Consider the following 121,896-nt stretch of genomic DNA (forward strand, 5'->3'; position numbering starts at 1 on the left):
TCTTACCTCTCACAACCTCACAATCGGACTCACAATCATGCCGTTCTGAACCCTCTTCCGCCAGGACTGGTTTGCGCCGGTGGCATCCTGGTACCTTTTCTTTTAAGCTCGAATTAAATCTTGTCTGCTAAGGTGTCAGTTCCTCTTCTTGGCAGCTAATGACAGCTAAATGGTAACACGTGAAAGTTAATTTCCTAAGGTCCCAGAGTACAAAACCCTGACAGTGTGCGGGAGATACGCATGCGAACAGCTTTCAAAAGAAGCATGTTTGAAATGGACTGTTCTGAGGAAACAGAATTAAAAAAAAAAAAAAAAAAAAAAAAAAGGAAAGAAAGAAAGAAAAAAGAAAGACTGTCTTTAATCAGTGAGAAAATGATTATAAAAGTCAAGATAAGCCAACACAAGTCTTGACTTAAATATTGGACGCTGTCACATTGTCTGGAGATATGCGAGGCTGAGGGGAAAGTACGCATGTGGGAGGAGGGGGTGCCCTTTGGATCAAGGAGTCCCGGGACCAGCAGCACGCTAAGAGGTGTGTAGTCATTAGTGCATTCTCTACTCTTGCACTATGTTCCCGCTGCTGCCTGAACAAACTGGCAGACTTCATGTCTTAAAACAACATACTCTTACAGCTCTGGAGGTGAGAAGTCGGAGGTGGGTCTCCGTGGGTTAAAACCAAGGTATCTACCTCCCTGCCTTCCTTTCTGGAAGCTCTGGGGGAGAAACCATCTCCTTGCCTTTTCCAGCTCCCAGAGGCCACCTGCATTCTTTAACTCGTGGCTCCCTTCCTCCCTCTTCCGGGCAGCAATGTTGCATCCCCCTCATCGTTTTTCTGTAGTCACATCACCCTCTGACGATGATCTGGAGAGATTCCCCACTGGTGAGAACCTATGAGCTTAGACTGGACCCGCCCAGTCTCCCATACACCCTCCTACAAAAGGCTGCACTGATCTTTGGTTCTACACATCAGAGAAGACATAAGCTCCCCTCATCATAGCTTGAGCGTCTAACGACCTTCCAGCGGACCTGGCTCCCCTGCCCCCTGCCATCTGCGTGCCCACCTCAACTTCTCATGCTAACAGCAACCACAGCCCCATGGCGACCACTGGCACACACATCCACCTCCCGCTCAAGGCGGTCAATAGCTTTAAGCAACAACTAAATTTACATGCAGAAGCCGAGAAGAGATGGAATATTTTTCTCTGGACACCTCTTTTTTTTTTTTTTTTAAATACATAAGCATATTTGGAATGTCAGCATCATTATTTTCATTGGAACTTTGTGCCAGTAAAATATACAAATATAACCCATAATGCTTGATTAGTAGATGTGTATACCAAGATAGAATTATAACACTATCTTTACACCAAAATGTATTTTCCCTCCAGCATAATAGAGATGATAGAAAGACAACCTAGCCCTTTGTGGCTTTGTTGAAACATGACTCCTCTAAAAAGGATATGTAGATAATTAATAAAGTCATAGAGAGTATAGCAGCCAACGTTATAAACAAAACTGTGACAGGAAAGAGTTCTCATTTATCTGTAATAGGAGATTGCAAAAATTTGTTTTCTCTCCTTCACAAAACGGATCTGGCTTTCAAATATTTTCCTGCCCTCATTGTTCCCAACCTCCCCACGAAAGTGTTGAAGGTCACCCTCTATGCATCAGGCCTGTTTGTTATCAAGTAGACCACATTTAAATTTCAGGCTTTGTAACACTAAAAATTACAAAGTTTTTCATTTTAGCGTCTTTTCTAAGTAGTCTGGGATGTCCGCGGAGACTTCTTATTTTTTTTAACAAAGGACTTCTCTCTGCTTCCTTTCAGGAGGCAGGAACATACAAGACCTTCTCTGTCAAAGGGATTACTTCTGAGTTTTTCCACTTTGGGAGTCTCCCAGGTTCCAGCCAAGGGTCTGCCTCGGGTGATGGAGATGGGAGCATCAGCTTCCTTGGAGAGCCCCAGCCCAGGCCCGGGCTCACAGGCGAGGGCTGCGCCCAAAGCCTGGCACCTGGACAGACCAGGAGAAGACTCCCCACAAGGGCTCCCTGCCTGGGCCGCTCACGACAAGTGACTGGAACCTGCGTGTCCCCACGTGTGCCTCTGCAGGGGTCAAAGCAACAGGCCGGTTGATTCCATCTGTTAGAGACAAGGATAAAAAACTAGATACTTCAGGAATATTTTCTAGTTTATTATCCTCTCAAGGTGTCAGGGACATGAGAAGAAATGGAAGAGAAAGGAGAGGGGGGCAGGAATGGTGAGGACGGGGTTTATGTATCTCCCGTGCAGCAGGTGCTTTCCACACCTCGTCTCTCACAATCCTCCTACTTGTCCTCAGTCATGGCTATCGTTCCTGAGAGTAAGGAAAGCGACTGTGGCTGAGCGTGTTTCTACGACTTGCACAGGGCCCGGGACGAATAAGCATCAGAGTGAGGTCTGTCTTTTCCTACGATCCCTCTGAGATTTCAGCTCCCATGTCCACTCCTGGCAAGCGGTGACACGAGGCAGGGACTTGACATGTGTGAGTGTCCTTGCCCTCACCCCTCCTTTTTGGTGAGGCGTCGTGCTAGCACACTAAACAATTCCCTTGACGTGGAAAACAGGTGTCCCCGCTTCCATCACCCAGACCCTGGGTTTCCCCCACAGTCGACCAGCACAAAAACATTTCGTGCAGCAGAGAGTCCGAATCGGGGCCTCATCGCCTCCTCAACACCTCCACAACCCAAAGAATTTTCTGGGCTCCCCCTCCCATCCATCCCAGTGGAGTCCAGCCAAGCCCCAGGCCCCCGGGGGGTTCCTCCAGGCTGAGATCAGTGCCCTAGGGCACTAGCTGAGGGGTTTTAAGACTTCCCCTCCGTGGTTCAGAGCAGTCTGAATTTGATAGGCTGCCACTGGAGTTGGTTTCCCACCATCCACGGGCAGCTGACAGCTGTCAGAGAGGCAGGTCTCCATCTTGCCGCTGGCCAGTCCTGAGGCTCATTCACTGAGACAGGGACAGAGCCCAGACTGACAGACCGCTTTGGCTATCTCAGTGCGGCCCCAGCAAACTGGGTTTGGCTGCCAACAGCAGAACACGCGTGTTTCTCCAATGCCACTGGATCGGGTCACCATGAAACGGACACAAGTCTGGTGCAAGACTCTGGCCCTTACCGCAGAGTGCTTTGTTTCCGCCAAATATGCTTGCTTTCCATTCCAGTCATATCTTTTGAGGTCCTCCCATGTGCAAAGATTGGGGATGCAGGGCATCTGGAAGGTGCTCTGCCCACACCTGCCCTGATCAAGCGCAACATGAGGAGGAGCCTTGCCGTTTGTCTGTCCCGTCATTCACCATTCGCTGACTCGCTTGTTCAGTGCACGGATGCTCTGCGGAAAGTGCCGTGAGGCCATGTGGGGACCGGAAGAAGCAACCCCCTCCCCGGGTATCCTGCGCTCAAAAAGGTAGTACTTTAACAGAGGAGATAAGTCCTGGAATTCTCTAAGATGAGGTAAAATGCGATAGATGCAATGTAAAAAAGTACAATAGAGCGCCGTGTGTCTCAGGAATGGGAAGAAATCACTGGCATTTGGACTATCAGGCAAGTTGTCTGGAGTTTGTTTCCCCAAAAGCGGGTCCTGAGACAAAGATCTGAGTACTAGTAGCATATTCGGTAGGAAGAGGATCTCGGGAAGCACAAGGCAGCGAAGGCAGGAAAACCAAGAGAGGACTTTAATGAGTTGGTTAATCTGCAACTGGGTCTCACTCCCGTGGGGGGGGGGTGCTGAACCGGCCTCACAATCGTCGTGGGGAGGGGTGAGGGGGCTAGAGTGTTCCTCCCCCAACTCCCATCTCTGTGTCCGGGCTTGCTCCTAGAACATGAATTCCTTTTGCCTGGCAGCCCAGACCCTGCTATATGGCCAGAGAGGACTCTCCAGAGTCGGGGCTGGGGGCCAGTGGGAGGGAGCAGGAAGTTCTAATGTGTGCAGAGCCCGCCTGTGGGTCCCCCAGGAGGGCTAAGAGAATGTGGGTGGTGAAACCTGCATATGCTATGGAAGTCTTTACAGAGAATCAGTCCTGGAACAGGGTCTGTCTTTGTCCATTCGGGCTGTGATAACAATAAAATCACAAACTGACTGGCTTCTAAACAGCAAACATTTATTTCTCACAGTTTTGAAGGCAGAGACGTCCAAGATCAAGATGTCTGCAGATTTGAGGTCTGCTGAGGGCCCTCCTCCTGGCTCCTAGGCAGCCATCTTCTTGCTGCGTCCTCATTGGGAAGGACTAGGGAGTTCTGTCAGACCTCTTGAATGAGGGCACCATTTCCATTCATGAGGGCTCCACCCTTGACCTGCTCATCTCCCAAAGGTGCCCCCTCACAATACTGCCACACTGGGCTTGATGTTGCCACATATGAAATGGGAGGGGCACAAATACTCAGTCCATAGCAGGGTCTTAATAGAAAGACAGGATTCGGCTTGTGGAGGGTAGGGATTTCAGGTGAAGGGACAGTCTGAACCAAGGCAACAGAGGCAAATAACCATAGGCAATGTAGAGGGATGAGTGAGTAATTCAGCAAAGCTGGGCCTGAGGGTCCACATAGTGGGAAAAATGCAGCAGGAGAGAGCTAGGTTCTGGGAGCCTGTTTCTCCCTCTGCCTCTGTCCTTCCCTGCCCCCAACTTGCTCTTTCTCTCTCTCTCTCTCTCTCTCTTTCTCACAAATAAACAAATTAAAACTTAAAATATATATATATATATATATATATATATATATATATATATGAATGACATTTTAAAAACTCAGTCCTTGCCTAAAGAACCTTATTCTATCTCAGGGACAAAGTACTTGACCTGACCAAAGAGACCAGCTCAAATGGAATCTACTTTGCTTTTGTGTCTGTGAATGACTTCCCATATTGACTGTGAAATGTTCCTGCTCGTCAATGACAGCTACCTTCATGATTCACAAAAGATGTTTCAAATAGCTCAGTGATGTGGCTCTCAGTATTGGTAAATTCGGTAGCAAACCCAGCAGGAACACTTTGCTGAAGTCCCTCCAACAGCCTAAGCCCCAGGCTGGCTCTCAGCCTCAGCACCACCGTCCACCGTGGCTGGGCCACTGGTTCTCCATTCGTAAGCCCAGCCCCATTCCGAGTTCTAATTCCAAACTGGGGCAAAAGAGAGCTAAGAAGGTCCCTTTTGTGTCTGCTCTGTTCTGAAGGCATTATACAATTTACCTCAACTCGCCGAATTCTCCCAAAAGCCCCCAGAGCTCGGTGATGTGAGCTCAACGTGCAGGTAGCACAAAGGCATTTACCAACAGCACACAGCTAGTCGGTGGAGAAGCCAGGATGGAGCTGAGGCCTGTCCTGCTCCAAAGCCCATGGCCCTTCAGCTGTACCACACAGGCAGGGCTAGACCCTGTCCATGCCCCAATGCTGGATCTGCTAAGCATCCAACATCTCCGGACCCTCCCCTGGGGGCTAGCCCCCTGCTACCTGTTGACTGGCTACTCACTGAGTATTCAGAACACTGAGTAACTCCTCCTGCTGAGATCTGCCTGCCTGCTGGGGGCCCACCTCTCTGTTGCCCACCCCCGTCCCCAACTCCACCCCCCCCCTTTCCGCCCCCACCACTTTGTCTTGGATCCCCACTAAGAACGGCATGACTGGGCTGTGCTAGGCTGTTTCTCTACCCCTTGGAATCACTGCTGCTCTGGCCAGACCAATTCCCTCTCAGTCCCTGCAGCTGACCAGGAGCCATTCCTGGCTTCTTCCCAGTTCCCCGCAGTCGGCCCCCATCTGCAGGTGAGCTCTTGATCACACTCCTGGACAGTTTGAGTCTCAAAAAAGGGGGGGGGGGCGGGCAATAAATATCAGGACACCAGAGATGTCTGGTAGCAGCCTCCGTGTGATAGCACCATGTCCAAGAGGCCAGGCTAAAGCAGAGTTCCAAAAACAATGAAGAGGCTTTTGCTCAGAACTTTCTAGATCTCTAGCCTCAGACTCAGTATTCAACTTCCTTCCAACTTTCCTTAGAATTTCATTTACACAGACAGCCAGAGCCAGACGAGCAGTAGCGAGAACTAGAGAATGAAAGCAATTTCTTTGAGTAGCAGTCGGCAACCTTGCCAAGGGAGGCCCCACACCGGGCTGCTCCCCACTGATGCCCAGGCGCGCGTGCGCCAGGATGAAGAGGCATCAGCTCCTCTCAGGGGCTGGAGGAGCGTGCTGACTCCTAATGAAAACCACATGCTGCAGGGCCCTACCCCAATTTAGAAGACGTTTCTGTTCCGAGCTGGCTCATTTCGTCTCAGAAAGCACTCAGGCCCCTGATTGTCTTAAGCCATTGCTGGAGTAATCAAGCGGTGTGTTGAACTGAGGCAATTCTCCAAACACCTCAGAGCATCCCACAATATTCTCTTTAATACCCAGGTACGAAAGACCAAAGCAGGATGTTCCTTCTCCAGCATGAGCAAGAATCACACATTTTCTAGTAAATGTTTTCTAGGAAAACAGAGCCCACGATTCATGCAAAAAAGTGGTTCAAAATGAGTTTCTCCAAGTTGAAGAAAATAATGAAGACAACGATATGGTCCCTACTGTTACTCAGGAGCATCCTGTAAGTACAACATGTCCTCAATCCAAATAGGTTTCATTTTCTTTTCTGATGACCAGAGTAATATATATTTATGGGAGAAAATTAGAAAAGCACAAAGGTAAAACTTGAAATGAATCATTACCCAGTAACTCGGAGATAATTGCTATTAGCATTTTAGTGAATACATTCCAATCTTCTTTTTTTTTTAAAGATTTTATTTATTCATTTGACCGACAGAGATCACAAGTAGGCGGGGGACGGGTGGGAGGCAGGATCCCTGCTGAGCAGAGAGCCCGATGCGGGGCTCAATCCCAGAACCCTGAGATCATGACCCAAGCCAAAGGCAGAGGCTTAACCCACTGAGCCACCCAGGCGCTCCTACATTCCAGTTTTTTATCCAGGCTCATACATTTGTCTCTTCTGGTTTTATTCTCTTTTTTTTTCTGGTTTTATTCTTTACAAAACTGGGAACATACTGCGTATACTATCCAGTTTATTTCCCTTAATGACATACCTTTTTTTTTTTAAGATTTTATTTACTTATTTGATAGAGAGAGAGAGATCACAAGTAGGCAGAGAGGCAGGCAGAGAGGCAGGCAGAGAGAGAGGGGGAAGCAGGCTCCCTGCTGAGCAGAGAGCCCTATGTGGGGCTCGATCCCAGGAACCTGAGATCATGACCTGAGCCGAAGGCAGAGGCTTAACCCACTGAGCCACCCAGGCACCCCACCCTTAATGATATATCTTAAACGTTTTCCTATGACATCAATTTTTCCTTTTTTTTTTAAAGATTTATTGATTAGAAAGAGAGAACACTGAGCCAAGAGTCAGCTGCTTAACTGACGGCAACACCCAGGGGTCCCTCAATTTTCTTCTATAAAATAATTTTAAGGGTCATACAGTATTTACTGTTATATATTTGTTGTTTCTAGTTTTCTCTGTTAGAAATAACATCAGAAGTAAAAGTTCTTGTGCATAATTCTCTTTGTTCATCTCTACTTATTAATTCCCTTAAGATAAATTGCTTGAAGTAGACAAATTCAGGAAATAGGAATTTTTTAAATTTTTTTAAAGATTTTATTTATATATTTGACAGAGAGAAACACAGCGAGAGATAGAACAAAGTCAGGGGGAGTGGGAGAGGGAGAAGCAGGCGCTCTACCAAGCAGGGAGCCAGATGCAGGGCTTGATCCCAGAACCCTAGGTCATGACCTGAGACAAACAACTGAGTCACCCACTTAACAACTGAGTCACCCAGGTACCCCAATATGAATGTTTTTAAACATTAGATTTACATTAATAAGTTGCCAATGCAAAATTATACATATTTGTAGAATATTTGCCCTCTTTCTTTTTTTTCCAATATGCTCTATTCTTTATACCTTTACCTTTACCAATAGTGGGCATTTCCCTCTTTTTGCCAATTTAATGGATGAAATTGAGAGCACACTGTTTTAACTGGCATTTCTTTACTAGTGAGATTGACTATTTGGACGGCTACTTAAATATAACTTTTATCTATTTGTTTATTTGTAGTATTTATCTTTTTTTGGAAGAGCTCTTTACACATTATAAATATCTATTTTTGGTCCACCATACTGTTGCCAATATTTCTACAGGTTATCCTTTGCTTTTTAATATCACTTGGGGTATTTTTTTGTGGTTTTGTGCTTGTTTGTTTGGTTGGTTTGCCTTAGTTACTATTTTATGCATCCACCCAAGTTCAGGGGCTTCAGCCATGCTGGGACCTGCGTGAACAACACCCCTGGGATGCACGGGGGTGTGCAGTGGTCCTGGATCCCAAATACAATGTCCATAGGGATTTGCAAGCAAACAATGAAAAGCAGCTGAGACTTAGCCTGAGCTCCTACCTGACTGAGTTGACTTCTGACCACAGATACAGAACAGGGTGCAGCCAACCTTTCCCATAAAGGGCCAGACAGTAACTATTCAAGGCTTTGCAGGCCATACAGTCTCTGTCACCACCATTCATTTCTGTCATCCTAGAATGAAAGCAGCCATAGATAATACACAAACAAATGAGTGGCCTTGCCCATGTGAAACTTCATTTACAAAAACACTACAATCTAACTTACATGAATCACAAAATATTTTTCTTTCAAGTTTTTCAACCTTTTGCAAATCTAAATACCACAAGCCACACAAAAACAAGGCGTGGCCCATGAGCATGAGTTTGCCAACCCATAACGCAGGATGGAGATCTGGTTCGTACAGATCTTCTAGAGAGGCCTGAGGAAAAGGACATGTTTTGATTTGGAAGCAGAAGAGATGCACACCACTTCCAAGTAGGATCTTTAGAAGCTATCACATGATTGCATCATATTCTCTTTTGTCTCACTCCTAGCAGTGTGCCTGCCCCTGAGCCTGGATCCCAGGGGGAAAATCTGTGGAGCAGGACCTCAGTCGACCTGCAATGAACATGAAACTTGATTGTAAAACAAACCTTTGTTGATACAAGCCACCAAGGTTTGGGGATTGCTTTATTACTGCAAATACTTGAGCTTGTGCTGACTCATACATACCTGACTGAACACATTACTTTGTACTAGTATTTGCTTGGCCCCTGCGGGCATTTAGTTTAGAAGTCTGTTTAAAGTTATTTGAGCTTTTGTTTCTTTGTCTATACATTTGCAGTACTATTCACACTAGCAGGTTGTTGTGAGAGAAGATATGTGGAAAACGCTCTATAAATCACAAAGCACTATGGAAAGGTTTTTATTACTTGTATCCTCAAAAGCCATAAAATAGGACAGATTTCACAGAGTTCTACTATAGAAGTAGAAGGGATTCAGCTATAGAGTCAGGGAGGAGCCCAAGGTAACTCAGATCACACAGAATTTCTTGAAGAAAAAGTAGCATTTGAACTAGACATTGAAAGATCCTCAAGCTTCTAGTGGAAACATGCACATAGGCAGGGAGGGAAGCCCTCCCTTAGCACCGTCTTGAATTCACTTTGTCCCTGCCCTTGTTTTAGGTCCTAAAACTGGTATCTGTTGACTAATTTTGAGAAGGAAAAAAGAAGTTGTGTTACAGGTAAATGGTGTGTAACAGAAGAGGACTTTGAAATCTTCCTTCTGAAACTTGATGTTATACTTCAAATTATCTCATTTCAACTCAGAGTGAAGTCCGCCCAGAGGAGTTAGCTACATAATTGCTCTTTTCACATCCTGGCCACCCTTAGCCCATGTAATTATTCCATAATTACTCACACTTATGGCCCAATGTGGAGATTGTACGTAGAGTATCAATCTTTATGATGAATATAAATGAATCTCTATCCCCACAGGGTCTCCTTCCTCTTGCCATGAGGACAAACAGCTTTCCCTGGGCAAAGAGGAAAGCTGAGGACAGGCCTGGAGGCCAGAGGTACCACAGGCATGAGCTTGGGGATCTCACAAAGCACAAAGACACAAAATGCTTACACGTGTCCAGAAATATTTCACCTTTGGTTTGTCTTCTCTGGATTCACAAGTGACAAGTGTTCTGAGACACCCACCTGTTCATCTAAAAAGGTCTTGCAAGACTCAAATTTTGCAAAAGTCAAAATCACCTCAGCATCTTTTTCTCTTCCTTTCAATCCCTATCAGAGCCCATTTTTACCTCATGAACAAGCATGAGTTCAATCTACTGAGCCACCCATGGCTGGATACAGAGTCCAAGTCAGCATCTCTGGACTTAACCCTTTCATCTTCAGTCAGACTTCCAGCCTCTCTAGAATCTCCACTCTGCAGTTAACAAGAAGGCAACGAGTGGGATCTCCTGGCCTCTAGTGGGAGAATGACAGAAGAACAGAGATGTACCATAGGCCGTGAGTTATACCACACACGGTGAGTCCCCTGGTGCCCAAAATCATGTCAGAGACAAAGGGGGTTGCTCACAGGGGCTGCTGCTGCACAGTTGACTCTTTGTTTCTGTACACCACAAACTTTCTGCAATTCTAAAGTCTTGTTAAAGGTTTTATGGAATAATTTTAGGAAAACAGAATTTGCATTAAGACCAGTATTACGTAAGTGTCCACTTACTCCTAGTCTGAAGTCTCAGACCTTATCTATTCCAAGAGACACCATGAGCAACCCAATCGCATGTGGAGAGAACCACTTGCCTCTTCTGTGATTCTTTTAAAAGTCAAGTGCAAAACCCCCTCTCAGCCCCTTTATCCTTTAGTATCTCTGACAGAGGGGCTGTTCCGTTCATATAAACCCTCCTTCCTCCTGAAACTTACAACCTAGTTAGGGAACAAGACAGAGAGATGAGTCATTAAGACAGAGCTCCAGCCTTGAGTAGGAATACAAAGGAACTTCAAGCTGTAGAGGCTTAGTCAACTGAGGAGAAGTTCTTGAATAATTCAGAGCAAGAGAGAAATCTCGATGGCCTGGAATGGCCCTGAGGAGGCATGAGTGCAAGGTAGAACATGATCCAGGGGTGGGTGGATTTTTTTTTTTTTTAATGAATCGATGGGCGGACAACATTCACAATATACTCAATAGACCGAGAGTCTCTGAGGAGGGATGTGTCTGATGAGCTCAGGGACAGTGAGACCTGCCATACCCAAATTGTGCCCAAAGATGAGTCATGCAAGATAGGATTGAAAAGGCAGGTTGGGGGCCAATTATGAGGGGCCTGGGATACTAGACTTTGGGGTTCAGGAGCCAATCTAGGTATAAGCAGCTAGCACGATCCTCTGCTTGGATCAGCAACAGAGATTAGTGGCCAAGACCTCAGCCTTGGTTTCTTAGTCTTTAAAATGGGGATAACAACAGTACCTACCTCACAGTATTGTTCCAAGAATGAAATGAATATATGTGTGTGTATATATTTATATATGGTTATATACATAAGCTCTCTCTGACATGTATATTATCTCATACACACACACACACATTCAAATGTATGTGATATATATATCTCATATATGTATATGTAATAAATATTCATAAAACAGAGAACCTGGTAAATAATAGATTCTAGGTATGTGTACATTATTATTTTCTTATTTTTGGAGATATTCTATCATCTGTGCTGAGGAGTTTCATGCCCTTTAGATATGGCTAACCAGGCATATTTAATTCATTGTTTGGATTTTATAGACTAAGAATAAGAATGACTCCCTTTGCTCAGGACAGCTAGAGACCTGTTTCCTAACTGTACCCCAAACAGGACTGGGAGGAATAAAAGGTCCAGAATCCAGGCTCCAGTGAGCACCTCCCCCAGTACAAAGCCTTGCTTCTTCATGGCCTTCCCCTGGCACCCAGGAACTGAGAATCTTGCCCATTAGAGCTCCAGAAACAGTGATTAAGATGGACATCCTCTGAAACAAATCAGAAACTTTTTTTAAAGGGGGAAAAAGGCTGAACTTCCACAGTATAAATATTACTAGATGGCCTCGGGCTCAGATGCCATTCACAACCCCCTCAAGCTGTACTCCCGCAATTTATGACATTTAACAGAGCCCCTGGAGAGAGCTTCAGCCCTGCCTCCGCTCCAGAGCCAAATATTAGCCTCCTTGTGTTAATGAGGCCGAGTCGAGGAAGAGTAAGACGGGAGATCATTTGAGTGATTTTGCTTGTTAACTTTCAGGCCTGTCCTCTCTCCTGTGCTCCAGAGAGCTTTCAGGATGAGGACTCAGAGGCCCCCTTCACAAGGCACTGACTCTCATCCATAATAAGGCTCAGCGCCCCAAGTGTCCTGGGCTGCTGGGTCCCCATCCCCCAGGGCACAGCTGGGAAGAGAGGACAGGAGGACTCACAGAGAAGGGGCAGGCACAGTGGGCGGCCCCAGGGCCACTGGCCTCACCCAGGCCTCCCTCCACTAGACTCTCTCACTTCCAGCACCTACACAAGTGTGGCTCTGCCAAAAACATTTACGCTTCCAGCAAAGGGAGGCTTTGTACTTCTATAGAACATAGTTGGCCAAGGGCCACTTCTGGGCAGGAGGCTACTCATTGGAGTCAGTCACACACCTCCTGCTACGCCTCAGTGGTTTGACCTCCTCTTTGGCAGGACAGTCACACTCCCTAGGCTCAGGTTTGTTGGCTCCAGTAAAAACCAGTAATTTTTAATTACGACCTACACAAGGGCCATGCAATATTTGAGATACACTAAAAAAATCATTCTTTGTACCATTGAAATTCAAATTTGATTGGCTAGCCTGCATTTTAGCTGGCCACCCTTACCAAGGCCTCAGTTTCCCCCTCTAAACGGAACATTAAGCCAGGTTAATGATTTTCAAACTTGTTTAAGGACAAAGGTCTTCTGTCAAGGGATGCTTACCCCAAAGCACAGTAACTAAAATAGGTAAGAACAGAGGTGGTAGGGTCGACACAGAGGTGGGCGGCCAGAGCCCCCTCCCACCTTCTCCTGAACTCAGGTTTACCCTGGCTTTTTTTCAAGGCCATGAGAGTCTCCTCTGCCTCTGCCTCTGATCCCTTCTGTCTCCACCAGCCCAGTTTCCAGTGGCCTTCACAAAAGAAGATCTCACAAAACTTCGGGCCACTCGTGTCTGTTTGCTCTGCTCCTAGAACCCTTCCCATGGGCACTGTTGTGGGAGGTATGGGGCTCATCTTCAGCTCTTTAGGTCATGATTCCAACCTCCAAACCCATGAGACATGGGCTGGGCCTCTCCTCTTAGCCTCAAGCCACACCAAGGTAGCACTTCAGAGACTCTGCACACTCTGCTGGGTGTCTCAGCAGGCTGTGCATGCCAGCCGAGAGAGCCTGGGCTCCGAGGCCAATGCTGCTGCGGTTTAGCTGGGTCACCTGGACACTTGTCCTCTCTGAACATCAGTTTCATGAGAATAGGATTATTGATACAGTAACTAGATAAGATATTGTATATAAAAGAGCTTCATGAATGAAGGAAGCCAGAATTCTCCCCCCAGAAAGAGTACACTACTGTATGATTCCATTGACATAAAATTCTAAAAAATGCAAAGTAATCCATAGCAACAAAAAGTAGATGAGTGCTTGCCGAGGGATGGGGTGGCCAGGAGGATCTACCAAGAGGCATGAGGAGAAATTCTGGGGTGATGGATATGTTCAGTAGCTTGCTTGTTGTGGTATTGTGGTTGTATATGTGTGTGTTCAAACTTGGGAAATGTAGTCTTTAAATATATGAATTTATTTCGCTAAGCATGATACGCTCTAGTTCTACTATCATATGATCTCCCTGATATGAGGAAGTGGTGATGCAACATGGAGGCTTAAGTGGGTAGAAGAAGAATAAATGAAACAAGATGGGATTGGGAGGGAGACAAACCATAAGTGACTCTTAATCTCACAAAACAAACTGAGGGTTGCCGGGGGGAGGGGGTTTGGGAGAAGGGGGTGGGATTATGGACATTGGGGAGGGTATGTGATTTGGTGAGTGCTGTGAAGTATGTAAACCTGGTGATTCACAGACCTGTACCCCTGGGGATAAAAATATATGTTTATCAAAAATAAAAAAAAATTAAAAAAATTAAATATATGAATTTATTAAATGTCATTTATTATTTTTTTCTTTTTGTTTCATTATTACTTTTCTTTAGAGAGATAAAGAGAGAGTGCCAGCAGAGGGGAGGGGGCAGAGGGAGAGAGAGAACCTCAAGCAGACTTCCCACTGAGAGGGGAAACGGGGGGGGGGGGCACTCCATCTCATGACCCTGAGGTAGGACCTGAACCGAAATCAAGAATTGGACACTTCATCACCTGAGCCACCCAGGCACCCCTGAATGCCATTCATATATTAATAAACCTGTGTAGAAATAAAGAAGCTTTAAATATTGAAAAAGCAATATACCAGTGTTATTATTATCATTGTTATGCTTATTTTTATGCTGGCTTTGAAGACTCCTCCAGGGTTTAAGGACTGTCATCTTCTCTGGAAGGCCAAGCGCATTTCTGAACAAAAGATTTTCAAGTTTGTGTGATCTCGTATGTGCCCAAGCCTCATGGGCTGTTATCACCTCAGAGGAACAAAGGACTCCGAATGCCATCTAGGCCAACCCTCTCTCAAATGCGCCCATTACTCTTCTTCCACCCCCGGCTTCCAAGTGCTGTTGATTCTCTCTCCCACCCCTCTCCTTTATCTCTCACCATTTCTCTACCTCCAGCGTTCTCCTTGGGTGCAGACCTCACCCTGCCTGCTGGACCACTGCAACAGCCCTCCGGAACTCTCCATTCTTAATCTTGCTCATTTCCTACCCAGTCTCTACACCTCAGCTAGAGAGGTCTTCTCAAATGCAAATAAAATCCTGTCATTTGCTGCTTAAATCCTTAAGGTAATTCCCATGCCTTCAGACCCAGACTCTACAGCGGCCTACCAGACCCACATGATCCGGCCCCCTGCCCACCTATCCAACCACAGCCTGGACCACTCTTGTTTTCTCTGTCTCAGATTGGATTTCTTAAAATGAGCTACCATCTTTCTCAGTTCCAGTCCTCCCCAGGTTTCCCACAATCTATCTCCTCTGCCTGGAATACTTTTTGCCCTCAGTCCTATAGCCAACTTACCCTTTGGGTTTCAATGACACTTTCTCGAACAAGCTTAAGTAATTCTCCAAACAAGATCCCCCTATTTTAAATCCCAATGCATCCTACTTGTTTTTTGATAATCAACTGTCAAAATCCATTGCCCGTCATAGAGGAAAAGGACAGGAATCATATCTATCTTCATCACTTCTTCATATTCACTCCCAAACACAGTGCCTTGCACATGGTAGGTGCTCAATGAATTGTTGGTGAATGAATTCATAAATGCAGAAATGTCCGGTACAGTCTTGCACTGTTCTGTTGTGACCCATGTGCAACCCTTCAAAATCCTTACAAATGTACCATTTTTCACCAAAATTTACATGAAATTATAGAAGTGATCATTGGCTCTATAAACCAGGACCACCTTATGGCAAGCCTTGAAGGTAAATTGAAGAACTAGGTCAATGGTAATTATGATTAGAACATGAAGATGTATTTTATCCATTGAATTGGCAGAGATTAAGAAAACAGGGAGTGCTTCATGTTGATGAAGCCACAGGGAAGCAAGCCCTTTCAGTCACAGCCAGAGGGAACATAAATTCATACAACTTCTTGGTGAGTCACTTGATGTCATTTATTTATATTCCCAATGTACATACTCTTTGTGATGGACTGAATGCTTGTGTTCTCCCAGAAGTCATTTTTGAAATCCTAAACTCCCAATGTGATGATATTAGAGAGTGGGGCTTTTGGATGATCTGATTAGGTCATAAGGATGCAGCCTTTATGAATGGGATTACTGCTTTCTATATCAAAGAGGTTCTAGGGGCCCTGGGTGGCTCAGTGGGTTAAGCCGCTGCCTTTGGCTCAGGTCATGATCTCAGGGTCCTGGGATCGAGTCCCGCATCCGGCTCTCTGCTCAGCAGGGAGCCTGCTTCCTCCTCTCTCTCTGCCTGCCTCTCTGCCTGCCTCTCTGCCTACTTGTGATCTCTCTCTGTCAAATAAATAAATAAAATCTTTGAAAAAAAAAATTTTAAAAGAGGTTCTAGAAAGATCCCTAGATCCCTTCCATCATCTGAGGATACAACAAAAAATCTGCAACCCAAAAGAGGTCCCTCTCCAGACCATGCTGGCCCCCTGATCTTCAACTTCCAGCCTCCAGAACTATAAACAATAGATTTCTGCTCTTTTTAATGCCACCCATTCTGTGGTATTTCACTATAGCAGCTCAATAGTAGATGAACTTTTATAAAATAAGTATTGGGGGAGGGGTGCTTGAGGGGCTCAATTTGTTAAGCATCTTCCTTCAGCTCAGGTCATGATCCCGGGATCCTGTGATCGAGCCCGGCATCAAGCTCCCCTGCTCAATGGAGAGCTTGCTTCTCCTTCTCCCTCTACCCACCCCCACCACCCTGATGCTTGAGCTCTCACTGTATCTCAAACAAACAAATAAACAAACAAATAAAATCTTTAAAAAATCAATAAATACTGGGGGAGAAAGCCTAGAAAATATCTACTAAATTGAAGATAAAGTGGTTTCCTCTTTTACATTATAAATTTGTATGCTTCAATTTTTACACCAACGTATATTACTTTGAGAATCAGGTAAGTCAATGAAGTGTTGTTTTGTTTTGTTTTGTTTTTTAGAGATTTATCTCATCCAATTTCTATTATCTTATTACTGAAAAAACTGGAGCCCAGATTGTCAAACAATGAATGATTTCTGTCTTCCCCCATTTACTTTCTCATCTGTCCAACTTTTTCTTTGCATCGCTTCCCTTCTAGCTGATGGCATGTTCAAACCCAGAAATGGGTACGTGGTTCCGACTGGCCAATCAGATTATACATCTCCCAGGACATAGGGCTTGGCTCGGAGATGGAAATATGACACAAACAGTCAATTAGAATCATTTTCAGGCATTGGCATGGACTTGGGGAAAGAGGACTTCCCATCTCTTACCCTAGATTATTATTTATGAGAAATATTGAACAGTATTTTTAAAAATACTGTCACATGTTTATGGTTTTTTAATGACAGGAAAAAATACTTAAGACTAAGTGAAAAGGTACAGTTTATTTTGCCTATTCCATGTTATTCCATCTAATATATCTTAGAAGCTTTCCACTGAATCCCTCTCTAATTTGGGAAGGAAATTGACACGAGATAGCCAAGAGTTAGATTTGTGGAAGACAACTACAGTGGCAGATCATTCTCATTATGTAGTTGAAAAAATATGAGTACATGCAATATACATCGTTGAACACATTTTCAGTCATATCAAATATCCCTCACAGCCTAGCTACTAGAGTCCCCGTGAATTGTTTACACAAAATCTTGGAACAAGTAACCCTAGAATGATGCCCTTGAGGCAAACAAGTGAGGGAGATGACAGGAACGTCTGCCAAATAACGTGAAGCGAACTTAGAGCAATTTTGTCTCTTCCAGACCAGTTACCCAAATTCAGGAACACTAAGAGCCCCCAAAGAACTCGCTGAGAATATTTCTTCTTTAAAATGAATATTCAGTGGGTCCCCTGGGACTCACTTGTTACCAAAGGGAAATATTTCATCCTGCTTCCTGCTTTCTGCATCAGTGACTGACATACAACTCATCACCTTCCTATGTTTCTCTGCCAAGAGCTCCATGTTTCACCAGACAATCTTACCTTGAATCCTGTTCTTGATAAATAGGTTAAAGATGTCATTAATAAGGTCAAGATTTAGGAAATACTGTGTACTAGGCTTACCGTAGGAAATATCCAAGAGTTAAACTTAAAACAGCTTGGCATTGCGGGAAAAGCTTGTATTTTGGAGTAACAGAAACCAGAGCTCAGATCCTGGCTGAGCCTCTTTTGAGATATTTAGCCTGATCACACCTCAATTTTCTCCTAAAATAATGCTCAAATACCCTTTGGCTGGGTAATGATGAATTTGAGCCCTGTGTAGTGCCTGGCACACTGTGGAAACATAATATATTATTTGTAAATGAACGACCTGAAAAAGCTTAGTAAATGGAGCACCAGGGTGGCTCAGTCTGTTAAGCATCCCACTCTTGATTTCAGCTCAGGTCACAATCTCAGGGTCACGAGATAGAGCCCCACATTGGACTCCACACTCAGCTCAGAGTCTGCTTGTCCTTCTCCCTCCCCCTGCTTGCTCTCTCTCTCTCTCCCTCTCAAATAAATAAATAAAATCTTTTTAAAAAATGGTTAGTAGAAGGGTGCCTGGGTGGCTCAGTGGGTTAAAGCCTCTGCCTACAGCTTGGGTCGTGATCCCAGGGTCCTGTTATCGAGCCTCGCATCGGGCTCTCTGCTCAGTGGAGAGCCGGCTTCCTCCTCTCTTTGCCTGCCTCTCTGCCTACTTTTGATCTCTGTCAAATAAATAAATAAAATCTTTATATATAAAAAAATGCTTAGTAGAGAGCCCTTCCAGGCCCATCAGTGCTTCCCAAATTTTAAAGTACATGTGAAACATTTTGGGATCTTGATAAAATGCAGATTGTGATTCAGTAAGCCTGGGATGGGGCTCAAGAGCTCCCCCTGGCTCCCAGGTGATGCCTACACGGCTTGTACACAGCACAACTTGAGTAGATTTTACACCAGTGGTTCTCAAACCTGACTTTGGAAGTTTGCCAAGATACTCTTCAAATACTAGGGCACCTGGGTGGCTCAGTCAGTTAAGCGGCTGCCTTTGGCTCAGGTCATGATCCCAGGGTCCTGAGATCCAGCCCCACAAAGCCCTCCCTGCTCAGTGGGGAGCCTGCTTCTCCCTCTCCCTCTGCCTGCCGCTCTGCTTACTTGTACTCTGTACAAGAGATAGTCTTGTATCTCTGTGTCAAATAAATAAAACCTTTAAAAAAAATACTAAGGACTGGGTCCCACTCCCAGATATTTTCACTTCATTGACCTGGGGTGTGGCCTGGGCACTGGGATTTTTAAAACTCCCTCGGTGATTCTGAGGTGTCCCCAATTTGAAAACCACTATTTCACGTATGTGCTTACTAAGTAGGACCTGCGGTAATGACAAGTCTGATGAGGCTCCAGATGCTTGTGATCACATAGGACAGGCTGCAGCACTGTTCTATAACAAATAATACATTTGATGCTATAAGGAAGAGCAGAGACAACCATATAACTTAGCAGGTGGGTCTTCGCTAAATAATTGGCAAAAGGGCCGAAGAGGATAAACCAATCAGAGTCTCTGCAGACTTCAGAGTCCTCTAGACTTGAAATTTAGCTACTTTTAATGAATTAGGTGCAATGCTTTAGAGAAGAGGCTTGTTTTTTAAGGGTGTCTCTTCGGATATGTTCCAGTGCCTGGCACAAATAGGGACATTTCTGTCCTATCTTATTAACCAAAATGTTTGGGTTTCTTTTAACTGTGCGTTCTCATTTCCAGCAGAGAGTGGGAGCACGAGACACATGATACAACAGGGAAAATGTCAAGGCAGTGTTTTCAAACATAATCATCCAAATGTGAAGGGACATGCAGTTGAGAAGAAACAGAGTCAGATGATAGAGCCAGGAGAGAAGAGAGAGGTGACGGATTCTGATGTGACGCGGACATGCCAGATCAAAGACTCCGACGGGTGAGAAACATTTCATTGGGGAATCAAGTGAGTTGTTATCACGTTAACAGAGAGGAGGAGGACTGTGGAGATAATAGAACTGGCTTTCAGCCACCACATCTAAGCACTTTGCCCAGAGGAGCTATTCAAGTGCTTGTTCGGAACACACAGTCTGGAAGCTTAAATGAAAGTGCCCAGGATTCCAGTGGGGTCTGCTCACTTTAGATGTCTCCGCCCTCATCACCAGGACCTCTGACCTTCCGGAGAACGTCACCCATAGTCCACCTGTCTTCCTGCGAAAGGACCAATCTCCTCCCTCCGAGAGATTTATGGATTCTACCACTTCGGTGACTTGAGCACTTAATTTGCATTTTAACACTTGCGGTCGGGACTAATTTGTTATACATGCCACTAATTTTTAAATTAAAAAAAAAAAATCCTTGCACCGTATTTTCAGATCATTAAGTGTCTTTTCATACTCCTTCAAACCAAGTAATTTTATTAGGTCTTCCTAATTTCTTAACTCTTTTCTACCATTTTGCTGTTTTGCAGAACGAATCTACCACTTCAAAGGAAATAATTTTAAACGATTGATTTGCAAAGCTGAACAATAATTACCTTTGAGGAGTCTGAAGAGAGAGCGCTGAGTGGCTTTCTCTGATCTCGTCGCTCTCTGAGGTTGCCTGAGTGGAGCAATACACTTACTCCTTTTCACCTTGTTTTTTTCTGTAAGTGTTTTCCACAACTGTTCCAGAAGGGTCTTTAAAATATGAGTGATTTTGACAAAACAGTACAAAATTTCTCAGAAGGACACATTAAAATTTATCAAGATGAAAGCATGAGTGAACTAATTGGACAACTTAGAAGGAACCGGAACGTATCCAGAACAAGAGCAACACGTTTACATGACCAGACCCTGAGTCTTAATAAACAAACTTCCAGAAAATACCATGGACTTTATCATCATTGAATTTGAAATGTTAAACTAAACCTGTTAAAGGTTTAACTAACTAAACCTGTTAAAACTAGCTGAATTACCAGCTGTATTTTTATATGACGATCAGAATCATCAAAGAAAGAAAGAAAAAGCTGGATTGACAACTGTCATATATGGGCAAGAAAGAAAATTCAGTAAAGTAGAACTAGACAGAGCAGCTGGAAGGGTCTGACATCGGGGAAGAATGTCCTGTGACTGGATCCGATCAATGCAGTTGAAAGATTAACCTGGTTATATGCCCTGGAAGGACACCGGGCCTGCCAGGCACAGCACGGTCTTTAAAGAATGTCATCACAGAAGGCGATGCCTGGCATCCAGTGGGCACTCAGTAGCTCCTAGGGGGGTGGAGGAAGGGACAGGTGGCTGGATGGATGAGTGGGTGCATGGGTGGTTGGGTGGGTGGCTGGAAGGACAGATGGACATTTAGTCAAGAGTCCATAAAGAGATCGTATGTTACCTCTAAAGCCACGCAATTAGGGGACATGAGTGAGAGGTGGTCTAGCGGTTAAGGCAATAGACTGCCAATGAGGGACACAAAAGAAACTCTGTAGCCCTGACAGGCAGGCGACACCAGAGCTCGGCAGGTGGAAGCTATTCAGGGAGAAAGAATAGGGAGGCAGCAAATAAGAGCAGAACCTCCATTCTCTGAGAAATCAAAATAAATGGAAGATCGTCAACATAATAATTTTTAAGAGGCAAGTAGCACAAAAAATAAGCGCTCCGATGAAAAATAACAACAACAATTGGGTTTTGAGCACCAGACAAAAGCTCAATTCTCAGACCTAAGGCACGGGCCGAGACGTGGTCTCAGAAACAGCACACAGCTTCACCTTATCAGAATTGGGGCATGAGGACAAGGCTATACTAGCACCGAAGAACACTGATGCTGAAACCTGAAAACTCATTAAATCTCTCCTCTGTGGAGATGGGATGAGTGCTAGATGTGTTCAGGAAGAGCCTCCTCCTTGGGAGAGGAGACAACAGAGGCTGGAAATCAAACCAGCTGGAGCAAATGGGACCCTAATGATGCCAGTTAAGGAGAACCGAGATGGGGTTCCAGAAAAATGCAAACATCAAATATCATGGGCAATTCCAACAAGCATCTGAAAACATATCCACCCCATAGACAAATAGCTCTACGGTTGAGAATCTTGAACCCTCGTGTGATCCCACTTCTATGTGCTCCCCTTATGTCAATAATCCAGTGTTAGTACTAGTAGCCTAATAACAGAAGGGCCACCAGCCATCGACATTCCTTGACCCCTTCCATGCAAAGTGCTCGGTCCCAGGCCTTTGTCAGAAAAGAGAATTCCTGTGGCTTAGAAACCGCAGACAGGAATGCTACAACGTAACAAGGAATATGTGAAAAATATCCAAAGGTTTTATTTTCCAAAATCGAGACACAGACCATCCACTCAAGTAGCAGGGATTTCTGCCATCTACTGAAAGAGACGGGGAAACAGTCCATTGGGCTTGCAGGAATTCTGCGTCCTGAAATCAAGAAGCCAGAATGTACAGAAGGCACTTGCCTTTCCACTCGATAGTCCTCTTAAACCCTCATCCAAGTTGGTCTCGGAGCCCGGGCCTCTCTCCAGCCAGAAAGACAAAGCAAAGGAGCTGAAAGTCTCTGCCTCCGGGCCCCAGGATGGGAGCAGTGCTGCTCCTGGGGAAAGAAGCCCCTTCTCCCATTCCACCAGCCTGCAGTTTCAAGGCACCTTCCCCACATCAGTATTCTGAAGAGGTCCTCTGATGCGGTGGCATTGAGGCGGAGGGTTGTTTTGGTTTGAGTCCATTCCGTATTTCTAGCCCCCAGCATTGCCTCCAGCCACTTGCACTTGCTTAAGAGGATCATTTGCTACTGATGTTTGCTCGGAGCATCAGCAAGATGGGGCTGCCTTTGCTTAGCAAATAATCCCAGTTTCAAAGAAGGGAGAAAAGCTGCCTGGCAAGCCCAGAGCTGCTATGGAGAATTCCAGAAGGAAGATGCGATTTTTTAGAACCAGGTCTGTGATGCCTTATCCCACAGCTCCGCGAAGCCCCACACAGCAGCATCCTTGCCTCTGGGGCAGACTGGAGATCTGACAAAGGAAAGGAAGTACTTCCCCCAAAGTCTGGTTCCCTCTATTGGGGGGGGGTGTGAAAAAAAATCTGAATTCTGAATATTAGTAAGATCGAAGCCACTGGCTCAGAGTTAGAGAGTAGGAGCGAGCCCACTAGGCTAATGGAAGATTCCTGTATCTTCCACACCACAGCATCCTCAGCACTGGCAACAATGCCAAAGTGAGCTGGCCTCAGGGAGCCTCTCCTCCATTCCTGCTCTTCTTCCTATTCAACAAGCCAAAGAATAATGCAAAGAAGTCAAAGAAGGTGATTCCTGTCTCTTTCCTGTGAAAAAATATTCACATGTGTCCATGCCTAGAGGACTCAGATGGGGCAGGTTTATTCCATTCACCTCCACTGTCAGTCTGTGCTGTTTTTTTCTTAATTGGAAGCACTGATATCATCCCCATGTTCTGCTCCTTCCTCTTTTTCCCCCTCTCGCCCTCTTTGGTCTTTGGATTCCCAAAGGGGAAAAGCAGCGTTGGGGGTGGGGGAGGTGTGGGCAGGACAAAGAAGCCAAAGCGATAGATGAGGTTGGAGGTAAAGACCAACCCAATTACTATTTCACCCCTGTTAAAGCTGGCTGTATTACCAGGACCTTCCATCTCTGATCCTAGCAGAGAGCTGAAGATCTCCCTTCCCCAGTCTGTGGCTTCCTCCACTGGTAAGCGGGAAAGACAGTGCCCATCTCGTAGGGCTACTGAGGGAATTAAGTGATATGATGAGTACACACAGCCCGGTGTATAGGAGGTATCCAATAAATGGGAGCAGTTATCACAATGTCCTCCCCTGACAAGTCACGCACATCAGCCACCTGTACACCATTGTCACTGTCCATGTAACTGGCCACCCGTAAGCAGCCCATGCAGTCCAACTTTGCCAGACAAGGCAGACGGACCATGACTTCAACCAGACTGCCTTCTGCTGTGGCCCCTGGAGCTGTGGCCCTCTTTCTTATCAAGACCAGGTGAGCCCCAGAGGACAAACTAAGCTTTGCCTTTGGAGAAGACTAACTGTTGAACTGAAATGGAAATTAAACAGTTCTTTTTAGAGTTCAGAACACCCAGGGATTTCTCCTTTCTATTTCATACTGCTGCCCAGTATTCGCAGTTAGAGGCTGACTTCAAGGAGCAATGCTGTAATTGGAAGGACAGACTGTATCAATATTTCTGATGCACCTGAACCCATGTAAGTGCCTGAGAAGATCCTGGATCTGTAAGATTTATGGACCAGTTTTCTCAACAGAAGTGGTTTGCATAGGCTTTGGATAAGAATCTGAAATCATGTTTCCTTATCTAAACTGGACCACTTTAAAAGAAGAAGATAGAGTATCAGCTTTCCAGGGCGTGGTTTGGGGCCATCCAAGACCAAGGAAAATAATTATCTGGAAAACGAGTGTTCAAATCAGCAGGTCTCTACATGAAAGACACAAGACCACATTTCACAGAGTTTGGGAGAATCTGCCCGAAATAACTACTATGATAGAAAAATCAGTAATTGAACTCAAGTGTTATTATTTATCTGGACCTTGGTCACTATCTCCAACATTATGACAGAAGAGATGTGATAAGAGGAGCTGTTGTCTATCTGAGCACTCCCTTGGGGTGGTTAGGGGGTCATAAATCTGCACAGGAGTTAACCTCCCATTACAGTCTAGAACAGCCCTCACCATGGAAGTAATGGTGCCCATTCCACGATCCATCTCAGTTACAATGGAGACACAGAACTCTGTGTAGCTACGGTGGAGGCCAGTGGTTTCTCAAGTATAATATCCCTTTTAGTCCATCAGTGTCTAGTGGCCCTAGGATAAGCAGGATTTTATTGGGAGCCTAGAAGCATATTCTTAGAAGTAAAAGTAACCCCACATTACTTCAAATGGTTACCATATTGAACTGGAAAAGTTAAAGTCTTGCCATGTAGGTAAAACGAAAATAAATAATAAACTTAAGTAGGAAACAGAACTTGTCCAGTTTTTCAAGCATTCCTCGTCTTTTTTTGTTACCCGAGGACTTTATACAGCATTTTCATCTTCAAATGAATTTTGGGCCATCACAGCATCTATCCATAATCTCCCAGCAATTCAAAATGAGCACATTCCCTATTTTCCCCCGGGAGTGAATTTCTGAGACTATTTTACAGCTGATGCTAGAAAAACCAAATCCCAATATACTGGGGAAAGGGGAATGTTGAGAGGAGAATTGTTGAAGAAAGTACCTGAAATCGACCTGCTACTGTTCTACAGAATAAATAGACAAAAACCTCTCTCCTATCCATTCCCACACAGCTTTCTTCTAGAAAGAATTGTCTCCTGATCTTTCACAGTCCTGCTACGGAAATGTTCCTATGGTAAGAGTTATCAGAGAAAACTTAGATTCTGTTAGCGGTATCTTCTAGCACCACCTCTAAGCTTTGCCTACTTTTCTCCATCCTGAAAATTCTTCTCATGTTTCTTCTTTCCACTGGATCCGTCTTGGACAGGCAGCATCAGCAACAGCTGGGAGCTTGTTAGAAATGCAGACTCTCCGAACCACCCCAACCTAAGTAAGAATTCACTTTTTATCAGGACTTGCACATGATTTCCCTGCACATAAGAGTTTGAGAAGCCTGTGCTACATTACATTCTCCCTATTCCTAAACCCACTTGGCTTTCTTGAGTTCTCTCTCTTTCTACTAGCATCAATGAAGGTTTTCTTGGTGATCCTGTTCTGATTACAGTCTCAAGTAGTTCCCTTTCTGCCCTCTCATGGTATATGAAGTGGTGTGTAGGAAGACATTACTTTCTTCTTTTGGCTCTTGTGCTTTTCATTCTCCAAGCCTACCTAGGTTTACCCTGTCTTGTTCCTTATATTTGTAGCTTGACAAAAACCAATTAACTGCTTGTCTTCTCTGTGCTGGCTCCTGTGGTCGGTGCTACAATCGCAAAGGTAGGTGAGAGACAGTCCCTGTCCTCCACGAGATGCAGTCTAAATGAGGAGAGCTAGATTCTCTCTTCTCATTCACCCCAACAATGGGCTCTGCTGTGAGCTCTCCAAGAGCACGAACACTTGAGAAAAGGGCTTCACCAGCCCAAATGGAGCAAAGATGACAATAAATAAATTATAGCCATTAGAGGCAAATCAGATCTCATTGTTAATTAGGAACCTATCTCCGTTTCTGTACTTGGATTAGACAGTCAATGCCCAAAGCACAAAGACACCAAACACCCTTTCCGTCCACTACACTTCCTGTTTCTTCCTTAAAAAAAAGAGGGGCGCCTGGGTGGCTCAGTGGGTTAAGCCTCTGCCTTCAGCTCAGGTTATGATCTCAGGGTCCTGGGATCGAGCCCTGAGTCAGGCTCTCTGCTCAGCGGGGAGCCTGCTTCCACCTCTCTCTCTGTGTCTGCCTCTCTGCCTACTTGTGATCTCTCTCTCTGTCAAATAAATAAGTAAAATCTTAAAAAGAAAAGAAAAAAAAAGAAAGAAAGATAAAAAATATTTTCCTTATTTATTTGTCAGAGAGAGAGAACATGAGTAGGGGGGAGGGGCAGAAGGAGAGACAGGCTCCCTACTGAGCAAGCCCGATGTGGGGCTCAATCCCAGGACCCTGACACTTAACCAACAGAGCTACCCACGCATCGCTCCTGTTTCTTCCTCATAAAACATTTGCCAGTGCACACAGACTCGTCTGACATCTTTATCAAAGCAACAGTAGGGAAGAAATTGCACACCCTAAAGTCCTTGGGATCAGATCTCTCCCTTGGCCTACCCAAATGTGAACATATGTGGGAGACTACAGATAGCTGCGAATTCTTTGTGATTCCCTCCACAAAGGTGTCATTTATTAACCTTCCACTGCCTTTAGCCTGTGGCCCTGTGCCTTCCTAATGAAGAGACATGGCACTATGCCAGTTCCAGCTCTGAGCCTGGAGAAAGCCTGGGAACCTCCATCGTTGCTTTTTTGGGGATCCCGGAGTCACTGTGTAGGTAATCTGACCATCCTGTTGGCGAAACTCCACAAACTGGGGAGGTTCTGAAACTATGGAGAAGGAGGCAGGCTTGGCCCTCCCAAAATCCCAGTCTAGCCTCGGATGACTCCAGTTCCATTTGCCATCCGAGTGCGGTCACATGAGAGACTCCAAGTGACACAAACGGAACTGTTCAGCTGAGTCCCGTCAACCTACAGAACCAAAGGAGCGCTAATAAATTGGCTTCTGTTTTGAGCCACTAAATTTGGGGAGAAGGTTGTTATGCAACAATAAATAACTGAAACAACGTACCTCCGGTAAATCAGGGATGGTCTTGGAACCCCAAGATGCTAGCGCTACCTGTTAGAAAACTGCCTCATGTGAGAGAAAATAAGCAACATGGCCCTGTGACCGGCCAGCCGTCAACTGGCATTCCAGCGGTGGTCCCCCTGCATGTGGAAAAACATGAATATCCACCTAAAAGAAGAGGATTCATAAAGGCAGGGAAGTCAGGGCTCAGTTATACTTTCTTCCAAGTGAGGCGAGGACTGTTTTCAGGTATGACCAACCAAACTCTAGAGCAGCTGAGATAACCTGCCACCTTCCCCCATAAACTATAAACTTTGTCAATTTCCTTGATGTCTAAACTCCCAACGGCATCCCGCTGCTGAAGAGAAAGAGGCTTCCACTAAGAGCTGGCCAGACTTCTTGTAGCAATGCCAGTATCTTATCCGGAATCACTCATGAGGAATGTCTACAGATGTCTGCAGGGAAAAGGATTGGATCTCCCAGAATCAAAAAGCCCCAGCCACTTTTTCCTGATCCTCAACGGGGCTCACGCCCGCTGGTCATCATCGATGCTGGTGGGAAGCAGTGCTCCCAAGACGTGACTCACTGCACAACCACTGGCCAGGAGGTCTTGGAGAGCCGGGGGGTGAATGCAGAGGGGATGACAATGGGAGGCTGACAGTCTCGAGGTGCTCCACAAAGAAATCAGCCAAAGGCGGTGCATGGGCATCACGCCATCTGGAGTTCAGCATTGCTGAAAAAGCAAGTGGTGAAAGAGAAAATTCTAGAAGAGGCCTGGGATGTCCCAGCATCGATCTCACACGAGACATGTGGAGAATCGGGGCGGGGGGTGGGGGATGGTTTCACTGAATTATTGGTTGTGGAACAGTCAGCGCCTAATGTATGGTTGGCAATGCCCTGGGAAGAGACACATAGGAAAACCGACATCGAGATATAATCAACTAAAATTAGGGAAGTAATTAAAGTAATTAGGTCATATTTGCATGAAACTTAATGTTGCCATTACAAATTCCACGGAGGTGGAATACTGAGGGGCTGGTAAACGGTCACCTGCCTGCCCAGCTGGGCGGTCCTGGATGCTTTGCTTCTCCCCCTTCACCTCTGCTTCCTCGTCTGCTAAGCGAGACACCACCACCACCATGTTTCATTCGTTCTAAGAGGCGTGTTTTCTCACATTTTTACATCTCAGGAAAAAAAAAATCATCATTTACAGTGACTTAAAATTTGTTGGTAGAGTTTTCTCTTTCTTTCTCGATGTACATAAAATGGTGGTGCATTTCGAACTTGAGGCATCTTGGACTTGATGAAGAGGCAGGACCTATGGCATTTGGTTGTCGAGAGGATTAAACGAATGAGTACTGGCCAAAATGTAAAACTGCCTGACAGGGGGCAAGTGCTGGAAAAAATGTGAGTTATCCTAACGGTTACCAAATGGCAGCTTTTTTGCAGGTGAGTTCCCACCTCGACAGGAACAGTCAGCTGCTGTTGAAGAGGGGTGAGCAACACGGGCACACGATCCCAACCAAAGCAAGTCTACTTCTTTCTTCACACCCATCCTACCCCTCCACAAGGGCAGGGCTCCTCAACTCTGCTTGCACTGAGGAATTGCCTGGGAGCTTTATTTTTAATTTATTTATTTTAGAGACCGAGAGAGAGCACAAATGGTGGGGGGGGGGGTAGTAGAGGGAGAGACAGACTCTCAATCAGACTCCACAGCTGAGCACGGAGCCTGATGCAGGGCTTGACCTCACGGCCCTGAGATCATGACCTGAGCCCAAACCAAGAATCGGATGCCTAATCAACCGAACCATCCAGGCACCCCCTGGGGAGCTTTTTAAAATGCCAGTGTCTCTGACATCACCTGCCTACACACACACAGACACACACACACATACACACCTTTCTCTGGCCTGGGATAAGACTCTAACTGGCATTGGGGTTTTTTAAAAGCTCTCTAGGTAATTCTGATGTGCACCCAAATGGAAAACCACTGCATTGAATTACAAGGTCTTTGAGACTAATGGCCTTTCTAGGAAGAAGACGAATAGAACGCCACAGTTAGGGTCCTGGAGTCAGCCATATATGGGTTCAAATTCCTGCTCCTCCCCTTCGCTGGCTAAGTGACAAACTGCTTAACTTCTCACAGCGTCAATCTCTTCATCTAGGAATTGGGAAGGATACCTACCTCATAGGACTGTTTAGGAGAGTTATTAAATATCATGGTGACAGCAGAGCACACACATTTAATAAGTCAGCTGTTGTTATTAGTGTCATTTAACCATCTATCCAGCGGGGTGCTTAATAATTATTTGCTACTTCGAATTCAGAGACCACAGAAAGCCCCTCTTGTGGAAAAGTAGGGCAGAGAGGAGGAGGTAATCAATGGATGCCGGGTGAGGGCCATCCCCCAACTTAGCCTAAGCCTGTCTTAACCTCGAATTGTGGGCTCTATTCTCCAACAGGGCAGCACACCCCATCATGGCCATTGAGGAAACGTTCTCTGCCCAAGAGACATCTCCACCTGTTCTGTCTCCATGTGGGCAAGCTGACAACTAAGCAGCATCTGAAAATTTGGGCAGAGGCCTCGTCTGAGGAATCCTCCAGAACAAGGAGGGTGAAACAAGAAAATAAATCCTGAATGCAGGTCTGTGGTGATCCTTTCCTCGGGAATAAATCCCAACCTTGAAAGCTGAGCAGAGAGGAAGGCCTGGTCCCCATGGGCCTCCCTGTCCTGCCAGCCTGGGCTAGGAGACCACCCTTCAGGACTCGCCACACTCCAGCGATAAGCTGTACTAACAAGGCTACACGAGAAATGTGCAGAAGCTGCACAGAGAAATGAAGCCTGGGTCCCATTCTTCCCATCAGCATCAAATTTTTATTTCCTGACTAAATAGAAGCTCTGCAGAACAGAAACCAAACTAGAATGGAAATCATTTGCTGCCCTCTTGTGGGGGACTCCGTATCCTTCCCCTCTGGTCGGCTGGACTTAGAGACCTGTGAAAACGGGGGTGGGGGAGGAATACACATGATGTCCAGAAGCCCTGCTCCCCTTTATGAAGGATCTGGAAAAACTACACATCTGCCTGGTCCCAACCAACCTGTGTGCCAGAAAATCAGTCTAGTTCTGGCCACGGCCCAGAGGACTCAAAGGAAGTCTGGGTACATCCTTAGTGGGAAGGGGAAGGAGGAATAACGGTAAAAGATCTGACTTGTTATGATTTGTCATTTTCCTATGGTCCAAATCTGGATCCGGGCTCTTGGCTTAACCCTGGATCAATCAAAGGGGATGGGGGTGGGAACAGATACCCGGATAAAGTATTCCAGGACCAATTCTGAGAGTTACATCTCCTCTAGAGTAGCTGAAATCAGGAGCTTAGGCCTGTCATCAAATCCTAAACCACATCAAGCAAACTTGGCCCCGGGGAGCAGGAGAGGAGCTGAAATGACACAGAGTAACCTGGGCAGGAAGCAGATGCTCTGTCCTTCACTGCAACCTTAGCCCCATTCCTAGCGGGCCAAACCAGACTTCAGCCCTCCAGGAGAGAAAAGGATTTTTGTTTTGGTTTGTTTTTAGGAACGTTGAAAGATACCCTTCCTGGCTTGGAATATATCCAAAATGTGTGTGGAAGTCACAGCCTCTCTGGAGACTACCCCGTGCTAATGAAAGATTTAAGATTTCCCTGTTAGCCACCACGTAATTTGCAACTCAACTAGTGACAGATAAATGAACCAGAATGGATTTTTTAAATTATTATAGACTTGATATGTACAGAAAATTTCAGAAATCTTACAGAAATAGAACAGCATAGTCTAGGAATCTAAGGACAAGAGGGGAATCTTAATAAAATAGTACTTTACTTACTACTATCTTTTTATTGCTGTGTCACAATACAGTTGGCTCCTAACACTAGGACTGGAGCAATCCTTCTGATCCCAGAGGTATGCACGTTAGAAAAGACTGTTTTATGAGGATCCTCCATCCCCAAATCACCATTGTTTTCATTCTAAGGCTAGTCCATGCAGAAATCAATGAAATTTATTTTTTTCTTATGTGGTTGACTGTCCTAGAATTGCATAAACACAGCTTCCCATTAACGACTCCTCCATTTGAGGAATCAGAAAACATATACCTAATGACATCACTCACCTCTCTAGAACCTCTCATGGTTCCACCAGTGTTCTGAGGCTCTAAAGCTGTCCAATACGGTAGCCACTAGCTGTGTGTGTCTATTTAAATTTGTATTTTAGTTCCTTAAAATTAAAGACCCTCCATTGCACTAGTCCCGTTTCAAGTGCTCAGCAGCTACCTATGGCTACCATATAGAACAGCACAAATATCAAAGATGTCCAAGATTGCAGAAAGTGCTCCCGAATGGAGTTTTTCTATAGGATGGCTAAAAACCTTCCACAAAGCAAGCAAGGCTCTTAGCACCCTGGTCCTATCTGCCTTCTTCTCTCCTCTCTGGCCTCTGTCTCCAAACTCACTACATGATCCCCTAACCCACCCCCTATGCTAATCTCCCTGGGATGTCTCCCCTGTACTTCCCACCTCCACTCCCTAGTAAATTACTACTTACTTTTTAAGACTCAGGTTCATTATCAGCTCCTCTCTGCAGCTTCCCATGACCCACTTCCCCCCTCCCCACAACTACACAGTGTGAGTAATTCCATCACTGATTATTTTTATAAAATATTTGCCCCTTGTTAATTGTTCTTAATAATATATTTTACTGATATATACGACATTTAGCTATAAAATATTTTCTTATCTACTGATAATTGTATCTTTAGAAGTTTTATAAAATAATTCTTTTAACACTAGTTGTGAACTTTGATCCCATCCTGGTTTGAAATGTAGTTCTCAAAAAACACCTCCTCTGCCTTCAGGGCCAGGGTGATCTGGAAGAATGAGGATCAAACCAGATACAAGAAACCTGGGTCAGAACTTCAGGAGAAGCCCTAATTACCTGTGTGATCTGAGACAAGGCACCCGACCGCTCAGTTTTCTCGAGTTTCAAATGCAGATGTGGGCCTGCTGATCTCTGAGAACTCGAAGTCCTTCCAGGACCTGCGTCTAAGGAGGGAGCCAATGGGAAAACAGTGGACAACACAGGGCAGTGCAACTGGGCAGTCGGAACCTCCCACTCGAAGCTTTTGGAAATGAAATCTAAATCTCTGCATGTGCTGCACACGTCCATACCAAGCTAGATAACTCCAAGGACCACTGCCTCATCCTCCAGGCCAAGAGCCACCAGATTCTCAGAGCCGTGTCAAGAGTCATCACCAGACAGCAATCTACCGAGGGCTCGGACTTGCTCGGTTTGTGATTCATTTGCAAATACCAGAATTATTGAGGATATGGAAAGGTACTAAAGGACTCAAAATGCCACGAAACAAGGCAGATGTCATTAGCCCCCCAAATCAGTACGTGGCAGTCTCCTGAGATGTCCAGGCGTCCACTGAATTGTCATCATCTCAGAACGGCTTTCCCTGCCCAAGCATCAGGTCGGTTGTTCCCCTTCACACTCCCCCGTTTTGTGTTCTTTATAACACTGTTATCTGAAACTCTCTCTCTCCCGTTTCCTTATCTATTACGTGCCCAGACACACACTGAATTTCAAGCCCCACCAGAGCAAGACTCTATCTGCCTTATTCACCATGGTTGCCCGAACCCCTCTGTTAATGACTCACACATGGTAAACACAGAATAAGTATTTGATGACTATTTGCTGGCCAAAGGAGGTCAGCAAAAGGACGGCAGACTCACCCCTATGGTAAAATGACATTTGGTTGTCTCTTAAAACCTGCCACTACTCCCATCTTTGCCCTTCAAGATTGTATAGCTGTGTGTGAAAAATCCAACCTTGCTGTGTTATATACTAATGAGGCTCCATTCCCCTTTGTCCCAATGAACACACTCTCTTCTTTTGGTACTCTCTTTATACTTTATACTTCACTATGCCCTTAGTAGGCAGCCGTGGGCTTTACCAGCATATACTATTTCTTCTTCGCTAGGAAATCAGGGGCCCAGGAGCGGGGTCCAGTGGTTCTATGTATATGCAGCAATACTTTGTACCTCCGACTACATGACTCAGAGACAAGATAGACAACCAAGAGTAGGGGAAGCAGGAACTAAGATAGCTCCGCAGTTCTCAGTGGCACCCAAATCGGATCAATCAGATCTTTTTTTTTCCACCAAGGATCTTGAAAGTAGAATGAAAATCCCAGACACTAGGGCTCACCAATCTCTAGAAGACATGGAATACTTACCTATAGAATTGTGCATTCTGAGATTTGCTCTCCCCATTCTTCATTTAGCTCTGTGAGACATAAGGGTCTTCCCAAAGATGTATTTATTTAGTTTAGAGGAGGCGAGAGTGGGAGGGAGAGAGAATTTCAAGCAGACTCCCTGCTGCGTGTGGAGCCCGACGTGGGGCTCAATCTCACGACCCTGAGGTCATGACCTGCGCAGAAACCAAGAGTCGGACGCTCAACTGACTGAGTCACCCAGGTGCGCCAGGTGTTTTTCTAATTGATTTCTATTGCTTGTTATCAAATGTACCTTAACTGATACAAGCAAAGGAGTACTCTATTCCACTCCAAAGCAAGTGACTCTCTCACAACATCCTATCTGGCAGATATCACTATGACAGTACAGGCATTTACTTGTAGTTAAAATAAATTTACACCTTGATCGAAGTTGGCTGCTCACCAGTAGGAAGCTGCTGGTGCACTGTAAAATGTAGGAATGTGGATGAGAGTTACCAACCCGGAAAGAACCCAGGTTGCTGGGGAATAGGGCACAAAACCAAAACGATCAAATTTTATGGCAATAGCGATGAAGACATAATGTTATAATCATCTACATGATCAGATACGAGGAGCTGGGAAAATCTGGCTTGCTGGCAATGTAAATGGAGGAGACGTGAGGGTTTCTGCGGAGTCTAATCTCCCTATAAGCTAACATGATGAGCACTAATAAACCGATCAAATTTCCAGATCTTGATAGGTAATAATGACACTGCAGCTTGTGTGGATTAAATATTATTTGAAGTATGGTGTCTGCATCTGTTGTCATTCTGTAAGGCTGACACTGATTAGAGATCACCAAGGAGAGGGCTGCAAAGGGGTAAGAGATGGATAAGCCATGTGACATGAGGAACCGTTCACAGAATCAGAGATATTTGGTTTACAGAAGGAAAGGCTGAAGAAGGTCCAGCTACTTCATCACATATTTAAAGAACAAGGACATGAAAGAAAACCTTCATTGAAATTCAGGAGATGGAAGTAGGAACAGTAGAAGAAAGCCAGAGAGAGGCAGAATTTAACTGAAAGGATAGCTTGCTATCACAATTTTATATAATAAGGTGCCTCACCAACAATATAATATGACACCCAACCCAGAAGTAGGCTACCCTCCCTGGAAATATTCTCAAAGAAGCTAACCGTCCCCGGCTATTTTAGAAAGTGCTTCCACGTTGGATGGATGAGTGGCACAGAGGACATGCCAGTCACTTTCAGGACGAAGATGTGGTGCTTCCTGGGCAGGTCCTCTCACTCACCATCCGAGGGATTTGAGTGACTATGTTAATTCCTCCTGGGCTCTTCAGCCCTATCCAGAAGAAGCAGGAGACTAAATTAGATGGTCTCAAGGTCCCTCAAATTGCAAAACCCTAAAACTCACCACGGAGAGGGAAGAGGACTGCAGAGGAGGTAGGGTAGGCTCACAGGTAGGAAAGAGGAGGGAGAGAGAAAGGAGGAAAGAGGGGAGGCTGATGTTTGCAATGGGAGAAAGAAAGAGAAAGAATCAAAAGGAGAAAAGAGAAAGATGGAAAGAAAATGGAGGGTTCTGCCCTTCCCCAGCAACTCCCAGGCCTACTTAATAGCTCCGTCTCCACCTTCTTTATTGTTCAGCTATTTTGATAAATTTCAGCTGGCATTAACGTAGAGCATGTGCTCAATACCATAGTTTTAACTTCCAATTCAATTTTATTACTGAAGGTGTCTTTTTTTTTTTCCCCCAAACAAGGGCTTCTCTGAGACCCATTGCATTTTCCTTTTATATTCATCACCTATTAAAGGTTTCCAGGAGCCCCTAAATTTCCCATTTATGCTGATGCTCCCATTTGGTATGCTGAAGGTACTTCATTGCCATTCGTTATGAATGAGCTCCAACAGTATTGCAAAAGCACTCAGCAAACAGCTCCTGACTTTCAGGTGTCATTACATGCAAGTTAAACTAAATGGATGAATTTTTAGCAGGAATAATGTAGTTCATGTTGACATTATTCACAGCTTTCCCAAGAAGACAGGTATTAATCAGACAACACTCGTGTAGGTCTCAGTATATAAATATTTGGGCGTCTGGCTAAACAGTGCCCTAACCTTTAAAAGGCATATAGACCTTATGCTTTAAATAGGATCATCAGTATAAAGGGCAATTTAGGACAAATAAAAGGAAGAATCTTTGCACAGGAGTATGGATGTATATGGAACCCATTATCTCAAGAGTTTAAACAGAATACCAATAAAAATAAGTCCCCAAGAAGCATCTCGGTAAGTCAGTAATCACAAAGTTCTGTGAACTCTTCCTCCAAAGTCATTCATGTCTTTCTGTCTTGTCCTCTCTTTTGCACTGTCTTTACCCAACATACATTTACTGAAGCCTCAGAGGAAATTTAAAAAAAATAGAGAAACTCAGGTGTTATTTCTGGAAGTGTACAATCTAGAATGTGGGATGTGGTATACAACAAGAGATGAACAGGAAAGCATGTAGGCACAGGCTAGGTGCTCCATGAACAGATGAAGCCGTGAGTACTGCAGAAATTAAGAAGAGACCATTTCTCAGAGCAAGAGCACTTCCTGGAGATGGGTGAATTTTGTATGGCCATCGTGCAGGGAATGGGAGCGGATAAGCCATCAGGATGGAAACTCTATGAACCAACCTGTGAAGGTAGCCAAGGGTATGACACCATTTTGAATAACTCGGCTTTCTGGGTGGAGAACAGAGTTCACATGAAGATGCTGGAGGTGAGCAAAAAGATAAGAAAGATAAGAATTTGGGAACCAGATATCAGAAGCCTTGACCAGCAGGTGGAGGAGGTGAAACTCCTCTGCAAGGGGAGAGGAACCACCAAGGCCAGAAGTTCTGACAAGAAGCAACAAGGACCCAAGCTGAGAGCAATGATGGGAATGGAAAGGAAGGAACAAATGTAGAAGACACTCTCCTCTTCCCTTCTAAATCCCACTGCTGCTGGGTTCATCTTCTTTATCATCTTGCCGGTCTTCCCCTTAAAAGTCCTCATTGTACCCCACACAAAATCTGAGCTCCTGCTTTTGGCCTCCACCATGTTCTTCCAGTATCTTGCACAGACCTGGCTGCAGGCTCACTTGCCCTGTCCCAGAACCCCTCCACTGCATTCAAGCCATCGGGGGCACAGCTATGCACCCAGCACACACCAGCCAGACTGTCAAAGCATAGATTTCTACTATTGTTCTAAGTCTTAGATGAACCCTAATCTTATACCTGGGCAGAATTAAAACACAAATCATTATAACTTCCCTGAATCACAATTCAGAAGTAAACCTCTATGAACAATTTACCCTGCATTTTTTTCTTTAGATGAAAAATTTTAATAACTAATCTTTCCCTGGGCACCTGAGTGGCTCAATCAGTTAACCATCCAACTCTTGATTTCAGCTCAGATCATGATCTCAAGGACATGAGACTGAGCCCCATGTCAGGCTCTGTGCTGGGCATGGAACCTGCTTAAGATTCTCTCTCCCTCTGCCCCTCCTCACCTTCTCTCTCCCTCTAACAAAAACAAAAACAAAAATAAAAATAAACAAAACCACTAACCTGTCCCATCAAACTACACCAGCTTTCCCCAAGGCCAAGGTCTCCTACTAGTCAATCTCTCAACCAAGTCCCTTGGCTGTCTCCTTACCCACCTGCTAGATATCTTGTCATATTTTATATTCCCATATAAAAAATTACCTTAGGAGCCTCCCCAAATCACCAGCACAGAACAGAGCACAAGGTGAGCCATGATTATCCAGTAACTGATTGATTATATGTTTGATTTTCATATATGAATGTTCATTTCATTCTAGGTTACTGAAAAAGAAGGACATTTGGAAACATTCCTCATGCCAAGGGGATAGCTTCAGAGTACCTCAGGGTCCAAGGGTAAGATCAACCAGTTCATTGGACTAACAGAATATTTCATTCTCTTATTTTGCAATGATAAAAGAAGAAATAAAAGTCCATGAGAGAGAACACGAAAGGTGCAGTTGCTTGAAGCAGAGCCACTGTGGTAAGGGCCGCCCACAACCAGCCTGAGAAAAGACACCAAATTCCTGCCCATTTAGGCAAGGACATCAGTGGCTCTCCAGAGATTTATGAGTATCAAACCCACATAAAAATTATTTGGTTCTCTCTCACATGCATATGCTGCATTTTACAGGAGGTAAAATTAGGAGCACACTCTCACTTTCTACTGAGTCCCCAGGACAATGGGCCCCGACTAACCCCACTCTGCAGCGGGGTCTCTAACCACTGAAGCTGGTCTAGCAGAGGTTGGGGAAGGGTGAGGGGAGTTTCCAATCAGGCCAAGCTTAGTGAACGGAGTTTGATAGAGAGCTCAGCATTTTAGTGGCAAGGTCTGCATTTTAGCATCAAAAGAGACAGAGGTAATGGCACATGCTTCCCTCGGCATCCCTCGGCATCCCTCGGCTCTATCCCGAGAAAGGTCAGAAGTTACAGCTAGCCAATGCGTGTGTGGAGTGGGGAGGGGGGAAGGAGGTAGAGGTTGACAGAAGACATAAAATAAAGTTCCATGCCCTTCTAATGGACACTCCAGCAAAGCAAGGGAGCAGCTTCCCTGTTGAATGCAGCTCAGAAGTTTAACGATTACATGACTGCACGTATGCCTGACAGAACAGCACCTGTTTTGAGAGACTAAAGAGATCTCCAACTTTTTACTCTCCAAGAGTAAGCTGATAAACAATGAGGCTTACAGAAAATTTCATCCAATATCAGGGGTAAAACTAGCCCTGCAGAGACTGACTTTGCAGGGGCAATTTAAAAACCAATAATAAGGATGCCTGGGTGGCTCAGTCATTAAGCATCTGCCTTCAGCTCACGTCATGATCCCAGGGTTCAGGGATTGAGTCCCACATCAGGCTTCCTGCTCAAAGGGAGTCTGCTTCTCCCTCTGCCCTTCTCCCTGCTTGTGCGTGCTCTCTCTCTCTCTCTCTCTCTCTCTTTCTCTCTCTCTGACAAATAAATAAAATCTTTAAAAAATAATAAAAATTAAAAAAATTAAAAACAATAATAAGTTGCTTTATAATCGTATCTGACATATCTGCTTTTAAAGTACTGGATGCAGGGCCCCTTGGTGGCTCAGTGGGTTAATTGTCTGCCTTAGTTAAGCCATGACCTGGCTCAGGTCATGATCCGGGAGTCCTGAGATCAAATCCCATATTGGGATCCCTACCCAGCAGGGGTCTGTTTCTCCCTTTCCCTCCTCCCTGCTTGGGCTCTCTCTTGCTCTCTCTCTCTCAAACAAATAAATAAATTTTTAAAATAGATATAAAAATATATAGAAAATATAAATATTTTCTATTTATTTATATAAATGTTTATGTAAATGTATGTGTATATATTTACATATTACGTGTTTATATTTTATATATTTATATAAAATACTTTATATAAAAATTTATTTATATATATATATATATACACACACACACATATAAATGTTAAAGTACTGGTTCTGTATGTAAGACTGTGTAGGAAAGAAAGTTAACAGTAATAACACGAGTTCAAATTCTTCCTATAGGGGAAGAGTTGAAGTAGGAGGAGGAAAAAGTAAAAAAGGAAATCTAATCTCCTCCTACGAGGGATTTCTCCCTCTATTTTTGTGTGCAGAGATCGGGCTAAGTCCATACGTGCCAACACTCAAGCCAAGAAAGTGTCACTAACATCGCTCTGCTTTCTATAGGATGCAAAAACTGAGAGCTCAAAGGAATAAACCTCCGAGGCTCCCAAAGAAAGCCATGCACAATTTTAGTGACTGTAGTCTCATTCATAAGTTAAATACACTGTAATACATAGAAACAGTCTAAAACCAAGCATAGGTGAATGTACAATGTACCTCGCACTAGAGGCTGCAGCACAGGGTTTTGTGGGGCAGCGTAAGGCTTCGGGGGTGGAGAAAAGCGTGCCAACCATGGGTGGGATTCGGGATTCAGATCCATGGTCTGTGTGTGTCAAGGAAATGGGAGCTGTTTGAATTACGGGGCCATAACTCCATCGAGAGATCCTGAGGACTGCATAAACCACTTGAGCCTACAAAAATTACTGCCCCGTATTTCAGTCACCTGTGGTTTGTTCGATGAGTTATTTACTGGCTGCCTCTGCACAGTCTGTCATGTCAAACTTCAGACTTCAGAGAATTTCTTTGCAATCCGATCTTTCATCTTAGAATCTGTCCATTCCTGTAACCAATCTTTATTGAGCATTTGCTACAAGTACTGTGCTTTGGGATAAAGGGATTATGCCGTTCCTTTCGGACCTCTACCTACTTGCAAACCCTAAACCCTTAAAGTTATCCAACACAAGAAATCAGACATCCTACAGCCAGCTACAGAGCCCCGCCTGGGGGACAAACACCCCACAACGAGTAGAACAAACGTCTGATAAGGATACAGCCATGTGTGTTTGTGCGTGGGGTTCCTATCCTGTTCCATCCCGTCTTTAAGAGTTGAAGCTCATATGCGTTCATAGGAAAAGCTGCTGCACAGTGACTTGCAGAAGCTGCTTTTAAGGAGAAAGGGGTTGATCTAGCGGATGCTAAGATATAAGGTACAGGCCCCCAGTCAGCCCACACCACCTGCCGCCAAGCAGCTGCTGGAAAACCTTGACCTTCCCTGTCACAGATGTGCTCTGTGGCCATTTTAACCCTTTCAAGACACCTCTTGGCCTCCTTTATCCCTTCAGTGCTAATGGAATGAAGCTAAGATGCTCTTGGTGGAGACTGGGTCCTTGACAGCGGGGGGTCATCTCAGAAAGATGAGGCTTCAGCCCTACCTTACACTTATCACAGCTCAGATCGTGAGACCGCCATTTTTTTAAAAGAGTTTATTTATTTATATGACAGAAAGAGAGATCACAAGTAGGCAGAAAGACAGACAGAGAGGGGGGGAGGAAGTAGCCTCCCTGCTGAGCAGAAAGCCCCATACGGGACTCGATCCCAGGACCCTGGGATCATGACCTGAGCTGAAGGCAGAAGCTTAACCCACTGAGCCACCCAGGCACCCCGAGACCACCATTTTTAAACATCCAGGCTTCTGGAAGTCTTTTTAACCAAAGAAAGACACATTTCCTCCTTTCTTTGCTGGGGAGAGGGCACCCCTGGAAGTGTGACGAGCTAGAAAGGTTAAGTCACCTTCAGCATGGCAAAAGCCGGAGAATAGTAGAGAGAGGCTCAGAAGGCTCCCTCTCTCGCACGTTCCTGCGTTGGAAGGACTCCCCACCATGGGGTCCAAGCCATCTTCTTTGTCCCTTTCTTGTGGTATTTATCAGCATCTATCCTTTACCGGAGTTTTATGTCTTACCTGCCAGTGAAGGTAGAGTCAGTGCCTGATTTATCTTTCTATTCCCCACCATGTCAAAGAAATGAAAGAGAACAGCTTTCTCTTTGGCTGTCTCTCCTTGGGGGAAGTCTGGTGAAAAGAAAGCATTCAGCAGAGAAGACAGAAAAAAAATCAACTACAGTCACCCATTTGTTATCTATGTGAACAGAAGAGGGGAAAAAAATGCCAATAATTTTTTTTTTTTTTACAACAGCATCATTCCTTCAATGGCGGAATGACAGGTAAAACAAAGTGGCGAATCCATAGGAGCTCTGGAGTTTGGTGTGGGAGGACGGGAAGGGCAGTCGTGGGAAATACGGCAAGCGAGGGAGGCAGGTTTCAGGTCACGGAAAGCCTTTCGTGCCTGTACTTTATCCTGAATATGACGGAAGCCACGTGGCCACTTTCCCTGCTTGAGTAACTTGGCAGTGCTCGCCTCGGCAGCACAGACACTAAAACTGGAAAGATACGGAGAAGATTAGCATGGCCCCTTCGCAAGGATGACACGCAAATTCGCAAATAGCTTGGCAGCAAGGAGGGAGAATGGGTTTGAGGGAGGCAGACCAGAAGGAAGGAACCTGGGGAGAAGGCAGCAGCCCCAGACGTTGAGGCTGAGCTGAGGAGGAGATGAACTCAAACTGGCAGCAGGAAGCAGAATCCACAGGACTGGGTGACTCCAGGGGTCTGGCTTAGACACAGAGAGGCTCAGAAACATGAGGGAAAGGGGATTATCAGCTCCCATCTGGACAGGTGGAGACATCCACAGGCAGCATCCCAAGGGCATATGTACAGGCAGGTCTGGGGTTGGAGATGGGAAGTGTGCAGACTCGCTTAGAGACAGGGGTCAGCAGGGTGTGTGGAGAGCTCCTTTGGGCATCGGGCAGTAGGAACCCTAAGAACCCTGCCACTTAGGGGTGTTTTCTCCTTTTTCAGTCATTCCCCCAGGAATTCCCTCTCTAAGGAGTCAAGGTGAATGAAGTGTGTGGGACCAATGGCCATGACCACCAGAAGTGAAGTCAATGAACCAGGCATCACCTGTATCTCAGATAGCCTCCAACAGAGAGCCAGGGTCTGTGTGAACGTGGATCAAGGACCTGGTGACAGAATCCGCGTGTGTTCTATGAGAAGGCAGAGCCCGCACAGTTGGCTGAGGATGACTCGGCAGAAGTTAATTAAGTCATGTCTGCTTCAGCACAAGCACTCTCCAGCCTCACAACCTTCTCCTCAAGAGGTTGTGTGGTCTGGTGGCGAACCTGCTAGAACGGTGTAGAACTAGCGGCACACGGCGGGGTCATAGCTAAGCTCTTGAACCCCAGCTCTGCTGTTTCCTCGGCAGTGATCCAGGACAAGACAACCAACCTCTGTTCGCCTCCGTTTCCTCATCTATAAACTAGACACAGTGCTGATAGTGATGATGCTGAGGAAAGTGGAGATGATGACGGTCGAAGCGGTGGGGACAGTGACAGCACCTGTCTCACTGGGTCGCTGTGAAGGGTAAATGAGTTCAGGTATGTAGGTGGCCAAGACCACACGGCATTTGGCTGGTAGTGAGTGATATGTAAATGTTAGCTGTTAGTACCTGATGAGTCATGACATTCCCCCGTCCGACATGAGGTGAATCCATAAAGCAGGAAGTGGAATCAGAGTGAGCAGAGAAGTGGAATTCGACCATCAGGAACCATGAGAGGAGGTTTGGACGTGATCAGCCTGAAGACCCCTTGCTTTGTATATGAGGACACCAGGTGGCCTGGCCGGGGAGTTACTGAGACAGTATCCTGAAGACAGTGAGCGAGACGTCCATAACTGCAGGCTGCTGAAGACTTTTCATCTCTCTCCGGCCCATTTGCTTTCACAATCCCTTTGGGGGGCTGCAGCTGCCCTTTTCTCCCCTTCACAAGTTCCAGACCCGCGTCTCCTGCTGGTTCCTCATGTTCGGTGTGGCTAACCCCAAACACCACGTTCCCCCACGCCTCCACATGGCCTGCACCTGGCCCCGGGCGTCCCCAGTCTCCCAGCACTACCTCCTTCCCCACATCCAGGAGTCAGCACTTCCTCGCACTCGGAGGCGGGCGGTGCCCCTCTCAGGTCCCCCTGCACCCCTGCCCCGCTTCTCACCTCCAACCTTGCTCCAAGCCACTGGGATCAGGCCCAGCTGCTTTCCTGCCACCCCTTGCCTAACTGGTCGCACAGCCAGGCTGTCCGCAGACACATCTTATTTAAGTACTCTTTCCTTGTGTTCCTCCCCAGCTCAGAAGCCCTCCTTACCTTCAGAGGGATGATTCCAAACTGTCTGGTCCAGTCTTCCTCCCCACTTCCCCCCCTCTTACGCTTGGGCCACTAGTGAGTCTGGATTTTCTGTTCCTGAGCAGTCCTCAAATGCCCACGATTGGCCCTGGAATGTGCCAGCTAGCAGGAGGGAGGTCCATAAGGGTGGAGAAGGAAGGAGCAAGGCTTCCACACAATAAACACGGGACACAGGAGGGCCGCAGGAGGGGCCCGGAGCTGCTCCCTGCCACCTACGGCCCTTTCCCCAACCCTCCTGTCTTTCAAGGCTGCCTGTGACATTGTTTTCGTCATGGTTTCCCTGGATGTTTCCATGCTGAGCATGGGTTACCTAGAGTGCTTGCCCGGGGCCAAACACAACGCCCGGGTAGGTGACCCTTCAGTCTCAACTGGAGATGACCCCTTAAGTCTTCACGATGAGCACACCACCATGAATATAGACCAGGGACCTCGTGGGCACACAGGGCAGCAACACAGTCATTACCATGAGGGAGGAAGCTGGTCCTCTTTCCCTTGTTTTCCAGAGTTTTCTTTCATCCATGGGATCAGCTACTTTAACCTTGGTAGGTTTTGAAAGAAAGGTCTGTGGCGAATGGGAACCAGCCCAGCTAAGAAGTGTTTCATGGGTGCTGACAGTGGCAAACAAAACAGTGTACAAACAAAATAGACAGCCCGTGGGAGAGCGGAGACAGCAATGGCTCTGCCTCTCCTCTAAAAGGAAGGAAGGAAAAAACTATGAAGAATCAAGTCTTGGGATATTCAGTACAACCAGCAGCAAGACATTTGTCTTCTACTTCTGAGAGCACAGTGTGTTGAGAAGGCAAACTTCCTTCTGACACCTCTGAAATCAAGGAGAGCACGCTTCCCTAAGGGACAGACACCAGGCTTGAGTCCAAGACCTCCACACAAGTTCTAGAAGGGTCTGGAGCCAACTTAAGTTGAAGTAGATACAGATTTGTCCCAAAGCCTTTTCAATTATGGGCCTATGTTAATAAGGCTCTATGTTAATAGGCAGGGTTGATTAGTTGGGATTCATAAGTCAAGAGAGAAAGGAGGTCTAAAAACTAAACTGTTGGGGCACCTGGGTGGCTCAGTGGGTTAAAGCCTCTGCCTTCGGCTCAGGTTATGATCCCAGGATCCTGGGATCAAGCCCCGCATCGGGCTCTCTGCTCCGCAGGGAGCCTGCTTCCTCCCCTCTCTCTCTCTGCCTGCCTCTCTGCCTACTTGTGATCTCTCTCTCCCTCTCTCTCTCTCTCTCAAATAAATAAAATCTTTACAAAAGTAAAAATTAAAAATTAAAAAAAAATTAAACCAAATTGTTATCTCTAGAATGTGGGTTTACAGTATTCTCTCCATTTCTACTTAATAGATACTCCCATGGTTCGGGAAGTTTGGGATTTGGATGTTACTGTATTACAATTTGCTCTAAATGCTAAGATGTGAATCATAGTTGGTGAAATTTCTACGTAGGATTCCAAACATCCTAAATGTCTCCCTCAATCCTGACATGCCCAGAGGTCCAGCTGTATTTCGCTGTTCATTGCCAGGCACGTCTGGGTGGAGCACTTAGTAATATTTGTATTTTTAAAAACCTCAATTGACCCCAACTTAGCCACTTGACCCCAGTCTACCTCCCCAAGTCTCTCCTTCCTCATCTACAAAATGGGAATCATAACAGCTTCATCAAAGTGATACAAAAACTCATTTAGACACTATTAATAAAAGAGAAAATTGCTCTCTCCAGGCCTAGTGCCCAGGAACAAGGCCTTAATATGTATCCTGCTCCCACATTCTTCTTTTCTTCTCTCTACTAGTGGACATCACTCCCCAAAAGCTCCGGGCAAGAACTAAAGCCCGGAGAGGGTAGGAGAGCATATTCAAAGACCTGGTTTTCGACTTAAAAAACATTTGTTTGAGGGACGCCTGGGTGGCTCAGTCGGTTAAGCTGTTGCCTTCAGCTCAGGTCATGATCGTGGGGTCCTGGGATCGAGTCCTGCATCAAGCTCCTTGCTCAGCAGGAAGCCTGCTTCTCTCTCTGACTCTGCCTGCTTGTGCTCTCTCTCTCTCTTTCTGAGAAATAAATAAAATCTTTAAAAAAAAAATTTGTTTGAAATTCTGATCCAAAAGTTATATGCCTAAAAAATTCATTACCTCTGTTTTAATCATACAAGAGCCGTACAAGGAAAAGATCTTCCCAAGCATCTAAAAGGCCACCACTTAACAGTGTTGGCTGCAAAAATTTCAGATTTTCCTCATGAGTGTAAAGTTTAAACGTTCAAATTTGCAAAAGAGAAGCAAATGGGAATAAAGACATTCACAGCAAGCTATTTCATAACCACGAGTTATCATTTACACATCAAATACATACGGCATTGAGACCAAATGTACAGAATTTCCACATTTATATACAGTAATCAACATAGTGCACAATTCAAATCTATCTTACAATCAAGTGTACAAGTTTAAATATGGCTTTATAAACTACTAACAATAACTGTGCTAACGTAACTTATAGGTCCAGAAACACTGGAATGCCACCTCCACATTGAGGCCCTGTTCAGCAAGATGCCATCACTGTATTTGCAAAACAGATGGTGCAGGTTCAATGCTTCTAGGCCGCGTCCACCCATCAGCCCCCAAGCAGCTGAAATGTGGGTCTGAATGAGACCAACCTCAGTCCTTCCTGCCTCAGATATCTGGAAATAAATCCATGCATCTTCTACACATTTGGAGACGTGGGGTTATAAACAAATAGAAGAGAGATATATAGTCAGTGAGACAATGATTACCAGGAATTATCGGAACATGCTTTTCAGATGGGTACCGAAATTCTCAAGCAATACATCCCACATTTGCATAATTTGTTTTTCTTCCCCTCTTTTCTTTTCTTATTTTGCTTAAATCCATGGACTGTGAAATCTTCCAGAAATTTTCGAAACATTCTAGATCAAGTGGTCCCAAAACCAGAATTAAAAATAGCTCTTTGCTATTCTCTTCCCCAACCAAAAATGCCCATTTTCAGTAAAAATAAATACACACATACATCCATTCCTTGACCTACGATCATGCCTATTTTACATACACTTTTCCACAAATGTTACACACACATTCCTTAATCAATTGCAGCCTTCTAGGTGCTAGCCCTAAATACACCTTGCCCTGCTCCCTAAACTCTATTGAGTACAGGAGAATAGTCTTTGCAACGTTCTATGTTTGCCATGGTTTTTAATGTATGTATCAGTACAGCAGTGTGAGCAGTGTGTGTGTGTGTTTACAAATAAATATACCAAAGGGCAAGTTCAGAAAGTTTTACTGTGGGGTGAATGAGCACAAAGGTTTAGAGACCGCTACCTCAATGCAGATGATTTGGGGTGTCTCCCTCTAAAATACATCTATAAAACAAATATACATTACTTTGTACATTTTTTATTTATAAAATGGAAAGCATATGCCACAAACCCTTTTGAGAAACTAGAAGGAAGTTCCAGAGTCAAAGGAACGGGGTGGGGGCCAGCTCTCTGCTCTTAGCTGTCCCCCAACTTCCCAGACTTGGCTTCAGGTGGGACAATCCCGGAGCTTGAGCGTATAAATTAAGACAAAGATCAATGCTACTTCAGTGCTCCCTGCACCATCTTTTGTAGTCTTTTGTATACCCACAAACAATCCTTCCCTACAAATTGCTTGTGTTTTCGATTTATGAGCCTGGATTTTGTACTGTGGCACTAACGCCACCACTGAGACAACTTTTGATGTGCCTGACACATTCTAACACAGCCATGCCACATGGCTGCCTGAAGCCGTCACATCTGTCACCCTTTCCTCCTCTCCTCCCACTCCGGCGAAATCCTAATACCACCAAGTGAAGAATTCGGACCCTCATCCTCCCCACCATGACCGCCATCACCGCCGTGTGAGTCTTCGACCCTCCGCGGGATGCACATCTCTGGGGAAAACACATGTTTACAAGAAGCATGATCCCGTGAGACGGATTACTTGAGGTAATCGTTTTGACAGGAGGAACAAAACATGTCACCCCGGCGGAAGCAGAGATTCCTCAAAAATTTGAGCACTGTTTTTAATCTTATTGCTGCAAGAGAATTCAGATACGATTTGCTTAAAGTAAAAATACAATCATCTGGACGTGGGTTGTGTACGAATAAGCCAAATGGGATCTCTTATCGAGAGAGAGAAGCAAACAGGGCACAATGCTTCCAGTTCTGAACAACTGTTAGAGGGAAGAGTCTACATTGCTCTTCTGTTCTGTTTTGTTTAAGAGGAGGGAGATGGTGAATATCCAAAGCATTTCTCTTTCCTAGCCCCCCACTGAACAACTGCATTCTCTCTGCTATCTGTTTAGCCACAGCTAATTAACATGGCAATTCAGGAGCTGAATCCTATTGTTTTTAAAGCCATAGGTAATTTTTAGAAAGCACTAAAGAAAGGAAAAGGTTTGACTATCATTGATAAATGAGTTGCTCTATTTCAACCACAAAGTAAAAAAAAATAATAATAAGTGTGCTTGCAAGGGTAGGGGCGGGGGAGAGGGGAATTAGTCATATTTAGCAATACTACTTTTTATAAAATTAGCCATTATCATAAATATATATTGCTCTGCTATTAGTGGATTGCTTCAAAATATTTAAAGCTGCAGTCAGGAACAACAATTTTTAAAAATCCAAGAAGGCCATCAAGTTCATTGCTGACATTATTTAATTACATAAGAACACTAAAGTCTCTACCAATCTCTTATTCTAGGTAACTTGTTTCTCCCACTAAAATGATCACGAGTGTTGGTGCTGACTAGACCACATTCATAAGTTAGTTTATTATTGCAATGGGCCCCTCCATTTATCTAAAAGTTTTACAATTTGGGGCAATAATCTTCTTGAAATTTGAGCATCCCTCCTCGTCATAATCTAGCCAGCAACAGAAGTTTCAGAAAGCCTTGTTCTGGGGACAAGTTCCCCACCTTAGCAAGAGCCAGAATGCTTGAGGGGGTCACATTGTCAGCCCCAAGAGAGCTGAGTCACTTTCCTTTAAGCGATTTTTCAATTTCCTCTGTAACTGTCGCTCAAGACCAAGGTTGATACATTACTCATTCCAGTTATCTTATCCTGAAGGTTAAGGAACCTTAAATAATTTTCAGACATTCTGTCAAGTCAGGGACTAAAAACCCAAGTTTCTGGTAAGGAATTCCAATGAAGAAAACATTCATGATGTGTTTGCATTTACTCCCGTCACTGGCTCCAGGCAAGCGGGACCTCCAGTCCCACCCACCAAGGGGATCCTCTCAAACTTTGCCAAGCTTCATCCAGACCACTGGAAGCAACTGAATAAAGGTCAAGCACTCCACAATCATACATAATGGATGGCTGAACTTATTAAGGATGGGTTGCCGGAGTTCAGCGTTCAGACTTGGAAGTATTTGTCCTCAAATGTACTTTCATCGGTTCTTGTTCAACTTACACAGCCCTGCACATATGGAAGAGCAACGAATCTTGGATGATAGGAGCAATAAAAATCCCTTCACCCTGTAAAAAAAGAAAAAGACGACAACAGCGACACAGAAGAACCTGAGTAGTTATCTATCAACAAAGGCACCATCCTTTTATTGAATATACACTCAACAATTATCCTATGAATGAATGGATGGATGGATGGATGGACGGATGAATACAGGAAAATGTGCTTGTACAGACCTTTTCCTATAAGGAACAATCCAGCCTCTTCTCTCCTACCTGACGCCGCCCCCCCTGCGGGTCAGCCTACCCATGCAGAAGTGGTGGGCTCGAGAGCTGAGAGGAAGCTCACAGGGCCCTGAATTCATTCGGATAAACCAACTTTTTAGATGGTTTAAGGATAACTGACAAAAACAATAACAATAAAGCCTTGTCAGTTTCAGAATGCCAAATCTGTCAAAACAAAGCTATTTTCTCAATGAATGCAAGACACCTCTTCTCCCTTCCTTCCCTGTCACTCAACACACACGGCATGGATAGTAAGAAATTCTCTTGCATGCACGTCCCATACCAATTTTTCTCCTCTCTGAATAGGTCAAAGGCAAGAAAAGAATGAACACTAATCATGGGAACTTTTAAACGCTCTTTTTATACAGAAGGTTTCTTCAACTGGGGTCCGTGAGCGCCTCAGGAATCCGTGGATGATTTCAGGTCTCTAAATCTGCACTTCTGGGTAAAATTTTGTGTATTTTCATATATATATTTTTCTGGTAAAAAGGCAGAGGGCTTTTATAGGATTCTCAGTGGCATCTCCGAGGTCAATTTAAAACCACTGCTTTTTAGCACGTGGCCTGCTTTTGGGTAGACCTTTCCCATGCAGCCATCAGGGAAGGAGATGATGATGAAAGCTGTGTTTCTAGAGGGAGGGGAGATTATAATGAGCTAAGAAGTCTTCTTGCAGAATGGAGGAAGCTGGGCCTTAAGAGGTGGGCATGAGTTGGGCCAGCGGACAGAAAGGGCAGGCGTTTCAGGAGAGAGGCTAGCATAAGCAGAGGCAGAGGGGGGAAATGAGGTATGTCTAGGCAATGGCAACCAATCCAACCTGGATGCACTGAATGGCTCACATGGAGGAGCCGTGAGAGACACCCCAGGGAAGGAGAAGAAGGAAGAGGGGAGAATACCAGGCCCCAGGGAGCGGCCCTCACCCTGAGGCAATATGGCACACCCTCAGGGCCAGAGCTTTTTAAAAAAATTAGTGGTGATGGGTAGAACGGATCAGGGAAGTGACCAAGCATTTAAAAGAGGCTACCACAGAAGTCTAAGGAAAAGAGGATGACCTAACATGAGGGTGCCATGTCTGTTCTGTTCCCCACTCCATAGCCAGGGTGGATCCCAGGGCCAGGCCCAGGGTAGGTGCTCAGTAAACACACAGTGAGGGAGCATATGGGCATGCATTCTTAAAAGATAAATAACAAGTCCCGGAAATCAACCTCAGGTAACAATATATATGTATAAAATAAAAATAAAAATATTGTTAAAAAAAAAAAAAAAAAAGATAAATAACAAAGAATAAGGAGTCTTGGCTACTTGCTATCATTCGCACAGCCTAGCAGTACCTTGCAGAGTAAACCCTAATGAAAGATCGCTTAGGTTGGCCTGGACCGGACTGAATGGACATGGAGGACAAGAGCGGAAGACTCTAAGCACTGTTGGAGAGAGACTGGGGACAAGCTGGCTCCATGGGAACAGAGCAATTTCTCAGGGGACGTGGGTTTTCAAAGGAAACCAAGTCAAAATGGTGCCATGGCAAGAACCATCTAAGGCCGGGCGAAAGACTTCGGTTCGGATCCTGCCCTGCAAATGAACACACGTGTGATGCAGGGCCAATAACAACCTCAAAGGCTCTCTTGTAAGGGGCTTCCTACAACCAACCCATGGCCCAGCCATACACTGCTTAATTCTACACTTTCTCTCAAATAATCTAGACAAGACCCATGAAGCTAAAATCCCTAGCTCTTCCTTTCCTTGAACACTACTTCAGGAATCCTATCCCAATACCTAATACCACAGCATACACAGGCAGGGTTCACTGGAGCGTCAGACTGTAGTTGTGATTCAAGTCCAAGTTGCTCTAAGTCTATAATCAGTCACCTGGGTAGCCCTTGGCCTCAGGAGCATCACTGTTCACAATTCGTTACATTACAACAACAAAATGGCAAACTCTGAAGATACGGTTTACCTCTGCATAAATTTATGTTGTCCTTATATCTACTCTGACATATGCAGATACTGTTGCTGCTCCTCAATCCTGATGAGTGGGGATGAGGGGCAAAGGGAGAGGGAGAGAGGGGAGAAATTTATTGGGATAAAAAAAGAACAGGTGGCTAGCGCGGGTCTTCTGCCCAACCTAGAACGTCTGTTAACATTGAAGATCACACTTTCCTTAAGTTACTTTCCAGTAAAAAAAAAACAAAAAAAACACAACTTGAACAAGTAAGCCAGATAACCAAAATGTCCCCTAATTTCTTGTTATTTTTTTCTTGTAAGTAGCACCTGTTCACCATAGTGGAGAACACTTCAGATCTGGGGAGCTTAGGAATGAAAAATAAAATCAAAATTAAAAAGATAAAATTAAAGCCCTCCCAATAAAGCCTACCCAGGTCATCCAAACCACAGCGAGTCTGTCTTGGTTATTTTGTTTCCATAACCCACATTGGAAAGGTCAAACCTGGGGATATAATTCCAGGGTTCCAAATTAAGTTACACCTACAAAATGTTTGGCTACCCAGTCATGAGCTGTCAGGCTGGTACCCAAGACTCCAAGTGGTAACGTCCATTCAAGCCCGAAAGGCACCCGGATAGAATGACAATGAACATTGTCTCTCCATGTCTCTCCAAGCAATGCACGATTAAAAAAAAAAAAAATGCAACTCTACACAATCATACTTAATCATTCTTGAAGTAAAGATACAACACACCTGGTGCTATAAAGTAAGAATAAATCATAGGCAAAATTCCAAACACAACTCTCTCCAGCTAAGAGTGGGGACAAGGCAATTCGGTCCTTGCATGGATGGGTCAACAGTCCATCTGTTTGTCGAATTCGCATTTCCAAGCCCAAAGTTTCCCTAGTCACACGGAACAACCACTGGCTGGCCTTGGAACACACTCATTAGAGACAGAAGCGGACAGTCCTCCCAAGTGACCCTGGAGATGAAACACGATCCTCCATTCATAGCTTCTGCACCACATTTTCATTAGGCACCAAACAGTCCTCTCCAAGATGAATGGTTTTAATAAGATACTAACAACCAGGTTTCCTGTGCAGTAAGAATGTCCAACTCAGGGCATCTCCTACACGGTTGCTTCAATGGTAAACAGCCTCGGCAACTCTCCCTCTTTACCTCTCAGTGGAATCCACAGCATTTTAGGATGTTTTTTGCAAAAGCCATATTCAAAGAGTCTTTGTCAAGCAAAGAACATGAACATGTCCCAGCACATGTTGCTGTCTTTAAAGTAGTGTCTCTTGAGCCCCTCAACGCATAACCATCGCCCCGTGAGCCCGCTGTGATCAGAAGCAAAGCAGTTCTGGTTGCAGATGTGAATCTGAACACTGACTCTCCTGCCCAAATCCACGACCATTACCGCAGCATCTTCACCCCCTATTTCACTGGAAAATGTTGTAAGTCACCAAAAATAATATCTTCAGAGACAGAGGGCCTTAGCAAACACAGTAACCCCAAGGGTCCCTGTGCTCCACGGGGAAGGAGAGGGAGCACAGGGAGGCTATGGGAAATCCTTAAGAAACATTAACGTTTGTCCCCGGCATTGCCTTCCTCTCGCAGGGCAATGGCTGAGAACACCGGAGAAGTTGCATTAGGAAAACTGCATAGAGTGTGCACTGCACGAAGTGCTTTGATGCCCGCGCCGTGATTCTCTTCACACTTCATCATTTCAGCACATCTCGCAAGGTCTGTTTTCAAAAAAAAACATTACAAACTGGCAAGCATCTGCTTAGAAAAATCAGCCAAATCCTTTCCCCTCCACTTCCGTGAAATCCATCATGTTCCTGAGCTTTACTCCTTTCAGATAAACCAAACACGGGCAACGTTATTAACGCTCGGGAGTCGACAAAGGACAACACTCCAGCGTGCGTTCAGGCAACGAAAGAAAGACTTCTGCAGACACACAGAACTGAAGACTGTTTGCAGCTGATGATGAGCTGTGAGGGCATGTTCAAGGTTCTCTCCGCCAAAGAGTTCGATTCAAGCAAGATCACAGGGAAGAACGAGGACCGAGTCCCAGCTGTGCCTCTGCGCGTATTTCGTCTGCTCGGCTCTGGCGAGTGACGGCGGCTGCTGCTGGCCGGACGTGGATCCTTTGCATCTCCGCACGTCGGAAGCACAACCGAGAAGAAAAGGTGTTTACGTCGCAGCTCTTCCAAGAGGTTTCAAGCGCCGAATGTTACCCCATGAATCCTCACAACACCCCTGTGAGGTAGGTAGGTGGAGAGTAGTGTCATCCCCACCTTACAGGTGGGGGAAATGAGGCACACGAGAATTAAGGGACTTGCCCGAAATCACACAGCTAGTCACTGGCAGGACTGAGAAGAAAACTTATACTGATTAGCACCTAGCACAGTGCTTTGCACGTAGTAGGTGTTCACTGAATATCTAGGGATTTTATTTGAATTATCGCAACATACAATATACACACATAAAATACAAGCAGCCACCATAGAACCCTTGTCTCCTACATGTCTCCTGATTGATGACTTCTCGGGTTACTTCGAACCCACGTGAAGCAAGGAAGGGCGCTCGAGAGTCCGTCTCACAGCTAAGCCCTCGGGCTGAAGGGGATCTACGGAATCGGGATCCACAGACGACCTGTTCTTGCCCCTGCTCTGCCACAGGATGTTAGTTTTCTAATGAAAACAAAAATGGATTTCAGGAACCATGCTGACATTTTTGTTTGTTTGTTTTTTTGCCTGTTTTAAATGGAGCCATCTTAATGGTTCTGTGTTTCGTTTGTACAAAAAGAAATAAGGCTGCTATAGTCCAGTTAGCTTGTGAGAAGTGTGCCAAGCACGAGGATCTCCTCCCAGCTGAGCTGGATTTCTACCTGGGAAACTGGACCCCCCCAGGAAGTGGCAGCTCGGGCAGAAGACGGTCAGCGAGGCTGAACATCACTTGCACTGTTCGTGGTCTGTGTAGTCATCCATGTCCACGTCGGAATCAAAGAGCGAGTGTCCAGTGAAATCCGTGTCTGGGGTTCTGGAAAAACTGTTCTCTGCTCCCTCATCTTCAAAGGTCTCTGTCCTTGAGTAAAAGCTGAAATCCAGCAAGGGCGTGTGGGTTTTGCTGCCTTCGCTGCTCTCCTCAGACTCGTAGATGGTGTTGTCGTCATCGTGGTGCCACTCGGGCCAGAATTTCCTCCTTATCCTCTCACAGTACATGGCCAGGTTGATCAGTTCACCTGTTGGGGGAAAGGGGTGAGGAAAGTCAGGGCTAATTCTCAAAGGCAGCAGTCTACCAGTTAGCCACTTGGCCTGGGGAATTCATTGGGAAGAATATGGTGGGGGAGACGTTCACAATATTTTTCCACAGAGGGACCATCGGATATTTAGGTTTTCACGTGTGTAAGAAGAAAGGTAAGCAGGAAAAGTCAAATTCGTGAGTGGGCTGAGTGAGATTAAGGAGGGTGTCCTATGGTGGGTAGTTTATCCAAAGTGGCAGCTAAACAACCCTCATTTGGCCGTGTCAAGCATTTTATTATTTTATGTTTGGTTATCAAGAGAACTGGTGCTTTGACTGGTTCATATTTGAATTAAAATATAGCCCATGGAAATACACCAACTATTAGTTGGATTAAGTCAGTCAGAAATAATCATTCGTTCCACAAATATTTGTAGTGTTATTAAGGACTGCGTACTATGTCACATAGTTGGAAAAAGTTATGTTAAGATGTAAATAATCCTAAATAAAATGGATAACTCAGAATTCTCTGTGGATGAGTGTACCCACAGGCACATTTAGTAAAACAGGTTTTTAAATATTTTTTTAAATAAAATGGAACAGCTATACCCATAATTAAGTTCCCACTCAGTCACTGGGCTACTTCTTTTCACGTGAATCAAAGGAACACTTTTGTTAAGTCACTAAAATTGTCCAAGCGTTCGTCTGAAACACAACACAGAATAGGACATTCATTTCCTAATTCCTGATGAAAAAAGCAAGAGTGAGTTTTTGCCTTTGATCCACCAGATGGCAGCATTGCTTACAAACACATAATTAGTCACTATCCTTTTCTGGATTTCCTAGCCCTAAGAATATTCTTTGGATGTTTGTTTTTTAAAAATTATATAAACATCTCATTATACAGGTAATCCAATGTTTCACTGCTGAAATTAGAAAATAATGGATACACCAAAAATAAAAGAATTACCAATAATCACAACTGTAATAACATTTTTATGTTCTTTCAGAAATGTATAGACATATATATGCTTACATATATTTATACTTGCTATTTAAGCATTTACTATATATATTCTGTTTCTTATGCTGCTTTTACCCCCTTAAGAACCTGTAGTAAAAAACTTCCAATTTCACGCTATTAGCTGATGACTGCACAGTAGCTCATTATTCAGATGTACCATTGTTTATTTTGTTTTTACCATACCCCCTTTATGGCCATATAGGTTGTTTCTGTATTAATGGGTCTATTGATTATAGCCTTCAACTACTCTATTTTCTATCAAAGAAGATAAGACATTCTCATTTTGGAAAGTGAGAACCCTGTATATAAAAACGGTATAAATAGATAAGGGAGAAAACATAAGGCTCCTATAATCTCATCAATCCCAGGTCATCACAATGAACATTTTGGTGGAATTTATTTCAGCATATTTTCTATTTATTTGTCATTATTACCACTTCCTGTTACTTTGCATAACATTATTATACACATTTTCCAACGGAAATTTTTCAAAACTTGATGGCCGCTCTGCTTAAGTAAGCATGCTGCCTATAAAACATGAAGAAGCGATTCCCCTACTCCATGAGCCCTACAAACTGGTGGGCTGATATCGCTTCCAGGGCACTATTTTCAGTTGCCTCAGGTCATAACAGCTCCCCCCATACAAAGAGTCCATTCTGACTGCCCCCTACTCAAGGAATTTACATACACGCCCAGGAGCCAGAAGCCAAGGAGCCACCATCAGTGCTCCCTGAAAAGACGCAGACAAACCCTCCCCTTAGATTCTCCCTCAAGGAAGCAATCAGGAAACACCTCCCTGGGTACTGCTGCCAGTCCCAGCTAACCAAGACTTGGACAAAGCTGTGGAGGCCCCAGCAGGGTTTGGCCGGCGGTATGGGGGGTGGGGGGCAGGCCTTGGAGTGGGAGGAAGTGATCAAAGATGGACTACGGTCACTTCACAGTGGGGTCTGGAGAGAGCTGTGTTTGCCTCAATCAAGACCATTTGCTCCGAGCTGTTTAGCAAGCAGCTAGAAAGTCAGAATCTATTCACGGTATCCACAGGATCTACACCGTATATGGTTCTAGGCGCTTCTCCTGTGGCTGTTTTTTCTACAGCCTGTTGCTTCACTTTTCTTCCAGGAGGGCTGCCCTGCCTTTGTCCTGTGTGACATGAATTCCCCTTAAGCATGCAATAATAAAAGTTAATAAAAATAATAACAGCAAACATGGATATAGTCTCTACTGTGTACCAGGCACTGGTTTGAAGGACTTTAATCATCTGTTGAAATAGTATTTGCAATAATCCTACGAAGCAGAAACTATTATTATCCCCATCTGTCATGGGAACGTGGAAGCAACAAAGAGGTTAATTAACTTGCCTAAGGTCACATAGCTAGAAAGCTCCATGCCCTTCACCATGAATCTATTCTCTCCCCCCCCACACATACAGCCTGGTTTGGGAATTAATAGCTTCACACTCATGTCCCAGAAGCTTTTTCTGTAATTCTTCCTGGGGTTTTAAGAATTATGAGGGACGGGTACTGCCCCTCAAAGATAATGAGTTGTCAAGAAGTGATCATTCCATCATGGAGTCCAGAAAGGGACTGCTTTTGATAAGCAAAAACTGGGAGCCCACATACCCATCCTCAAATCCCACCACTGATAAAAACAGTGGGATGGGGGCGCCTGGGTGGCTCAGTGGGTTAAGCCGCTGCCTTCGGCTCGGGTAGTGATCTCAGGGTCCTGAGATCGAGCCCCGCATCGGGCTCTCTGCTCAGCGGGGAGCCTGCTTCCTCCTCTCTCTCTGCCTGCCTCTCTGCCTACTTGTGATCTCTGTCAAGTAAATAAATAAAATCTTAAAAAAAAAAAAAAAACAGTGGGATGAAAATGAAATGCTATGGCTGAGTTCTAACCCCATCTGACTTCACCAATCCCTTGTGTCCCTGGATTCTCCAGCAGCTGACCCACTCACCATGCTACCGGACAAAAGAAAAGAAAAAAGTTGGCAGTAGAAACTGTGTGTGTGTGTGTGTGTGTGAGAGAGAGAGAGAGAGAGAGAGAGAGATGCCTGTGTTAATATAAATGCCTACATTGAAGGTGTGAACCTTTTGAAATAATAGAAAAACTGCATTTTTTTCAAAGTATACCTAATAATGAGATAACAAGGTCACACCAAAAAAAATGGTAAAAATTAAAGTCTGGTAACCTCCAACGTGGAGGGTGAGGCATTGTAACTACATGTCTGGTGGAATTATAAATTTCTATAACCTTTTTTTTGGATAGTAATCCAGTGCCATCTGTTGAAATGTTAACTGTACCTATCTGTTGGCCCAGAACTCCACTTTTATGTCTCTATTATACTAAGATAAAAACCCCGGTACGTAAAGATGTATGTATATGCATGTCAACAGCATTGTGTCAGTAAAAAATAAGGAAGAAAAGAAAGATGAAAATGACCTGAATGTCTATCAATAGGGATTGATAGAATAAATTACAGTGCATCAATTCTATATATTTTGTAGTTGTTAAAAAGGTATGGCATTCTATTAAATGAAAAGAGCAAGTTATAAAAGTAATGTATAGAATGCAATTCCATTGTTTAAAAATAGTTTTAAAAAAACCCAAAACTATTATATACATGTATGTAAACTTGCATATGAAAAAGAAAGGCAGAAAAAGATTTATTCCAAATTCTTAATATTGATTATTCCATGGGGGGGATACTAGACATAGATAAGGGGAAGTCATAAATCTTTTAAAATATTCCGATTAATCCAAGTTATTTTGACAACCATTGTATTTTTAAAACTAAAGTTCTGATAAGGTACATTAGTGAAGTACTAATGAGTGACTGGTGATATGCTTGGGTGGCTTGAGAGGCCATTTATCAGAAAGCCAAATGGTCCTCGACCCAGAGGTCACTCCCAAAAAGAATTTAAGAGCTTTTCTCTTAGAGGTCCTCCAAATGGAAATATTCCCTAATGCTCTTTGAAAAAAAGTGATTAATTTTTTATCTATCTATCTATATATCTATTTATTTATTTTGCATCACTGCAATTTCTCTAATGTTCAAAAACATTTTGGGGTGCCTGGGTGGCTCAGTGGGTTAAAGCCTCTGCCTTCGGCTCAGGTCGTGATCCCAGAGTGCTGGGATGGAGCCCCACATCGGGTTCTCTGCTCAGCGGGGAGCCTGCTTCCCCCTCCCTCTCTCTCTGCCTGCCTCTCTGTCTACTTGTGATCTTCATCTGTCAAATAAATAAATAAAATCTTTAAAAAAAAAAGTTTTGTACAATTTGACACTGAAAACGTTGTCTACCAGCCCCAGAACCCAGGACTCTGTTTCTCCCAGCTGCCAACTGTGTGCGGCAGGAATGAGCGTGAGGGAGAAGTGCGGGGTGGGGGTTGGGGGGGGAGAGGGCCAGCAGGTCCCAGCAGCACCTGTCCAGCCCTCAGGCATTAACCAGCAAGTATTTGGAAAACATGGGGCTGGCACCCCCACACGCTTATTACAGGCATTTCCTCGGCACCCCCCACTACTGCAGACCTGTGTGAAGGGCTGACCTCACGGAGAGCCCTGCTTGCTCTCTTCGGCATTCTGTCACAGGGCAGGGAGGGCACAGAGCGTATCCTCTTCAGAAAAGTTTGAAATAAATTTGAATGGTGTGACGAAGACACCACCTTCCCCTATATCCTATGCCCTGGCTACATTCTGGACTTGTTCTTGTTTCACATAATTGAAGCTAAAGGGGAGGGGCACCTGGGTGGCTTAGCGGTTAAGCACCTGCCTTTGGCTCAGGTCATGATCCCGGGGTCCTCGGATCAAGCCCCGCACTGGGCTCCCAGGTCGGTGAGCCTGCTTCTCCCTCTCCCTCTGCCTGCTGCTCCCCTTACCTGTGTTTTCTCTCTCTTTCTGTCAAATAAATAAATAAAATCTTAAAAAAAAAATAGAAAGCAATTTAGCTATACAGACCAAGAGCTTAGACCTTTTGAGATAGAAATTCCTCAACTAGAAATTTGGCTTAAGGAAATAACCAGAGATAAGCAAGAATATATTTTTATACAATATTCACTAGAGAACATTAGTTTAAAAATTATGTGAAACAAGAACAAGTCCAGAAAGAAAAGATTAATCACATCGATTACAATGTAGCCAGGGCATAGGATATTATCTAACTACTACATATGTTGCTTTAAAGCATATTTAACAACAAGGGAAATGGCCATGATACATAGTTAATTAAAACTACAGGTTTATAAGTGTATCAACATCATGATCCCAATTTTTCTAAAATATACACATACATGTACTTGATGAAAGATGAGGACACCAACCACAATATTAACAGTAGTTCTCTGTAAGTGACAGGGGGCACAAGTTCTATTTTTTAATTTTTCTATCTTTTCTAAATTTTCTCCAGCAAGGAAATATTTCATGTATCTACATCTATAATACACAAACACATACTAAGTATATTTTAAGAACGGCTTAATATTCAAAGTCTGTCCTCTTACTCCCTTAAATTAAGGAAAATTTCTCAATATTTTCGATGGTTCTGCTACACTATGTGGCTAGATACTGTAACTAATATCTAGGACCAAAAGCGAATATTATACACACACACACACACACACACACACTCACACATGTGGCAAGGCCAACAGTGCTTTGGATGTTCCAAAGCTAAGGCAGAAAACTGCCTGATCCAAGCTTTGATGCTCCTAGATTGCGCCAGTTCGGAAGCATACAGGTGATTCGTTGTTCCTGCTTCCCCTTCCTCTTGTTACTTCTTGGGCAAGTCTCCACCATAGAAAGAGCAAAGGTGGAGGAAGAAGTAGAAACCAAAGTAGTGGCTTGCCTTAGCAGCTGCCATCAGAAGGTTTGGAAGGCCATGCAACCAATGACCAAAATGGGATTTAGAGACCCTCTGTGGACTTTAACGATTCGTGCTACTCCCGGTTCCCAGGGAGAGCTGGAAGCTTCTAACTTGTTTAAGAACCAAAGTACACACAGCTACGTGCCAAAGTCCCTCACACATGGTGGTGTCATATTCTCCCAAGTGTGTGGATCTTGGGTGAAACTCAAAATTGATCCTCCAAAAAGGCTGACCCATTTCTTTAAAAAGGACACTAAATGTCTTGAGTCCTTCCAGGAAGTAAAAGTGAAAAAGGACAAGTCATAAATAATTTAACAGAAGATGTTTCATTCCTGCAAGAAGGGATTCTATAGAATTTGATAGTTCTAGTCATAATGGATAATACCCAAATGCTTCTGACTGATAACAGATGACGTCAGCTGGGTATGTTCATGCATGTGGGCGTGTGTGTACAACTGAGTGTGTATGGGGTATGTGTGTATAGAAGTATGTAAGTAGATGTGGCAGTGTGTGTGCTTGTTGGTGAGTAAGAGTGGTGGCAGGAAATAGGAAGTAACAGGAATAGAGTGTGGATATACAACGTGAACTAAAGGGAACCAATATATCTTAGATGATTAAAATGAAGAGAAAGTATTTTAAATGCTACAAACATCACCAATAAGGTAACATATTTGATTTACTAACTTCTAACACATTGCAAGACAAGGAACATCTCTGTGCTGATCACATAGGAAATTAAATATCAGTCCATACTACCCCTAGCCTCACCCAGCCGAAGTTCTGGAAAACCTTCAGTCAATGCCTGCTCTATTCCAGCCAAGTCTGGTAATGTATCTGGAGACATCCTCACCAATGGGAGGATCTGGAGAATGACTTCTCCTGTCCTTTACCTGGCCTGAGCTTCTGGGCATGTACATGAATCACACCCACACATACACACACACAGAGCTACAGCCTTCCCCAACCTTCCTATACACCCACCTGTGACCACCATACGTGAGTGTTCACCTGCCTCAGTTTCTTGTCTGATTCTGCCTTGCTTGGTTCTGACCATCCATCCAGCAACATTAAAAACATGCTCTGCACTATTCACTGGTGACCTCGTCTACAACCCCAGCCTTCTCAGCTGGGGCATAAATACCTTGGTCAACTCTGTCACTCCCCTTCCCAAACCCAAATACTGAACTTTGATCCCTGTATCAGCAGCCCCCAGGTACCTGCTCAGGTACTTCTTCAAATTGGAGATGACTCAGGACACCCGGGTGGCTCATTCAGTTTAAGTATCTGCCTTCAGCTCAGGGCATGATCCCAGAGTCCTGGGATAGAGCCCTGCATCAGGCTCCCTGCTCAGCGGGGAATCTGCTTCTCCCTCTCCCTCTGCCCTTCCTTCCCACCCCTGCTCCTGCTCTCTCTCTCTCTCTCTCAAATAGGTAAAATCTTTAAAAAAAAAAAAATTGGAGCGGACTCCAAACAGTTCCCATTCTCAAGAGGAAGCCTCTCCCAGAGGCCCAGCTTTCATGTGCATTCCACCTGTTCAGTCTGCTCCCCGACACACACATACACCAAGATCTGGTCTTTTGATACCAACCCACGTTGAGCTTACTGTCCCTGCCCCTCGCCTACTTGAATTCAACTCTTGGCTTACCACCCCCCACATATATTCATTCATCCCCTAGGTCTGGTCCCATTCATCCGCACTTCTACCCGCCCTCCCCAGTCCGTAATGTAACTGTGGCAGGCCTTACGGCCAAAATATACAACAATTACTACTACTAATAATAATAATAACATTTTATATGGTACCACACTATAAAACATTTGCGGACATTTCCCCTATTTTTCATAATCTTGAACTTCCTAGCTCTACTACTCTTAATGTATCATCTACAGATACCCACTGGAACAGGAGGAAAGAATGTACTCAAATGATGTAGAAACGTATGTACCTATACCTACACGTGAAATATGTAACACCAGTTCAGACTCAAAAACAGCATCGAGATGGGCGGTGAGTCCATCAGCCCCAGCCCACCATGTTTACTGCCGTACTCCGTAGAACGGAAAGTGGTGAGGCTCGGCACCAATGTCCCACAGAAATTAAGGAAGACCAACAAAATAAGGGCACGAGGTGGAATCCCAGCCCTGTTATCAACAAGTGTTAAGTCCACTGTGTAAGGAGCTGGTGTAATACACAGTACAATTTGCATCAACTTTGTTGAGAACATGGTCTAGGCAAGATGGCAGGTGAAAGTCTGGTCTTCCTTCAACCCCTACACATCCTGAGCATAATAAACTGACCTGGGGCACCTGGGTGGCTCAGTCATTAAGTGTCTGCCTTCGGCTCGGGTAATGATCCCAGGATCCTGGGATCGAGCCCCATATCTGGTTCCCTGCTCAGCGGGAAGCCTGCTTCTCCCTCACCTACTCCCCCTGTTTGTGTTCCCTCTCTCGCTGTCTCTCTCTCTGTCAATAAATAAATAGAACCTTTAAAAATAACAATAATAATAAAAAATTAAATAAACTGACCCCAGCCCTGGACACCAGAGCCTGGTGTCTCCAAAAAGCACAGTCAAGTTCACAGGCATAGACCTAGAATTCTCCATTGTGTTACCCGTACCCTTCACCCCACAGCAATTCCTAAAGCCTGAAGAGGTTTGTAGGGCTTGCCTTTGATCAGCCGCTCAGGTCTTGTCCCAGGTAAGGTCCACATTGCCTGTGCCAAGTGTCCAAAGACAGTGGCGTCCAGAGTAGAAAGCTTGGGCCCCATGATGTACTTCTTGTCACCTGCAGCAGACAGAGCAGAGAGGTCACTGGGCTGGCCTGCACCGCCCCAGGTGGTCACCGTGGCATTCGGCGCACTCGAATTATAGGTTCATTTAACTCTTGTCAAAAGCTTTGCAGAGTCAAAATGCACGTACCCCCTTTTTCTTTAAAAGAAAAAAAAGAAGCAAAAATGAAACAAATTAATTCTGTGATGGACCAATCCATACAGTAGCAAAACAGGGAAGTAACTGGGAACATATCAAGAAAAGCACATAAGGGAGGAAGGTTCATGGGGAAAGGGAGATCTTATCACCCACAGACCTCTGGAGGTAGCTCCTTGTCTCAAACTCAAGGAACTAAAACTTGAGATGCTTGAGAACGCCTGGAAATATGCTTAACCCATCTCAAAGGTAACCCACAACCAGCACACCAATGTCAGCACTTATTTTATTAAATTAATACATGTCCTCAGAAGAACTCAAGAAGCCTGGGCTGCACGACAAGGTTTTCCGTGCTGTTCCACGGTCTTGGCAATGCTCTCAGCACTGAGCACCAGCTCCCATGAGAAGGACTACAGAAAGAAAAACTATGGAATTACAGGCCCAGCCCTGAGATCGAGCTCACACACAACGAGGTGTCACACCCCTGCTCCCAGTCTCTCCTTTTCCATCACTGCTGAGCCAGCTCAGTCTTCATCAGCTGGACCATCTCCTCCGACCTGTTACAATTGTCCCAGGTCGTGTGCAGAGCCACTGACAGGCGCTGTAGCAAACGAAGGCCACACAGGTAGAACTGGATCCACCTCATTCACATCCTGGCAGCACCGTGATTCACTGTGGGAGCCTGCTCGGTACTGACCGTCTCCGAGCCTCAGTTTGCCTATCTGGAAAATGGGGATGATAGTAATACTCATTGTCTAGGGCGACTGTCAGGATGAATGGCATCATGCACGAGGAGCACTTAGTGCTCTATGTCAGTACCTCAAGCATTAGCTTTCATGAGCGCAGCCCCTGTTCCTCCAGCCCATTCCATTCCCCGCCCGACTTAAATCACACAAAGTCCTCTCTTCACCACGTCACTCCCCTTCACAAACACCGTCAATGGGCTATGAAATGGGTTATGAAATAAAATCCAAACTTGGAATTCAAGGCTCATTAGGCTCTGCCTCCAACCCAGGTTCCAGTTTTCTCTGCCGCTCCTCCCTCCCTCTAGCAAACCTGGGCAATGCTGCCCACTCCCCAGCACACTCCATGCTTCCTAAGGACGCATCTTTGCCCACGCTGTGCCCACCCCTGTCCCTGGCCCCCACAACCTGTATGCGCTCCCCACTTCTCTCCATCTGGTAAATTCTATCCATGCTTCAAGGTCCAGCACGAGCCTCCTTCCAAAGCTTCCTCTGTCTATTCTATCCGGTGCTAACAGGAGTCTTCAGTGCAGCCAGCCCTGTGTTCAAATGCTGCGGTTACACATAAACCTTGTAAGGCCTTTTACACCTACCAACCTTAATTTCTTGAGCCATAAAATGGGAGGAATTGCTAGTTGTTTAGGCGAATAAGGGAGATGACTGGAGGTGAGCACACAGCAGAGAGGTCTCGCCTCTGCTCGCCCACTCTCCCGAGTGACATTTCTTCCATACTGTGCTACGTGCTGCTTGGGTTTTGCTTGTTTGTTTGTGCATTTTATCTTTCCAACTAAATGGTAAGTTTTTTGGGAGTGAGAATAAGTTCTTATTTTTATTAAACAGACGCTAATGCAATGTTTACTACATACCAGGCATGGTTCTAAATGCTGCACCCATTTCACTGTTTTTGAGGGGCACGTTGATAAAATCAAGTATCTGATGCCTGCATATAAATGAGCTAGAAGGAGAAATGGCTGGAGTTGGGAATGAGAGTTAACAGACCGACACAGTACGATACAAGCATACGGAAATGTATCAGATCAACATTTGTTCCCCTTAAACTTACATAATGTTTTATGTCAATTATATCCAATTTTAAAAATAAGTTGAAAACAACAAAAAAATAACAAATGGAGCTAGAGATTATCTTTAAAAAGATCACTTCTACTCTATATTCCACAGGGATCAAGGAATACCCCACAATATCCTGAACCTAACCAAACTGTCTATTCTGGTGAGGACAAGTAAGTGGTCCTCCCCTTAACAAAAGTAACAAAGCAAACCCGGGTGAATCATCTGTTCTCAAGAGTGTCAGTTATTTTCCTGGGGCACCTGGATGGCTCAGTTGTTTGCGTCCACCCCTGCTTTCAGGTCAGGTCATAGTCTCAAGGTTGTGAGACTGAGCCCCACCTTGGGCTCTGTGAGCAGACTCTGTTCAAGAGTCTCTCTCTGGGGCACCTGGATGGCTCAGTCCGTTAAGCATCTGCCTTTGGCTCGGGTCATGATCCCAAGGTCCTTGGATTGAGCCCCGAGTCAGGCTCCCTGCTCGTCAGGGAGTCTGCTTCTCCGTCTCCCTCAGCCCCTCTCCCTACTTGTGCACCTGCACACATGCTCACTCTCTCTAATAAATAAAATCTTTAAAAAAAAATTTTTCTCTCTCCTGTCTCCCTCCCTGTCAGCCCACCACTCTCTACTCTCTCTCTCTCTAAAAAAATAAAATCCTAAATTTAAAAAAAAGTGTCAGTTATTGCTTAATGCACCCTGCTGGCTCCATGCCCTGGCCTTAGTGCTGGTATTAGTGATGCAGGTTGGCCAAGGGACCCTGACCCTGAGCTCTCATGCCACCCTGCGTGGGCAGGAGGGGCGTGCCCACCAGTGATCCGATAGGATGGTGCCAGGGCTCAGCCCAGTCGAGGCCCAAATGTTCAGAAGCCACAACGCAGAAGCCATGAGACAGTTGGAGGCACAACTGTGAAAAGGACCACACACTGTTTAAAGAGAAGAAAAGCAAGACAGAGGACAGCTGTAGGGGCTTCCTGCTCAAAAGAAAAAGAAAAAAAAGAAAATGTTGCTCTCCTTAATTTGATTTTTTTTTAAGATTTTTTTTTTTTTTTTTTTTTTTTTTGACAGAGAGAAACCACAAGTAGACGGAGAGGCAGGCAGAGAGAGAGAGGGAAGCAGGCTCCCTGCTGAGCAGAGAGCCCGATATGGGACTCGATCCCAGGACCCTGAGATCATGACCTGAGCCGAAGGCAGCGGCTCAACCCACTGAGCCACCCAGGCGCCCCTTTAATTTGATTTTTAAAAAGAGAGAGAGAAAGAGGGATTGTCTAAGGAAAATGCCAGAATGAAGTGTGTAAATCGAGAGCTGTTGTAGAACCCAAAAACTTTGGAGGCAAGAGGGAAAAAAAAAACATGGATAAAACAGAAAAAACAAAAACTTGGGAACCTAAAAATAGAGCACCTGGACCTTGATAAAAAAAAAAAAATTAATTAAAAAAATGTAATCATTTGGGGACACCTGGGTGGCTCATTGGATTAAGCATTTGTCCTCAGCTCAGGTCATGATCCCAGGGTCTTGGGATGAGCTCCGGATCGGGCTCCCTTAAGCCTCTGTCTTTGGCTCAGGTCATGATCTCAGGGTCCTGGGATGGAGCCCCGCATCGAGATCTCTGCTTGGCAGGGAGCCTGCTTCTCTCTCTCTCTCTCTGCCTACTTGTGATCTCTCTCTCTGTCAAATAAATAAATAAAAGGTTTAAAAGAAAAAAAAAAGTGGGGGGGGGGGAGTCTGCTTCTCCCTCTGCCCTTCTCCCTGCTTGTGCTCTCTCTCTCTCTGATAAATGAATAAAATCCTAAAAAAAAAAAAAAAAGTAATCATTTGAATACATACACCAACTCTGCATACAGTATCTAACCTGAATTTCCCAGTTGGCATCAGAACATCAACACCGAAAAGTCATGGATTTAGTTAGCAACAGAACTGGGCCAAGAAGGCTGGCTCCCAGGTCTTCAGACCTCCGGCCGCAGGCTCCTTGTTCTCTGTAAATGGGCCCCACAGGTCATCATCTCAGAGGTTAACACCCGCGGAGGGTTGAGCTATAATCATTTACCAAAAACACTGCTTTAGAGAGGGAGAAGTACAGAAAACAGGAAAAAAAAAAGAAAGAAAAAGAGTCTGGGGTTTTTTAAAGGTGCTTCCAAAAAAAACTGATAGAATTTAGCATTTGTGGAAAATGTTGAATGGTAGAATCAAAGTCACACACACACCAGTAATAAATTTAAAAAATATCAAAATATTTTTTAAATTTATTAAATTTTAAAAGTTTACTGTTACTGTAAAAATGTACTGTTACTGAAAAGTGCTCAAGTACCAAATGGCAGAAAGCTTTTTAAAAACCTGATCTTGAAAGGATTTTACACTTACAGAAAAGCTACAAAAATAACAGAGCTCCTGTGTACCCCTCAGCTGGCTTCGGCCAATATCAATATCTTAGACTATCACAGTCCAAGTATCAAAACTAAAAAATTAACATTAACGCACTATTAACTGCACTATAGACTCCATTCACATTTTATTCATTTTTCAATAATACCCTTTTGTGTTGCAAGAGCCAGTCTAGGATCCCACACTGCTTGTAGGTGTCCTTACTCCCTCCTCCAATCCACAAACACCCCAGTCTCTCCTTGTCTTGCATAACCCTGAGACTTATAAAGAATACTGGCCAGTTATTTTGTACAACGTTCATCAATTTGAGTTCACCTACGGTTTTTCATGATTAGATCAGGTCACGTATTTTTGCCAAGAATCCCATGGAAGTCTTAATGTCACCTTCTGTGTTGGCTACTTTTACGCGTCTATGTGACTGGGTCGTGGAGTGCTTATTTGGCCAAACATAATTCTGGGTGTCTTTGTGAGGGTGTTTTGGATGAGGTTAACATTTAAGTGGCGGACTAAGTATCGCAGATTACCCTCTCTGGTGTAGGTGGGCCTCATCCAATCAGTTGAAGGCCTTTTAAAAGAGTGGGGGGGGGGTTGCTGATTCTCCCCAGGAAGAATTCCTAAGAATTCTCCTAAGGGAGAAATCCTTTTGCCTTCAAAAGGGAACATGGGGTTTTTCCCGCCTTTGGACTCAGGTGGAAACATGGGCTCTTCCTGGAGCTGAGCCTGCAGGCCTTTGGATTGGAACCACACCCTCCGCTCTCCTGGGTCTCCATCATGGGGTCACCCTGAAGACCTTGAGACAGGCCCCCTTCCATAACCTCCTTACAAATTTTTATACTAAATATATATATCCCAAATATATATGTATATGTTTACATACATCCTACTGGTCTGTTTCTCTGAAGAAACCTGACTAATATACCTCCTCAGGGCCTCCTAGCAGAAGGACCACAATGTCCATGTGTCTTATCACGGTGATGTTAACCTTGAATATGTGGTGAAGGTGGTACCTGTGAGGTTTCCTCACTGTAGGGTACCACTTTTCCTTTGCAACTAATAATCCTGGATGAGATCTTTTGAAACAGTATGAATACCATGTTTCCCTGCAAAGTCTGGCCCATTGATTTCAGCATCCACTAGGGGATGTTTTCTGAAACAATTATTATTATTTTGCCTCGTCAGGATTTTCTATTTTTCTCACTCCTCCTACATTTATTGATTAGAATTCTACTACTCCCTGCATCCCCCATTTACTAATGTATTCAATTATTTATTTATGTAAGTATGTGTTCATCAATACTTATTTTATTCTATGGCTTATAATCCAGTACTTTCATTATATATTTTATCGCTCAAATTGTTCTAGCTTTGGCCTTTTGGACACTGGCAGGAAGTCATTTTAAGAGGGAAATTGAATTTAGATTTGACTCTGCTTAGAGACAAAGAGGCCAAGCTAAGGTCTCTCAAGACTGCAACATTCCCAGCTTTCACCAAGTGGTTCCAGATCTTGCGGCCAGACGTTGCAAAAACAAAACACTAAGGGCATTTCTGAAGGGCACTGAAAGAACAGGCTTGGGGGCCAAGGCAACTCAAGCTTCCTTTTCAGTAGGTAAACTATCCCCGCTGGCTTCTATAGGAAGGGACAGAAGCAGCTGAGAGAAACCTGAGTCCCTGTGACTCCCTGCCAGCCTCCAGGTTAGGAGTAAGGACCAGAACACTGGTGAGCAGAAATGATGGTTGAAAATATCAGAAACCCTAGGAGGTGAGGGATATCAGGTTCCCTGAAAGATTCTCCACCAGAGGCCAGTCTCCACATGCCTAGAAAACCTCCATGAGGATGCAGAGCCCTCCTGACCGTGAGAGCAAGCCCACGTCACAGGAAAGTGTGGAGTACATCCAGCCAATGAAGGCAAGGTGACTTTGGGTGCCCAGGGTGATTTCACAGGACTCCATGCCTGGATCTTCAAGTGGCCCTTAGGGAGCAGAGACCAGTGAGGACATGCAAGGACAGTGACCAAACAGGGGAGAGGGGCCATGCAGACGCGCCCATGGCAGGGGCAATTAGAGTTGGCCACACTGAGGGTAGGGGATACTAGCTAGTCCTCGGTATTTCTAGAATGTGATCCTACCTCTCTTGGGTGGTCTGGGCAGCTCTTCTCCATGGCAAAAGCTGTGATGCAGATGCAGTTACCATTGGGGACCCCAAAGATGACCACAAATTGGGTGGGGAGTGCAAAGTCAAGAATAACAAAAATGTTCTGGAGCCCTAAAGGATATTTGCTCTTTGTACCTCAGACTTGAGCTGTGATTGGATTTTATAAGATCACTGGTCAAAATCTTAAGTGACCCCATTCATCCAAGGTTGCTTATCCTGACCTCCAAGCCTGAGCCGGCTCTTACCACACTATCTTCCACTTCTTCTGTCGTGGACAGCAACACAGGGCTGACCAGGAGACACCAGGACACAACAAAGATGAGGACAGAGCACGTTGGCCAGCTTCCTCCCCCTCACCAAGGACAGCCTGAGGAAATGGGTAGGACATGATGGGGAAGAGTGAATATGGAGAGCAGAGCCACACAGTTGTCCAGGGAGAACTAAGTCAACATGGAGTCTGAGAAGAACGGTCAGAATCCAAGCCTGAAGATTCAGACCAAACTGAAAGAACAAGCTGTAGAGTTGAAGCAAACCAGGCTTGGTGAGCAGGGGAACCCAGGGAAGAGGAGAAAAAAAGAGCGCAATCATGGGTCTTACAAGTCTCACTTAGAGGGCGGGACCATGTAACAACGCAACTAAGAAAGTGCTCCTGGTCCTAGGCTGTTTCCTGCTCCCTCTCCTCGGGGAGGATGCGTGAGAGCTGACAGCTGTTAACTCCCCCCAGTCCCAGACAGAACGAGACGAGGTGTGACTAGAGTGAATGTCTACTTCCGTCACGCTACTGGAGGCTCATCCCATCCTCTCCTCCACCCCTGCATCAAATAATTTCCTCTTAGCCAACCTAAACCTTCCCATCAGACTCAGTTCAGGTGGTCTGTCCTCCAGTCTGCGAAGACCACGCGCATGGTCCTGGCGCAGAAGTCCCTCCCGCTGGGCACTCGTCCGCTAAACCCCAGAGGCACGACCGCTCAGAGCAAGGCTGCTCAGAGAACAGTCTGAGCCCCTCAGCATCACAGACTCAAGTCCCATCTACTGAATGAGAATGTCTGGGAGTGGGACTGGAAAATCTTTGTTTTAACAAGTTTTCAGGTCAGTAAAAACCACCTTGGCGAGCCTGCAGTTCTTGGGCCATATTTCAGGCAGCAGTTTCAGGTGCAATTTTATCATCTATGTTAACTAACTAGAATTTAAATGAAAACTTGGAAAAAAAATTTTTTTTAATAGCACTGTTCCAAGTGATTCTTATCATGCTGGAGTTTGAGAAGTACTGGTCTGGACTAGATCAGTGAGTGGTCTTGAACTCGAGCATGCCTCATAATCACCTGGAGGACTTTTTAGAAACACGGAATGACACCGCCACCCCCCACCTGGAATTTCTGATTCGGCAGGTGTGACTCAAGAATGCATTTCTACAGGGTGCCCGCATGGCTCAATCGGTTAAGCATCCAACTCCTCTTGATCTCAACTCGAGTCCTGATCTCAGGATCGTGAGTTCAAGCCCTGCACTAGGCTCCATGATGGAGCCAACTTTAAAAAAAAAAAAAAAAACCCAAAACCAAAAAAAAAAAAACAACTGTATTTCTAACAGATCCCAGATAATGCTGATGCTGTTGGTCCAGGGAACACCCTTTGAGAACCACGGATCTAGCGCACCAATAGGTAATTCCCACATACTATCTCATAGTCTGCCCTAAGTGTGTGCACTAGCTCCTCAAGTAGTTTTTCAGCTCTTTGAGGGCAAATAACCCTCAGTTTTACTTTTCCGTCCATTGGGTACCTATCACAGTAGAAACTGCCAATTAGGTGATCATAGTCTTAATTATGTGTGATCTTTGTCCTTTCTTAAAATGGAGAGCTATTTCTTGTAAGTATTACAAGATAGAATAATGTGAAAGTACTTTGCAAACTAGCGGTGCTATTTTAACATTAGAAATTATCTTCTACTCATCACCAGTAATCAGAACACAAGTACTGACCATGGATAGAACCAGTCCAATATCTCTGCCAGGATAGAAATTCCTTCTCCCACTTCCCCACCCCATATGTCCCAGCCCTCGCCCTGCTAGAGATATCTCTATCCCTTCTTGGGCAGGACAGACTAGTCTATGATTAGACAGTTGCTTACACTGAAACAAAATATGACTCCTTAGAAATTCCATCACTGATCCCAGTTCTTTCCTCTGAGATCACACAAAGAATTTATGGCCATATTTACTCTACCCATTCCTAGGAAAGTAAATCTCTACTAACATACTTCTAAGCAAAAGCTGACCATGGGCACATATATCACTATGGAATTGTGGGTAGAAAGTTTACTTCAAGGTTTTGGAAATCACTGTAGAAATGAACCTCTGACTCATATCCGTTCCCTCCCTTACTAATTTTGTTCCCGTTTTCCACTAATCACTGTCAATTCTGCTTCTGTCATTTAGGTAAATTTCTTATAAGAGGCAGAGAAAGGGCTTTGCTAGAAAATGTAAGTTCAAGAGAGAAATGAAAGAAAATAGTCAAAAATTTTCAAGCACTTATTTTTCTATTAGTCTAAGAAATAAAGAGTAATTAATTGCATATTTCAACCACACGGTTCCTTATACTTGAGCATTGATATGACTTAGAAGCAGAAAAGTCCAGTGAAGTCAATGAAGACATCAACCATATTTCCTGTTGTCCTTCTCTCACCTTTAGTTAACTGGGAATTTGAGGAAAATTGGGGAAAAAAATATTTTTTAGCACTCTCCCCAAAGATAGTACAGTTTACATCCAACCTTCAAAGAACGGACATTAAGCTCTTTTTCTGCATGTGAATCTCCAAAAGAGCAAAGCTACAGGGAAAAATAAAATCTACTTTTTATTCTGTTACACTCCTGATCAGACTCCCTTTGTCAGGCGACTTCCTTTAAAGAGCTCTTGCTCATACTCCCAGCATATTCTAAAATTGCTGTGCATGTGATTCTTTCCGTTATGGGGAGAAAGGGGTTGCTATCTTATATGTGAGGTTATAAACCATTGGGGAACACACCAGAAGCAGCACCTACATTTAATCCCTCCTCAGATTTAATTTTTGGAAAGCAACCAGATACTCCTGCAATTTTCTGTAGGACTCTCTGAAAGAACCCACAGAACGAATTTTTCTCAGCTTGTATGATCTTGACCCTGTCTCCACTGACCAAAACCAATCACCTCACCTCTTCAGATTCCCTAGGATGAGACAGGAAGTACATCTCTTCCCCACAATAAGGAAAGAGCTGCACTTGCTCTTCTGTGCGTCAGCCCTCTTGAGGTGACTGAGTACCTCTGACTTCCACATACCCAAAGCCTCCATGGGCATATGCTATAACTTTAGAAAACTGGGATGAAGGATTGGCACCAGTTGTGGAAAAACTTCCCACATGGGAAATCTAGATTAGGAAAGTATTCCTCAGGAGGAGGCAAATGCCTGGTCAGTCTCATATCCTAATTTAATATCAACGAACAACAGCTCCTGGAAATCAGAACGAACTACAACTACATCTCTAATGGTGACATAAGGTTACTGACTCACCAACGATAAGCCTTATTTCTCTCTCCTTGAAGTCGCTGCCATATTGTTGCTTCTGAGTCTGACTGCACATTGGTCTGAAATCTGAGGGGTATGAACATCACTGGGTCCCCCCAGACTCCCCTTCCCCAGTATATCTTCTGAGGGTAAAGAACAGAGGTCACTCAAACTACATCCCAGGAGAGGCTTTCCCCTTAATTTCATTTCAGCCTTGGCTGCCTTGTATTTGGACAAAGGAATCAGTTGTTCCATCTCTTAATTCAATAAAGACTATCTGGTAGCTCCCACATTCTGGTTTGGCTAATGAAACAATATATCAGGCAGAACTTAATGTCATATCAAAATTTAAGTTCAAATCCTTCTGTAAGGACTTATCCTTTTGAGATAGCTGACTGGTCATAGGTTCCCATGGGAGGTTTTGAGTTTGGCATCAGGGCCACAGGAGCAGACTCCACAATCATGAAGAACTTTTATTCATTTTGTGGTTTCACTAAACTAAGGTTTCACCTTAGTTGGAACCCAGGATCCTCACCCATTTTCAAACATCAGAGCAAGCAACAAAAATGGGTAAAGATCTTTAACCACCACAACTGTTTAAGGCCTGCCCAGAGTGATGGATCTTACTCAGATTCACTCAATAGGCACAGATCTCTTGAGGTGAAATCAAGTTACCACAGAATGGGAATCGAGGGGCGCCTGGGTGGCTCAGTCGGTTAAGCGTCATGATCTCAGGGTCATGAGATTGAGCCCCACACTGTGCCCCATGCTGGGCATGGGGATGTCTTCTCCATTTCCCTGAGCCCCTCCACTATGCCTCAATCAATTAATCAATCAATCAAGGAATCCCATATCTCCTCAAATGACATACCCATGACTATGCTAAACATGCTATCAAAATTCTGTGTGTTGCCCAATGCAGGACTGAGTTTTTACCCTACTTTATAGGAGACCTATTACTCCTATACTGAATGCTTTCTTCCAGGTATCCTAACCATTAGATGGGTTAAAATGTGCCCAATAGCTCTCTCCTCAGAGCAGACTGCTTTCTCAAAGATCACCAAATCCAGAGACAGAAGCCTCCCACATGCCAAGCTCTATTACTTTAGCATAGATACAGATTTCTTCAGAGCCAAGATGAAAATAATCCTTTAAAAATCAGAATGGGCAATAATAATAGTATCTTGAGAGACAGAAAGATAAGATTCTACTTCTAAAAGATGTAAAACCTTTTATTTAAACAACTTGAGGCAACTGAGATCTGATGTGTGCCACCCACCATCGCAGGATAAGTGCTCTTTCCTTGGCTGACAACCTGGCTTCCCTCTTCACAACTCAGCAGCAACTGGAAGAGTCTCCTACAGGGATTCATAGGATCGGAGTTATGTCCGTGTACTTACTGTTGCTGAATACCAAAGTACCCCAAAATGTAGCAGATTAAAACAACAAACATTTATTACCTCATAATTTCCATGGGTCAAGAATCCAGGCAGCCTCAGCTGGGTACCCCTAGCGCAGGGCGTCTCACTGATTTAATCAAGAAGTATTCAGGGTTGCAGTAACCTCAAGGTTTGACTCAGGGAGAGCGTTTCCAAACTCATTCCCATGGCTGTCAATAGGCCTCAGGGGCTCACTGACTCTTGGCCAGAGATATTCATTCCCTGACACATGGACCTCTCTACAGAGCAGTTCATGACAGTGTGAGCGAGAACAACATCAGGAGAGAGAAGATGCCCAAGATGAAGTACAGTCTTTTTATGACCTCATCTTGGAAAGGATAGTCCATTGTTTTTGCCATATCCTATTTGCTGGGAACAAATCAATAAATCCAGCTTAGGGGCGCCTGGGTGGCTCAGTGGGTTAAGCCGCTGCCTTCGGCTCAGGTCATGATCTCAGGGTCCTGGGATTGAGCCCCGCATCGGGCTCTCTGCTCAGCAGGGAGCCTGCTTCCCTCTCTCTCTCTGCCTGCCTCTCCATCTACTTGTGATTTCTCTCTGTCAAATAAATAAATAAAATCTTTTAAAAAATAAATAAATAAATAAATCCAGCTTATACTCAGGGGGAGGGGATTACACAAGAAGATGATTACACAGAAGGCAGGGAACACCAGGGGCTATCTTGGAGGCTGCCTACTACAGAAGGAATTATTGGAGCTATAGTCCAGTGTCTGGAGGTTAAATGTCATGATCACTATAATTTATTCTAAAATGCACACTAGAAAAAAGAAAAAGAAACTGCTGAAGCAATATGACAAAATATTAACAACTATGAAATCAAGGTGATGATAATAAAAAGTTATTCATGGTACTACTATTATACTTTCCTGTGTGTTTGAAAATTTTCCTAATTAAAAAAATCAAAATTACCTGATCTTTTTCAGTAATAGTGGATCAAGGGGAAAAACTGCATCAACAAGGCAAAATCCTAGATTACATTAAATTAAAACATTTGGCAGATGTCCCTCAATGTTCAAATGTACAACACTAATCACTCCCCTCCCCCGCGCAATCTAACGGTTAAATGAACTCAGCCACTTGGGGGTTATTTGATAAGTAGGGGTCCTGCCAGTATCATTGGAATGGTTCCTTGTGACTTTGTCTATATTGTAAACTCAGTGAAGAACAAAATCGTATCAGAGAATGAGCCCTACTTAAATGTTAACACAGTACCCCCAATACCCAGCCCCTTGCCCTATACACAGTAGGTACACAGTAAATATATTTTTCAGTGAATGGCAACTATTATAATACCTTGCCCTTAAATCTTTTGGACCAGAGTCACCCCTCCCATATTTGATGGCATAGAACTCTAGGATGTAGAACACTGGGGCTCAACCAAGGTGTTGTATAGGTATTTAAGCTATTTTCGCCCTGTCCCAGACAGCTACAGCTCACTGCTCCATGGAGGCAGGAGGGCCTCCGAACAGCCCAACAAGTCAGATCCTTAAGTTCTCATAAGAGAACATCCAAGGCTCGACCACCAGGTTCCTAAGGCAGGGAGAACCCTCTTTAACCAACAATATGGAAGAGCTACGTCACCACAGAGTTCAACGTAAAACAGCTGACTCAGAACTAGCTGAAGTTTGCCTTCAACTTCTCCCCCTAGAACTAACCTACACTGCAAGGTGGGTCTATGAGGTGCCTGTGCTATGGTTGTTGGGTAAGTTATCAAAACCTCTAGGCTCTCCAAGCTCAATCCCTATAATAAATTGTATCAGGAAAAAATATATACAGGAACTACATTAAAGTAGTCCCCAGAAAAATGCCTTCAGAACAGCAATTCAGTTTATCAAGGAAAACTTACAAATGTTTACATTCAAAAACACTGTCTATAAAGGGGCACCTGGCAGGCTCAGTCTGTAGGGAATGCAACTCTTGATCTCAGGGTCCTGAGCTGAAGTTTCCCTTTCTGTCTCAGTAGTCATTGGTGCCCAACTCCAGGAATAAACTCATTCCAAGAAAGTGATTTTTTCAATTGGTTTCTGAAAGTTTTATATTATGGTTGACTATGCCCTCTCATATCTGTGGATTGCTTCAACTGCCTTTTGGAAGTTAGTATTCATTCGGCAAACAGTTATGGAGTGTCTACTATTTTACCAGGCCTTCTGTTAGGTACCAGGGTCAGAGGGAAGTCAGTCAGCCAATTCCTTCAACATAATAATGTTCCCAGGCAAGACTGGGGGAAAGTTCAGGTCAGGATGGGTGGGGGGAGCAACAGGAGGAGCCTAGACAAGTTCAATATAGTATTTCCATGATGGAAGTCTGCACAAAATGAAACAGGAGAGAAGAGAAACACTCGATGTAGGTAGCCTCATGGGGCTGGAGGAGATTGAGGAGAACATTAAGGAAGTTTCTAAGTAGAAAGAAAACTTGAGACTGTGGGATGAAGCAAGGCAAGGCAAAAGGCTACGCGAAGGCACAAAACTGCAAAAGAGCAGCGTGTGCTTCAGCAATCCCGGGGGGAAATAAATGCATGTGAGAGGGAGACGCGGGAAATGAGGCAGACACGGGAACAGAATTCAGGTTGTAAAGAAAAGGAGTTTGGATTTTAGTCTACAAGACCGGGAGACTCCAGTTCTGATTTGCATTTTAGATGAAACACTAGTAAAATTTAAGAAGCAAACCAAGAGGTTGGGACACCAGCTAAGAAGCTGTGGCAAAATCTAGGTGAGAGATATGGTGCCCCTCCTCCAGCTGTGGGGCAGAAAGAACAGGAGATGAAGGGGCTTGGGGAGTACCCCGGTGATGAGGTATACCCAACCCTTCAGCTCTAGAGCCCGACACCGAGGTCCAAGCCTGACCCCACTGCTTGTTAGCTCTGTGGCCTTAGGTCAGTTAGTTAACCGCTCTGTCTCTGTTTCCTCACTGACACACCAGACATACTACTACTGAAATTAATCACAATATACCGATCCTCATCTACATTTGGTGAGAATTAATGAGAATAGTTCTGCCTCATTTAATTCTCATCAAATCATCTAAGCATAGATATTGTTATTACATTACTGTTGGGACACACACACATATGCATACACATATATGTACATAGCATATTTATCTTAGATATTTTATATCATATATATGTATAATGTTAAATTATATAATCAATGTGGACTATATATTATGCATATTATTATGAAAGTAAGGATTACCATATGAGGGTCTAATATATAATATATACTATTTGCTTAAGCACATTGGCAAGGCTCCATATATGTCAGCTCTTGTCAATATTATTTTGATGATGTGCAAGACAGCTCTGGATGCTTGGGATACAGGGACTAACAGAAGAGACAAGGTCACTGCTCTCGTGGAATTTACATCACACGGAGCGTTGATAAACCAATCAATCAATAAGTGATAAGCACCGTGCAGAGAATTAAAGTCAAGTGCCTTGCTAGCGGGTGACTGGCAGCTACGTTAAATAGCTATGTAAGTCAGGGAAGGCCTCTCTGTGGAGGTGATTATTTACCCAGAGATACAAATGTCAAGGAGGATCTAGCAATGCCAAGATCTTGAGGATGAGAATGTTAGGCACAAGGAATGGCCAAGACAAATGGCCTAAAGTCAGAATAAGTTCAGTGGGTTTGCGAAGCGGAAAGAAGACAAGTGTGGCTAGCATATAATGGGCAAGGGGTGAAGCTTAAGAAATGAGACTGGATGGGCACCTGGATGGCTCAGTCAGTTAAGTGTCTGACTCTGGATTTCGACTGAGGTCAATCTCAGAGTCGTGAGATCGAGCCCTACATAGGGCTCTGGCTCTGTGTTGGGCATGGAGCCTACTTAAGATTCTCTCTCCCCCTCTCTAAAAAATAATAAAATAAAATAAAAAAGATTCTCTCTCTCCCTCTGCCCCTCCCCACCCTTTCTCTCTCTCCCTCTTTAAAAAAAGGAAAGAAAGAAATGACATTGGAAAGAAGGCAGGGCCCCAGCAGTACAGGACTTTGGAAGCCAGGTGGAGGATCTCCTGGAAAAGGAGAAATCTAGAATAGCTTTTTAGCATCCAACCTGAATAACTGAATGGATGACAATGCCATTCCCTGAGAGGTCACGGGAAGACGTGCTGGTCTGGTGGGAGGGTGAGTTCTTTCAGGATGTGCTGAATTTAGGCGGCTATGGGACATCTGAGTGAAGATAAGAAAAGAGCTGGACACAGGCGGGCAGGGGATGGAATCCTAGGAACGCTTGCAGGGGCTAAGGGCAGGCTGCCCCAAAACATGCCACTTTGACGTACTGATTATTTTGTATAAAAGTGACCCAGAGACAGAGGGTGCCAGCACACTCAGCCCCTCCCATCCCCCTGAAAACAGGAAATAAATCTCCCAAGTGAAAGATATCGTCCCTGTCTTCCGGGAGCTAAAGAGACAATCTTACCACTGAAGATGGGAAATTTAGAGCCAAGAAGGCTATATAAACAACCCATGTTACTTTTTACTAATTTACTACCCCAGCCCAAATTCTGTTCAGAATTCCTTACTAACCAAAGCTCCCAAGGGGTTTTTTTCCTCTCAGTTCCTCAGATTTATTGTCTCTTTGTCTAAAAAATATAAAAACTGCCTGCCTTGGTCATTTCTTCCACTCTCAATTTCATTATTGGGCCTCTCTGCACATGTAATAAAACATTTTGTTCCCTCCTGTTAATCTATCTTAGTAAATTTAATTTTTAGTCCAGCTAGAGGACCCTTAAAGGATAGAAAAGAATTTCTCATTCCCTCCACCATCGGTATTTTAGGAACCTGCAAAGGAAAATCAGGAAAAAGGGGTCCGACAGACCCAATAAGTAAGATAAAGGCTAAAAAAGTGTTCAGCAAGGACTTCTGGCTTCTCCCAGACCAGTCAGGTCCAATCTAAGCTCCACTATTTGCTAGCTGGCTGTTCCTTGGGAAGCTGCCTTCTTGTGCCTAAATTTCTTCATGGAAAAAAGATCTTCATGAGCACTAATGAGTTAATAAAAACGAAGTGCCTGCAAGTGTTGGCAGGTTACACCCAAGAACCGGAGCCCCAGCTGAAACAGCAGGACACTAATGCCTCCTCAGGGGGCGCCTGGGAATCTGAGGAGTTGAAAATGGATGATGAAGCCTCCAGAGAAAGAAAAAGCCTGAATCCTTTGTTCTTTTTTTAAAAGATTTTTAAAATTTATTTATTTACTTACTTGAGCCAGAACGGGAGTGCAGGTGTGCACAAATGTACTCACAGGGGAAGAGTTAAGGGGGAGGGAGAGGATGAGGAAGAGAGAAACTCCAGAAGGCTGAGCGGAGCCCAAGGCAGGGGCTGGATTCCAGGACCCTGAGATCATGACCTAAGCCAAGACCAGGAGTCGGTTGCCTAACCAACTGCAGCACCCAGACGTCCCAATCCTCTGTTCTTCAACACACCTAAAAAACTTATTTCCCTTAGCCTATAGCAGGAGAGAGAGCCTTCTCAGCCTCTCCCTCAGGCTGACATTTCCCACTTCCAAAAGGTCAAAATAAAAACGGACATAAAAATAAGGCTCTTAAGCAGATCCGGTGAACGGGCAGGTTGTTCTTTACCCTTTCAAGAGCAACTGTGGGGCCGGGGCTAGGAGCGAATGGGAAGTGAGTGTGACTTGTGGCTTTTCAGATAAACTGTGTGAAGGGAAGGCAAGAGACAGGACAGACCTGGAGTGGTGTTTTTAAGGGAGGGAGAGACTTACATGGTAAGTAGGAGCAATCTGTAAAGAAATAAAGGTTGAAGACAGGAAAGAAAGAATTTGAACTCAACCTCCTGAAGAAGGAAGGGAGGGGGCAGGACTCCATAGAGCGAGGCTGACCAGGCCACCTGGAGCACTGCTAGCTGGGGAAGGTGAGCCAAGGGAGGCCACTACGGATGAGAGTAGCTTCCATGACGGATCACAGGCTAGGCTGAGTGAAAGCGAAGTAAACGGGGAAGTGGGGGCTAACAAAATGGCGGGGTGAGGAGAACCTGAAGGAGAAAGGAGCCTGAGGTTGAGAGGCAGGCAGTAATCAAGTGTGGGAGGGAGGTGGGCTACACAGGGTGCTCCGGCAGACTCTGGGGTCCTGGTCAGAAGTCAACAGCCCCAGGTCTGAAGCCGGCCTCGAGGAAAAGGCTGGCAGCTCAGTGGAAGGAGCAGAGGTTCCTGCAGGGTTGGGTTTGGGACTAGGAGGAGTTGGACAAGCACCCACACAAGCACCGCAGATGCCTACAGTGGGGTCAGGATGGCCGAGGATAACCATGAGTCAGACTGTCCACATGCATACATCTTTAAGATGCCAAGTGAGATGGAGAAAATATTTGCCTCAGACATCACTGAGAGTAGAACTCAGTGAGATATAAATAGATCAATTACATTTTAAAGGAAACCTCAAATTCAGTAGAAAAATGGACAAAAAATTGGAACAGCTGATTCACATAAGAAACAATTAGGAAAAATAAAAAGAAAAAATATTTCTTACAGGTGATTAAAGAATCAGAATACAGACTAAACTGAAGATAACAGTTTATAATGAGTAAAGTGGTAAATGATTTTTTTTTTTCTTTAGGAATCAGAACGATTACTGGTAAGCCTTCAGGGAAACTGGTAGCTCAGACTTTTACTGGTCACTTTGTAAACCTGTGCTTCTCTTTTGGAAAACACCATGGCAATGCCTAGAAACAAACCTAACGATGTTCATAATCTTTCACCCAGTAATTTCACTCCTGTGACTCTATTTAAAGTAAATAATTCCTCAAAAGTAAAGCACATTTCAGCATTTGCTTTAAAAGAATGAGCAAAATACAAAGATATGTATCCATCAGAAATAATATTTTCTAAAAAATATGCATATAGAAGATACAGGGAAATCGAAAATCATTACTGAGTTAGATGACGGAATGATGAAAGATACCTATATTTCTCCCTAATGTTTTAAATGCTGATTAGTCTTTTTCATACAAATTGAAATTTTTAAATAAAAATGTGGTTGGATTCACCAAGGACTTAATTTTTACGATACATCAGGCCATCATTGTTCTGTAATTCCTCCCTGAGTTAGGCAGTCTACTCAGTGAATTTTATCCAGGCAAAAATCAGCCCAAACAGAACACAATGCGGAAAGGCTTCTGTATCTGGCAACAAGAGGAAAGGACGTGTGCTGGTGAAGATTTTAAAAGCCTGTTATCCATAGGGTGCTATCTTGCGAATTTTTCATTCTTTTATTCTAATCATTCAGGAACTGGAACCCTGATATTTTAAACACAAAGTCAAAGACCTCTCTCAGAGAAGAAACAGACAGAATGCCCCCAGGATAGAGATCAGGTTGCTTCTGTCAGATTTATACCAACCAATCTGTGCTGCGAAATAAGCCACGAAGATTTCTAAACACTTGGTACTCATTAGCATTTAATTGTGTTGTGCTAGAAGTCCTTTTGTTGTTGTTGTTTTTATATGATACCCAACATATTTATACCCACTGAGATAGCCACAATGAAAATGGAAAAGAAACAAGCCACAGTCTGGGTCCCAACTGCCTAGATCCTGTGAGGGCGCAACCCCCATGAGCAGGGTCTGGCCCCACCAGCCCCTGGCCAGCCACTCCTCCGCCCTCATCCTGGAAATCCAGACTAGAGAGATGCCTGAAAAGAAGAGTTGATGCGCAATAGTGAGCTGCAAGCAGCTGAGAGTTATTGGATAATACGTATAGAGGAAATCACTTCCCCTTCAGGAGGACAGTATAGGACTCCAGGAGGAATGTGTAAAAAGCTTAAACACTCCTTGGAATCTAATCAGTACAGGTAAAAATAGAATTTATGGTTTCCAAGTCAAATTATTACTCTCCCTGCATGTGATCTTAAAAAGCCACCAATGCAAACACACAGAAGTTGTACTAGAGCCAAAGAAGAGTGTCCCATTAGCTGAGAGACCCGAGACCCACCCCATCACCTCTCTGACCCAGACCGGGCTTTCTCATCTGTGAAATAACTAGCCCTAGGGGGTGTTGCGAAATACAATGTCTCAAGGATGCTGTTAAAAATTTTAAATGTATCTAAATGTCTGAAATGTATCCCTAAGAAAAATCAACCTACTAGGTTTTTGACATGGAAAGAAGGAAAGTCTGTGCCTACAGACCCAATCAGGGTTACCCTCGAGACAAAAATCCAGCAGGCTTGGCTTGTTCAAGATTTTTCCCTTTTGATACTTGCCCAGACCAAGGCCCAGTGCCCTCTTGAGGCCCTTCCTTACCCCCCTCCCCAGTCCTCCTCCCAGCGCCCCCCAGCACCCAGGCCAGCCCTTCTCACCTCCCCCGCTGCCCTATATATCAGATTACAGACACAGCTGAATCACCTGTTCAGTTTTAAAAACACCTTTCCTCAGACCCCACTCCCAGAGATGTGAATTACTTGGCCTGGCATAGGGCCTGTGCAGCTGTGTTTTATCAGCCCCTGAGGTGCTCTAATGAGCCATCAGGGCTGAGAACCACCATCATCTAGGCAGTGCCAGACATGTGGAGATGGCGTAGAACCCCCATTAGGAAACACTGCTTTGAGGTTCCAAAACATTCCCTTTTTAGTATCTGTTATTTTCCTCTTTTATCTGTGTGTTTATCTTTCTAGCTAGATTGACAGGCAAAATTACTTCTCTGTCTTTATTCCTCTGCCCTCTGCTCAGTTACTCAACATATGCTGAACGTGCTCTTACGTGGTAGATAAAAACTGACGCTTCCCAACGTTTTCCAGCACCTAGTCCTGAAGACTTGCCTGCCCCACCCTGTCCCTTTCACTGGGAGGCGAGGTGTGTGGTTGCTGTGTCTGGCCCAGTGGGCTCCCAGCCTAAGCCTCAGCACCTACTGTGCTGCAGAGCTGTTTGCAGAACATAAATTAAACAGGGTAGGAAGAACAGCTATTAAAATAGCCTATTCCCAAGCTTGCTTCAAAACAAAACAAAACAAATCCCTTGTCCAAGAGCCTTCAAATCAAAACAACTTCAAAAATAAAGTGGAAATTCGAAGAGAGGTTTATTGGGAACCAACCGTTGTTCAGAAAGTAGATTCAATAACAGGAGATGTAAACACAGATCATTTAAAGCACGGGGCCTGCAGAAGGCAGGAGCGGCAGCCAAACACAAATCACAATCCAAGACACCAACCAGAACTCGAATGATCTCTACTTTGGCCTCTGCCTTGTTTCATAACTTGGAAACATCTCTGCTCTCCTCTCTAGAGAATGAATATAAAATCGTGAAACCATCAGAACTGGAAGAACCTCCCCTCCCCAGAGACCGACCACCTCTAACTAAAGATCTCACCACCTGTGATGATGGTTGATGATGGCTGGCGGTGGTCATGAACCTCACCTTGGAGTAATTCCAAAGAACAACCACTCCTACTACATCACAAGACAAGCCCTTCCCATTTAGGACTGGTCTGTTTTAAAGTGCTGCCTTACCCTGAGTTGTAATCCATTGTCATTCCCCCACATATACACCCCACCCTCTCCTCTGTCCCCCTCCCCCTTCCCCAAATATGTCCATCAGCTGCCTCCACACCTAAGTCAGTACCCACTCCCAGTATTTGAAAAACGCGGGTATATGACCCATACAGATTCACTTCTGCAGACCACCCTCCCCCGGGATCCTCAGCTTCCTTGCATGAAACTATTTTGAGACGAACCACCTTCCTAACCACTGTTCTCTGGATACACCCTAGTTTGATCAAGCTCCTTTAAAAAATGGATCCCAGAACTTAACATTGAACTCCTTTGTTCCACAAACACTTGCTGGGTGCCTAATGTGTGCCGGACACTGCGTCACACCCTAGAGATAGAAATGAATGCACCAGACCTGGCACAGTCCCGCTGAGGAGACAGTCAAACCAAACCATTAAAAGAAGGTGCAAGGAGTGTTTGAAGGAAGAAAGCACCAAGTGCCTGGGGCAAGAAACAGGTTTGACTGACACACCAGAGAAAGGTCCAGAAAGGTTTCCTTAAGGAACCAACTTTCAATTGAAACTCTACACTGCATTAAACAGGCTAGGTGCAGAAACTGACATTTCTCCCTATTAGGTTTCTTCCTGTTAAGGTTCAAAGCTTAGATTCCTGATTTTCCCAACCAGGTTTTTAGTTATCCTTCCACCTAGAGTCATTGAAAAAAAAACCACTAAGCATGTCTTTGAAGTTGTCAACTGGTCATTGAGAAAAGTCAAGAGCAGAGTCCCTGGAGAGCTCTCTTTAAGTGACATCAAGCCCTCGATCCTCACTGAAAGATAGAGTCACTCAATCAGCTACAAATCCACTAGCTAATCTGGGGGCTTTTAATTTTTTTTCTTCGGTAGGGAAAGTTCTCTATCGAACCAAAATGCAACAGGATTCCAATATATAAACAGAAAACAAGGGAGCTGTTCTAGGTAAAACAGGGGTGAAGAGAGTCCAACCTGCTAAGGCTTCCTCTCCTCCTCACCAGAGCACTCACCAAACCCTGGTGTCACCGTATGCACCCATGGAAGCCCCCTCTGGAAACCAGCCATCTTGCCCACAAAAATATCCTGAGAGATGGTATCCAATGGTTTGAATAAATCAAGACACGGTCTATCCAATTAATAAGTCCAACAACTCAAGAAGACAAAGTAGTCACTTTCTGGTATGATTTATTCACAATGAACGAAGATCATTCTTGGTGAAAAGTAACCATCTATTTAATAATTCACTCTAGTATTTTATTTCACTATCGGAAACTACCTCTCCCTCCCCTTTTGGAAATAGGGACAATTTCCTATCTCTATCTTCTGACACGTTCCGATTCTTCCCATTTCTGAAGGATTACACTCAAAATTCCAGGATCACATGGAAAATTTTTCATGTCCTAGGACACTGTTTGGACCCAGAGACCTGAGTGCTACTGGTTTATAAGGTTCTTCAAAGCAGACACCATTCTTACTCATCTTTGGCTCCCAAGACCCTAACATTACTCTTTGTGTGTAACTAATACAAAAATCACGTTCAAATAATTATTTTGCTTGTTAGTCTTTTAGTTGCGTGAAAATACTATAGTGCTCTCTTGAGACCTTCTCATCTAGTTTAGATTTCAATTCTTACCTATTTAGAAGCAAACTATGAGTCGAGTGTTTTGACCTTCTCCTTGCTGTCATTTAACTTTGTGCCCTTTAAAAAGCCCTTTGTCTCAAACTTTGTACAAACTAGGAATCTTAGTCCACTGGACTACCAACTCTTGATACCAGAGCTCAAGGCTTAGCCCTTTAGAAAATCCTCTGAAGTAATAATAATTTCTTTAGGTATGTCTGTACCAAAGAGAACTGATGAAATCCATTCTAGAGAATGCAAATTACTCACAAACAATCTGCAAGTGGGCACCTAAAAATATACTAATTTATAAGTATTCTGCTTTGGTTAAACCTTCAGACCGCCCCCACCAGAGGAAAGAAGTGAAAGTTAACAACAGAAGTGGGGAGGAAAGGGTAGGAAAGAGAGCAGCAAGTGCCTAAAATAACTTCGGTTTTCCATTATCATCGTAAACAAAAACCAGGGACTCCAGTTAGAAAACCCATATTATTCATAATTCTAAGATTGCAAAGTTTCAGTATTATAATCCTTCTCATAGATAAATCTATAGACAGGACACTACGTTAAACAGGTTAGGTTTTGATTAGTTTCTTTGACAGTTTATCACACTTGGTGACATTCAGAGTCTGAAAACCACTAAAATCCTGAAGTCTCTTTTTCACATGTCCCTCCCCAACCCTGTATTTGTGCAATTCAATTGGGGGACCTAAGTACAGAACTTGACATTTCTCCCTATTTGTTCTTGTTAAGGTTCAAAGCTTTGATTCCGGATTTTTTTAATTGTTTAATAAGTAAATATGTAAAATGTTATGACTTCTAGAACTGTGAAACTCAACTCCAGAAAGTATGTCCTAGTTTTTATTCCCATCAGTAGAGAATGCCAATGCCTCCTTCATAACCCCACCAATACACCACATAAAAAAAAAAAAAAAAAAAAAAAAAAACTGCCCATCTGATTGACAGAGGAGTGCCTCATTTGTTGATTTGCACTGCTCTGATTACTAAAGAGGTTGAACACTTTTCATAGATTTACTCATCATGTGTGTCATTTTTGCAAATTCTCTTTTTATGTCTTTTGTCCAGTTTTCTCCAAGTATTCACTTTGTTAGATTTTTATAGTTCTTCATATAGTAACATTAATTCTTTTGTCACAGATTGCAAACATCTTTCCAGCTTTCCATTTCAATTTTAACCTTATTTATGGTGGTTATTGACATCCAGGTGGTTTTGTCTCAAGAAATCTAGCAATTCAACTTTTCTTTTATCACTTCTCCCTTTGGTACCATATTTAGAAAAACTTTACCAAGTTCAAGATTATATAAAAGTTTTCCCATATTTTATCCTGACACCCTTATGGTTTTATATTTTACATTTAAGTGCTTAATCCATTTGGAATTTATTCAGATGTATGACATAAAGTCAGGAGGGCTGTACATATTTTGTTCCAAATGGTTAGTCACGTGTCCCAACACCATTTACTAAATTAATTTGCCTTTTCTATACCAGTTCAAAAAAGCACCTTTCCTCCCCTCACTCATGCTCTTTCTCTCTCTTTCTCTCAAATAAATAAATAACATCTTCCCCCCAAAATTTTTTTAATGGAGCACCTGAGTGGCTCAGTCAATTAAGCATCTGCCTTTGGCTCAGGTCCTGATGTCCGAGTCCTGGGATTGAGCCCAGCACCTGGGCTCCCTGCTAAGCAGAAAGCCTGCTTCTCCTCCTCCTTCTTCCCCTCCCCGCCCCGCCCGCACATGCTCTTGCGCTTCTCTCTCAAATAAAATCTTTTTTAAAAAAATTTAATGAGTTAAGAAAAAAAAGGGTGCCTTTATCACACACTTGTCTCCACTCGTGTCTGCCTCACAGGGATCTGAGACTCAGCAGACCCACACTTGAAATTCATGATGTTCCCCTCTACGGCAGCATTCTCCAACTATGAATGGCTACTTTGTGTACTAACTGTTCATGTCAAGAACTTGGTTATTCCTTACCCCTGCCCTCTCCATCACTGCCTCTCCCCCCACCCCACCCCACACATATATCAAGTCACCAAACTGCAGTCAACTCTGTCTCTAGAATATAGGTCTAAACCATCATCGTAGGTCCAACTCTAGCACCAGGACTGTAATCCACAACACCATCTTAGCTTTCAACAGCCTCCTCACTGGGCCCCCAAACCCACCCGTGGCCCTCTAGCGCATTATATATAAATAAAGTCATGTCGCTTCCCTAATTTCAACTTCTGACAGATTCTGATGTTGTTAGAAGAAAGGCCAAGATTATTTAAGTGATACAGAAGACTTGTGTGATCTAGCCCCTGCCGACCTCTACCTCATGCCACACTTTGGTTCGCACAAAGTTACTCACACACGAGCCATCATTTCATTTCTTGAAGGCTTCCAGCTGCCTTTCATGTCAGACCTTCACAGGTGACGTCCCTTCTATGTTCCATGCTGGTCTCACTTCCCACCCCATTCCTCCTCACACACACGTCTGCCTAACTCCACTTATCTTTCAGAGTCTGGAATTGCCATGTCCTCAAAGAAGTCCTGCATAACCCCGTGACCACATTAGTCTCCCCCGCAAAAGGGCCCTCGCTTCACCTAGTACTTCTCGGGGGGGTAATTCTCACAAGTCTTGCCATTTTATAAACGTTTGCAACAATATGTCCATCAGGCAGCAGCTCAGGCCTATGCCCTACTTGTTCACCAACATCTCTTTCTGCTGTTTGTGTAACTGTGGGCAAGTCACTCAACCTTTCTGTGCCTCAGTTTCCTCATCTGCCAAATGGGTGGCGTTACTCTGACTGGGTACCAGATTCCACCTTTTTTCTTACTTTAATCTCCTATCACACGATCACAGCTGGGGATCTCAGGGCTAAGGCGGGACCCAGCTGCATTCTTATCTTCTTATATTCATTCTGTCTTATTTCCCTTCCACTTCAAGTTCATACCTGTAGACTCAGGATTAATGATAGCACAGAAATACTAAAGAGGCAGAAGGCTGATGAGTTTTATGTCAGTTTTTATGGCCTCAAGTGTGAGACCAGGCACAGGGCAACATATGGTTTAGAAAAAAACACTTGCAATATATTAAGGAAAAGGCAGGTTGGAAAATTATGTGTATGTGTATATTTATACAAATATATCTATATGATTTAAAATTACACATAAAAATATTAGAAAGATGTGTACCAAGAGGGCAACTGTGGTTATCCTAACAACATAAGTTGGGATAACTTAAACAGTGGAGCCCAAGATGCGAAATCCCTCCCTCACATGGCCACTCCGGCCACACTGCCTCCCCAAAACCTGGCCTTTCTGTACTGAATTTTTACGTCATGCTTTTCTTCTTTTCTTTTTCTTTTTTTTTTCCCCCATGCTTTTCTGATTCTCACCTTGTTGGGAGGGGATAGAAATAGTCTACACACTTCTTGCACAAGGTGAAAGTCAGGCATCCACTACTGGTCATTACTTCGGCTTCCAACGTAGACACCTACCCCAAGGGGCCATGGAAACATGCTGAAGCGAAGAGAGGCTAACACTGACCACTGGGCAACCCTCCCCGCATTCTCAGCACCCACAGCACCATGATCCTCTGCTTCCTGCCCTCATGACAGTTGTGTTTTACACTTGCCTGTTACTTGATTGCTTACTACCTGCCGGGCACTATTCTAAGCACTTTACATGTGCTACTTTTCTTTTCACCATTACTGTCTCCATTTTACACATAAGGAAACTAAGGCCTTAGAGAAGTTCAGAAACTTGCCCAAGGTCGCAGAGCTAGGAAGTGATGGAGCTAGGTTCGACCTCTGGCTCTTGAATGAATAAACAAGGGTATACTTTCGAATCACTCTCCAATGGATAAACGAGGGTATACTCCCCATTTTCTAAAAAACCTTCTATCTCTTATTAGAACTATCCAATTTTATTTCTGTAGGACCTGAATATTTCTCATACATATTTCTAATATTTTGATTTTTTATCATTATAAATGGAAACTTTTAATATTTCCTAATCAGTTATTTGAGATATCAAGATTTACATGGTTGTAACTTTGTAAACTTCTTGCCATTTTATTTTGGTTTATTTTATCAGGATGAATTTATCTTTAATCCCCATCCCCTGTGTTCTCCATCCCCTACCCACCTTCCCTCTGGTAACATGAGTTTGTTCCCTATAGTTAAGAGTCTGTTTCTTGGTTTGTCTTTCTCTCTCTTTTGTTTCCTTTCCTTGTTTGTTTTGTTTCTTAAATCCCACATGTGAGTTAGATCCTATGGTATTTGTCTTTCTCTGACTAACTTATTTCACTTACCCTAATACTCTCTAGCTCTTATTGATGGGTTGCAAATGGCAAGATTTCATTCTCTTTTTTAGGGCTGAATAATATTCCACTATTTATAATATATTTATCTTCTTTATCCATTCATCCTGGGGCTGCTTCCATAGTTTGGCTGTTATAATAATGCTACAATAAACATAGGGTGCATGTATCCCCTCAAATTAGTGTTTTTGTATTTTTTGGGCAAATACCCAGTAGTGCAATTTCTAGATCGTAGAGTAGTTCTATTTGGGGCTGTGGGGGTGGCTCAGTTGGTTAAATGTCCGTCTTTGGCTCAGGTCATGATCCTGGGGTGCTGGGATCAAGCCCCGCTTCGGTCTTCCAGCTTAGCAGGAAGTCTGCTTCTCTCTCTCTCTCTTTCTCTGCCCCTCTCCACCGTTCATTCTCTCTCTCTCTCTCTCAAATAAATAATCTTTTTTTAAAAAAAGGGTAGTTCTATTTTTAATTTTTTGAGGAGCCTCCATACAGATTTCCACAATTGCCACACCAATTTGTATTCCCAACAACAGTACAAGAAGGTTTCTCTTTCTCCACATCCTCACCAACATCTGCCATTTCCTGTGTTGTTAATTTTAGCCATTCTAACAGGTGTGAGGTGATATCTCACTGTAGTTTTGATTTGCATTCCCTGATGATGAGTGATGTTGAGCATCTTTTCATGTGCTTGTTGACCATCTGGATGTCTGTAACTTTGTAAAATTACTGAACTCCCTCATTAACCATAATTTTGATTCTCTATTATTTTAGCTACATAATCTCTTTTTTTTTGATATTTTATTTGTTTATTTGACAGAGAGAGATTGCACAAGCATAGGAAGAAGCAGGCAGAGGTAGAGGGAGAAGCAGGCTCCCTGCTGAGCCCATCGTGGGGGCTCGATCCCAGGACCCTGGGATCATGACCTGTGCCAAAGGCAGACGCTTAACTGACTGAGCCACCAAGGTGTCCCTATTTTAGCTACATAAGCTCTTAATTTCTATAAATAATAATTTTGTCTCCTCCTTTCCAACATGAAGGTATCATCTTTCTCAACTAATTTTTATTTTGTTTAAATTTATTTTTTTTATTTGAATTTCACCACAATTTTTTTAAACTACATCCAAAGAAATGGGCTGCCTATCTTCAGTCTCTCTTAACACCCACCCCTTCAGGCCCAAGTCATCTGCTATGACACCAACAGAGCCACTTTTCTAAATCACAAACATGCCTCTTTCTCTCTAATACTCAAAAGTAGGCACCCTCTCCATATTTTCTGTATGACGAAGAATCTCAGTGTTATTATTACCTTTTATAATACGGTCCCAAACTACCTTTTAACCTTCTTTTCAACTGTGATTCCAAAATGTTCCTCACTTGTGACCATTTTTCTCATGACTTGCCCAGATGGTTCTTCCCTATTTTCTTCCTTGGAACAACTGTTTATTTTCTGGGGCCAAAATGCCTGCTGCCTCTTCTCTGGCCCTCCCAAGCTCTCCCTGCCATTTCACCCCTACCCTGCTGTCTCCAGGGCACCGAGCATAGACCTCTGTCATGACACCCATCACAGCCCAACTTGAACATGGGTATTCGTTTAGAGCAGAGATCCACAAAGTTCTATGGAGCTTCAGATGGTAAATATTTTAGGCTTTCTGGGCCATATTTCATCTCTGTTGCATTTTTTCCCTACAGTTTAATAATGTAAAAATAATTCTTAGCTCATAGGCCATTGGAAAAACAAAACAACAACAACAAACAGAAAAAACAGGCCACCAGCTATGGGCCACAATTCGCCTATTCTGGTTTATAAGTTTGTCTCTCCCGCTGGAGAGGAAGCTGCCTGTGAGCGGGTACCATCTCTTATTCACTTTTGTATTCCCCAGCACTGGCCCCAAAGAAGGGGCTTCAATCCTTGCAGTCAGTTGAACTGAAACAGCAATAATTAATTTACTCTGATGACTCAAATACCTCCCTAGACAATTTCCCCAAATCCTGAAATACTTAACAAAAAGTCATTATGCATTTTGAGTCTCTTAGGCATCTGGGCCTTAAAAGTTAAGCTACATTTCCAGGTGAGGGGGGAGGTAACACTTTTGTCTCATTTAGTAAGAAAACCTCTGATGTTCAGCTAAAGAGCCTATCCCTCCCCAAAAGCAGCAAAAGTGCTTCTCATGAGAGCCTAGACTGTTCCCTGAGCTCCCGCATGGAAGAGAACTCCAGTGGACTCCTGCTTTTCAAATAGCCCAATCAATTTCTCATCTCAGGAAGTAATTTAGACTTGATGGTATTTGGAATACTTGCCAGGTCTCCAAGCCAGCTGCCAACAATCGCTCTACCTCCCATCTGGGAGATGGGAGGTAACTGGGAAAAAAGCACTTTGCTAAGTCATTAAGTATCAGAGAATCGCTACCCCGTGCTCCCTGGTTCTCCCAACCGGAAGTGCTCCAGAAAAGTGATGCTCACCCCCTCCTGGTTAAGGAAACAACATTGTGAACTTTTTGGAGAAGGGCAGCACTTTACTGCATAACCTCTGGCTTAACTTTGAGGGCTCAGTGCCTGGCTTGCTGGGGCTCCCCACAGCGTGAGCTGGAAAGGAAGCTGCGAGCAGGTAGAGCAGTTCCGAAGGAGTAAAGGGCCCACCGCAGGCCTGCTCCAAGAGGCTGCAAGTCCAGGCTGCAAGTCCAGGGCCGTTTCCACGGGAACGAGGTGAACTTAAGGCCAATTCCATATCTATGTCAGGCAGGGCCTAGAAAGCACCAGACCGTCTGGACAGCATCAACCCCCTCCCCCAAACAAAGCTGGCAGAGAGCTGGATACACTGTTGGGCTCTCTTCCTGCAGGCCAGGGGAGGGGGGTTGGGGGGGGGTGGTAACTCCAGGTCCAGGAAGCACCTGGAGTGCAGAGAAGGGAAGGAGCCAGTCAGAGCAAGTCACCCTGGAGGAGAGGGGGCAGGGTCTACCTAGCACAGCCCACAGTTCCTGGAGGCTCCATGGGCTTCAACAAAACAGACCCCCAACGACCTCCCCCCAGAAGGTAAGGAACGTGATATACCCTAGAATGGAGATGAGAACGCCAAAAGAAAGTTAGTGAAACCCCAAAATACGCCGTCCCAAGGGACCAGGTCACCCAGCTGGTCACACAGAGGGCTTGGCTCCCTAGACTTAGATGTCCCCAGGAGAAACCATCCTTTCCCACGCCGAAGCTTCTGAATTCAAACAATGTGTTCTTGAACTGACATAGTTGAGACTCGCGCTCTGCCCAGAACAGAGTCCCATCAGCACAGAGTCACATCAGCCCAGCCAATGAGGGGAGCAAGGACACCGACCTCTGCTCACCCGCCCACACATACGCCGCTCCGGGGGCCCCTTCTCCTCCACCGCGAGGGGCTTCCAGGCACAGCGAAACCCGCTGTGTGCCGTAAATGCAAAATCAGAAGCGTTACAACGCGCTGGGAAGGAGAGCACCGAGATCACCCACGGAAACAGGCGTGAGAAATGACACGCGGCAGGTGTCCGCGGAGCGGGTCAGAAGCGGCGCTGCCCGCGCTCGCAGCAGCCAGATGGCCATGGAGACCCCGGGACTCCTCCAGCAGAGGCGTTCACAAGCAGCCCTTCCACCCAGGCCTGTCATAATCCGAAGAGCTTCCCGGCTAAGAACCACCCGCGGCTCCCACGGCCTCCCCAGCGGCCGCGGGGCTGCCCGCAGGCGGTGAGCCCGCAGCCCGCCCGCGTCCTCTCCGCGCCGCCTCGCCACATGGGCTGGGCTGGCGCTAGTGACGGAGGACACAGACACTTGCTCCTGAAAGTTAGGGGGTCGGGTTAAATGGTGGGGCTGCCACCTACACGAGGAAGCAAAGAAACCAACCAAAATAAGACTTCAAATCAGTCAACGAAGAGCGCTTTAAGGATCATGCAAAAAAGGTGCGGACAGAAAATAGAGAATAGAAGGTGTGGTACGTTACCCAAAAGCCCTGCCAAGGACCGCATGTCCTTCTCCATCAGCATGTAAATCTCCTCCTCTGAGAAGCGGCCAATGCCGTGGCCGTGCATCTCGCGCTTCACAATTCCTTTCGTTATGTGGCACACGACCCACCTCAGCAGGTTACTGAAGGGACCGCCACCACTAAGAGAGAGCATCTTCCGGGTCTCATTGAGATTGTCCACCCACTGGCAATAAGCTAACGTCCTGGAATTGTGTGGAAACAGGTTACTACTGGGCATTAGGTACACATTAGCTCCTGAGTCCATTTCCAGAGAGTGCGACCGAAGCGGGCACACGGGAGGAAATGAGCAAGAGCAGCTTTTACAAAGAGCAGTCTCTGCATGGCAGATGTCACAACAGCTTCCGGTCAGTGCCTAGACTCCGGGTCTGTAAGAGAAACTAGAACAAATCCAGATACCGATGCCATGCCACAATTCCACCAAACCAAACCTCTCCTGGCCCCCACCCTCAGATCCACACCACTCCCCACCTCCCAAGGCTGGCTTCTGGATCCTCTTGGGCAACCCCACAGAAAACAACGCCACAGAAAACCTTCCAGAGGTTCTGAGGCAGGACTGTGCAGGTCTATGGGGACACCAGGAAGGAGGCATAGTGACTGCAGGGCTGGCTTCGTTCTCTTGCTTGATCTGAGGAATGGTTATACAGGGATATGCTCTGTGTTCATTAATTAAGCTGCATCTTTTGGGGGTTTTTTGCACAATTTGTGTATGCAATTTAGATTTTACCATATCAAAGAGCTGTTTAACAAAGAAAACTCTTGCCTGTTTGGCAGAGGATTAGGGAGTAGATATACCTGTCCAAGGTTAGCATAAATTATATAAATTGCAAATATTATATATTTGATTTGCTCTCCAGAAAGCCTGGAGAATGGTTTCAGTTTGTGCTCCATGACTCTAAAGTGAATACAAAGACGGAAGGAACTCCGTTGAGTCATTCTTCCCATCTGGGCGATGCTTGTGGCCACCTCTCTGGTCCAGATGTTGCCATGGGACTCACAGAGAAGCTGAGCAGCAACCCATGGGCTGCTGGCCACCACCCTCAAGCCTTGGCCGATTTGGGGCTCGGAACATATGCAATTGCAGGAATGTTCCTATGTTTCCTGATAGTGCTGATAGTGCTGGTGGACAGAAATTAAAAGGGTGTCCTACTGAAGGCTGAGAAAAATGTAGCTGTGGGAGTGTCTACAGAAGATATTTTAGTTTTTCCCCATAACGAGCAATAAAAGATGTACTGACAGTCGTCTCACCTCCTAGTGTTAGTTCACTAGGAGTGGCAAAATGGCCACTTCAAAAAAATTAGAAGAGTGAAAAATATTTTTACAGAGAAAACACAAGGAATTATAATAAATTATAGCTATTTTCCACCTCAATTCTTTAAAGAAAAAAAGTCCCTGAAATGTTGATCATTTTATATGGTTCTACTCTCTCCTCTGTTCTTTCTTCTATTAAAAAAAGAAAAGAAAAGAAGAAACAGAAGATTTCTCTGAAAGTTTTTAGGCATTACTGACTTTTACTGAAAAGTCCTACAACCAATTTCAACACAATTCTCTGCACTATGGAAAAGAAGAGAAGTCAGTGAATCCTTTGACATAAAAGATCTCATATTTACTCTAGTAAATTCTTTATAAACATGCAAACTAAATACTTTCCTATTTGCTTTTCTTTTTAAACCTGCAGTAATTAAGGTATCAGTTTTCATATTCCATTAGAACAATTTAGTACTTTGATTTGAATTATACTGGATTAAAAGGCACAGTAGAAGACCTAGGCCATCCTTGATTATTTCACAAGTCCATGAAACGAGAATAAAACTAAATTCTCCCAAAATAAGCATGATCAGGTCATAAGAGCATCCAGGAAGTGTCTAAAGAGTAAAAATGAGGAATGTGGTGGCTCTAAACTGACAGGTTGATGTGAAAAAAGAGACATTCTTTGTAGACAAATGACACAGGTTTCACCATAAGCATAAGTGATCCGGAGGGATGGGCAGAAGCTCACCAGTCAGAGCAGGGGGGAAGGGTGTGCGTGAAGAACACCAGCTGGGTAACATGGGACACTTGTGCAGAGACCCGAAGAGTGGGCCAGGACCAGATCTGGCTGGGCCTGAGACAAAGGGTGCTGAACTCTATTTTGGAAGCAAAGTTGAACCACTGAAAGGTTTTAAGCAGACCAGAGACATAATCAGGTTTGTGGTGATGTGAAGGAAGGGTTGGAAAGGGAGAAACCACCAGTAGGGAGGCTGGCTAGAAGACTCTGGCAAGACCTAAGGGCTAGGGCAATGGGAGGGAGGGTGTACAGGGAATACAGGGGAGAAACTCTGGGGTATGAGAAAAAGAGTCTATTGACTGATGGACTAGGTATAAGGAGAGATTGTCTTCTCTCTCAGGCCAATGACTTGAGTGGATGATAGTGCCATTAACAAATACGGGTGGGCACACACCAGGTACCACAGGTTTAGATGATGAAAGACACATCAAGCTGTTGCGTTTGAAGGTCCCATGGAACCCCCAAGTGAGAACGTGCAGAAGGCTGAGAACTCCGGAGATACGTTTAAACTCAAGATAGAGGACTTGTAGCTGATGGCATGTCAGCAAGAGTGCTAAAGCTGTCAGAGGAGAAGTTTCTAGGGTAAGGAGTGGTATTAGGAAGTCCACAGGTCAAGGGCAAGTTAGAAGGTGAGAAGGCCAGGCTGGAAGGGCCAGCATAGAGAGAAGCAAAGACACCACTTTCTCTGAGACAGAGAGGAGGAGAGTGTCACAAGAGGTGAGGGGTTCAGAGCTCCTGCCGAGTGACTTCCGTTTCCTCCGTAGAGCAGGAAGTGGGGACATGGGCCCAGGATGAGGCTGCAGTGACGGACAGAGCGCTAATGGGTTCAAAGAGCAGATGGGAAAGGAAGAGGCGGCTGTTCTAGGCGATACAGCTAAGCTGGAGGAAACCCCACCAAGGCAATGGCATCAGGTTCTCCATCTTCGTTAACAGGTTGAATGGAGGGCACAGAAGGAGGGATACCGGGTTGATCTGGAATTTAGCATCTAGAGGTAACCTGAGAAACTGGTCTTCCTCTCTTCTCTTTCCCACACTTCTCTTGATTTCTTTCCTCCTTCCCTCCCTGAGCCTAATACTGCCGCCCAGTGTCAATGAAGAGAAGCAAATGAAGGCCAGCCAGGCTCTGTAAGGGTCAACTCCTATAAAGTGGGTACAAACTTCAAATACCAAAGAAAATGGGTAATTCGTGGGCTCTTAATGCAATTGTTACAGGCAGCAAACCTCATTTACACATGCTTCCCAATCCTTACAACCAAGAATCCACTTCCTTTCATAACTATTAACAAACTATTAACACTTGATGGAAACTACTCTCATCCAAATCAAAATACCTCCTTGTTGCAAAATCCAATAAACATTCCTTCTTCTTTTTTTTTTTTAAAGTAGGCTTTAGGGGGCGCCTGGGTGGTTCAGAGGGTTAAAGCCTCTGCCTTCAGCTCAGGTCATGATCCTAAGGTCTCCGGATCGATCCCCACATTAGGTTCTCTGCTCAGCAGGGAGCCTGCTTCCTCCTTTTTTTGCCAGCCTCTCTGACTACTTGTAATCTCTGTCAAATAAATAAATAAAATCTTTTAAAAAATATATAAATAAAGTAGGCTTTATGCTGGGCATGGAGCCCAACATGGGGCTTGAACTCATGACCCTGAGATCAAGACCTGAGCTGAGATCAAGAGTCAGATGCTTAACTGACTGAACCACCCAGGCACCCCTAAACATTTTTGCATATTTTTCTCTTTCTTGAACAGTCTGCAACATGTGACACTGGCTGTGTCTTTCATAGAAGAGCTCTCCCTTAGCTTACATCTCTACTGCTTTTCCCACCACCTCATGCAGGTTCCCAAGATTTTCATTGCTATTCTTTCTACCTCTCACTCTGCACTTGTGGTGTGATCTAATTCACACCCACAACTTCAAACTGATGACTTCTAAACCCATACCCAGCCCAGACCTTTGTCCTGACACCTTTGTAGAGAACCTGAGGGGTCCTCTACAAACCCGTATTTCCAAACTTGCACTCATGATCTTCCTTCCCTTCAAATCTGCTTCTCCCCACCCAAGTCAGAAAGAATCTCGGGACCCATTCTTCACTGCTCTCTATCCCTCGCTCCTGACAGTCAGTCACCCTGTGAATTTGCCCTTTTCTCCAATTCAATCAGCAGGTAGCTCAGCCCTTCATCATTTCTCAACCCTGAGCACAGTGGTCTCCTAGCAGGTCTCCTGACATCCCCTCAAGGTCCTTCAGAAATCCAGTTGTCTGGATTTCAAATCCTGTCGTAGGCAGCTACAAAGAGCTCCTAAAATGCAAATCTAGTCCCATCAGCCTATTTCTCAGAGTCATTCACGAACCAACACCCACCCACCCACCCCACCCCCCACCCCCGCCACCAGCTGCTGAGCTCAGTGCACCGCCCCACTCCCTACTATCTGATCCATGAAGGGCTGGTCATTCTCCAGCCCCATCCCCCACACTGCCTCCTGTGCACCTGCCACACAGAATTCCATGTGCCTGCCCAGGCTCCTCAGTCTTGCCTCAGAACTCTTGCAGATGCTGCCCCCTCTGCCTAGACACCCTAATCTTCCCCAGGTGCCCAGCCCCTTCACCCACAACTGACAGTCTCTCACTTTGGTTGTGATACCATCTCCTCTGGGAACGCCTTTCCCTCATCACTCCAGCAGGTGCTGGCTGCCTTTCCTCAGTTCTTCAATTCTCCCCCAGCACCCACCATTATGATGGCTCGATGTCTCCCTCCACCTGTGAGTCACCAGAGGACCCAGACAGCATCTTATCACCTGGCTTCCCCCCATCCAGCATGGAACCTGGCCACTAGGCGTCAGTCACACATTAAGTTCACTGAAAGAATGAATTATTGATTGAAATGTAGAAAAGCTTCACTTCTGAGCCAGCTATGGCTACGTAGTGTTTCTAAAGGCTGACAGTATTTAAATGGAATGAAGAAGAAAGAGAAATGCCTCTGAAGAATGAAGAAGGGGCTGCTCATTCACTTCTGAGATCCACGTCACTCTCTACCGGGAACAGACCCACTGTGCAAGGACTTGTGAATCATGACCTGGCGAGGGCAGGGAGGGCCAGTCTGGAAGCTAGAGGAGGCTGAACAATTCAGTCATCATTCTGAGAACCTCTTTCAGAAACTTGATACTCATTTCCTTTAAACAACTGATGTTCCTGATCTGTTGTGCAAAATGGGGTCAAGGCCTCTCTTCAAGACTGATTACCTTAGAACAGAAGAATAAATACTGTTCAACATTTTTAAAGAAGATTCAAGATGACAGGAAAAAAGAGCCGACCCCTGATGTTTCAATGAAACAGACCTCGATGTGCGATGTGCCATATGGGGCTCAATCCCACGGTCCTGGGATCATGAGGAGGCCTGGCGCACAGCAGAGATGACAGTAACATTGGGAAAGTGCGGACCATGGCAATCTACTGTTTGATGAGTGAGCCTTAGCATGAGGCCTTCCTGACCGTGGACGCCTTTCTCCATGTCCTGCTCCATCCCTGTCATCGTATGCTTGTCTTCTAACAATGCAAGAGTGTATGATAAGATTCTGTGATTTCCCTGAATGGCACAGGCCCCAGAAGTGCCCCTCTGAAGAGGACCTCTCTCTACATCTGAAATTGGGGGCAGGGACAGCAGGGCAGAGGGGCACACATTAACCCAGTTGTAATCAAGGAGGGAGAGAGACTGCTGGCTTTTGGACAAGATCTTGGGTAAGTCATTTTAGTCAGGATCCTACCTCCCCTCTCAGTGAAACTACACCAAAAGCCCAACTCAAAATTTAAAAATCACGGCCAACCTAAAAGCAAATTTGAATCCCCAATTCTAACGCCTATATTTTAATGGGTCAAAGTGGTATGACCAAACGGCTTGCCCATGGTGCCCTCACGCCTCCCTGCAGAGCTACAAGACTATCTTTTTTTTTTTTAAGATTTTATTTATTTATTTGACAGAGAGGGAGAGATCACAAGCAGGCAGAGAGACAGGCGGGGGGGGGGGGGGGGGGGGAGCGGGAGGCAGGAAGCAGGCTCCCTGCTGAGCAGAGACCTCCATGTGCGATACAGGGCTCCATCCCACAGTCCTGGGATCATGATCTGAGCCGAAGGCAGAGGCTTTAACCCACTGAGCCACCCAGGTGCCCCAAGGGCTACAAGACTCTTACTACACTAGCCTGTCATACAGAAATCATAGTATCTGTTCCCAAAGCAATTTTGTTCCACTAATTTAACCCCCTGTCTCTCGTACTGCCCTTCATACCAACTTGCCTGCACTGGATCTAACTTAAGCACTCAGTAGAACAAAGAGGATAAAAACTTGTCTTCTTCATGTTCAATAATAGTTATGTAAGTGGGACATGCTGGTATGGATTTTAAGTTCAAGAAAAACCTCTTTTACTTAGTGTGCTTATTTGAACAAACCAGAATCAGAGCCTTGGGATGCTGGGGTGGTATTTACGTAACAATGCCAGCTTTCCATTGTCTTCGCTTTTTAGAAAATCCTACCTGGAGTGTTTTCACAGTTTCAGATCAAATAAACATATCTGAAAACTCCAGATGATTCGACTCCATTGAGTCAAACAACTGATTTCATCTCCTCCACCGCTGCGAACACAGACCCAACCTTGGAGCTCACACGTTCGGAATTTAACAAGCTCTCATGAAAAGCTCATCCTTGTAATATTTTCCTGCAGACAGTGGTCCATTCCTCATGCTGGCCACCGTTTCCATGCTTGCACATTTTGTGTGTGGCCTCTGAGACACGGAAAAGGGGAGCAGGAGAGGAACCTGATGGAAAGCGTCCACAGACTCTTTGTCTTGGGCATTTTCTTACCGGAGGGACAGGGCTCTTTACTCCTTTGGGATTTAGAGCTCTGGGGAAAGCCTGTTCAAGGTCTCTCCAAAGCAACAACATGACTAAAGGTTGGGGAGCTTTATGAAATAGAGGAAGGCTTGTTTTTCCTTCTGCTGCTAGGGACCAAAGGGAACTGAAGGAATTGGGGAATTTTTCTTTGAAAGTGCACTGGATATTTGTATCTCTATCAAGACCTGACCTCCCACCTTCACTATTTCTTTCTCAAATTAACCTTTGAGGAGACACACATGAGAAATAGTAGCTAATCCCCGCCCCCCCAGAAAATGTATTTTGTAATTCAAAAGCAGATTAGAGAAACAAAATTATCCTTAGAAGAGTCTATGTGTGACCTAAGCAACTCCCCCAAGCACGTGGGTGTTTATGGTCCATGGAACTGAGATTCTTCCCCACCAGAGTACCAGCTCCCAACTCTCCCACTCACCCTCCACCCACCCACCCCCACCAAGAGCTGCCTCCCTTCAAGTATTAGCTGGGGCTGGTGCCAGGAGAGAAGGGGAGGGAAAGAGCAGATGAACTTCCACCAGGAAGTAAACATACAGAACGCCTGCACACCCAAAGCCAAAAGCAGGGACAGGTGGTACTTGGGGGTCTTGCTCGATCAAAGTCTTTCTCCCATCCAAGTACTAACCAGGCCCGACCCTGCTTAGCTCAATCAAAGTCTTTCTGACTGGAATATACATTTTAAGAACCAATACAAAAATCAAGGAGCTGGAGCACAAGTACTAAGGGAAATGTATGGTGACTTTTGGCTTCTTTTCAGGCAGCTCACAAAGCAAGAGCTCTCGGCATTAATGGGCCCATCAAACAAGGTAGCTCTTTGGAGGGCTCCATCCAAAGAAGGCACAAAGGGTCAGGGTGGCCCTGTGCTGGTTCTGCATTTCACTCAATTGCTGCAAAGTAGGGACCCGAACGTGGCAAGAGGTGAGATGGGCTCTGTCTCGCGGGCTTTTCTCTGAGGCTCAGCATAACACGTGCAGTCGTCCACAGTGAAGCCCTGCACTCCAGAAGATGAGGGTCACAACAGTTCTCCGCGGGTGTCCTCCAGAAGAGACCTGCGTTCATTCCAGGAACACGGAGTCTATGATGACTTCCAGGCTAATCTGCACCCTTGCCACCACTCTCTGCCGGGTTCCCTCCTTGCTCCTACCTCCTCACCCCTACCGTGGGAGGGGGAAGAGGAAGCGACACTTCAGGTCTTCCCTGGAATGAACTGGGCAAGAAGCGCAGGCAGAAAGAGGAAAAGAGAAATAGAGAGTCCCTTAAGATCCAAGAGAGGGAACAGCAAGTTTTCCTTAGAAAGAACAAGCAAGTTTCCATGGAGAAAGAGGGCCCAACTGATGAGATCGGAAGGTGGCAGGGAAGAACCATCTACACTAAGTGGGCATCTCTTGGTGGGGGAGGTGAAAGCTACCGGCAAGCACCTGGCCCAGGAGTGACACTGAATGCCAGAACAGTGGTTTCATGACTCTTAATTAAGTCTTTGGAACAAAATAAATTTAGAGACATCAGGGAGAAAATTTCTCTTATCTACTGGGGTGTCCAGAAAGGCACTAAAACTACAGAAAACGGATGAAAGGCAAAGAAAAAAACCCACATGACGATGAGTTTGTAAACCAAGAAGACCTGTGTCTGTTGAAGTCAGAGGTCCTAGCCAGCACCGGGCCACTCACAGAACTCGGGCAACTCCCCACACAACGCGTGACGGTTCAGACAAGGGACATACCCAGGAGTCACCAGGCGGGGCAAAGACGCTCAGAGAGCATTAGGACCCCTGACTTCTGGAACACAGAGAAGCTCTTGTCGTCTAAGGAAAACTGACGATAATTTTACAAAGCTTGAATAATTCCTTTATGTGAGACTTCTATCCTGACTTGGTCTCCATTCCCTCCTCTGGGTGTCTGATGTAACAGTATGTTATTCAGCAGTTTCTACTGGTAAAGAGCAGAGTCAGTTGAAACACCTTCCTCACCTCAGCGAGCTACAGTCTAGATCAGGGGTCAGCAACACAGCCCGAAGGCTAAGAAGGTTCCACATTGCTAAATGGTTGGGGGAGGGGACACCAGGGTAGCTCAGTCAGTTAAGTGTCCAACTCTTGATTTCAGCTCAGGTCATAATCTCAAGGTCATGAGTTAGAGCCTCAGGTTGGGCTCTGAGCTTGGAGTGGAGTCTGCTCAGGATTCTCTCTCTCTCTCTCCCTCTCCCTCTGCCTCTCCCCTTGCTCTCATGCTCGCTCGCTCTCTCTCTCTTTCTCTAAAATAAATAAATAATGAATCAAAATTTTAAAACGCAAAAAAGCTTTTAAAAATACATTTTTAACAAAAGAATACATTTTTAAGTGGTTGGGGGAAAAACTCAGAAGAATAATATTTAGTATTAAATGCAATTCAAATGTCAGTGTTTTTATCGGTTCACTGAAACAGAGTCCTGCTCATCATTCCCAGGTCATCCATGGCTGCTTTGGCATGACCATGGCCAAGTTTAAGGAGTGGCAGCAGAGCCATGGCCCATAAAATCTGAAATAGGTGCTAGCCGGACCTCTACAGAAAATGCCTGTCTACCTTTGGTCTAGCTAGACACCTGGAAATTCATGGTCATAACTTCAACCCCGAGGTCGGTCAGAATGTAGAAAACTTTAAAAAGGTTGGGGAGAGTCTGAAAAGTGAAACTGGACTTGGGCTTATTCCAAAGGCCCGGAAAGGCCCTGGGCACTCGCCCAGCGTGCCCGCGGGACTCACCAGTAGAAGTGCTCCTCCACCATCTTGGTCACTGCTCTGGAAATGGCTCTTTCATGCGGGCCAAGGTTTTTGTTTAAATTCACTCCAAGTTTCTCTTCCAGAAAGTCAATTATGAATTCGGTGCCAGAAACTTTTTCATGATTATATTCGATCCAAGGCATTTTCCCTTGAGCAGAAAGTTTTCCACCAAAATAATTCTAAGCAGAGTAAATTTTGAAAAGAGAAAAGCAATGTTTTATTTAAATTTCACTGGATGGGTACAAGAAACAAACATCCCAACCCTATATTTGATAGTGACTGTACTGTGCAAGTGAATGAACTCAGCACATAAACTCTTTAAGACAACAAATAGCTACTCTTGGAGAAAAAGAAAAAGGATTTACCTCAAATGAAGACATTACTTTATTCCCATAGATTTCATCTTGAGCTCTGGTATATTGTTACAAAAAAAGACTAGAGAGGAGAGGTAGTGTTGAAATGATCCAGGCAACAGCTGGTCTAGTTACAACGTAAGAACAAGCCACAGACGCAGAACAGTGAAAATAAACCATAATAAGGCTTGCACTGTCCAGGCTACTTACTAACCAAAGACCTTATCTGAATCCCAGCAACTTACACCTGAATAATGCTTAATACCACTACACTGCACACAAGTGGCCCCAGAAATTATAACACTTAAGAGTAAGAAAGTGCATCCAACAGACTCCAATCCAGGACCAGTTAAAATGTAGATTCCTGGGCCCCAGCCCAGACCTCTGCATCAGAATCCTGGGAATGGTGCCTAGAGCTCTGTATCTCTGATAAGTTTCCCTTTGACTCACAACCATACTAGAATCTTACAGCATCTCAGAAGACATGGTCCCAGATGGAGCGGAGTAGGGGTGAGGGAGTCACACACTTTATGAACACTGGGAGTTAGAGCGGCATTTGCTGCCCCCACTCCTTGGCCAGGCACTAGATGTTCCCCCTGATGTTGACCACGAGAAATGTCACATACCTCCAAAAGCTTCTAGGACATCAGATATTCTTGTAATTTGTACACTAAGGATGTAAATTTACCATAGACCCTAGCACCTGCTTCAGGTGAATTCTTGATACGGCCCATATCATCCTAACACATCCCCTTCAGGACTCCTGTCATTTGCAGACAGATTCTACCCTGCACACTGACATCAGAAAAAACTGTTTGCGATGCCAACGAGATCCAAGATCTCTGCTGCTCAGAATTATCCAGTGGTTTTTAACGGGCCTATTCTAATCCCTTCCACATAGCAGTCTAGGCCTGTACCATCTGGCCGCTGCCCATCTGCCCAGCCTTGCTATCAAGTCCTCCAGGCTTCTGAATTCCAACTGCCCACACCCAAACACATCAAGGTCTTTGCCACCTCTCTGACTTTGTACACACTTTACTTTTTATAAGAATCCTTTTCTCCAAATTCTGCCAAGTCATATCCATCCTAAAATATTTAGTTCAAATTACTCAAAATTTAAATATTTAGTTCACCTGGTCAGTGAACTATTTCCCCAAAGTACAAACATCACCTCCATTCCTCCGTGCTTCTACTGTACAGTGTATATTCCCCTTTTCTTATTACTGTTGGTAGCTTTGCCTTTTCCTCTAGAACACCCCCTCCCTGAATATTTGGTACATTTTTATCTAGACCCCTTTTAAAAACTGGAGTAACAAAAATTAATGATTGATTCTTATGGAAATGAAAGTCCTAGTAGGTTTTTGTTATCAAAAATTTTATTTTTTAGATTCAGAAAAAGTATTTGACAAAATTCAACATCCATTCATGATGAAAACTCTCAACAAAGTGAGTAGAGAGGGAACATACCTCAAGAGATTAAAGGTCATAAGTAAAAAACCCACAGCTAATGTCATACTCAATGGTGAAAAGCTGAAAGATTTTCCTCTAAGATCAGGAACAAGATAAGGATGTCCACTCTTGCCACTTTTATTTAACATAGTACTAGAAGTCCTAGCCACAGCAATCAAACAAGGAAAAGAAATAAAAGGCTTCCAAATTGGCAAGAAGAAGTAAAACTGTCATTATTAGTAGATGACATGTTACTATATATAGAAAACCCTAAAGTCTCCACCAAAAGCTTATTAGAACAAATTAACTCAGTAAAGTTGCAGAATACAACATTTTTTTTTTAAAGGTTTTATTTATTTATTTGACACAGAGGGAGAGAGATCACAAGTAGGCCAAGAGGCAAGCAGAGAGAGAGAGGGAGGAAGCAGGCCCACCGCGGAGCAGAGAGCCCGATGCGGGGCTCGATCCCAGGACCCTGGGATCATGACCTGAGCTGAAGGCAGAGGCTTAACCCACTGAGCCACCCAGGCGCCCCAGAATACAACATTAATATATGGAAATCTGTTGCATTTCTATACATTAATAATGAACTAGCAGAAAGAGATCTTAAGAAAATAATCCCATTTACGATTGCATCGAAAGAGAAAAAAATACCTAGGAATAAATTTAACCAAGGAGATTAAAGACCAAAACTCTGAAAACTATAACACACTGATGAAAGAAACTGAAGACAACACAATAGAAAAATATGCCATGCTCATGGATTGGAAGAATTAAAATTATTATTATTTTTTTTTTTTTTAGATTTTATTTATTTATTTGACAGAGAGAAATCACAAGTAGTCGGAGAGGCAGGCAGAGAGAGAGAGACGGAAGCAGGCTCCCTGCTGAGCAGAGAGCCTGATGCGGGACTCGATCCCAGGACCCTGAGATCATGACCTGAGCCGAAGGCAGGGGCTTAACCCACTGAGCCACCCAGGCGCCCCGGAAGAATTAAAATTATTTAAATGTCAGTATTACCCATAGAAATCTACAGATTCAATTCAATCCCTACCAAAATCCTATTAATATTTTTCAAAGAACTAGAATGAATAATCCTAATTTGTATAGAACTATAAAAGACCCGAATAGTCAAAGCCATTGAGAAAGAAGAAGGAAGCTAGATGTATCATTCTCCCTGGTTACAATAATCAAAACAGTATGGATACCAGCATAAAAACAGACATATTGATCAAGGGAACAGAATAGAGACCAGAAATAAACCCATGCTTATACGGTCAATTAATCTATGAAAAAGGAGGCAAGAATATACAATAGAAAAAAACAGTCTCTTCAGTAAATGGTGTTGGGAAACCTAGAGAGCTATATGCAAAAGAATGAAACTGAACAACTTTCTTACACTACACACAAAAATAAACTCAAAATAGATTATGTACCTAAATGTAAGATCTGAGACCATAAAATTTCTAAAAGAAAACATACAGAGTAGTCTCTTAGACATCAGCATTAACAATATTTTTCTGGATCTGTTTCCTCAGGCAAAGGAAACAAAAGCAAATAAATAAATAAATAAATAAATAAAACAACTGGGACTTTATCAAACTAAAAGGCTTTTGCACAACAAAGGAAACCATCAATAAAACAAAAGGGCTCCCTGCCAAATGGAAAAAAATATTTGCAAGTGATATATCCAATAAGGAGTTAATGTCCAAAATTTATAAAGAACTCCTACAACTCAACACTAAAATAATCATCATCACCATCATCATCCAATTTTTACAAGATCAGAGGACGAGCACAGGCATTTTTCCAAAAAAGACATATAGATAGCCAAAAGATGCACGAAAAGATGTGCAACATCACTAATCATCAGGGAAATGCAAATCAAAACCACAATGAGATATCACTTTACACCAGCCAGAATAGTATCAAAAAGTCAAGAAACAAGTGTTGGCAAGAATGTAGGAAAAAGAAAACCCTCATGCTCTGTTGGTGGGAATGTTAATTGTTGCAACTGCTATGGAAAACAGTATGAATTAAAACAGTAAAAATTAAAAACAGGGGCACCTGACAGCACGGTCAGTTATGTGTCTGACTCTTGGTTTCAGCTCAGTAGCGATCTCAGGGTTGTGAAATCAAGCCCCACATCGAGCTCCATACTCTGTGCAGAGTCTGCTTGAGTTTTTCTCTCACTCTGTCCTCCCGCCATGTGTGCAAGCACCCTCTCTCTCAAATAAATAATAAATAAATCTTTTTTTTAAAAATTAAAAGCAGAAACACCATACAATCCAGTGATTCCACTACTACGTGTTTACCCAAAGAAAATAAAACACTAATTTGAAAAGATATACGCACCCCTATGTTTACTGAAGCATTCTTTACAATAGCCAAGCTATGCAAGCAACCCAAGTGTCCATCAGTAGGCAAATGCATAAATAAGATATGGGATGGATAGATAGATAGATAGACAGAATGGAATATTACTCAGCCATAAAAAAGCATGAAATTTTTCCATTTGCAACAATATGGAGAGAGCTAGAGTATATTATGCTAAGTGAAATAGACAGAAAAGACAAATACCTTATCATTTATATGTGGAATCTAAAAAGCCAACCAAAGAAACAGAAACAGACTCATTAATACAGAAAGTAAAGTGGTGGCTGCCAGAGGGAAGGGATGTAGGGGTTAGGTGAAATAGGTGAATGGGGATTCAGAGGTACATACTTCCAGTTATAAAATAAATGAATCACAGGGATGAAAAGTACAGCATGGGGAATACAGTCAATAATATTATAATAATTTTGTATGGGGACAGATGATAGCTGCACTTATTGCGGTGAATACTTTGTAATGTATATAATTGTCAAATCATTGTTGTGTACCTGAAACTAATATAACATTGTCTGTCAACTATACTCCAATAAAAATAAACATTAAAAAAGATCAACTGAAAAAAATGTATTTTGCCTCCTGGACAAAAAAATAGAAGACATCATTTTAGAGAATCTATAATTATATATAATTAAAAAATATATGAATTCAAGAAATATTTAAAAAGAGAAGCACAAAAATGTTGAAAGTAAATGGCAAAACTATGAGAGGCAGATGAGCTTTCCATGAACTTCAATTTTTCAGAACTGGTTATATGACTGTTAAAAACATATCTTTTAAAAATAATACTTAATTTTCCTTAACTTCCTTAAATATATTCAAGAACTCCTGGCCTGTTTTATTTAAGCAGTTGGGAGTCTGACTGGCCCACTGAGGGTAGTTTTCTGAAAGTAATTCTGAGAAGAAACGTGAGGAGATAAATCCTCTTTATTTTTTCTGAGCTGAAGTTTCCCCCTGCAAGTCTGCCCTAGCAGAGATTAATTTACACTTACACTGTATTATCAGAATAGCCATGAAAGCCATAGCTTTTGAGTTTTAAAATCTCATTCCATCATTTATTCAGTGTGACCCTGGTCCTCCCTGGGTCTCCCTTACTCTTTCCTGGGCTTCAATTTCCTCATCTACAGAATGGGGATAACAATAGTTGTAGGATTAAGTGAGAAAATGCACATGAAATGTCTGACAAGTGCCTTCATCATGAGTATTAACATCGTCTTCACCACTCTGAAATGGGGACCTTAAATCCCAAAGTCTTGGGACACTGACTTGCTACACTCGTCATGGTCCCTCACTTTTCAACTAAATATATATCCATTACATTCACTGTGGCCCTGGAGCCATCTTGAAAGGTCTCCCATTGGCTACATTTGAGATAATTTGAGCAACTTTTGTGGATTATAACACATTGGCCAAAAAATCCAGGCATCCCCTGTTATGAAATAATAAGAAATTCAGGGGCACCTGGGTGGCTCAGTGGTTAAGCCTCTGCCTTCAGCTCAGGTCATGATCTCAGGGTCCTGGGATCAAGTCCCGCATCGGGCTCTCTGCTCAGCTGGGGGCCTGCTTCCCTCCCTCTCTCTCCGCCTGCCTCTCTGCCTACTTGTGATTTCTGTCTGTCAAATAAATAAATAAAATCTTAAAAAAAAAATAAGAAATTCATATGTTGGTCTCAGTTCCTCACACAGAGCCCCTCAAAGCCTTATAATAATTCTTAAGTGATAAGAGCACTAGGAGCATCTTATGTCTTAATAAGGTGACTCTGGGTGGGCTCCTTGGATGGCTGGTCACCAGAAAGATCAAACCTGGATTAGCAGCCAGGAACGTTCAGCCCCTCCCCATCCTCCAGAGCAAGAGGAGGGGCTGGAAATGGACTGAATACTTGATCATGCCAATGTGAGGAAGTCTCCATAAAATCCCAAAAGTATGGGGTTCAGAGAGCTTCCAGATGGGCAGATACATCCATATGGGGAGGGGGAGATGCCCCAACCCCACAGAACAGAAGCTCCCGCACCCAGAGCCTCCCAGACCTCACCCTATACACCACTGCATCTGGCTGCTCATTTGTATCTTTTAACATATGTTTTTAATAAACTAGTTAACATAGGTATTTCCCTGAATTCCGTAGGGGGGAAGGATACAGTCTGTGGGACTGAGCCCTTAACCTGTGGGTTATGACACTGTCTCTGGGTAGAGAGTGTCAGAATTGAAATAAATTATAGGACATCCAGATCATGTCACAGAGAGTTGCCTGGTGTTGGTGGGGGGAGGAGACATCCACACATTTGGTGACCAGAAGTATCAGCCGTGAAGTGTTCTACATTAGTAGGAAAGGAAACTCAGAGGAAAGAAATACACAGTAGGGAAAAACTGGGTTTTCTCCCTCATAGAAAGGAAAAAACGAAGTACTTCCCTTTACAACTATGTACGGTAGTTTTGTAGTAAAAAAAAAAAGTCCTTTTTTTTTTTTTACTACAAAACTACCGTACATAGTCCTTTTTTTTTTTTTTGGAGATGCATACTGAAGTAGTAAGGGGTAAAGTATCATGATTTCTGCAGCTTACTTTCAAATGGTTCATAAAAAGTTGTTCACAAAGGTTTATACCAAGAGAAACAAAGCAAAAAAGGAAAAAAGGCAATAATTGGTAAATCTAGGTGAAAGGCATATGGGTATTCAGAGTGTTAGGCTTTTAACTTGTCTGTAGCTTTACAGACACAAAATTTCAACACAAAAAAATAAAAGGTGGGTGGGTACAGATAATATCAGCAAATAAAGAGAACAATCAAAAGTTAAGGCTGGGGGTGCCTGGGTGGCTCAGTCGATTAGACGTCTGCCTTTAGCCCAAGTCATGATCCTGGGGTCCTGAGATCGGGATCCCTGCTCAGCAGAAAGCCTGCTGCTCCCTCTTCCTCTGCTCCCCATTCATACTTGCTCTTGCTCTCATAAAAAAATAAATAAAATCTTTAAAAAAATAAATAAATAAAGTTAGGGCTGAAAGCTAGAGCAGAGAGTTCCAAAGGAGTCAATTTCTTTCTTTGTCTTTCTCATATTTAAAAAAAGTTACTGTGTGAAATACAGGCTTCTTATACAATCAGTTACAGCAAACAATGTAGGCATCTTTGTGTGTGTCTGTAGAAATGTATGGAAGGGTGGCCCGAAGTTTTAGTGATGGTGATCTCTAGCTATAAGATGAGAGGGGATTTTCATTCACACTCTGTGTATTGCTTGAAATTCTTATAAGGACCATATGTCATCTCTATGTAATCAGGGAAAAAAAGGTAAAGTTATTTTCGATTTGAAAAAAAAAATTAACCATATCTGCAGGGCTTCCTTATAATTTTTCTGCATCTTCCTACAAATCTATAATTATTACACAATGAAAAGTTTCTGAAATTGACCTACCAATATGTGTGATCTTACTTTTAAAAGATGGAAAGATAAGTGACTGTGACCAATAGAGGAAGGGTTTTGGTTTTTTTTTTAAAGATTTTATTTATTTATTTATTTACAGAGAGAAATCACAAGTAGATGGAGAGGCAGGCAGAGAGAGAGAGGGAAGCAGGCTCCCTGCCTTGATCCCAGGACCCTGAGAAGGCAGCGGCCTAACCCACTGAGCCACCCAGGTGCCCTGAAGGTTTTTGTTTTTTTTTTTTTTAAAAAAGCCTTTGAGTTTCTACTAATGGCCATTAAATATTTATTTCAGTCTCTCTCTGGTTAAAACAAAAAAAAAAAAAAAAAGCTTCAAATATAAAGTCGAGCTCTTAGGAATATGACATTTTAATCTTTTCTTTTTCAAGGCACAGAGCAAAGAAGGGGCAGGGCAGAGTGTAGAGCTTCCTGGATCGCTGACAAAATGCCTCTGTACTGATGAGCACAGGCGATGCCCCACCCCCACCCCGCCAAGCACTTCCCAGGCACCGCCTGCATCAACCCAGCCCCTCACTGAGGGCACACAGTCCCAAGGCACCCACGGCGGCAGGCACAGAGCAGCCTTCTAAACCACAGAACCATTTTCTCTTGCCTAAATCTCTGCCCTGAGCTCTCTGCCCTAAATTTCTGCCCCTCCATTTATTTTCCACAGAGACTTTGCTGAAGGAAAAACACGCCTACACCTTTCTTTTAAAATACATACATATATACTTAACAAGAAATAATAATTTTGCAAGGGGGTAGGTGGCCACCTCCTCGACGGCCTCGGCACTAGCTTCAGACTTCCCAGTGAGACGTGTGTCCTGCTGCCCTTGTCACACCCACTAAAAGCAGCCGCTCTGCGACAGGGATGGAGGCAGTCTGGCTCCTGGTCCAGCGCTTGCAGGCTTGAAGGCAAGAGGGGAAAGGGTAGCACGGCAGGCCTCTTCCTTCAACCGGAGCCCCTCCGTGACATGTGTCTTCCAGTGCTGGCTGCCAATGCCAAGCTCAACAGCAATCTTTCAAATCTGACCCACTGCATCTAGCGGCTTCAAGCTTTGTCTGTCCTCAGTGCTGATTTCTGCTCTACTCCTGGTTTACAAAGTCCTGAATGATCTCCCCGTTCCTCTCTCTAGACTCAGCCCTTGCCTTCCAGGTCCCAGTCTTAAGCAACCTCCTTCCAGTCCCCAGACAGGCTGTGCCCTCCCACAGCACTGCCCCCACAGTCCAGCAGTCCAGTTAGGTGTCACTCTCTCACTTCCTCGGTGGGGCCTCCGTAATGGCACTTGCTGAGCCAAAGGGGCTGCCACGCATCTCATCCCAGCACCACCTTAGGAGGGTCCCTGCCACCCCAACCATTCCTCTGCAGAGAAACTGGCTCAGAAAGCACAGGTTTGAGGGGTCGGTGGGGGCACTGGGAGCTGCCGAGCTAACATCATCCCCGCAGCCAAGAGCTTGGTCCAGCTGCTCTGTTACCTGCAAGGGAGACCCCTCCTCCCAGTGCTGCCACTTTGTCGGAGCTTACAGGTGAGCCCCTGACCAGTCGGAGCCACCTTCCCTGGAGGAAAGGCAGCAAACCAGTGGGACCAAAGTGCTTTGGGGGTGCCTGGGGCACCCTTACTTTTCTTACATCCCCTCAGAGGCACACAACCTGTAGCCTGAGCTCTGGCCTTTGCCCTGTACAAGTCCCCAGGCAGGAGAGTGGACATCTCTGGCAAAAAAGGGAATCTCAAACCAAAGGCGACACAGAACGCACACAACTGCTGTCACAGAAGAGCAATGGACGTTCCGCACCATGAAGCAGGATCTCGGGGACAGACCGATTTTAATTAGCATAAGAGAGATCCTCTAAGGCATAAAAGAAGAAACTGTAATACAAACCAAGAAGAAATATGAAGGAGAAAAATACAGACATTGAACACAACAGATAAGCAGTACGATAGACGCGAGAAGAGAACAGAGAGAGGCCATGGGATGCCGGGAAGAGAAATCCATCCAGAAGGAAGAAGAAAAGATGAAGGAGTATATTCAGAGATAGAGAAAATAAAAGCAGAGATTTCAGTATCCGGAGAATAGGGGACAAGAAGAAGGCTAAAACAAATCAAAAAGAAAAGGAAGTATTTGAAGAAAGTTAATAATTCCCCAGAATTTAAAAAAGATTCAAGACTTTATACTACAAGAGTTTAGAAAGGACCAAACAAGATATATATTAGTGAAGGCACATATTAGTGAAATGTAAGTTACTGAGATTAAGTTCAAATTCTAAAAGCTTCCAGAGAGAAAGAGAGAAAAACATCAGGTTTTTCAATAGCAATATCAATGCAGAAAGACAAGGGAGTAATATTTTTAAAGCCCTGAAGGCAAAGAACTTGGAACACAGACATTTCAAACATGAGGGAGAAATAAAGGCATCATCAAGTGTGCAAAGCCACTGGAGGTTTGCTGCATAAAGGCTCAATCTGAACATATGCACCATGAAAGTCCTCAAATAAGAGGATAAATAATCCCAGAGGAGAAGATACATGGGAAACAAGGCTAGTCAGACTGAGTAAGCCCTGTTGCCTAAAAAAGAATCAGGAAAAAAGGAAAGGATTTCCAAAATTCCAGAATTAAAACATTAGACAACAACAACACGCTGGGGATCAGGGCTTGGAAAAGAGAGACGCAAAGTTCACGTGAACCTGTACGATCCTTGTATCATCAAAGGACCAACCTGCACTTGAGAAATGATAATAGGGATAAATAAACTCAAAGTTGGATCTTAGGCGCAACCGCCACGAAAACAAAAATAGAATTTGTTTTAAGTGGTAAGGAAGTTCCTTCTTATCTACCCACTAGAATGCAGAAAACAAGAAAAAATTTTTAAAAGCCAAGTATAATGGGAAAAAAAACACTAAGTAAGACGTCAGAAAGAAGAAAGAAAGCAAGCAAGCAAGCGGGCGGGCGGGAGGGAAAAGAAAGAGGGAGGGAGAAAGACGTTAGAGATATCTCAGAGTTAAACAATAATTACAAGTATAAATGAATAAAATGCACCAATTAAGGACTCTTAGATTGGCCACAAGTAATACGCTGTCTATGAAAGACAGATTCAAAAAAAATAGAGAAAGGGGATGGAGAAGGGCATCCCAAGCAAATACGAACCAGAAGAGAGCTGGAGAACCAATCTCAGTATTTGATGATATAAAGTTCAAGAGGTAAAAATAAGAAGCAGAAGACACAGCCAGGTGCTGTATATACGGGGAAAAGAAGCAAAAGGGTACGAATGTGATCTTCCACATTGCATGTACCTAACCATATGATCTCTGACATAAAGCAAGAACCCAGATGATGGCAGAAAGAAAAGAGAAGTCAACAAATACCCGTGGATATCTTAATCCACTCCTTGAAGAAATACTAGAACAGGCAAACAGAAAATATGCAGAGATGTCCAAGATCTAAATAATCCACTAAACAAATGCTCAAGTAAGTAAATCTAGAGAGCTCTTCACCTAAACGGAGAACATGGGATAATCTTCCACATTCATAAAAACTAGCCACACTAGGCGACAGCCTCTGTAAATTTCAAGAAATCAAGATAGAGACTATCTGTTCTGATCACATAATTAAAAAACAAAGACAGGGCGCCTGGGTGGCTCAGTGGGTTAAAGCCTCCGCCTTCAGCTCCGGTCATGATCCCAGGGTCCTGGGATGGAGCCCCACATTGGGCTCTCTGCTCCGAGGGAAGCCTGCTTTCTCCTCTCTCTCTGCCTGCTTGTGATCTCTGTCTGTCAAATAAATTTTAAAAATCTTTTTTAAAAAATGACAAAAATCAAAGCTTAAAAAACGTGTGTATAGCTGGATATTACATGAAAAAGAAAAAGAGACAGGAAAATTTTTTGTAAAAATACTTAGAACTGAATAACAATGAAAACACAACTTGCCAAATTTGTGAGACACAACTCACAGAGAAATAGATACCATTAAATACATTCCCATGTTCATTCTCTGATGCTGAAATGAGCGAATGTTTCCCCAAAAGTCACCCAAACAGAAGGTGGAGCACTGTGGACATGTTCTTCCAAAATCTACAGCTATCTCACTATCTCCCTGGTGGCCTGCCAGGTCCTCTGCCCCCCAGACTCATGAGAGACAAAATATAATGCTGTCAAACAGAAATCTCAAGGAAAAAACCACGTACAGCAATGGTACACCTACCTTAATTAACCACTGCCCAAGAGGCCTCCCCAAGCTTAACCAAGGCCTATTGCATGTCAGGAAAAAAAAAATACCATGACCCTGAAACCTACAGAAATCCAAACCCTTTGGATCCCCTCATTAACCCAGGTGTGAACATCAACAGATCTTACAATCCAGTCTCTTGGAAGCAGCTGCTAAGAACCAGGCAGTGCTAATTTCACACCCACCCCTCCGGCACCAAGGGCAAGCCCTTCCCACCGTGTGAGATGAGAACCACCCCTCTGATGTTCCTGTCGGGACAGTGAGACCCGTTCGTACACAAGTACCTGGTAGGGTAAGTCAGCCATCCTTAAGTAAGTTTCCATTTTCAAACAGAAAGGAGACAAACTGGGAACACCATTGTTAGGTCTTGCAAACTGATGCAAAATAATAGCATCTTTGGAGTCAATCTCTTGCTGTTTCCTGCCAAAACCAAAACAGAAATAAAGAACAAACCACGTGTTGTACATTCAATGCCCGGAGTTCCCCAGAGGCCCCCAGTGGATGGTGGCTCCTCCACGAACACGCAGACCTGTTTGTCACGGGGGCTCACCTCACCCAGAAGCAGAGTGGAAGCTTGGCCAAAACACGAGAGAACCTTACAAGCGATCGCGGTGACCCCAAGGGCTTAGAGAGCAGCCGCGTATCAACCTCCTTCAGCTAACTATAGCCCACGGGGCAGGATGAGTGCCCACCTCTTCTCCAGCAGGCTACGCTTAGCCACTCGGCACAAACTGAGGGATAAACATGACAGTGTGTGCCTCCCGGGTGTCAGGCGTTGTTCTAAGGGATTCACAGGTATCATTTCATTGAATCTTCACAATAACTTTGAGGGAGCTACGACTGTTATCCATGTGTGACAGATGAAGAACCTGAGGCAGAGAGGATTACCCTGCCCAAGGTCCCTTTGCTAGTAAACGGCAGACCGGGGACTGATCGAGGCAAGCAGAGTCTATGTTCTTGACCCCTGGACTGTACCATGAAACTGTCTCTAGAACCCAGGAATCACAGCATAAGTTTACTCTGCTAGGAACCAAGTCTGCTGGGAATCTGAGACCCTGAAACTGGTCCCCCTTCCAAACTATGTGTGCCCTCGCCAGGCCCTTCACTTGTATGACACCAAGAAAGCCAGCTTCTGGGCTCTCTCTCATCTTCTCTAGCTTCCCAGCACACAGTACATAACTTCATATCCCCGCCTCCTCCCTTTCTTCTGTCTCAGACACACATCTAGCTTTCCCTTGGCTACTTTTTTGGGTGGGAGGATTTCCTTGGTACGGCTTTGCAATGGACACCGTATAATAGAGAAAATGCTAGATTCCAAGTGTGGACACAGGTCAAATCCAAGCCCCGCTTCCTACTGGCCACATTACCCTAGGCCTCTCTTCTTCCCACGCACAGAAAGTGAGGGCAGGACCAATTATGCATCAGGGAGCATGATTAAATCTTAAAAATCTATAAACATCTGTGGAGCTCCCAAGCATCCTGTAAGAGTGGTAGAATCCATTCTCATGCACAGAGATAGGGTCTTATCCCCTTAAACGACACTATCTCACCATCCCCCACAGCTTCGCTCCGACACCACCGTGGGGACCCATCTGCAACTCCCCACCTTTCTCTTGGCCCAACCACTTCCCGGTCACATAGATGTGGTCACATAGACGTCACTCTTCCCTGGGGCCTTCCCCAAGCCTCTGGCTCCTCACATCACTCCCAGTTTAATCCCGTACCTATGTCCCCCAAAGCAAGGGCAAGCTCTTTGCATCCTCGGCCCATAGAGCTCACCCCCTGCAGCACCTGCCTTCAAGAAAACCAACTCTTCCAGAGAAGTTCATGACCAGAGTGCCCATTCCACTTAAAGAGCTCAGAATGACTCACTTGGAAAACACTGCTCAAGTCAAAAGAATAAAATATTTGCTGTTTTCTGGCAAAATTTACTATAGAAAATGAAGACTTTCATTTAGATGAAATGTTGGGGAGGTCAGATATTAAAATCAAGAAGCCTCTTAAACTGTTCCCAGAGAGCACAAACTACATTCGACAACTAACTGATTTTGTCCAGTCAAATAATTCAAGTCACAGAGTGGTATTTTCTGCTAGGCAAAAAATTTAAGACTGGAAAGGGAGGAGATAAATATAAAATCTTCGGCTCCACAGAAACATCTAATTCTAATGGTTAACTTGGCCACCATATCATAGTAAGAACGGATGTGACAAGCATGGGCCAATGACTTTGTATACATGATGCATACTAACTTGTTTCACTCTGAAGTAATACCATAGAGTGGATATTGTTATAGTTTAAATTTAGTGTATATTATATTACACAGCAGATAAGGAAACTGAAGCTCAGAGAGGCTCAATAATTTGTCCAAAGAACATCACTCTAACATCAACTCCAGATCCCAAGCTCTTAAGCCCTTCAGCAACAGCGAAATGGGCAATTTCTCAATTAATTCTATCAAAATGGCCGGTTTGACTTGGGTCACTCAAGCCTGGAACTTTCCTACAGAAGTTTTAATGGTCAATGATGCCAACTTCTATTAAATACTCACTTATATGTGAATTGTTCTAAGCAGTTCACACGTCGCTAACTCAATCAACTCCGTAAGGCAGGCTGCTATTATTAACCCATTTTACAGATGAGAAAACCAAAAAGCCAAAAAGTTTCTTCTCATCTCCAAGGTTACTTGGTTAAAAGCGAAGTGAATGTGAACCCCCTCTGGTTCCAGAGTCCTCCTTCCACACATCAGAAACTTCTCCCTGACTTAGGATCAGCGGAGCAGGTTATTTTTTAAAATACCTGGACTGCTGTACCTCCCAAAGTGGCTTTATAATGAGGGTTACAGAAGAGAACGTGTACAGAGCCTCAAGACTGGCCCCTCCTCCCATCGTGAAGGATATCTCGGGGGACTGTGCCTCTGTGTGCCATTGACAAGCTGTTAGTTTATGGAGATCAGATACTGATTGACCTGGGGGCTGCTCTGATTCCCTAAGTTCTCTAGGACAGGCTGAACCCTAATGCCTAAAGTGCAACAGAGCTACCAACAACACAATCATTATTTAGTCATTCAATTTACAAACAACACATTCTCAAACTTTAAGATAGCTGCTACACTGTCACCACTCAGGGGAGGGCTGAGACAGTATTTGGTTAAAAATACTGCCGTGGGAAAAGCAGGCATAAAATCCAAAACACTTCCTTGGGTTTTACTCCTTAATGCAAATTCCTAAGTACTTCTCACCGGTCAACTTTACTGCTAGACACACGGCCACACACTCAGCTTAAGTCTCTCCGGCAGAAAATCCAATTCGAGTGGTAACAACTTTACCGTTGCCCGTGACCTCAGACACTGTGATCATTTCAAGATGTGTCTTCCATCCTGCAGATTCTGGACTGTTTTGTCTTGCCTAAACTATGGAGACAACTGACAGTGAGATTTCACCTTAAATGGAAGTCTGTCATGTCACCTCTGTCTGGCAGTCCCAGACCTTGCTCAGTCTTTCCCCCCTGTCTTTCTGTGCCCCTAGACACTGTCAAAAACTCCAGTCCCTACTACAGGCCTGTCTTCCTTGGGCCATACCCCAATTCTTTACATTTCTCTTCTTTTCCCCCCAGCCGGGCTTATGTCCTCTTTGGTACTTTCTAGGAGGCGGTGGGGAAAAGTTCAGGCACTAAACACAGACATACACACACACACACACACACACACACTCTCTCTCTCTCTCTCTCTCTCTCTCCCAAATCTGGATCCTACTACTCCTGCTGTGTGATCTTGGGCAAGTGGTTTTACCTCTCTCTCTCCCTCCGCTGTAATTGCCTTAACTATGAATTGGGAACCAAGCATCCAGCCACAGCTGAGAGGGATAAATCCAAATAAAGCACTTCTAGATGGGCAGAGTCCCTTCTAAGGGATCGATAATGGGTGGCCATTTTTATTATTTGCATTATAACAGGACTTTCTCCTCCATTATAACACATTTTCTACCCAGGCTTTAGACATCTGTCAAGAAACAAAAAGTGAATATAACAAAGATTAAAAACATCTCAATCCACGTAAGTATCCAAGTAATCTGCTAAGCAGTGAAGGACACATCTGTGGGCAGAAGGCTCTTCTGTGTCTAGCGACCACACCTGCCAGGGTGTGGCCTGTTCCCAGGATGAGCTCTGGGCTCCTTGCTATTTCTGCAAGGTCATTTAAGCAAGGTTTAGAGTTGGTCCTATGAAGCCGCGTGCCTTCACTCCCTCCACAAAGTGTTAAACCGGTGAGAAGCCACAGGGTTCTGGATCCTGAAAAGGTTCTGGACTGGAATATAATTGAGAAACAGCTGGGTTACCATTTAAGTACTGCACAAATGTTTTGGGGTATTTTCATACAGCTCGAAATCTAACTCGAAATCAAGTTCTAAAACTAGCAAAAACAGGAAGTAATCTAGGGAAATGCACCTTAAATTCACTTCAAAAATCTTTACGTGGTTCAACTAGATGATTCAAGGCACCTGCTAAGTGAGAGAATTCACAGTACATAATAAGGTTAAAATAAAACTTCTCAATTATGGCTAAATAATAGTGAAAGCCAATACATTTCCTCAGACTTAAATGATTTCCCACCCTCTCCGAGATTAGAAATATTCAAAATGCCCAAGTTAGCCTGTTACAATCTCCTGGAATCCCTGTAGACCTGTTAAAGGTCACCGATCACTGTCTTTGTTTACAAGCTATTGTGTAAGATTTCCCCCTGGAAAAAGGCAGTGTGAACACATTTGTCACTACTTTAAAAATACTGGTCAACGGGGATATTCTGAGCTATTGAAAACTGCCCGCTTCTGGTCATCTCCCAGGGACAGAGGACTCCAACGCATGGAGATTTTAACCATAAATTGATGTTGTCAATGAGCCAAAGGACCACCCCAGGAGCCTTTGGTATTGTCCTACTCAGACAAAGATCTCCTGTCCTTCTGGATGTACCAACAGTAGGGGCCTCCATTTTCTGGCATTTCCAAATCAGTCCTGTAAACATTCTGCGGCAGGCAGGCTATGCAACTGTTTATGGCACTGGGTGACTCCCGTGTCTTGTCAAACACGCCCATGTGCTAGTCCTGTCCTCGGATCTCCTACTGCTCACACAACAATGACATCGAAATCCCCCGTGATGGGGCTTAGCTCGAAATACCTGAGCAACCCATAACCAGGTTAAGGGCTGCACCAAAACGCACACCCCTCTACTTGGCCATGCCCCTTAACAGGGACCTAGAGGGCCCTGGAGCTTTTGCAATTTCAGTTTTTTAATGATATTAAAATTGGGGGAGGAATAGTGAAGAACTAACCTTTAAGTAAAAGGTAAGGTTAGTGGTTAATATTCTAGCGTAATTATTACCTATAAACAAATAAGGCATTCCCTAAAAGTGTAACTTAGTATCTCCACCAGGCCTCATTCTATTGTTGCAAACATTGCACTTGGATCTTGCTAAGGGCATTTCCTAATAGACCATTTTGTTCCACAACATCCCGGAGAATTTTTGCTTTTTAGCACCAAAGGACTGAGAGATAAATGTTTTCCCTTCCCACAATCAGTTTAATTCTCCTGTCAACTCGAAACTGCCCCTCAGGCCGGGTGACCACGGACTGCCTCTAGGGAAAGGTAAGGATAGGATTCTTGGGCATTTGCGCGGCGTGGCCGAGAGGCTGGCATGGTCCCCCCTCGCGCCAGCCCTGCCCTGGCCAGGTGCCCCACTCGGCGCCCCTGCGCGGGGCCCTCTCTCCGGCTCACCTAATGACCAGGAGTTCGTGGAGCAGATACGCAGCTGCGGCCAGCAAAGCTCCCCCGGTCAAGTAAAGTGTTTTCTTCCACCAGGGATCGGAGCCCAGCCCTGCCATGATCCCACCGTAATCCTGCAAAGGGAAAGCGATGATGTCCCCATAAAAGGAGAAGGGCTCCTCGGACCCGGCCCACCAGCCGAAGAAGGAGACGCTCTGGTTCCAGCTCAGATCCACCACGCACGGCCTGGACGAGGCAAAGCCAACCCCCCAGTGCATGCTGCGCGGCTGGCTGCGGGCGCCCCTCCCAGGGCCCGCGCCGCCCGCATGGGAAGGGGGCCGGAGGGGCCCGGCGCGGGCTCAACGGCGCGCCGCGGACGCGGGCGGCGCGGGCGGCAGCGACCGAGGAGGCGGCGGTGGCGGCGGCGGCAGCGGAGGAGGAGCAGGAAGGGCGCGGGCCGCGGGCGGCGGGCCTGGCCGGCGGGGCCCCAGGGCCCGGGGCGGCGGCAGCGGCGGCCGCCGGCTCCCCCCGCAGCGGCCTCTCCGCGCCGCTCTTTGTGTCGGCGCCTGGAGAAGGCCGCGTGATGTCATTGCTCCCCGGGGCAGGGAAACAGAGGCGGGATAAAGTCACCTACCCCGCGCCCTGCCCCCGCCCCGCATCTCCGCGGTCCGGCGGCCTCCGCCCGGGCGGGAGCTGCGGGGCTGGATGCGCCCCGCGGGCTCCGCGCCTCCAGGCGGCACGGCCGGGAACGGCTCGGCGCGCTAGGGCTAGGGCTGCGGAGGTGCCTGGAAATGCGGCTCCACCGCGAGGAAGCCGCAGTCAGGGCCCGGATCTCCGTCTCCCCCACCACCCCGCCCCGAGCCCCGGCCCGCCCTCTGCTGTCGCTCCAGCCCCTCCCGCAGGCCCGGGAGCGCGGAGCGCGCGGAGCTCACCTGAGGCCGCGGCGAGTGGCAGGCTGGAAACGCCGCCCGGGGGGCGGGGGGGGGGGCGGCTGGGAACGAGGGCCCGGACCAAGGTCGGCAATTAAATAGTTCTGGCCAGAGGGAAAGCGCTGTGGATTTGCATAATTTATAAAAACACTCTTGTTACAGTACCCAGTTACCTGGGTCTTGGCCGTGTGCTCACGGAGAGATGTCTGGTTTGACAGATAACAACAAAAATGTGCTCTAGAGAGAGCTCCCCTCTGACAGATCAGCTCGAGTCTTCCCCGTTTGAAATCATTATCGGGGAACTCGTAGATGTGGGGTGTTTGGGTTTGTTTTCCTTTTCTTTTCGATGCAAAAAATCTGGCAAACGTGTGTGTGTG

The 121,896-nt window shown here is 44.6% G+C and overlaps 1 protein-coding gene and 1 pseudogene across 3 annotated transcripts; one reads left to right on the forward strand and one right to left on the reverse strand.

The window, feature by feature from the left end:
• The first annotated feature begins 41,028 nt into the window (after window positions 1–41,028).
• Window positions 41,029–41,126, forward strand: LOC123393172 (annotated as a pseudogene).
• Window positions 41,127–45,208: 4,082 nt separating this feature from the next.
• On the reverse strand, window positions 45,209–121,355 carry FAXC (failed axon connections homolog, metaxin like GST domain containing). Of its 3 annotated transcripts, none has more exons than XR_200562.3 (7): window positions 120,603–121,010; window positions 115,122–115,257; window positions 103,003–103,199; window positions 93,293–93,516; window positions 62,361–62,477; window positions 51,321–53,817; window positions 45,209–48,414 (listed from the first exon to the last, which is right to left on the reverse strand). XR_200562.3 is itself a non-coding variant. In XM_045084248.1 (7 exons), the coding sequence occupies exons 2-7, from the start codon at window positions 120,707–120,709 to the stop codon at window positions 53,528–53,530; spliced, it is 1,071 nt and encodes a 356-aa protein (XP_044940183.1). In that variant the 5' UTR covers window positions 120,710–120,724; window positions 121,225–121,355; the 3' UTR covers window positions 45,209–53,527. The 3 variants fall into 3 exon arrangements, 2 of the variants coding, with proteins under 2 accessions (XP_044940183.1, XP_004767133.1); XM_045084248.1 differs by adding an exon at window positions 121,225–121,355 and having other exon boundaries at window positions 45,209–53,817; window positions 120,603–120,724; XM_004767076.2 differs by having other exon boundaries at window positions 45,209–53,817.
• Window positions 121,356–121,896: the final 541 nt, after the last annotated feature.

The sequence above is a fragment of the Mustela putorius genome, unplaced genomic scaffold, assembly GCF_011764305.1.
Source record: "Mustela putorius furo isolate JIRA1106 unplaced genomic scaffold, ASM1176430v1.1 tig00000759_pilon_pilon_pilon, whole genome shotgun sequence".
NCBI classification, from domain to species: Eukaryota; Metazoa; Chordata; class Mammalia; order Carnivora; family Mustelidae; genus Mustela; species Mustela putorius.

Bases quoted from the DNA above. Each gene is read 5' to 3' on its own strand.
- FAXC (XM_004767076.2), bottom strand. From the start codon at position 120,868: ATGCACTGGGGGGTTGGCTTTGCCTCGTCCAGGCCGTGCGTGGTGGAT. The intron at 115,258-120,602 runs GTGAGCCGGAGA...TGGTTTTGGCAG, and splicing joins CACGAACTCCTGGTCATTAG to GAAACAGCAAGAGATTGACT. The intron at 62,478-93,292 runs GTAACGTACCAC...TGTCTGCTGCAG, and splicing joins GTCCTTGGCAGGGCTTTTGG to GTGACAAGAAGTACATCATG.